The sequence below is a fragment of the Phyllobates terribilis genome, unplaced genomic scaffold (assembly GCF_046119375.1).
Source record: "Phyllobates terribilis strain yellow unplaced genomic scaffold, ASM4611937v1 Scaffold_2__4_contigs__length_985480577, whole genome shotgun sequence".
Taxonomy (NCBI): Eukaryota; Metazoa; Chordata; class Amphibia; order Anura; family Dendrobatidae; genus Phyllobates; species Phyllobates terribilis.
The window spans coordinates 211,987,865-212,104,486 of record NW_027362762.1 but is presented as its reverse complement, the minus strand read 5'-3'; the positions used below and the strand labels follow the sequence as shown (position 1 = coordinate 212,104,486).

The window sequence follows — 116,622 nt, the reverse complement described above, 5'->3', positions numbered from 1 at the left end:
GCTTTCTAACTACTGCAAGTTCCTTCGATAGCGGAGGAAATAAATAGTTCATTTGGCTGCTCCAGCCTCATGTCTATTTGCGCGTTGCATCTGGTTACCTGCTTTACAATTGCTGCCGCTATGGATCACAAAAAATAAAAACTCTCATATACAACTACCTGAGTGCTGTATAAAATAAAGACATATGGAGATAGATCATTGATTCTAAACATATTTTATTAAATACAATCTCTACCTCTACCTAAAGCCAGTGATCTAGAAGAAGGCAAAAAACCTGGACACGTTCAGCGAATGTGTGTTACAGGGAAAAAATTCCTTCTTGACCCCGAGAAAAGGCGATCAGTTCAAGAACCCTGGACCAAGGCCATACTACAACTAATTGAACTATAACTACTCTACTATAACTAACATATATATATATATATATATATATATATATATATATAAACAATGAAATTCTTTGTGGTGACTTCCGGATAGCAGATCTTTACTTTGTCCTGGTAGCACGCCCCCCTCGTCAGTTAGGACTATGAAGGTCATAGATTGACTACGTCCATCTTCCAGGTATAAATCCAGAACAAACACTACCCCCCTACAAGCACTACCCTCTAAGATACAGACATAGGACTTACTCTACAGAAAAACATAAAAAGAAGCAAAGAAATGCAATATGATGTCATGATGCACTGATTCCAGAATAAGATCTATATAATCAGCATCTAATGACATCATAAGACATCAGATATAATGTACAGACATATTAAATAATTAACACTAAACAATCGCATGGCAGTTGTTAGATTCTTCAGTCTTCCTCCCAGGATCCAGATACTCTCCCTGGAAAGAAAAAAATAATATAAGGAGAAGTGTCAAGCAAAGGCCTAGCAAAGTGCAGAAAAGTAGTCATAAATATGTTGTACTTTATGTCAAAAAGTTATCCACACCCTCTACTCTGCATTTTTCAGTTTTGATTTAGACATTGAAAAATGGTGTAATAAATTTGATTTAAAAAAAAATGGGGCAAATGCAATTATATAAGTCCCCTAATGTATATATAAAAACCTCTCTTCCACATGGGGAAATAGTTGTAGATTTTTTTGCCCAAAAAATCTGAAATCAAAGTGACAGAACCACCACCAACAATCAGTGCAGGCCACAGATATCACTTGAAGTGTCACTGACCTAAGTAGCTACTGTAGTGTCTCCATCCCAGGTGCCATCTTTGTGCTGACCTCAGTGATAGCCCCAGGGATGTCTCCATGTTTGCTGCATAGAACTCTCAGTGCCAAACATTCCGTTGTGTGACCTCACAAAGAACCTTCATCACCTAAGTCTAGAGAATCTACCAGCAAGGACTGAAGAAATCTAGCACCTTACAGCCACAATCTGTAGACTTGGGGGGTTCATGTTGGTGCTAAGTTCACTAGCTTAAAACCCTGTAAAGTTTCTCATTTACCTGTATCCTCAATCCTGGATCCTTCGCTCTCCTCGTCTTCATCTCCTGAAATGAGAATCTGTGTCCTGGATCCTGAATCCTTCGCTCTCCTCGTCTTCTCCTGATATGAGAAGCTGTGTCCACAATCCTGGATCCTTCGCTCTCCTTGTCCTCATCTCTTGAAATGAGCATTTTCCCCCTGAACACCCGTTTATATTGACCCACAGTCATTGTGACATCATTCTGTGACGTAACAATGGCCTCCTGTATTTGATGATGTCACATATGACCATGAGTGATATCTCCACAGACATTAATATTGATAGCAAATAGTAATAATATGGCAGATCACATTGGTTACCATCAAGGCTGGAGGAGCAGGGCGATTAAGGAAAAGTTCCCAAAAGTAAAATGCATTTACTTAAAAAGAGAAAACACAGTAGTTTGACAATAAATGGCTTCACCCAACCAATAACAATGAGTGGAGAAAAAGTTTTTTTGTTATCATTCATATGCTCTGAAACAAGGCCAAGAAAGGAAACATTCTGCCGGGGTATGTAAACTTTTGAGCACAACTGTATAATGTACAATTGTTTTTTTGTGTTATTTCTGTTTTTATATAAACATTTTTCCACATTCATTTGATGACGACTGTAAAGCGCTGGGGAAATCAATGGCGCTATATAAGTAAAATAAATAAAATTAAATAAACATACATTTTCTAAAAAAATGTCTTGCATGAAAATGATCTTGCTGCGGAATGCACGGTTCTTCTTCTTGAACCACGGAAGGAAGTGCTGTTTGAGAAACTCAACATACATTATGGAGTTCATCTTTACCCCTTCAGGGATCCTAAAAGGGCCGACAATCTCTCTCCCCATGGTTCCAGCCCAAAACATTACTTCACCTCCTCCTTGTTAGCGCCGTAGCCGTGTTTGCATGGGGTGTCCATCAACCAGCCATCCTCCACTCCATCCATCTGGACCATCGAGATCATTTCATGCATGATAATGCCCCGTCTCATGCTGCACACAACACATCTGCATCTCTGGCTGCTATGGGCATAAAAGGGGACAAACTTATGGTGTGGCCCCCATGCTCCCCTGACCTCAACCCCATTAAGAACCTATGGAGCATCATCAAAAGGAGTGTCTATGATGGCGGGAGGCAGTTTACATCTAAGCAACAGCTCTGGGAGGGTATTCTGTCCTCATGCAAAACAATTGGAAGCAGAAACCATCCAAAACCTGACAAATTCAATGGACGAGAGGGTTCAGAAGCTCCTTTCGAACAAGCGGTCCTATGTGCAAATGTAACATCACCTAGAATAAAGTTTTGAGTTGAAAACTGTTTGATTTCAGTTTGTAATAACCTGCTAATGCTTATAATTTAAAAAAATGACCATTTTTTTTTGTTCTTTATTAAAATGAAAAGGTTGAAAACTCTGCTGTGCATAATAATTTGGAACATGCATTTTGAGTGCAGTTTGAGTTTTTAATTTTTTTTAAAAATATACTGTTATCATAGGCAGTTTGTACAAAAACCTTTCAATTGTACTCTAATAGTTATTTGACTGGAAAATTACAATGACTGCAATTCATATAGGTAATTTGGGAAAATCTGAGAAAATATTATTTGCATAATAATTTGGAACACAGTGTAGACTGCTGTGTATAATACATCAGTACATTCTGTCTGTGGAGTCAGAGCCTGCTATAACCGATTAAGTACACAAAATTCTCTTCATTACATCACCAGAGCTTGTGACTCAGTATCTTTAGCTCCTGCCTGGTATGTTGAGGGTTGTGGGTTTGAGACCTGGGGTAGGCTCTCACAAAAAAAAATTAGTTTTGTAATTGCTTATTATTTTTATTAGTTTTATAGGAATAAAAAAATCTGACTTTTTTCACCTCAGCATACAGATACAAACAAATACACTGCTGTATCCAATGTACAAGCATTATCTGCTTCTGGGTTCCCTGCCTGCTATAGAGGTCAAGATTACATAGCGAGTTTGAGTCCTGGGAGAGCCAATGGCAGGAGAAGTGAATAAGTTAAATTTAATTTATGCACTGAGCTGATAGAGGTGGCCTCGCCCCAGAGGAGGAGCTATGGAGAGATGAAGACATCGGAGAGGTGAGTATAGAAGCCGGGACGAAAGCAATGACGTGACGGGACGCGGGACTCAGCGCTCAAAGCGGGACAATCCCGCTGAATCTGGTATGGTTGGGAGCTATGCCTTTATTGTGATTTTAGGCCTGGTGTGTCGGTTTCACCACCGGTCCCACTTCACTTCAGGGTTTATTGGGAAACAGAAAGAAAACTCCCCCCACTGACGGCATGTGACCAGTGCTGTGTATAATGAGGATGATGGTGAGGCTCATTCAGTAGCTAATTGGCCAGCCCCCTTCTCTGGCTGGCTTAGTTATTGAATTGAGCCTAACAACCAGTTCCCCTTTTATAAAGGTCCTTGGGTTTAAATTCAATAATCTGCAGGGAGTTTGCATGCTCTACCCGTGTTTGTGTAAATTTCCTCATCATATTCTGGTTTCCTCTTGCTCTCCAAAAGTATACGGTCAGGCAAATTGGCTTCCTACAAAATGACCCCTAGTGCGTATGTAAGCACCATTTCTAATATTCTAAAATGTATTGAAATGATTAATCACAATCTCTGTATATCCCTCAGTAATATGTTGATTAGAGAGACTTTCGCCATTTGCACCATTTTTATGGGGCACAAAAATGTAAACGATGGTACACAGCATATGTAATCTAAAATTCCCAACTTTTATCACCAGTCTAAAAGTATCAACAAAAGTAGGTGGGGTTTGGATGAAGTGGGTGTTGTCTTATTTATGATATACAGTGAAGGAAATAATTATTTGATCCTTTGCTGTTCTTGTAAGTTTGCCCAATGACAAAGACATGAACAGTCTGGATAAGGGTAGGTTAATTTTAACATTGAGAGATAGAATATCCCCAAAAAAAATCAAGAAAATCACATTGTATAAATTAGATAAATTTATTTGCATTTTGCAGTGAGAAATAAGTATCTGATCCCTCTGGCAAACAACACTTAATACTTGCTGACAAAATCCTTGTTGGCAAGCACAGCAGTCAGACGTTGTTTGTAGTTGATGATGAGGGTTGCGCACATGTCAGGAGGAATTTTGGTCCCCTACTCTTTGCAGATCATCTCTAAATCATTAAGATTTTGAGGCTGTCGCTTGGCAACTCGGAGCTTCAACTCCCTCCATAAGTTTTCTATGGGATTAAGGTCTGGAGACTGGCTAGGCCACTCCATGACCTTAATGTGCTTCCTTTTGAGCCACTCCTTTGTTGTCTTGGCTGTATGTTTTGGGTCATTGTCTTGCTGGAAGACCCAGCCACGACCCATTTTAACCTGGCGGAGGGAAGGAGGTTGTCACTCAGGATTTTACAGTACATGGCTCCATCCATTCTCCCATTGATGCGGTGAAGTAATACTGTGCCCTATGCAGAGAAACACCCCCAAAACATAATGTTTCCACCACCATGCTTGACAGTGGGGACGGTGCTCTTTGGGTCATAGGCAGCATTTATCTTCCTCCAAACACGGCGAGTTGAGTTAATGCCAAAGAGCTTAATTTTTGTCTCATCTGACCACAGATCCTTCCCCCAATAACTCACAGAATCATCCAGGTGTTCATTGGCAAACTTCAGACGGCCTGCACATGTGCCTTCTTGAGAAGGGGGACCTTGCGGGCACTGCAGGATTTTAAACCTTTAAGGCTTAATGTGTTACCAATGGTTTTCTTGGTGACTGTGGTCCCAGCTGCCTTGAGATCATTAACAAGTTCCCCCAGTGTAGTTTTATGCTGATCTCTCACCTTCCTCATGATCAAGGATACCCCATGAGGTGAGATTTTGCATGGTGCCCCAGATCGATGTTGATTGACAGTCATTTTATATTTCTTCCATTTTCTTACTATTGCACTAACAGTTGTCTCCTTCTCACCCAACGTCTTACTTATGGTTTTGTAGTCCATTCCAGCTTTGTGCAGGTCTATGATCTTGTCCCTGACATCCTTAGAAAGCTCTTTGGTCTTGCCCATGTGGTACAGGTTAGAGTCTGTCTGATTAATTGAGTCTGTGGACAGGAGTCTTTTATACAGGTGACTATGTAAGACAGCTGTCTTTAATGCAGGTAACGAGTTGATTAGGAGCGTCTAACTGGTCTGTAGGAGCCAGAACTCATAATGGTTTGTAGGGGATCAAATACTTATTTCTCACTGCAAAATGCAAAAATATGTATGTAATTTATACAATGTGATTGTCTTGATTTTTTTTGGATATTCTATCTCTCAATGTTAAAATTAACCTACCCTTAAAATTATAGACTGTTCATGTCTTTGTCAGTGGCAAACTTACAAAAACAGCAAGGGATCAACTAATTATTTCCTTCACTGTATTTATCAAATTTAAAACCAAAAAATGGCTCAAATACAGGCACAAATCTTTGCCTGCGTATCACCTGCTTATCACAGGAGAAGATCTCATTTTCTAACTTTAAGAAAGACATAAATGCACCAAAGTTATTAGGAGGGACATACCACTAGGAGTGTTATTAGGAGGGGCGTGCCACGAGGAGTGTTATTAGGAGGGACGTACCACTAGGAGTGGTATTAGGAGGGATGTACCACTAGTAGTGTTATTAGGAGGGACGTACTACTAGGAGTGTTATTAGGAGGGATGTACCACTAGGAGTTTTATTAGGAGGGGCAAGCCACTAGGAGTGTTATAAGAAGGGGCGTGCCACTAGGAGTGTTATTAGGAGGACGTATCACTAGAAGTGTTATTAGGAGGGACGTACCACTAGGAGTGTTATTAGAAAGGGTAAGCCACTAGGAGTGTTATTAGGAGGGTCGAGCCACTAGGAATGTTATTAGGAGGGACATGCCACTAGGAGTGTTATTAGGAGGGGCGTGCCACTAGTAGTGTTATTAGGAAAGACATGCCACTAAGAGTGTTATTAGGATGGACGTGCCATGAGGAGTGTTATTAGAAGGGACGTGCCGCTAGTAGTGTTATTGGGAGGGTCGTGCCACTAGGAGTGTTATTAGAAGGGACTAGTGATGAGAAAGTGTATTCGCCACTGCTCGATACTCGATCAGGTATCATGAGTGCTCGAGTGCCATTTTTAATTATAAATTGATGAATGAGGGATTGTTTATTCAAATAAAGTGTTTTTTTCTGTGTGTTTTTTTTTTATTTTTTATTACCAGGTAAGTTATAAGGGTGTCTTATAGACATCTTTCCATTACTAACCCCTAGACTTGATAACAGCTAACATTACACAGCTGACATCAACCCCAAAAAATATTACTCTGATTGCCATCGGGAAGAGTCGGGCAAAGTGCCAGAATTGGCTCATCTAATGTGATGCGCCAATTCCGGGGCGGCTGCAGGCTGGTATATCAGCCCCCATCTGTTTGCTTTACCTTAGCTGGTTATCAAAAATGGGGAGGACCCCATGTTATTTTTTTTTAAATTATTTATTTTGTTCCCTGCAGCAACCTGGGAGTTAGAGGTGCCTCCAGGCTTCTTCCCCATGTTGTTCCCACTCCATTTGAGCTCTGTATTCATAAATTTCAGCAATTTTCCTGCCCACCCAGCCCTCCTGTTAGGGTCTTCTGGAAAAATGCTCCAATTTCTCATTGACTTCCATTATACTCCTTATTCGAGTTGAGCCCATCTGAGCGTTCGAGTACCCAGCACTTGAGCATTTTTTTGCTCGATTATCACTAGAAGGTACATGACAGGATGATTTGTTATTAGGAGAGGCGTGCCACTAGTTGTGATATTAGGAGGGGCCAGTGGCCCCATTGTATGAAGAACTATGGGAAGTGAATTATATTGCATTGAGGACCATGGGGATTGCATTATATTGTATGGAGGACCATGTGGAGCGCATTATATTGTAAGGAGGACCATGAAGAGTGCATTATATTGTATGGAGGACCATGGCAAGTGAATTATTGTTACGATACTGGCGAAGTACTGCTGGAAACCAGTAGCCGAAGGAGCACAAGCAGGAACAGCAAGCAGTTACAGATGTACTTGGATATAACAAAGGAGTTGTAGGGAAAAATCCGTAGATAAATGAGAACAGTCTGGCAAAGAGTGTTGAGGATCTGATGCTGGAACTAAGCTAACAGTTAGACACAATACTCAAACAATGAGTGAGAAATCCATATGGCTTTAAGTATGCCCAAACAGGAAACAAGATGGATTCCAAGGTTCAGAATCTGCCATTTTAGTAAAAGGCAATTGTAGAACACAACAGCAGCCTCCAGTGGTAAGGAGTGAAATTGCAGCATAATTATTAAGGTGAACAATAGCAGCCACAAGTGGTCAAACTGTAGAAAGACAACAGTAATTCTGACATTACTCCCCCCCTTCAACTACAGCCTCCGGACGATGCTTGGCTTGGTTTATTTGGGTGTTTTTGATGAAACACTTTAATCAGTCGAGGAGCACTGATATTTTCTACAGGTTCCCAAGAGTAATCTTCAGGGCCATACTCTTGCCACTTTATTAAGTACTGCAACTTGTTTTTGAATATTCTGGAATCCATGACCTTTTCAACTGTGCAATGTTCTTGCCCATCCACTTCAATAGGATCAGGAGGAGGTAAAGGACGCCCTGGAAAAGGATTGCTAGGCAAGCCTCCAGATCATTACGTCGATCATAATGAGTTTGAGTAAGGGGGCTGGCCCAAGCCAAAGCTTTATGTGTCAGTAGCATAATGATACACAATACTTTTGATAAGCTCTGGAGAGGGACAAAAGCGCACACAAAATAGGGCAACACCGTCTGGCAAAGGATAGGTACAATAAATGGTAGCACTCACCTAAAGGTGTTGTATGTAGGCACAACACCTATATGCATGAAAAGCCACTGCTGCTGCCCTGTGGCTGGAGGAAAGGGTTCTTCCAGAGGTAATGGCAAAAAAATGGAAGCTGGCACATTTAGCCGGGCTGCGCTGCAGGAATGAAGAGCCTTGGAATTCCAAAACGGTTTTAATTGATACCAACGCATTTCTGTGCCAGACGGTCATTTGGTTTTTGCACCAAAGTACAATCTGCACTGGTTGATGAATCCACGAAATTTGTCACGCTCTCCACCAAACCTGAAAGGTGGGAGTGGAAGGGTGAGTTAGGGGGGCTGGAGCAATATCTTGATTTTGTAATTGAAGGATCTGTTCATACTGCAGTGCAATTTTATTGCATAGATCTTGCACAATATTCTGTAGATCCTTTCTGAGCTTCAAATTCCATGTGTTTTGTTTTTAGTGTTTTCATATCTGCAAACAGTTCATCTTATTTACACAAACCTCCAAATTTCCCTCGGTGGCATCCACGATGAAGGCTTGAGTATCCTGTTACGATACTGGCATAGTACTACTGGAGACCAGTAGCCGAAGGAGTACGAGCCGGAACGGCAAGCGGTAGAAGAAGTTAGTAGTTAGCAAAAGGAGTTGTAGGAAACAATCCTTAGGTGAGAACAGTCTGGGAAAGAATGTTCAGGAGCTGGAGACTGGAAACTAGGCTAACAGCTAGACACAATACTCGAGCAATGAGTGAGAGATCCATGCGGCTTTAAGTAGGCCCAAACAGGAAACAAGATGGATACCACAGGTTCAGAATCTGTCATCTTAGTAAAGGGCAATTGCAGAACACAACAGCAGCCTCCAATGGTAAGGAGTGGTAATTATTAAGGTGAAAAGCAGCCTCTAGTGGTAAAACTGTAGAAGGACAACTGGAATTCTGACACCCCCCATTGAAAATAAAACAATTAAAAAAATACACATATTTGGTATGGCTGCATTCAGAAACGTCCGATGTATGGAAATATAAAATAAATTAATCAGATCGATAAACCGCAAAATAAAATGCAAACGCCAGAATTATGTTTTTTGGCTGCCACAATATTGCAAAAAATGCAATAACAGGTGATCAAAACTTAGTATCTTCTCCAAAATGGTATCAATAAAAAAGTGAGCTTGGGGCGCAAAAAATAAGCCCTCACCCAGCCTCATATCCCGAAAAATGAAAACGTTACGGGTCTCGGAAAATGGCGACAAAATCAAAACAAAATGTTAATGCAAATTTAAGAATTTAAGATTTTTTTTTCACCACTTAAACTAAAAAAAATATATACATGTTTGGTATCTGCGTACTTCTACCGACCAGAGAATCATATTGGCAGGTCAGTGTTACCATATAGAGAATATGGTAAATAAAAAAAATAAAAAAATACATTTGGAATTGCACTTTTTTTTTTTGCAATTTCACTGCTCTTGGAATTTTTTTCACATTTTCCAGTACACTATATAGTAAAATCAATGGTGTCATTCAAAAGTACAACTTGTCCCGCAAAAAAACAAGCCCTCACACGGCTATATTGACTGAAAAATAAAAAGGCTATGGCTCTTGGAAAAAGGAGAGGAAAAAACAAAAACGGAAAATGGCCTGGGTTTGAATGGATAGACATAAGCTAAAATCCTATTTGCCACCACTTTGGGGTTGTCCACTACGTTTACATTGATGTATGATCGGCCGGGGTCCCACACGCGGCACCCCACCGATGAGCTGTTATCGGTGCCGGCGGCAATTGAATAGGAGGTGGATGTGCAGTACGCCGCGGCAGCCACTACCACTTGACGGCGGAGCCCCACAGGTGAGCACTTCCGGCCGCCGCCGGCACCGATAACAGCTGATTGGCGGGGGTGCCGCGTGTAGGACCCCGGCCGATCATACATTGATGCCCTATCCTAAGGATAGGGCATCACTGTAAAAGTAGTGGACAACTTCTTTAATTGCCACAGAACATCATAAAATCTCACATTTTTTAGATTCAGAAAAGTTTATGATGCCTAATTCTCTTCTTTTCGGCGAGATCTCACATCACTTGCAGCGTTACATGAATTTTTTCCATCTCTTGCTTGATATTGTAAATTCTTTTATTGCAGTTACACAGGGCAGATGGTAATCAGTACAGATAGGTAATACACTGATTTATGCCTATATATACTGCTATATCCAGAGTATCCAGAATTTGTGATTTTTCTTTTGAACTGCACTAAACATTTTTCAGGATATGTTCAGATATGATTTTAACTGCAGTCAGAGCCTCGCTGCATGTTGGTTTTATAAAACTCGGAGGTAGTAAAAATCCATAGGTGCCTTTATCACGTAGTTCGATAGTAAAAGAATACTTGATACCCAGATCATACGCCCAGTCATCAGATCCTCCTGGAGCCAGATCTGCAAAAGGTAACAGGAGATACAGTCGTCATTTCACTTCATTCAGAGATGTGAATAAATGAAGGATGAACTTAACAATCACGAGCTGCGTATTGTAGATATGACGCGCCCCCTGGGGCCGTGGGGTACTCGGTAGCTGGGCCGGTCGGTGCTGGGGACGTCACGGTTGCAGTGACCCGGTCCGTGACCCCGGGCGGTCAAATTAAAGGAAAAGGGAATAAAGTTTTTAGAGATAATGTTCGTGATGCCACCTGTGGAATGCGGCTATATGGGGCCGCCGCTGCGATGCAGATTCTCTGGAGCTGATGGTGACGCAGCAGAGTTGGTTCAGCTCTCCACAGGCAGAGCTAAGCTCCAGGGCAGTATATGTAGAATTGTGGAGGTGGATGTTGTTGGTGCGGTGTAATGCAGGTGATGGCGCAGATAATGACCAGTCCACAGCTTAATGGCGGTTTCCTCTTATCTTTACTTGCGGTTTGTTAAGCAGACCGGGGCACGGGTACTAGCTGGTAGTAGTGGTCCGGGTGGCCTTGAAGCAAGTTGGGGATCCACCTCGCCAGGTGAAGTTGTAGGCCTTCCCTCTGCGCTATTCTCTTTGGCCCTGCTGCTTGAAGCTACGCTGCGGCCCTCGTCCCTGAGTAAAACGTCTTTTTTCTCACCCATATGGCAGGCAGCTCGGGCTTTCCTCAAGTGTCGCTTCCACGTGGCAGTGCTGGGCCCTATGATGCTGCTGTGCCGCCGGGCATCTGGTGGGGCCAGGAGACCTGCAATCTCCTGCCCTCCGGATTCAGCTGCTGGGCCTTCAGTGCCCCACAACCACGGACTCCAGTGTCCGGTTCCTTTGCGCTTCCCTCTGGGGTGAGCTTTTCCACAGCTCCCTTCCCCAGGTCCTTACTCATCGTTCTCCTGTCTCCAACTCCTCTCAACTCACTTTTACTAACCTCGCCTCCAGATTCCAGTTTGAAGGGGAGGAGCTCCCCTTTCTGGTCTGGAGCCAGGAAAGTGTTGTATGCTGGTAAACCTGACTAGGAAACCCCTCCTTGCTTCCAGGCATGGCATCACCCCCTGTTAGGGAGGCAATGCCACTGTGTCAACCGGACTTCTGGGGTGCCACATTCCCCCCTAGTTAGCTTTAGTACTCCCGGACTGAGGACACCTTTAGAATTAAACAATTAACAACAATAGCGATTCATATTGCAAATAGTTTACAAAATCACAAAAAGGCAAAAATTGCAGAATAAGAAAAAACCAAACTAAACTTGGGAACAGTCATTGCGGCACTTAGTCTTTACGGCACAATCCGGGAATTGTCTTTTTCCGGGCTCTTGAAGGTTGGTTGGTGGGAACCGCCTCAACCCACTTCAGGGCTTCAGGGCACTCTGTTGGTGGGCCTGGTTTTCGGCCACGCCTGCATTTTATTTTAAAGGCCAACAATTAACTTTATTCAACATTGTCCTGACCACACCTAGTCCTGTGGTCCATTTGTCCATAAATTTAATAACTATATACACTCACGATTACTTAAAAGTTCTTACAGGAAGTCTCTGTAGGCTCTCATACTTAACAATTGCAACTATATAACATATACTATCATTTTACTATTTTTTAGTCCCTATAACGGGCAGGGAGCTGACCTATGGTACTATGGATTGATCTACGCAGTACATTTGTTGCCAATGACCTACTTGGGTATCTAGTGTCTACTGCTGGTGTGGTGGGCTCAGTGTGGACTACACTACGGTTAGTCTGAGGTAACACCGGTAGGCTTGGTAGTCTTCTACGACTTCTTTGACTCACCATGGGTATGACAGATTCACCGCTAGCAGGGGGTAGATTCTCCTGATCCGCTGCTGATGAAGCATCTGTTTCTGGGGCTGACTGGTCTCTCTGCTGTTCTAGAGTCTCTGCGGCTTCCAGTGAGGCTACTTGGGGAAAGGTCAGGACAGGTACCACGATTGCTTGGTTCACCTGCGTCCAAGACCGGGGAAATTCTCCAAGGATGGTTTGAACCTTCTCTTCCACCTTTTCTGTGTGCTGGGGGCTGTTTTGGTCTTCCTCTTGGTGTCTCAATTGATCAGGGCATATCTTCAGGTGGTCTCTTGAGACTGCCGCCAAAGTCTCTCTTCCATCTTTACTGATGAGGCATACCTTGGTGTTGTCGAAACTTGAAGGTAAGACGGTGTATGGCTCAATCTCCCACTGATCATCTAATTTGTGAACTCGTCTCTTCCTTTTGAGTACCTGTTCTCCAGGTGACAAGGGAACTGCAGGTGCATGCTGATTATAAGTTCTCTCCTGCCTCTGTCTCGCCTGGGACAAACGTCTCTCCACACATTCTTGCACCTTGCGGTATTGTTGCTGCTGCTCCGTATCCCAATCTGCATCTGGTGATGTCATCTCAGGTGTTAAAACACCCATGTCTAAGTCAATGGGTAGCTTGCCAGGTCTTGCCCTCATCAGGTAGGCGGGTGTACAGTGGCGGGATGTGGTTATATAGGTCCACCAAATCTGGTAACTTCTCTGGCCACAGTCTGCGTTCTTCAAGGGGCAACGTCTTCAACAGGTCTATTACCACCTGGTTCATTTTCTCGCACAACTCGTTGGTCTGGGGATGATACGGCGTCATCCTTATTTTCTTGCAGCCGTACAAGTTACAGAATTCCTGAAACACTTCTGCTTCAAAGGCTGGGCCTTGGTCGGTAAGCACTCGCTCAGTTCAACCATGCGGGCGACAAAAGTGTTGTTGAAACGCTTTGGTTGCTGTCTTAGCCGTCTGGTCCTTCACTGGCACTACTACCAGAAAACGAGAGTAGTGGTCTACTTTGGTGAGAGTGTAGACATAGCCTGACCGGCTTGGAGCTGGCTTCACATGGTCCAAGGCTATCAGTTCAAGTGGTTGTTTGGTGATTATGGGCTGCAGGGCAGCCCTCTGGCTATTAAGGTCTTTCCGTCTCAGGTTGCATGGACCACATTCTCGACACCATCTCTCGATTGCTTTCCTCATGCCAGCCCAGTTGAATCGCTCACGTAGCAGGACTTCTAACTTCTTCCACCCGAAGTGTCCTGCTCCATCATGGTACTCTTCTAAGACCATTGGCGCATCTCGCCTCGGGATTACCACCTGCCAGACCAGTTTGTGTGTCCGGGAGTTGATGCTTCTCTGACACAGCTTTCCCTCTTAGATGAACAGCTTGCCCTTCTCCTTCCACAACTGTTGCGTCTCCTGTGGAGCATCTGGACCAGGGTGCAAGTCAGCTTGTGTCAACAACTCCTTTACTAGGTGGACAGCTGGGTCGCTATTCTGCGTATCTGCCCATCCACAGTGGGGCAATGGGATAAACGTGGCCTCTCTGTTGGCGGAGAGCTTGTTCCTCACACAGTGGGAGCACTGGGCCACCCCGTGATGATGGAAAGCCGGTAGCTCTATCTCCTCCAGCTCTTCTGGGTCTTCTCCCCCATCTGGCAAGTTGGGCATCCTGGACAGCGCATCAGCATTAGCGTTTGTATGCCCCGCCCGATACTTGATGGTAAACTCGTAGTTGGACAGCCGGGCCATCGATTGCTGCTCCAGCGCACCTAGCTTAGCCGTTTCAAGGTGGGTCAGCGGATTATTGTCTGTGAAGATTGTAAACTTCGCTGAAGCCAGGTAGTGTTTGAAGCGCTCTGTTACAGCCCAGACTATGGCTAAAAACTCCAACTTGAAGGAACTATAGTTGTCGGGGTTCCTTTCCGTGGGACGGAGCTTCCTGCTGACGTAGGCAATCACTCTCTCTGCCCTGCTGTACCTGGGACAGCACCGCTCCCAATTCCACATTGCTGGCATCCGTATAGCGTACAAAGGGTTGGCCATAGTCGGGGTAGGCCAGGACTTCGTCTCCTGTAAGAGCCACTTTCAGTCGAGTGAAGGATTCTTCTTCTATTTTACTCCATTTGAACGGAGGATTTGGGTTCTTGCCGCACTTCTTTGATAGTGGAGGGTCTTGGCCAGTCCTTGGTCACGGTGACTTTTTCAGGCTCTGGTGCTACACCTTCGGCGCTTACCACATGACCTAGGTACTGCACCTTAGGCTTCAACAGGTGGCACTTGGACGGTTTTACCTTCAGGCCAAATCCAGATAGAGCTTCCAACACCTCGGCCCGGTGCTCCAGGTGGTCTTCGTATGTCTTTGAGTAGACTATTACGTTGTCTAGGTACAGCAGAACAGTTTCAAAGTTTTTGTGTCCCAGGCAACACTCCATTAACCTCTGGAAAGTTTCCCGGGGTGTTGCAGAGCCCGAATGGCATGCAGCTGAACTCGCAGAGGCCCATTGGTGTCATAAACGCGGTTTTCTCTCTGTCTGCCTCTGCCACAAGAACTTGCCAATACCCACTGATGAGATCCAAAGTGGAGAAATAGTTAGCGGATCTTAGTGCAGCTAATGATTCCTCAATTCTGGGTAATGGGTAGGCGTCTTTATGTGTAATGCGGGTAATCTGCCTATAATCAACACACATCCTCATTGTACCATCTTTCTTTCTAACGAGGACTAATGGAGCTGCCCAGGGGCTGCAACTATCTCTGATCACCCCAGCCTCCTTCATCCTCCTAACATTCCTTTGGCACATTGATAGTGAGCTGGGGGTACAGGCCGGTACCTCTCTTTAATGGGCGGATGATCTCCTGTGTGGATATGATGTTGGACCCCTTTTACCTGCCCAAAGTCGAGTGGGTGTTTGCTAAAGACTTGCTCATATTCTTGGACCACCCGGTACACTCCATGCTTTTGGTGCAAAAAGGTGGAGTCTGTGCCTACTTGTAGCTTCTGACACCAATCCTCCTTCTGCCCCTTGGAGCCATTATCCTCCGCCTGGTCAGATGGAGGCAAGTGTTTCACAGCCTTTATTGCGTTGTTACTGACAGTGACAGCTTAGCAAGGGTGGCATACCGGGGTAAATAGACCTCTTTCTCCCCACAATTCAGAATGCGTATCGGTACTCTCCCCTTGCGCACATCGACCACCCCCCTGGCTGTCAAGATGGTGGGCCTACTATCAGAGTACACGGGTTCTACCAGGGCCTGATAATCTTGACCCCTGAGACCTATTGCTGCCCGACACCATATTAACATTTCACTCCTAGGGGGCATTGTAATGGGGAATGAATCACTCACTCTGACACTGCCGACTTCTCCACCAGACAGCTCTACCTGTTGTCTCTGCATCAGGGCTTTGCTGACTAGAACTGGCAGTCTCTGCGACCTGTTGCAACAATACAGTAATTTCCCCAAGACAATTCTCTATCACATTGGTGCTTATAGTTATCATAGGATGAATTTCTCGGCAATCAATACTATAATAATCATCCCTTGTGATAGCAATTGTACTCGGCTAACCTTTATGGTCACCTCTTTATACCCCACCTGAGGCAAGGGCTAACCATTGCTGGCAAAGATGTTAATATGTTCATCTGGACTGCGGGTAATGTCTGAATCAGTCCAGTATCGTTTATAAATGATATATGGCATCGTTGTCACCTGGGAACCAGTGTGCAGCAATGCGTCCATCGGGATGCCATCAAGCACGACAGGTAGGACCGGTCATCCTTCCACGTACTTGTCTCGCCAGCTTTGTGGGCCTGGTCGTCTTACTCCTGGGGGTTGGCCCTCTGCCCCAGGGGTTTCTCGTTTAAATCGCAGAATCTTGCGAGGTGCCCCGCCTTTTGACAGCGGTGGCAGATGGGTTGTCCATCCTGGTCGTAGCTATCGCTGTTTCTCCCTCTGGTCGGTGGAATTCTTCTCTGTCGTCACCACGGGACGTCATCTGGACTGGAAGCCAGCTGGATCCTTTCCTTTGGAGACACTTGCATGGCCTGCACGGTTTTGGTTAGTGTAGCCACACTTTTGGTCAGCTCCTGGACCTGAAGGCGTAGGTCTGCAGAGGGGTCATTGTGGCGCCCCTGCGGGTTCAGTCGCCACAGAGGTACTGCATCCCACCAAGAGATGTGGTATACCACTCTCAGGTAAGGATGGAGTACTGCCCGGGACCCACCCACCTGCATCCAACACTACACCATTCCAAACCAGCAGGCGGGGCAAGATGCACTGGCCCTGGTTGGAAGTGGGGGGAACCAAGAGAGGGGGAACCATGTAGTGGGTGTGGGTGGAGGAAGCAGACAGGGGAGCACTTTGAGTAGGAGTACAAAAAGGGAACCATCTTGGAAGAGACAGTTCAGTCTGAGAGGAGAAAGAGTGGGAGCAGGAGCTCTGTAGGAGCTCTGCTCAGAAAGAGAGGAAAGAGGAGCGGGCCTAGACTGAGAGGCCCAGGAGGACAGGCTGGAAGAGGATGGGAGCAGAGGGAAGGCTCCAGGAACAGAGGGGATCCCAGGGGCACGGCGAGTGCGGAAGCCACCTGTGCGTCCTAATCAACAAGGACGTGGAGGGATCAGGCCGCAAAGGGGACCGGCCCCTAACTAGTGGAGAACAACCAGTCTCAGCTAGGAACCGGAGGCTACTGTACTTGCAGGAGACTGCACGTTGCCCGCCAAAATCCGAGGCTACCGGCTTGGGACACTGGTTGCGAAGCGCAGGGCAGGAGGGTGAGAGCCAGCGCAGGAAGACGACCGAGGAAGGCACACAGAATCGGGCCCCGTTAAGTATTCCTGAGGTACCTGGGAGATTGCTGAACCCCTCCCTTGGTGAACACAGGACGGCGTGGGAGGTTACCCTGGCACTGGTAACCTGGAGTCTGACAACTGTGAGTAAATCTGAAGACTGCATCCCCACTGTGTCCTAGAATTATTATCTGCGCCATCACCTGCATTAGACTGCACCAACCACAGCTACCTCTTAGTATCACTACATCCTGTCCTGGAGCTAAGCTCTGTCTGTGGAGAGCTAAACCAACTCTGCTGCGTCACCATCAGCTCCAGAGGATCTGCACCGCAGCGGCGGCTCCATATAGCCGCATACCACAGGTGGTGTCACGAACATTCTCTATAAAAACTACATTCCCCTTTTCACTTTTCCCCTTTAATTGACCACCCTGGGTCACGGACCGGGTCACTGCCACTGTGACTTCCCCCAGCATCGACTGGCCCGGCTACCGAGTACCCCACAGCCCAGGGGGCGAAAAGGATGCCATCTCCTGGTGGTATGTGATAGCTGGGCGCCGGAGGGATGCAGTGCCACTTGGGGTTGGTTCTCGCAGCACCCGGATGGCTCGGTCTTTAAATTGCGCAAAGTCCAGATCAGGGTTTTGCAGAGCCATTATGCGCAGCTGTGTCCGGTGAGCGTTAGACAGGAGTCCCTCGATAAACTGCTCAGTTAGCAATCTGTCCTCGCTTTGCACACTGTCGGGGTCTACCTGTTTAATGGCCCGCAGTGCCTCCTGCAGGTTTAGAGCATAGTCCCGTACACTGTCCTGCACCCTTTGTTTGCACACGTAGAACTTCATTTTAATCTCTGCTGCTGTGCGGGTGTCAAAGGTATCCTTCAACTGGGCCAGTAATTCTTTAACAGTGCTTTTGTCCCTGCCTGGCCAGGACTTCACCTCCCTCTCGGCTGCACCGATTAGCTGGCCTATAAGGATGCTGACTTTCTGCTCCTCAGACAGGGGGTACACTTGGAGCAAACTGCGGAGTCTCTCCTCAAAGTTGCTCAGGGTGTGCGACTCCCCTGAGTACTGGGGCAACCACGCCGCCCCTGGTATAAACGGCATGGATGACGGCATCACAGTGGCGGTGGCCGCGCCCGCGGCTGAATCCTCTCCCAGGTTGGGCATCTTCCTCCCCCCTAGTGAACCTCAGCCAGGTTCTGGGTTTCTCCTGGCGTACCAGTATGCTGCTCTGCAGGCGAGAGGGATTGCTTACCCGGCAGTTCCGGTTCGGGGCCTCTTGCTTCCCCTCGGCTGATGGCAAATGACGTGATTATGCAGCTCAGCAAAGTCTATGGCACACAGTACCTGGTTATACCGGGCTTCGTTTATCCTGTTCGTGACGCCAAGTTGATGCGCCCCCTGGGGCCGTGGGGTATTCGGTAGCCGGGCCGGTTGGTGCTGGGGACTTCACGATGGTAGTGACCCGGTCCGTGGCCCCGGGCGGTCAAATTAAAGGAAAAGTAAAAGGGAATAAAGTTTTTAGAGATAATGTTCGTGATGCCACCTGTGATATGCGGCTATATGGGGCCGGCGATGCAGTGAAGATCCTTTGGAGCTGATGGTGACGCAACAGAGTTGGTTCAGCTCTCCACAGGCAGAGCTAAGCTCCAGGGCAGTATATGTAGAATTGTGGAGGTGGATGTTGTTGGTGTGGTGTAATGCAGGTGATGGAGCAGATAATGACCAGTCCACAGCTTAATGGCTTTCTTGCGGTTTGTTAAGCAGACCGGGGCACAGGTACTAGCTGGTAGTAGAGGTCCGGGCGGCCTGGAAGCAAGTTGGGAATCCACCTCGCCAGGTGAAGTTGTAGGCCTTCCCTCTGCGCTATTCTCTTTGGCCCTGCTTCTTGAAGCTACGCTGCGGCCCTCGTCCCTGAGTAAAACGTCCTTTTTCTCACCCGCATGGCACGCAGCTCGGGCCTTCCTCAAGTGTCGCTCTCACGTGGCGGTGCTGGGCCCTATGTGCTGCTGTGCCGCCACGCGTCTGGTGGGGCCAGGAGACCTGCAATCTCCTGCCCTCTGGATTCAGCTGCTGGGCCTTAAGTGCCCCACAACCACAGACTCCGGTGTCCGGTTCCTTTGCGTTTCCCTCTGGGGTGAGCTTATCCACAGCTCCCTTCCCCAGGTCCTTCCTCGTCGTTCTCCTGTCTCCAACTCCTCTCATCTCACTCTAACTAACCCAGCCTCCAGATTCCAGTTTGAAGCGGAGGAGCTCCCCTTTCTGGTCTGGAGCCAGGAAAGTGTTGTATGCTGGTAAACGTGATTAGGGGACCCCTCCTTGCTTGCAGGCATTGCATCACCCCCTGTGAGGGAGGCAATGCCACTGTGGCAACCGGACTCCTGGGGTGCCACAGATACATATGTGCTACTTAATGCGGTGCCAAAGAGTGCCTCATATTCTCTGCCTTAGGCCACGTTCACACGTTCAGTATTTTGCCAGTATTTTACCTCAGTATTTGTAAACCAAATCCAGGAGTGGGTGATAAATACAGAAGTGGTGACGTGTTTCTATTATACGTTTCCTCTAATTGTTCCACGGCTGATTTTAGCTTTCAAATACTGAGGTAAAATACTGACCAAATACTGAATGTGTGAATGTGGCTTTACACACAACCAGGCAATATTGGAAGTACTGTCAGGCCACGTTCAGTATTTGGTGAGATTTTACCTCAGTATTTGTAAGCCAAAACCAGGAGAGGAACAGTCAGAGGAAAAGTATCATAGAAACACATCACCACTTGGTTTTGGCTTACAAATACTGAGGTAAAATACTGACCAAATACTGAACGTGTGCACGTGGTCTAAGAAATATGGTTGAACAGTATCTTCTCACCTCTGTCACATCATCATAGTGACGAAAATGCGGTGACAAACTGTTTACGTGGAAATGGAATCACTTACAAATAGTGTCGGCTCCTGCACCCAATGAATATTTGCTTTTGTTTTTTGACTTTATTGTTTCTGCAACTTTATTTGCGATCCGCAACTACAAATGAAAAATAAGCATCTTAGTCAAACTGAATGGAAATACATGTAGTTACCTCTGTTTACTGGCAAAACTAAACAGAAGCAAAACGCATAAGAGTATATGCACATGGTTAGTATTTGTAACAGATTCTTCTGCTGCAAAACCCAGAGTATTGGCAGGAAACATGCTGAGTAAAATGCACACATTTTTGTATGTGTTTTTTACGCTTTTTTACTTGCATTTTTTTTCCCCATTTGAATGGGTAAAAAAACGCTGCATACAACACCAAGGCTATGTGCCCACGATGCAGAAATGCTCCGGATTTTTCCTGAGCGTTTCTGCATCTCCCTGGCAGAAAAAATGCATGCGGATTGTACATGCGTTTTTTCTGTCAGGGAAAAGCGTTTGTCAAGCGTTTTTAGCATGCGATTTCGCATGCTTTTGTCAAGCGCTTTTCCAAGCGAATTTAGCATCACTTTGAAAAGTGCTTGAAAGTTGGTCACACAATATAAATCCATGCAACCGGCATGGATTTATATTGTGTGACCAACATAATGTTAAAAAATTAGAACGTAAAAAATAACCTTATACTCACCTTTCCGGCGGCCTCAGTCTGCTCCCGGCGTCGCTGCTGGCTCCGTGGCGGGTACCGGTAATGTAAAAGGACCTTCCATGACGTCAGCGGTCATGTGACAGGTCACGTGACCGCTGACGTCATGGAAGGTCCTTTTACATTATCGGTACCCGCCTCGGAGCCAGCAGCGACACCGGGAGCAGAGCGGGGGCCATCAGAAGGTGAGTATAAGGTTATTTTTTATTTGAATTATTTTTTTACTTACAGGTACTATGGTACCCGGGTCTGGAGGAGAGTCTCCACTTCTCCAGACCAGGGTACCATCCGCTCATTAATCGCATAAGATCCGCATGACTACTTGCAGTCATGCGGATCTTATGCGATCCAATGCAAGTCAATGGCGGCGATTTCGCAGTGAAATCGGACTAGAATTGATCTTGCTGCGTGTTTTACCGCAATGCGAATTCGTAGCGGAAATTTCCGCATGTTGTGCACTGCACATGCGGATTTGCATTGCAGTAAATGGCAGACCTATTACAAGCGATTTTAATGCGTTTTTGTGGCGTTTTCACAGCAAAAATACGCTGCAAAAACGCAATAAAATAGTTTTGTGTGCACATAGCCTAAAATAATTGACATGCTGCAGATTTGAAAAAAAGACTTTGAAGATTAAAATCTGCAAGGAAAAAATGTGCATGAAGTTTCAGAAATCTCATTCACTTTGCTTGCGCTGTAAAGCATGTTTTTTTCTGCAGAAAACAAACACGGCAGAGCGCAAGGTCCTAAAATCTGTGTAATAGGTTTATAATATGTTTATTCCTTTAAAATTATATCTTTGAAATGTACTTGTACTATAGATTAGTGTTTTATTTTCTTTATACTGTATACATATCATACTATGATTACATCTTAAACCTGAGATATGATGGTTCAGATTCTAGGTTGTAGACCAAGAAAACCAAAACTATTATTGCATGTGACATCAAGTGGCATGTGTCATTTTGTATATGAACATACGAAATGGGCATTTGATTCTTACCAGTTCATCGTGATCTTTTGATTTCTCTGTGGTATATGAATAAGGAAACAGCACCATCTGGGAGTACGAATGCATTGTTATGTAGCCTTTTATTGTATCTTTGTGCTGTCTGATAAAGTTAGCCACTGCAGCCACTTCAGGCTCAGATTCTGGGAACGGTCCACAGTATGTGTCCTGGCAAGGATTTTTGGAGGCACCCTTCCCTGGAACATAATGTGATAATATGCATTATTGGTGCATAGTTGTTATTAGAAGAGAATACAAGAATATTTATCTGATGATGTCTACCACCATATGAGTGGCAACCAAATTGGTTGAAATTTCAGAACCTATAGTTATCTACAATGCTCGTTACTGCTATTTGATATCCACTATGCTGCTGCTTTTGTCTGTGAGCTACATAGAGAAAAGTGAGCAGCAATCCCCCATGTGTCTGCATATAGGAGCTAATCACCATCCACTAGCTCTGAGACAACTAAAATTAGAGCTAGAGCCTGCAGAGGGGAAAAAGTGGTGAAAATGCCATTTTTCACAGAATGGCTACTCCTCATGTACACATGACTGCTTATCTGAAGAGTTGCCTTAAAGAGGTTGTCCACTACTTTAGCACTGATGACCTATCCTCGGGATAGGTCGTCAATGTCTGATCTGCCGGGGTCCAACACCTGGCACCCCCGCCAATCAGTTATTATCGGTGCTGGCGGCTGTGGCCTCCAGCCGGAAGTACTTACTTGCCGAGCTTGGCAGTCTACTTGTAGTGGCCGCCGCAATGTGCTACACATTCACCTCTTATTGATTTGAATAGGAGGTGGATGCGCAGTACCTCGCTGCAGCCACTACAAGTAGACAGCTAAGCTCGGCAAGTAAGTACTTTCAGGCGGAGCCCACCAGCACCGATAACAGTTGATCAGCGGGGCTGCCGGGCTTCGGACCCCAGCTGATCAGACATTGATGGCCTATCTTAAGGATAGGCCATCAATGTAAAAGTAGTGGACAACTTTAAGTTACAGGTAGATTTGAACTCTATGGCTATGCAAGGAATGGATTAGAAATAAGGAGGATTAATTAGCACAATATGTTAGACCTAAAAAAGATTAATTACCCCAGTATGCTAGAACTAAAAACAACAAAAATAACTGCATAACGGGGGAAAACATACCGCACCACCCAGCATCAAAGTTTCGGTTAAGGTCGGTCCCATAGCATTTGTTATTTAGATGCATAGATCGATTCTTCCTCCACATTCGATTCTAATCACATATTAGAAAATATGTTATGCTCTTACCCTTTTTGTATAATCCTATTTATTACACACCATTCAGTTACATTGTTAATAATGTTGCTACATATACAAGACGTTGATATCTGTTCTTGGACTTTCTCAGGACTTAAACAATGATTTCTAAACAATATTGCATTTCTTACATGATTATTCATGTTCACTTGATATTTTCTTAGGATACTGTTAAGGCAACAGAAAACTCATTCTAAGGCCCCTTTCATATGTCCAACTTTCAGTGTGTGCTGAACCTACTTTTACTTTTTATGCATGCTGCTATATGACATTTTGGAGATTAAATTTAAAAATGTCTACTCCAAAACCTTAAAGAGAACCTGTCAGCATGATTTTGTAATGTAAAGTAAATAAATGGCTGTAATGATGCTGTAATACTGATCATATTGATGCCTTTGGTGAAGAAATCCACTTTTTGTTCTTCATTAATCACCATATGAACTTTTCTGCTAATTAGATTTTGGTGTACAGGGGCGGGAGTGTGCACTGGGTCTTCTCCTCCCTGTCTGTGATTCCTCAGTCCCTCCCCCTGCCTCTGGTCTGTGAATGTCCTGCCTCCTCTGTTTGAGATTTCAGCAGTGACCTGTCATTTACAGACTGGAAGCAGGTGGAGGGTCTGGGGAATCACATACAGGGAGGAAAAGATCCACTGCAAACTACCCCTGTGCAGTAAAATCTAATTAGCAGAAAACTTCCAATGCTGATTACAGAAGAACAACAAAGTGGATTTCTTCACCAAAGGCATCAATTTAATCTGTGTTACAGCTATGTCTGTACTTTACATTCCAAAATCGTGCTGACAGATTCTCTCTAAAAGTGTTTCTTTAGAGTCATTCAGAGGTGTAGTTCATATTGTCCTTCTTATTACCGTTCTAAATAGCTCTGCAATGCACACGCCCGGGCTGAGCGGCGTGTGCGTGTATATGTAGTGATTCCACTTGACCGTGCCGGAGAGTGAATGCCTGGAGGGGCGTAACTAAGTATTCACCCGATCCGACCAGGGTCGCACGACGGCATACGACGCCAGTGCACCAAGGAGGAACCGAGCAGTGGGACCAGGTGCTACTCCAGGACAGACCCCGGACACGGCTGTTGACCCACACAGGGGAATACAGGAACAGACAGGTTAGGCTGGCACACAGACTGGTGGGTATAGGCAGGCACGACTGGTATACAGGCAGGCGGGTATGCAGGCAGGGGGGTACAGGCAAGCACGACTAGAGTGCAGACAGGGAGGCACTAGCAGGTAGGAACACAGGCGGGATAGGACCCAGTACACACTGGGACTCAGGAACAGAACCACAGATGTGGCGGACAAACACAGCAGAGTGAGGCCGCCCAGAGTGGTGAGCGAGAGCAGGGCAAGACGAGACCGCCTAGAGCGGTGAGCGAGAGAAGAGCAGGACGAGGCCGCCTGGAGCGGTGAGCGAGAGTGGAGCAGGACGAGGCCGCCTGGAGCGGTGAGCGAGAGTAGAGCAGGACGAGGCCACCTGGAGCGGTGAGCAAGAGTAGAGCAGGATGAGACCGCCTGGAGCGGTGAGCAAGAGTAGAGCAGGACGAGGCCGCCTGGAGCGGTGAGCAAGAGTAGAGCAGGACGAGGCCGCCTGGAGCGGTGAGCAAGAGTAGAGCAGGACGAGGCCGTCTGGAGCGGTGAGCAAGAGTAGAGCAGGACGAGACCGCCTGGAGCGGTGAGCAAGAGTAGAGCAGCACGAGGCCGCCTGGAGCAGTGAGCAAAGGGTCAGAGCAGAGCGAGACTGCCGGAGCAGCGAGCAAAGGGTCAGAGCAGAGCGAGACTGCCGGAGCAGCAAGCAAAGGGTCAGAGCAGAGCGAGACTGCCGGAGCAGAGAGCGAGGCAGGGCAGAGGGGACAGGGCTCTGTTCACATGGAATAAACAGGAAGGGAAAGGCAGAACCAGATACCCACAGGGTACTTGCAGTGAAGTAGCGAGTGGACCACAAACTCACAAACGGAAGTACAGTGACAATGAGCAGGAGTTAGGTACGAGTTCAGACTCAGCAGAAAAAGGAAAGGTACGGACATAGAGAAAAACAGGAAACAGGCTAGAAGAGTATTCAGACAAGAACAGACACAGTAGCAAGATACAGGAGCGGGTCTAGGTATGCAGCCCCTAGAAGGCGGAAGGAACAGGCAAGGAGCATGTTCAGACAGGCCTGAAAATACAGCCTCCAGGAAAGGCAGGCAAGCAAGCAAACACAGAAAGGGACCTGGCACAGTCAGAGTGAAAGAGCACACTGAATGAAACACAATGCTCAGGCAGGGTTTCCTGGGAGGAGCTGGGTTAAATACCAGGTGACAGACAGCAATAGGCTGAGGACGCACAAGGGGTGTGCCCGCAGCAGGTACAAGAAACAGGAAGTGATCGGGCGCCGCCCTTAAGCAGCAGAAACAGAGGCAAGCAAACAACAAGGAGGGAAGCCAGGCTAGCAGACTGAACTGGAGATCAAGTGCGCGCTCTTGCACAGTGGGAGATGGACCACTATGCAAGGACGCCGCCAGGTATGTTACAAGCTCACTTGCACTTTAGACCACTGACTAATGGTAAGACATTCTCCTTTATGATTTTCTGAAAGAGGGTAGAAAGCAACCTAAACAAGTATAATAATTTCCAGTCGTCACAAGGTTGTTGATAAGTATGGGACAATTATAGAGCAAAAACAACTGCTAACGAAAAAACATGCAAGCGTTTTGGGACATTTTTCAGTACAATGACAAATCAAAAGCGGAACTTGGATTTATTAGGTCAGATATGTAAATGAGACTGAAGAGCTATTGTATATCTGAAGCCTCAGTCACTCCAGCTCTATTCCCCACCCAGAACTGCTTCCTCCTGCTTGACTGACAGCTTCTATGCTGTGTGACTTCGGTCAAAGAACGCAGTTAAGCAGGAGGATGCGTCACTGGTGGGGAATAGAGCTGGAGTGACAGGGTCAGATCTACCATAGCCATTTGCATATCAATTCAAACACTGATTTCTCAGTAAGGGAGGAACAGACTGACCATGTAAATGTAATGCTGGACCTGTCTTTAAGAGCTACATGTGCATGAAAATAGTTGGGGTGTAAAATCCTGTTGGCAGATTCCCTTTAATGGCTTGCACCACATTTTTTTAGGCTTTTAGACACATTTATTTACATGCGATTAAAGGAGTGGGGGGGTGCGTCCTATTTAGAACTGGCAGAGAAAGAACAGTCATTTAGACTAGATCCTATGTCCCAGAATTTTCTCCACAATTCGGAATAACTTGACCAATGTAAGCGTACTATTAGATAGTGCAAACTTGAACTACATAGATTAAAGATGCCTCCAAACAGTATTAGCCACATTGATAAATTTAGCAGATATTTTAACTGTCTACTTTGCACTGTCAAAAATGTAGGCAGCTTTAGTAAATCAGCCCCATTATACCTTGGCTAAAACATTCCACAATACAACAATCATATCAAAAGTCAAATGTGGTGGTGGTAATGTAGAGATCTGGACACAGTACACAACTTTCAGAAACAGATAACTTGCCATAATTGACATCAAAACGCAGAAAAAGAATGTACAAGGGTGATTGGTATGCGATCTGAAAATCGGGTGGATTAGGTAATGCTACCTGGTGAATTTTCTAATATAATCATTAGCCATAATAATTGCTGTATAGAAGGATACTTACTGTGGTCCATGTATAGTGATAACCATCCACATTCATCACTGGTAAAATATAGAAGTTAATGTGTTTCAAAAGATTTGTCATGAACTTGTCTGTATCATAGAATCCCACAGCCTAGACAGTAAGTAACATAGTGCAGTGTTAGATATTTATCAAGTAGGTAAATTCGGAAAATATTCTGGAAAAAAAGATAGAATAATACATTTGGAAAAGATGTATCATAGAGGTGAAGACAATCAACAAAATGATGGATGAACTTGACACTCCCACAGAAATAACTAATCTATAATTAATAAAATGAAAACTATGATTTCTGATGATGCATTCCTTTTAAAAAGAATGTCCACTTTTTAAAGGGGTTGTCTAGATTTGGCATGAAAGTCTACAGTCACTCTATGTAACTGCAGACTTGTGAATTCTCACGGTGCACACTATCAGGATTCTCCAGTGGCGGTTTTGAGACCGGGCTGTCATGTAACCGCAAGTATGTGATATGCATACTTCTGGCCACATTCCAACTACGTGTTCATGGCCTCACTCAGTTCACTGCATTGAGCGAGGCCACAAACGTCTAGTTAGAATGTGGGCAGGAGTATGCATAGCGTATTCCTGCGTTTACATGACCGCCCACTCCGCGCATCGGAGAAGTCTGACCATGTGCGCTGTGCGTGCTGTGAGGATTCTCAAGTCTGCAGTTACATAGAATGACTGCAGATTTTCTTGCCAAGCCTGAACAACCCTATTAACAACATGCCATCTTAATTATGACACAATCTTCTGATTTTCTTAATACAGCTTTACAGCAATCAAAATTGTGTTTACTCAAATGTCTTATCCTATAGGGTGAGACCTGTCTGTCTCGGGAATAGGGCTTAGAGCAGAGACAGACTGCCGTATAACTCGTGCTATGATCGCATCACACTGAATGGACTGGCTGGCACCTCTCCTGACCTAAGTATGACAGCATGATGTATTTCTATGCAGCTGTCAAGCTTAGGTCAGGAGTGCAGACAGGCAGTACGAGGTTTACGATGCGATCCTCGCACGAGAAATACGGCAGTGTGTCTCTGCCCTTAAGAGAAGCCTCTGAGAATGGCCTTGGTCGCTGCAATGTTTTAGAGTAAGGGCTCATTCAGATGTCAGTTTTTCATGCACAAGTTCTATCTGTGTCGTTCCTATTGCAGTCTATGGGGCTGCTCACATGCCCAAGTATTTTTATAACCTGTCCGATGTTGATCCAAGTGTAGGGATTCACACTCAGCAGTAGGCAGTGTTCACACAGGCACTGGATTCTGATGTCAAAAAAATGTGACGTTTATTTCCACAGGTTGAACAGCACCAAAACAAAACCATAAACACAAAATCCCTAGCCTTGTCCAGGCGGTATCTAAACAAAATAGTCCCTGGCTACTCATACATAGTTGGGCTAGACCCAGCTTGGTCAACCAAAATGGTTATTGTCCATAGCAACCAGTGATACTTGCAGTTTGATGTACACAACCCGTGCAATCCCCTCTCAGAGAGATTCTGGCTTGTGTCTCCTTAGCTCCAACACAACTCACTCTGTTCAGCTTCCCCAGCTGACTGACCACATGGCCTGGTTCTAGTCATAGTTATCCAAGTGCATGTAATCAGTACTTCCAGTGCTAGGATTTAACTCTGTGCTAGCTACACAAGTCACGCACTAAACTTGGCAACTCAAGTATATGAGTCCATGAAAAAAATTAGACAGCACTCGGATGTCGTTTGTGTGCTGTCCGTTTTTCATGAATTGCTTGACAGAAGCTTAAGAAACAGCCATCGTTTTTTTTATTTTTTACGTGAGAAAAATTGATGAAACTCTGACCAAACTCTGATGGTATAAGCTGTTGTGGTAACCCCTTCCAAGAAGAGCTAATTTGGGTTGAAATGCAAGCTATTTCCAATTTTCTGCAATTATTGGTCCAAATTAAATAAATACCATAGCATCGTATACGATCGCCTTGGTGATAAGAAAATAACACACAGCCAGTGTCTGTTAGTGTACAATTCTTGTCTGCCCTCAGATCCCAAACAACAAATATTTTATTACACGCACAGAAGAAAGGGGATGGCTTAGTACATTACATAAGAAAGAAAGTATTTTAATTGGAAATAACAAAGTCGTAAATTATGGAAACTTCTAAATCCATTGAAACTGGTTCTTCCCAGCTTTCTATGCCTTCTGTAACAAAGAAATCTTAACACAAAGACACCTCTATATCAGAGACAATGCCCTGTGCTATTGCTTTGATGAATAACACTTATTAAGCTAATTAAAAAATATTATATTATCAAAGATATATAAATTGTCTAAATAATAATCAAAGCAAAGTATAAAATATTTACCATAATAAAGCTTACACCCAGACCAAATTATGATTAAAATTGGATCAAAAACACTGGTGACACTCGTAGAATTTTTTGCACGAGAAAAAATCACTGACATCAGAATGTGGTCTTAAGCTTACACAACTGCAGTAACGCAGCCAGCGGTTTAGTCTTGCTGCTCGTATTTCAGGTAGCTGTCACGGGTGTGTCAGAGGTGACAGACAGTCGCCCTGAAGTTGGTTGCAGGAGATCTCTACATTTGGCATTACAGACATCTTCTTACAGGATGGCTGTCTCTCGGACTCAGCGGCTACCTCTCTCTGGCTAATTAGCTCCCTGGACTGGGTGTATAAATACCTGGTGTGTCTGAGAGGGAGGTGCCGGCGATATTCATTACTACTTGTGACGCTTTAGCAAGAGCAGTACTTTGTCCTCTCTGGAGCTTGAGGCATTTGTTTGGAGTCATCTAAAGCTAAGCAATTCCCCCCTGTTTGTCTACCCTTGTTGTCTAATAGAGTTTAGTGGAGATCGACTAGTGCTCTTTTCCTTCCTTCCCTAGCCTTAGCCATATGCCAAGGAAAGTCAGGGCGAGGCACGCATGCGATGATTGGTGAAGAGCCAATATAGGGACGGTAGTTGAGACAGGGTGACACTAGATCAGACTAGGAGGTCTCCACTCCCCCCTTTCCATAGTGTCTGGGCTCCCTTTCCCTCTTCCCTCTGTGTTGCACTAAGTCTTTCCCACACCTTGCGTGACATTATCGCCGGCCGAGCACGTTTTGAAAAGTAAAAAAAAACAGACATTTTGGGTTTCTTTTTTTTGTGTTTTTGGGCATGGACCTTTTTTTTCTTTCTCCTTTGGTATGGGTTCAGTTGCAGAGTTTGCAGAGCGCCTGCACAGGCTGTCTCTGGAGGTGAATGATCTCTGCGGTGAGGTACAGCAGCAGCATCAGCGGCTACAGGTCGCCAATATGGGAGTCTCTGCAGGTAGGCCTGCTCACCTTGAACCCAAGGTTGCCCTCCCGGACAGGTTTTCTGGAGGTAGGGACAAGTTTTTTGTATTCAAGGAGGCCTGCAAATTGTATTTTAAACTTCGTTCCTATTCCTCCGGAAATGAGGAGCAACGGATTGGAATTGTGGTCTCTCTACTGCAGGGCGATCCTTAATCCTGGGCGTTTTCTTTACCCCAGGACTCGGTTTGTCTCCAGTCTGTGGAATGGTGTTTCGGGGCTCTGGCCCTTATCTATGATGACCCTGAATGAGTCGCCTTGGCTGAGTCTAGGCTACATTGCCTTCAGCTGGGGAATCAGTCAGTGGAGACGTACAGTTCGGAATTACGTAGATGGGCAACGGATTCCAAATGGAATGACTCAGCCTTTAGAAGTCAATTTTGTGAGGGGCTTACTGCAAGGTTAAAAGATGCCTTGGAAGTATATGAAACCCGTCAATCCTTGGAGGCTGCCATGTCTTTGGCCATACGTCTTGATAGACTCCTTCGGGATAGACGGGTGAGACTACCTTCTCCGGGGCCTTCTTGTCGGGGTTGTGTACCTCTGCCAGTGGAGCGGTCTGGGGGTGAACCAGTACTGGGGGAGGTAGAGGAACCCATGCAGTTGGGGGGTGTCTCTGCATCATACATCTCCCCGGAGATTTGCAAGAAAAAAGGCGTCTTTTTTTTGTGGGAAAAAGGGACATTTTGTTGGGACCTGTCCTTCAATTCCTAAACAAAAAGAGACTCAATTAACTTTTGGTAGTCAGGATTTGGATAAACAAGGGGTTCATTTGTGGCCAAACTGCAGTTCCCGCTTTGTCCTGACGGCAGAGGTGGTGCTAGAGAGCAAAACCGAGAAAATTTCTGTGTTTGTTAACAGTGGAGCCGGAGTCAGCATGGTGGATGCTGAGTTTGTGAAAACTCATGGTCTTGCTTGCATTACTTTAGATAAATCTATTTCCATTTTCGCCATCGACTCGGCGCCACTTGCACAGAAAGCATTACTCAGATTACTCTTTGTGAAGAAAAAAGATAGCGTTCTACGTCCCTGTTTAGATTTCCGGGAATTAAATCAAATTACCATCCGTGATCCATACCCTCTTCCTTTGATTCCTGATTTGTTCAACCAGGTTGTGGGAGCTAAAGTATTCTCCAAGTTGGATTTAAGGGGAGCCTACAACCTGGTTAGAATCAGAGAAGGGGACTAATGGAAGACAGCGTTCAATACTCCGAAAGGACATTTCGAGAGTCTGGTTATGCCTTTTGGTTTGACCAATGCACCTGCGGTATTCCAGCATTTCATAAATGACATTTTCCATCATTTGGTGGGGAGGTTTATGGTGGTCTATCTGGACGATATTTTGGTTTACTCACCTGATTTTGAGACTCATCGGGGGCATGTTAAACAGGAGCTCCAGATAATAAGGGATAGCAAACTTTATGCCAAACTAGAAAAATGTGTTTTCGCTGTTCAGGAGGTGCAGTTTTTGGGGTACTTGTTGTCATTTTCGGGTTTTCGGATGGATCCAGAGAAGATCCGTGCAGTCCTTGACTGGGAACGTCCCGAAAGCCTGAAGACTCTACAGCGTTTTTTGGGCTTTACTAATTTTTACAGGAAATTCATCCAAAATTACTCTGTTATAGTGAAACCCCTTACTGACATGACTAAGAAGGGGTCTGATTTTTCCAAATGGTCAGATGCATCCCTCCAGGCTTTTTCTTGCTTAAAGAATTATTTTGCCACTGCACCTATACTCAGTCAACCCAATGTTTCTCAACCCTTTATTGTGGAGGTTGATGCATCGGATGTTGGGGTTGGGGCTGTGTTGTATCAGGGTTCGTCCCCTGGTAAACGGCGTACATGCGCCTTCTTTTCTAAAAAATTTTCTTTGGCTAAGAGAAATGATGACATGTGTAATAGGGAACTTTTGGTGATCAAATTAGCATTCGAGGAATGGCGACATTGGTTGGAGGGGGCTGTCCATCCTATTACTGTTATTACTTACCATAAGAACCTGTCATATCTCCAGTCAGCTAAACGTCTCAACCCTAGGCAAGCTAGAAGGTCCCTGTTTTTTACTAGGTTCAATTTTGTTGTAATTTTTTGTCCAGGGGTCAAAAATGTCAAGGCTGCTGCTTTGTCCAGGAGCTTCCCTGGTGGTGGTGACCATGAGAACCCTGCCACAATATTACAAAAAGGGGTAGTCATTTCAGCACTCTATCCTGACCTGGAGGATGAGGTGTTAGAGGCTCAGGGGGACGCCCCTGCCTCCTGCCCTTCAGGAAAGTTATTTGTACCATCTAATCTGCGCCGCAAAGTAATTAAGGAACATCATAACTGTGCTTGCTGGGCATCCAGGTGGTAAGGCAACCACAGACCTCCTCTCTTGTCATTTTTGGTGGCCGGTGTGCATTGGGATGTAATTGAATACGTAGCTGCTTGTAGTATTTGTGTGCGTTCTAAGGTTTCGCATACCCATCCGTCTGGTACTCTTCTTCCGCTACCTATTCCTAGTAGGCCACGGACACACTTGTCCATGGATTTTATTACTGACCTACCGGTTTCTGCAGGCAAAACAGTGGTTTTGGTAGTAGTAGATAGGTTCAGTAAAATGGTTCATTTTGTCACATTGCCTGCGCTTCTAAATGCCAAGACACTTGCTCAGGTGTTTATAAATGAGATTGTGAAGCTTCATGGGGTTCCCTCCGATGTGGTGTCAGATCGGGGGACCCAGTTTGTTTCCAAGTTCTGGAAGGCATTCTGTTCTCGACTGAGGGTACAGCTGTCCTTTTCCTCTGCCTTCCACCCTCAGTCGAATGGACAGACCGAGCGTGTCAATCAGACTTTGGAGACCTACCTCAGGTGTTTCGTTTCTGAAAATCAGGAGGATTGGGCATCCTACCTACCGCTAGCAGAATTTGCCATTAATAATCATCATCAAGAATGCACTGGCAGGTCACCGTTCTTCGGTGCATACTGTTATCACCCACAGTTTGGTACCTTTAGTGGGGGAGGAGCTTCAGGAGTTCCTGAGGAGGAACGGTTTGCTTCGTCGCTCTCCTCGGTATGGCAGGGCGTGCTGAGTAATTTAAAGATCACGGGAGACAGGTATAAACGTATGGCTGACAGAAAATGCTTGCCAGGTCCGGACCTGAATGTGAATGACTTTGGGTGGTTGTCTACCGGCAATATAAGATTGAAAGTTCCTTCTTGAAAGCTGGGACCTAGGTTTATTGGTCCCTATAAAATAACCGCCGTTACCCAGCAGCGTTTCGTCTTGAACTTCCTCAGGCCCTTAAAGTCCACAACGTGTTCCATAGGTCCTTACTTAAAAAATATGTGGAACCTCTTGAGCCCTCGCCTCTAGCACCGCCCCCAGTAATGGTTGATGGTAATCTGGAGTTCCAGATTTCAAGGATTGTAGATCATTGTCTCCAACGTCATTCTCTACAATACTTGGTGCACTGGAAAGGCTATGGTCCAGAGGAGAGGATGTGGGTTTCAGCGTCAGAGGTGAACGCTCTCAGATTGGTTCGCTCATTTCACATCTCTTTTCCTGAGAAACCCGGTCCTGAGTGTCCAAAGGCCACTTGTAAGCGGGGGGGGGGTACTGTCACGGGTGTGTCAGAGGTGACAAACAGTCGCCCTGAAGTTGGTTGCAGGAGATCTCTACGTATGGCATTACAGACATCTTCTTAGAGGCTGGTTGTCTCTAGGACCCAGCAGCTACCTCCCTCTAGCTAATTTGCTCCATGACCTGAGTGTATAAATACCTGGTGTGTCTGAGAGGGAGGTGCCGGCGATATTGATTACTACTTGTGACGCTTTAGCAAGAGCAGTACTTTGTCCTCTCTGGAACTTGACGCCGTGTGCGCATTTGTTTCGAGTCGTCTAAAGCTAAGCAATTCCCCCCTGTTTGTCTACCCTTGTTGTCTAATAGAGTTTAGTGGAGATCGACTAGTGCTCATCTCCTTCCTTCCCTAGCCTTAGCCATACGCCAGTGAAAGTCAGGGTGAGGCACGAGTGCGGCGATTGGTGAAGAGCCAATGTAGGGATGGTAGTTGAGACAGGGTGACACTAGACCAGACTAGGAGGTCTCCACTTTCCCCTTTCCCTAGTGTCTGGGCTCCCTTTCCCTCTTTCCTTTGTGTTGCACTAAGTCTTTCCCACATCTTGCGTGACAGCAGCATGGGTGTCCTGTTAAGTTCCCTTTAATTTCTATACATATGCACACAGCAACATTTCCGAGGCTTATTTCACAGTGAATTGCAGTGCAAATTTGCAGTAAAATCCACATTTTTAACAAAAGTTTTGCTGCAGATTTACATTGTAGTGGGTGAAATACACATTTTAGTGGGTGAAATACACATTGCAATTTTACAGAAAGAATACTCCTGGAAAGTTGACTTTTAGCAATAAGCTGTTTCTGACCATATTATGTATAAGACATGTTAGCAGGTTATAACTGATACTCACATGTCCAACAAACCACAAGCAGAAGGCTGGAGAAACCCACTCCCTGGCGTGTATACCGCAGTCAATCCATATTGCATTTGTTGCTGTTTTCTGTTTCCCCGTCATCTAATAAACAATCAGTGGTGAAAAGATTATCTGTCTATCTATCTATCTATCTATCTATCTATCTATCTATCTATCTATCTATCTATCTATCTATCTATCTATCTATAAAGTGAACACATAGTTCTTATTTTTTATAGGGAACCTGTAATGTCTCCAAATACTATTAACCTACAAATATAGGGTTAGTCTGCAGGATAATATCATTACAATGCTGTTTGACTTCCTTACTAAAAGAGCGGCTACCGGAACAAAATGAATTTTATTCCTCATGGGAGCCACTGTGTAACGGGTCTGGGAGGCGGAACCTCTGAGCAACTATACAAGGGGGCGGTCCTTGTAAGGAAGCGGGTGGCTCCCAGGGAAGACGGGCAGGTAGTCACGGCAAGTGACAGGGACAGTCTCTGGGTAGAAGGGCAGGTAGTCACGGCAAGTAACAGGGACAGTCTCTGGGTAGAAGGGCAGGTAGTCACGGCAAGTGACAGGGACAGTCTCTGGGTAGAAGGGCAGGTAGTCACGGCAAGTAACAGGGACAGTCTCTGAGTAGACTAGCAGACAGGTAGCAGGTGGACGCTCCCAGGTGAGCGGGCAAGAGTCTCTGGACGGGCAGGTGGTCACGGCAAGTGACGGCAGAGCCTCCAGGTAGGCTAGCAGGCAGGTAGCAGGTGAGCGCTCCCAGGTGAGCGGGCAAGAGTCTCTGGACGGGCAGGTGGTCACGGCAAGTGACGGCAGAGCCTCCAGGTAGGCTAGCAGGCAGGTAGCAGGTGAGCGCTCCCAGGTGAGCGGGCAAGAGTCTCTGGACAGGCAGGTGGTCACGGCAAGTGACGGCAGAGCCTCCAGGTAGGCAAGCAGGCAGATAGCAGGTGAGTGCTCCCAGGTGAGCGGGTAAGAGTCTCTGGACAGGCAGGTGGTCACGGCAAGTGACGGCAGAGCCTCCAGGTAGGCTAGCAGGCAGGTAGCAGGTGAGCGCTCCCAGGTGAGCGGGCAGGCTGGTCCATAGACAGACTGACAGGTGTCGGAAGGCAGACCGTCGGACCGCAGGCTTGCAAGCAGGTAAGCGGATATCAGGCAGGTTTCAAGCAGGAATCTGGCAGGTGACTGGCAGGTAACTGGTAACGGGACCTGAGGGCTGAAGCAGAGTGAAGGCTTTGCAACAACATTGCTCGGGCACCTCCATTTTGGAGGAGGTGCCTTATATATGGTGAGGTCCTCCGGCCATTGGCCGGAGACTCCTTAGGACGGCGCGCGCGGCCCCTTTAAGAGAGGGGGAGCGCGCGCGCGCGCGCCCTAAGCACAGTGGCCGGGAAGCAGCGCGCGCTGCCAGCAGAGCGGGAGGAGGACGCCGGGCACGGAGCGGAGAGGTGAGGGGAACAGCATTCCTGCCTAGCAGGAGGCAGGGACGCCGATGCTACAGTACCCCCCCCTTTAGGCCCCCCCTTTTTTAGGCCAGACAGAAATTTATCAAGGATGAGAGGGGCATGGATGTTCTCCCGGGGCTCCCAAGTTCTCTCCTCAGGACCAAACCCCTTCCAATCTACTAGAAAAAAGGTCTTTCCTCTTACCCTTTTGGTGGCCAGAATGTTCTCTACCTCAAACTCGTTTTCAGCGGAAACCGGAGCAGGAGGTGTACCTGTAGACTTGGAAAAAGAGTTAAGTACCACGGGTTTGAGGAGAGATACATGGAAGGAGTTAGGGATCCGCAAGTTGGCCGGGAGTTTCAATTTATAGGCCACCGGGTTGATCTGTTTGATAACCTCCAGTGGGCCGATGAACCGAGGCCCTAACTTGTAGGAAGGAACCTTGAGCCGGACATACTTGGACGAGAGCCAGACTATATCTCCAGGACGGAATTGTGGAGGATCCAGGCTTTTTTTGTCAGCGTGTTTTTTCATCCGCTCGGACGACTGAAGGAGTGCGGATCGGGTACTCTCCCAAATGGAGGAGAATTCGCTAATGAGAGATTCCGCAGCCGGATTGTCCACTGAGGTGGAGACGGGAAATGGGATCCGAGGATGCTGACCGAAGACTACAAAAAACGGGGATTTGGAGGAAGATTCGCTCTCGTGATTATTGTAAGAGAATTCGGCCCATGGCAGGAGATCCACCCAGTCTGAATGGTGGGCATTAACGAAGTGCCGGAGGTAACTGGTCAGGATCTGATTGATCCGCTCCACTTGACCATTGGACTGTGGGTGGTATGCGGAGGAGAAGTCCAGGGTGACGTCTAGCAGCTTACATGTGGCTCTCCAGAAGCGTGAGGTGAACTGAACCCCATGATCCGACACGATGTGGAGGGGCAGGCCATGGAGACGGAAGATGTGGCGGATAAAGTCTTTAGCCAGCTCGGGTGCAGACGGGAGGCCTGGCAGGGGAATGAAATGAGCCATTTTGCAAAAGCGGTCAGCGACCACCCAAATGACCGTACAACCGGCAGAGACAGGGAGATCTGTTATGAAGTCCATAGCTATATGCTGCCAGGGGGCAGCAGGTACTGGAAGAGGAAGGAGGCGACCGGCTGGCAGGTGTCTCGGAACCTTGTTGCGGGCGCAGGACACACAGGCAGAAACAAAGTCTATTACGTCCTTGTGCAGGGTAGGCCACCAGTAGTGCCGGGTGATAAGCTGGAGGGTCTTTTTCTGACCGGCGTGGCCAGCTAGCTTACACGAGTGACCCCAGTGTAGGATCTTCTCCCGATCAGGTACCGTTACGAACGTCTTACCGGGAGGGAGACGATTTAGACTCACGGGGGCCACCTGCATTACTCTGGCGGGATCGATGATGTGTTTAGGTTCCTCCTCAAGATCAGACACCAGGAAGGATCGGGACAAGGCGTCAGCTTTGATGTTTTTGTCAGCCGGGCGAAAATGAAGAACAAAATCAAAGCGAGCAAAAAACAAGGACCACCGGGCTTGGCGCGGGTTAAGTCTCTGGGCACTCTGGAGGTAAGCCAAGTTCTTGTGGTCCGTGTAAATTATTACCGGGTGAAGAGCCCTCTCGAGCAGGTAACGCCACTCGTCCAATGCCAGCTTAATGGCCAATAACTCTCGGTCTCCTATAGAATAGTTGCGCTTGGAAGAGGAGAAGAGTTTGGAGAAGAAGCCGCAAGTTACCATTCTCCCGGAAGACGATTTTTGGGTAAGTACCGCTCTGGCTCCAGAGGAGGAGGCGTCAACTTCCAGGAAGAATTGCTTGTTGCCGTCCGGGCGATGCAGCACCGGGGTGGAAGAGAAAGCCTGTTTTAAGGAAAGAAAGGCTTCCTCTGCTTCGGGCGGCCATTCTCTGGGATTAGTGCCCTTACGGGTGAGCGCAGAGATTGGGGCAGTCCGGGAAGAGAAGTGCGGTATGAAGAGGCGGTAGTAGTTGGCGAAGCCCAGGAACCGCTGAATAGCCTTCAACCCCTCTGGTCGAGGCCACTTCTCGATGGCAGACAGTTTCTCAGGATCCATTCGTAGGCCGGTCTGAGAAATTATGTAGCCCAAAAACGGAAGCGAGGTCTGCTCAAAGAGGCACTTCTCATATTTAGCGTAGAGGTGGTTCTGCCTGAGCCTGAGCAGAACCTGACGAACATCCCTCCGGTGTGTGGGGAGATCCGGAGAGAAGACCAAGATGTCGTCCAGGTACACCACTACGCAGGAGTAGAGAAGGTCCCGGAAGATGTCGTTGACCAACTCTTGAAAGACGGCGGGAGCATTACAGAGACCGAAGGGCATTACCAGGTATTCATAGTGGCCGTGCCGGGTGTTGAATGCCGTCTTCCATTCATCCGCCTGACGGATACGGACCAGGTTATACGCCCCACGGAGGTCCAGCTTGGTGAAGATTCTAGCCCCCCTCAGACGGTCAAATAATTCCGGAATGAGCGGAAGGGGGTATTTATTCTTCACCGTGATCTGGTTAAGGCCTCTATAGTCTATACAGGGACGGAGTGAGCCGTCCTTCTTTTTGACGAAGAAGAAGCCTGCTCCCGCCGGGGAAGTAGATTTCCGGATGAATCCCCGGGCCAGATTCTCCTCAATATATTCTGACATGGATCGGGTCTCAGCAGCGGACAAAGGGTAAATGCGCCCACGGGGAGGAGTAGCGCCGGGCATCAGGTCGATTGGGCAGTCGTATGGTCTATGAGGGGGTAATGTCTCTGCCTCCTTTTTATTAAAGACGTCCGCATACGACCAATAAGGAGCCGGGAGACCAGGTAGATTGGCTGGAGTAGGAGAAGGACGGACAGGATGGACGGGAACTAAACAAGTCTTATGGCAGTCCTGTCACCAGCGAAGGACTTCTCCGGTCTGCCAATCAAGCACGGGTGCATGTCTCTGAAGCCAAGGTAGGCCTAGTAAGAGGGCGTGAGAGAGTCCAGGCAGAACATGAAAGAAGATGCTCTCAGAGTGCAGCATTCCCACCTGCAGGGTTATGGATTCGGTGATGAGTTGGATGGGATGTGGTAAGAGGCCCCCATCCACAGCAGCGACAGATAAGGGTACAGCTAGAGGTTTGGTGGGAATGCGGTATTTCTCTACCAGAGACTGAGAAATGAGATTTCCGGCAGCTCCAGAGTCAAGTTGGGCTAGTTCAAAATAACGGTTCTCCCCGCAGATGATAGAGACCGACAGGAACAGAGATGGAGAGGGTTTACTCTTGTCTAGGACGACCTCTCTGAGCGATCCTAGACACAGGCGTTTCTCGACCTCTCCGGACAGGAACGGATCCGGTGCTCCTTACTGCCACAGTAGAAGCAGCTCCCCTCGGCACGGCGTAACTCTTGACGGGTTTTGACCATCTTGGTCTGGTCGACCTGCATAGGCTCAGGTGAGTGCGCCTGGGTAGTAACGGGAGAAGTGACAGGTTTCTGGAAGGTAGGGGCTAGACGTGGAAACCTCCTCTCACGGGTGACCTCTTTGGCGCGCTTCTGGAACCGGATGTCAATCCGGGTGGCAAGTGTTATTAAGTCGTCGAGAGTGGTAGGAATGTCCCGACCGGCGAGTTCATCTTTAATACGGCCGGACAGACCCTCCCAAAAGACAGACACCAGGGCGTCGTTATCCCAGGCCAGCTCCGAAGCAAGGGTACGGAACCGTATGGCATATTGGCTCACGGTGAGATTTCCTTGATGGAGGCGTAGCAGAGATGATGCGGATGAGGTCTTCCGTCCGGGTTCGTCGAAGACTTTCCGGAAAGCCGTGAGAAAGGCTGGCAGGTCAGACACTAGGGGGTCTCCTCTCTCCCATAGAGGATTTAGCCAAGCCAGTGCCTCCCCCATGAGATGGGACATAATGAAGGCTATTTTGGCCCGGTCGGAGATAAACTGGTGGGACAGGAGTTCAAAGTGCAGGGTGCACTGGTTTATAAAGCCCCGGGCTTGAGCGGGATCGCCTCCGAAGCGAGGAGGTGCAGAAAGCCGGGGTCCGGGGCAGGATACCATGGTATTGGTGGGCAGCGGCGCTGCCGGGTTGCGAGTCATGACACTAGCGGTGGTTACTGGTGGAGCAGTCAGGGTTAGAGATGAGCGGTGTTCGACTAGAACTGTTCGCCAATCTCAAATTCGAGCTGTTTTGGGCGGTGTTCGAGTTGTTCGACGAACCCGAACGATTTGCAAAAAATTCGGCTGTTCGAGGTTATGTTCGATAACTGTTCGTGCACCAAAAGCGTGTCCTGCATGTCTGGCGCTATTTAGAGCACCAATCATGCAGGGATTGTCTGCCACTCACTGTAATGCCACAGCCATGGTGGTTGTGGCATTACTGTGATTGCCCAAATCGATGGGAACTGTGCTCACAGTGAAACACGAAAAGCCGGCAATTCAGCAGCGGCATACACCGGTACCTGACAATTTAGAACCGAAAGAATAGAGCTTCACACATAGATTAGATAGATATAAACATGTCAGTCACTTATATATGAAGTACAGTGACAGTGTTGATTACTGTACTTGTCATTTAGTGTAAAGGATTTATCAAAAAAAATAATAGTGTTTTCATGCACTGTCTCTTTAAAAAAGCCGGCCGGCAATTCAGCATCTGTACCCGACAATTTAGAATAGAAGGAATAGAGAATCACACATAGATTAGATAGATAGAAACATGTCAGTCACATATATATGAAGTACAGTGACAGTGTTGCTTACTGTACTTGTCATTTAGTGTAAAGGATTTATTAAAAAAAATAATAGTGTTTTCATGCACCGTCTCTTTAAGAAAGCCGGCCGGCAATTCAGCAGCGGTACCCGACAATTTATAACAGACAGAATAGAGCTTCACACATAGATTAGATAGATAGAAACATGTCAGTCACATATATATGAAGTACAGTGATAGTGTTGGTTACTGTACTTGTCATTTAGTATTAAAATAAAGGATTTATTATTAAAAAAATTGGCGTGGGGTTCCCCTTAATTTTAGGCTCTAGCGGAGGTTAAGCAGACAGCTGGGGCAGATGTTTGAAGCCTGGGAAGGGGGTAATACCCACGGAGCTTCCCAGGCTACTAATATCAGCCCCCAGCTGAATACATAGCCTTTACTAGCTATTAAAATGGGGGACCCCCCAAAAAAAATGACGTGGGGTCCCCCCTAATTTAATAGCTAGCAAAGGCTAGGCAGACAGCTGGGGGCTGATATTAATAGCCCAGGAAGGGAGCCATGAATATTGGCCCCCTCCCAGGCTAGAAACACCAGCCGTCAGCCGCCCCAGAAATGGCGCATTCATAGGATGCGCCAATTCTGGCACTTAGCCTCGCTCTTCCACGCTGCCCTGGTGCGGTGGCAGGGGGTAATAGGGCTGGGGTTGATGTCAGCTTATAATGCCAGCTGACATCAAGCCCAGGTTAGTAATGGAGAGGCGTCTATAAGACACCCCCATTACTAACCCCATAGTCAAAGTAAAAAAAAACACAAACACCCAGAATAAAGTCCTTTAATTGAAATAAAGACACAATTCTTTATTGTTCTAAATTAAACCATACTTACCATCACGCCCATTCCAGCTGAAGCCAACGATCTCCTGTAATAAAAATAAAATAATAAAGCAACCTCATCCTTACCTTTCCATGGTTCCCACGACAGCTTCAGCTCTGCTACATCGAGATGACAGGCTGGACCGCAGCAGAACGCTGCCATCCAGCCTGTCATCCCGCAGACACTGAGAAGAGCAGGCTTGCTTGCGCTCCACATTGTCTCTCTGTGACGGCATAAAGATGAGCCGAGGTCATGTCCAATGAACTCAGCTCACCTCATGCACGTCACTTACAGCGTGGGAGAATTCTCCTGCACTCAGCACTTCAGCGTGAGAATTTTCCCACGCTGTCAGTGACGTGCATGAGGTGAGCCGAGTTCATTGGACATGACCTCGGCTCATCTGGATGCCGTCACAGCGAGACACTGAGGAGCGCAAGCATGCCTGCTCTTCTCAGTGTCTGCGGCATGGCAAGCTGGATGGCAGCGTTCTGCTGCGGTCCAGCCTGTCATCTCGATGTAGCAGAGCTGAAGCTGTCGTGGGAACCATGGAAAGGTAAGGATGAGGTTGGTTTATTATTTTTCTTTTATTGCAGGAGATCGTTGGCTTCAGCTGGAATGGGCGTGATGGTAAGTATAGTTTAATTTAGAACAATAAAGAATTGTGTGTTTATTTCAATTAAAGGACTTTATTCTGGGTGTTGTGTTTTTTTTAAATACTTTACTAGAAATTCATGGCGGTCATGTCTAATACTGGCGTGACCCCATGAATTTTGGGCTTGGGGCCAGCTGATAATACCAAGTTGGCCCTAACCCCTTTATTACCCAGTGAGCCACCGCACCAGGGCCCTGGATGAGTTGGGTACAGCGCCAGAAGATGGCGCTTCTATGAACGCGCCATTTTCCGGGGTGGCTGCGGACTGCAATTTGCAGCGGGGGGGGGCCCAGAAAGCTTGGGCCTCCCTGCGCTGCAGATTCCAGCCCCCAGCTGCCTAGTTGTACCTGGCTGGACACAAAAATAGGGCGAAGCCCCACGTATTTTTTTTTAAATTATTTCATGAAATTCATGAAATAATTAAGAAAAAAAGGCCTTCCCTATATTGTTGTGTCCGGCCAGGTACAAATAGTCAGCTGGTGGTTGGGGGCAGCCCGTTCCTGCCTGTTGTACCTGGCTGGACACAAATATAGTGCGAAGCCCCACTTAAATTTTTTTTAATTATTTCAGGAAATTCATGAAATAATTTAAAAAAAATTGACGTGGGGCTTCGCCCTATATTTGTGTCCAGTCAGGTGCAGCAGGCAGGAACGGGCTGCCCCCAACCACCAGCTGCCTATTTGTACCTGGCCGGACACAACAATATAGGGAAGCCCTATTTTTCTTAATTATTTCATGAAATAATTTAAAGAAAATTGACGTGGGGCTTCGCCCTGTTTTTGTGTCCAGCCAGGTACAACTATGCAGCTGGGGGCTGGAATCCGCAGCGCAGGGAGGCCCAAGCTTTCTGGGCCACCCCCGCTGCAAATTGCAGTCCGCAGCCACCCCGGAAAATGGTGCGTTCTTAGAAGCGCCATCTTCTGGCGCTGTACCCAACTCATCCAGGGCCCTGATGCGGTGGCTCACTGGGTAATAAAGGGGTTAGGGCCAGCTTGGCATTATCAGCTGGCCCTAAGCCCAAAATTCATGGGGTCACGCCAATATTAGACATGACCACCATGAATTTCTAGTAAAGTATTTAAAAAAAACACAACACCCAGAAAAAAGTCCTTTAATTGAAATAAACACACAATTCTTTATTGTTCTAAATTAAACCATACTTACCGTCACGCCCATTCCAGCTGAAGCCAACGATCTCCTGAAATAAAAGAAAAATAATAAAGCAACATCATCCTTACCTTTCCATGGTTCCCATGACAGCTTCAGCTCTGCTACATCGAGATGACAGGCTGGACCGCAGCAGAACGCTGCCATCCAGCCTGTCATCCCGCAGACACTGAGAAGCGCAGGCTTGCTTGCGCTCCACAGTGTCTCTCTGTGAGGGCATCCAGATGAGCCGAGTTAATGTCCAATGAACTCGGCTCACCTCATGCACGTCACTGACAGCGTGGGAAAATTCTCTTGCACTCAGCGCTTCAGCATGGGAGAATTCTCACGCTGAAGCGCTGAGTGCAGGAGAATTCTCCCACGCTGTCAGTGACGTGCAGGAGGTGAGCTGAGTTCATTGGACATGAGCTCACCTTATGCACGTCACTGACAGCGTGGGAGAATTCTCCTGCACTCAGCGCTTCAGCGTGAGAATTTTCCCACGCTGTCAGTGACGTGCATGAGGTGAGCCGAGTTCATTGGACATGAACTCGTCTCATCTTTATGCCGTCACAGCCAGACACTGCAGAGCGCAAGCATGCCTGCGCTTCTCAGTGTCTGCGGGATGACAGGCTGGATGGCAGCGTTCTGCTGCGGTCCAGCCTGTCATCTCGATGTAGCAGAGCTGAAGCTGTCGTGGGAACCATGGAAAGGTAAGGATGATGTTGCTTTATTATTTTTCTTTTATTGCAGGAGATCGTTGGCTTCAGCTGGAATGGGCGTGATGGTAAGTATGGTTTAATTTAGAACAATAAAGGATTGTGTCTTTATTTCAATTAAAGGACTTTATTCTGGGTGTTTGTGTTTTCTTTTAACTTTGACTATGGGGTTAGTAATGGGGGTGTCTTATAGACGCCTCTCCATTACTAACCTGGGCTTGATGTCAGCTGGCATTATAAGCTGACATCAACCCCAGCCCTATTACCCCCTGCCACCGCTACAGGGCAGCGTGGAAGAGCGAGGCTAAGTGCCAGAATTGGCGCATCCTATGAATGCGCCATTTCTGGGGCAGCTGACGGCTGGTGTTTCTAGCCTGGGAGGGGGCCAATATTCATGGCTCCCTTCCTGGGCTATTAATATCAGCCCCCAGCTGTCTGCCTAGCCTTTGCTAGCTATTAAATTAGGGGGGACCCCACGTCATTTTTTTGGGGCGGTCCCCCATTTTAATAGCTAGTAAAGGCTATGTATTCAGCTGGGGGCTGATATTAGTAGCCTGGGAAGCTCAGTGGGTATTACCCCCTTCCCAGGCTTCAAACATCTGCCCCAGCTGTCTGCTTAACCTCCGCTAGAGACTAAAATTAAGGGGAACCCCACGCCAATTTTTTTTAATAATAAATCCTTTATTTTAATACTAAATGACAAGTACAGTAACCAACACTATCACTGTACTTCATATATATGTGACTGACATGTTTCTATCTATCTAATCTATGTGTGAAGCTCTATTCTGTCTGTTATAAATTGTCGGGTACAGATGCTGAATTGCCGGCCGGCTTTTTTAAAGAGACGGTGCATGAAAACACTATTATTTTTTTTAATAAATCCTTTACACTAAATGACAAGTACAGTAAGCAACATTGTCACTGTACTTCATATATATGTGACTGACATGTTTCTATCTATCTAATCTATGTGTGAAGCTCTATTCTGTCTGTTATAAATTGTCGGGTACAGATGCTGAATTGCCGGCCGGCTTTTTTAAAGAGACAGTGCATGAAAACACTATTATATTTTTTAATAAATCCTTTACACTAAATGACAAGTACAGTAAGCAACACTGTCACTGTACTTCATATATATGTGACTGACATGTTTCTATCTATCTAATCTATGTGTGAGGCTCTATTCCTTCTTGTCTAAATTGTCGGGTACCGGTGTATGCCGCTGCTGAATTGCCGGCCGGCTTTTTTAAAGAAAGCGTCTTCTGAGCAATTTGTCAGCTTTTGGACACCTTTGAAGGTGTTTTCTATGTGTTTCTATGTGTTTTTGTTTGCCTGCCATTGGTTTTAACGGTGTTCGACGGTGTTCTAAGGTGTTCGACGAACAGTTCCTCGAACATCCCGGTGTTCGACGAACCGAACCGAACCCGAACACTACGGGGGTGGCTCAACACTAGTCAGGGTGTCCAGGCGAGAATTGACATTCCGCAGGTGACTCAGGATGGACTCCTGTTGGGACCTCTGCCGGGACAGTTCATGACATAGGTCCGAGAGCGAGGGAGCTTGGGTGCCACCGGGTTCCATGGCCAGAGCAAACTGTAACGAGTCTGGGAGGCGGAACCTCTGAGCAACTATACAAGGGGGCGGTCCTTGTAAGGAAGCCGGTGGCTCCCAGGGAAGACGGGCAGGTAGTCACGGCAAGTGACAGGGACAGTCTCTGGGTAGATGGGCAGGTAGTCACGGCAAGTAACAGGGACAGTCTCTGGGTAGAAGGGCAGGTAGTCACGGCAAGTGACAGGGACAGTCTCTGGGTAGAAGGGCAGGTAGTCACGGCAAGTAACAGGGACAGTCTCTGGGTAGACTAGCTGACAGGTAGCAGGTGGACGCTCCCAGGTGAGCGGGCAAGAGTCTCTGGAAGGGCAGATGGTCACGGCAAGTGACGGCAGAGCCTCCAGGTAGGCTAGCAGGCAGGTAGCAGGTGAGCGCTCCCAGGTGAGCGGGCAAGAGTCTCTGGACGGGCAGGTGGTCACGGCAAGTAACGGCAGAGCCTCCAGGTAGGTTAGCAGGCAGGTAGCAGGTGAGCGCTCCCAGGTGAGCGGGCAAGAGTCTCTGGACAGGCAGGTGGTCACGGCAAGTGACGGCAGAGCCTCCAGGTAGGCAAGCAGGCAGGTAGCAGGTGAGCGCTCCCAGGTGAGCGGGTAAGAGTCTCTGGACAGGCAGGTGGTCATGGCAAGTGACGGCAGAGCCTCCAGGTAGGCTAGCAGGCAGGTAGCAGGTGAGCGCTCCCAGGTGAGCGGGCAGGCTGGTCCATAGACAGACTGACAGGTGTCGGAAGGCAGACCGTCGGACCGCAGGCTTGCAAGCAGGTAAGCGGATATCAGACAGGTTTCAAGCAGGAATCTGGCAGGTGACTGGCAGGTGACTGGCAGGTAACAAGCAGGAATCTGGCAGGTGACTGGCAGGTAACTGGTAACGGGACCTGAGGGCTGAAGCAGAGTGAAGGCTTTGCAACAACATTGCTCGGGCACCTCCATTTTGGAGGAGGTGCCTTATATATGGTGAGGTCCTCCGGCCATTGGCCGGGGACTCCTTAGGACGGCGCGCGCGGCCCCTTTAAGAGAGGGGGAGCGCGCGCGCGCCCTAAGCACAGTGGCCGGGAAGCAGCGCGCGCTGTCTTTCAGTCATAGAGGCATGCACAGATCCGCTACAGTCATCGCTCACAGTATTGTGAGCTGCGGTTGTAAGAACTCCCTGACACTTTGATTGACAGCTCGCTCTTCACAGATGGGCTGTAGCACAAGGTGTCAATCAAAGTGCCAGGATGTGTTTACAGCCGCCACTCACAGTGTACTGAGCGGTGACTGCCCAGGTACTATGATTAAAAGCCAGCTGCTCCTGGGAGGAAATCCGTTCATTTTCTCCTGTTAGCCGTGCATTCAGTAAGGCGATCTGACAGCTTTGTAACTTGATTAACTTGTAGATTAACCCTATAACTGTAGGTTTACAGCGTTTCGGGACATGACAGGTTCCTTTAAGGAGTAACATCACACTAGTTCCTTGTCCTGTCTTTCTAATCTGGTGACTTTGAAAACAGAGTGTCCTACACAGGTTATTAAAGCGAATCTGTCAGCAGGTTTTTGCTATGTTATCTGAGGACAGCATGAGGTAGGGGTTAAAACATAGATTTCAAAGATGTGTCACCTGTTAGGCTATGGGGTGTTGTTTACGTATTCTGAAGGTTTTATCACCTTGTGATTATCATTGTCTGGACTACATCAGCTACAGCAGCATGTGCATGCTAGTCTGACTCCACCCCTCCTGTGATAAGCAGCTCACTGTCTATAAACAATGTACACAGAGAGCCTGTGGGTGGGGTTAGCCTTCTCAGCTCTGCTGCATTGCTAAATCTAAAAATTTTGTGTGATTGTGTCAGAACTGCTGCACCCAGTAAAATGATACATTTCTGGATTGAGGGTCTCTTTGTCTACATCATGCTGCTCTCAGATGAGGTAGCAAAAACCTGCTGACAGATTCCCTTTAATAGTTTTTAATGGATCATTATTATTTCCTATCCTAATTTAAGTTTTTGTACGTGAAATTGTATTTCTTATGCTGATATAAAATTACCTCTTATGTCAAATATATATGAAGAAGATTTGTACTTGACACTACCTGCTTGATGATCAGTTACTGTAGATCACTGGTGGCACACTGTATAATCAAAAATTGGGAGCTTGCCTACCATGTTAAATGGGTATACATGGGTATTGATACATCTAGCCAAATATTAAAGGGAATTTGTCAGCAGGTTTTTGCTATCTCATCTGAGAGCAGCCTGATGTAGACAAAGAGAAGCTGAATCCAACCATGTATCACTTAGTTTACAGGGTACAGCAGTTCTGACACAATCAGAGCTTTTAAATTTAGCAGTGAAGCAGAGCTGAGAAAGCTAACCCCGCCCACACCAGACTCAGTATATACAATGCCCATAGACAGTGTGGTGCCTATAACAGGAGGCGGTGTGTCGGACCAGGGCTCACACAGACCAACTAGTCACAGCAATGATAAGCTACTAGTGCTAAAACAATCACTGTAAGCAAACAAAACCACAGAGCTTGATAAAATAGGCATTGCTGAAATCTGTATTTAACCCCTATCGCATGCAGTCTTCAGATTACATTGCAAAAACCTCCTGACAGATTCCCTATAAGTTACAGCTTTTATTTACTTACTCATTGGATCTCGATGAACTGGTTATTCCGTCAATTATCAAAAACTACACACTAAGTTACTAGTTTAGCCAAGACTTGACAAAGAAGATACCCCTCTGTCTACAGTAGTTGTCAAATTACAATATATGTGCAGTTTCTCGCTGCGCCAGAACCACAAACTAAACTACTTTTATTGTATAAAGCCCAACTGTAAGGTTTTTCACGTATTATAACTATACCTTCAGAACGTAAAGTGGACGATTTTCAAAAGACTTTCCTATGTTAATTTTTTCCAGCATATCAGGATGTGACACAACCATTTGTTCCATCCAATGGTATATCTAGTAGAAATACAGAAGGAAAATTAACTTGTTGAACAAATATAGCTGTAAGTATTCCATATTTCTAGTATCTTAATCAATATTTCAATGCCATATTCAAAAACTTTACAACTATAATAGTTGTCGACCATCATCTGGAATGCTGATGTTCCAAACATCATGGTACAGTTGAAACCAGAAGTTTACATACACTATATAAAAAAAAACATATGCATGTTTTCTCAATATCTGACAAGAAATCAGAATTAACCTTTCCCGTTTTTGGTCAATTAGGATTACCATAATTTTTAATATTTGCCAAATGCCAGAATAATGAGAGATAGAGAATGTTTTAAGGCATTTTTATTACTAACTGCAAAGTCAAAACTTTACATACATTTCATTAGTGTTTGGTACCATTGCCCTTAAACTGAATGACTTTGGTCAAACATTTGGGATATCCTTCCCAAAGCTTCTCACAATAGTTGGTCGGAATTTGGGCCCATTCCTCCTGACAAAACTGGTGTAACTGATCCAGGTTTGTAGGTCGCCTTGCTCGCACCTGCCTTTTCAGCTTTGCCCATAAATTTTCAATAGGATTGAGATCAGGGCTTTGTGATGGCCACTCCAAAACATTGACTTTGTTATCCTTAAGCCACTTTGTTACCATTTTGGCAGTATGCTTTGGGTCATTGTCCATTTGGAAGACCCATTTCCACCCAAGCTTTAACTTCCTGGCTTATGTCTTCAGATGTTGCTTCAGTATTGCCACATAATCTTCTTTTCTCATGATGCCATCTATTTTGTGAACCAGTCCCGCCTGCAGCTAAACAACCCCACAACATGATGCTGCCACCCCCGTGTTTCACAGTTGGGATGGTGTTCTTAGGCTTCCAAGCTTCTCTCTTTTTCCTCCAAACATAACGATGGTTATTATGCCCAAAAAGTTCAATTTTAGTTTCATCAGACCACAGGAGATGTCTCCAAAAATTAAGGTCTTTGTTCCTGTGTGCATTTGCAAACATTAATTTGGATTTTTTATGTTTCTTTTGGAATAATGGCTTCTTCATGGCAGAGTGGCCTTTCAGCCCATGTTGATACAGTGCTCGTTTCACTGTGGATATTGACACAATCTTACCAGCTTCCATCATCATCTTCACAAGGTCTTTTGCTTTTGTCCTTGGGTTGATATACACATGTCGGACAAAAGCACGTTCATCTCTGGGACACAGAACCCGTCTCCTTCCTGAATGGGTACGATGGCTATGATTCCCATCTTGTTTGTACTTGTGTATAATTGTTTGTACAGATGAACGAGGCACCTTCAGATATCTTGAAATTGTACCCACGGATGAGCCAGACTTGTGCAAGTCCACAATTCTCTTCCTGATGTCTTGGCTCATTTTTTTAGACTTTCCCATGATGCTACACAAAGAAGCAGTGTGTTTCAGGTGTGCATTAAAATACATCCACAGGTGTGTCTCTAATTAACTCAGATGTTGCCAAACACATGACATCATCATATGGGCAGTCCAGCATTGTTTAAATGCATAGTAATCTTAGTGTATGTAAACTTTTGAGTTTACCGTAAGTAATGAAAATGCCTTAAAACATTCTCTCTCTCTTATTATTCTGGCATTTGGCAAATATTAAAAATTATGGTAATCTTAATTGTCCTAAAATGGGAAAGGTTTATTCTGATTTCATGTCAGATATTGAGAAAAACATACATATGCGTCTTTTTATATATTGTATGTAAACCTCTAGTTTCAACTGTATATAGGCATGGGTACATGTTAGGTGTCGGTCAGGTGCTGGATTTGAAATGGGTCCAAGACCTTCTGTGGTCTCCCATTTCAGTCCAGCCAGGGATGATGCTGCTCAGCATCGCCATCAGCTTCACTGCCTAGCTGGTCTGCAAGCACTGTTTCTCTACCAGGTTTGTTGTGCCTAGCAATGTTAAGCCTGGGTTGCAGAGGGGGACAGGGATTGTAGAATCTAAGTCCAGGATTTGCTGTACTGAGCATGTCCGTGACCTGGCTTATCATGATTGGTGGGTTGGCACCCACCTGACCCGGTGACCTGGCACCGCCTGATTGGTCCACGGGTAACGTCACCAATGGCGCGTCGGTGGGCAGGGCTTAGTCGTTAAAAGGCCCACCCACAAACATGATGACGCGCTCTGATCATTTGAGCAAGTGATGCTGTTGTGTGGACAACTCTGTTCCACGTGCTCTCTAGCTGTTCACTCCGTGACCTGCCGATGCCAGAGTTCGCTCGTTTAATTAGCACAGGTCGCTTAGGCAGGTTAGCTCCATAGAGGCAGGTTAGCTCCATAGAGGCAGGTAGCTTCGTCTAGCAGTCTGGCTCAGCCAAAGGGGTCACCTATCACCCCGAGCAGGTTTCAGGCGTCCTGTTCACGGCTGACGCCTGTCAGCCACGTGAAGTTGAACCCTTCAGTCCGGTAGCACGCCGGCTGGAGGCACGTGTATCCATTGGCGTAGTCATACACGCATTCTAGCGCCACCACTGTAGTCCCTGTGCTGTAAGAGGACTACAGATAGTTTTTCTCTGCCTATCTCTCGTGCAGCTAACGGAGATAGTGCGAATTGCTATACCCGTTCCAGTGTGCAGAAACACAGAAGGGTTTTACATTTAAGTTGGTTGCTTTCCTTTCCACCCGGAAAGTGTTCGGCAGCAGTCCACTAGGCTGCATCGCGGACCCCGGGGTCGGTTGCGTTCCATTTTAATAAAGTTGTCTGCAACCGCCCTCCTAACAGTACGTTTCTTTTTACAGGATGTCTCTGTAATCACAGAGATGTCCAGTGATTTAGAATGGATTTAGAATTACTGTAAGTAAAAATCGTTACCAATTTCCGCACCACTCTTGTCCCACTGCTACTTGGAACCCACATGTTCATGCTCTTCCTGTAAGAACTTGTGACTAGAGTATCCAATCATTGTCTACAGTAATGGCCAACACATCACAGCTACAGCCAGCAAATGATTTAGGAAGTCACATCTTCATGCACTTGGAACAAGAAGTACAAAGACTGTTGGGGGACACAACGTCAGAACAGGAATAGCATGGAATTTGTAAGGTGATTATTCCATCCCTTTTTTGGCATGAAATTGGTCATTGTGGTGCTATGAATTCATTTGGCAAATGTCAATGAAGCCTTATAAACACTTTCAAAAGATAAAGTGTTGAAATGTGATGGAAGTAGATCTTTATTGACATGCACTATATGGGCAAAAGTATTGGGACACACCTCTTAATCATTGAATTCAGGTTTTTCAATCAGTCCCATTGCCACATGTGTATAAAATCCAGCCCCTCGCCAGGCAGTCTGTCTTTACTAACATTTGTGAAATGTTCTAAAAAGCTCACTGAATTTGAGCTTGGTCCAGTAATAAGATGCTACCGATGCAACAAGTTAGTTTGTGAACTTTCTTATCGTCTAAATATTCCACGATCATAGAGTAGTTACATTGAACCCTGGAAATATTTATAAGCCACAGCAACTCAACCACAAAATGGCAGACCATATAAAGCTACAGAGTGGGGAAGTCAAGTCTTGAGGCTCTCAGTGAATAAAAGCCAATACTCTGCTTACTAAGTAACTGCAGAGCTCCAAGCTTCCTCTGGCGTTAACATTTTTTTAAAATCTGTACAAAGGGACCTTTGCGGAATAGGTTTCTATGGCCATGCAGCTGCATGCAAACTTCACATCACTAAGCACAATGCCAAGTGCCAGATGGAGTGGTGTATAGCACATCTCCACAGGACTCTGGAGCAGTGGAAATATGTTCTGTGTACTGACAAATCACGTTTCTCTCTCCGGCAGTCTGATGAACAAGTCTAGGTTTGATGAATACCAAGTGAACATTAACCGGCCTGACTGCATTCTGCCAACTTTTAAGTTTGATGGAGGAGGGATAATGCTATGAGGTTGTTTTCATAGGTTAGCCGAAGCCCCTTGATTCCAGCGAAGAGAAATCTTAAGCATATGAAGGCAATTTGAACTATGGTATGTTTCCAATTTAGTGAGAACAATTTGGGGAAAGCCATTTCTATTCTGGAATGACAGTGCCGCAGAGGGCAAATCAAGGTCTATAAAGGCGTGGTTGGGTGAGTTTGGTGTGGAAGAATTTGACTGCCGCACAGAGCCCTGAACTAAACTCCATTGACCACCTTTGGGATTAACAAGAGTGGAGATTATGATGCAAGGTCTCTCGTCCAAAATCAATACTGTATCTGACCTCACAAATGTTCTTCTACATGAATGGTCAAAAATTCCCACAGACACAGTCCAAAATCTTGTAGAAAGCCTTTACAGTGAAGTGGGAGCTGTTTTAGCTCCAAAGGGGAGGGGGAAACAACTGTATATTAATGAATATGGATTTAAAATGGTATTTCCTAAAAAACTGTAAGTGTACTGTAAGTGTACTTGTATCCAAATAGTGTAGAGGATAATATCAGCTGAAGACTATAAAAATTATATGTGAGCAAAAAGATTCGGACTACCCTGGTCTGGCATCTATTTCAGTACACAGTGGTAGCCAGACCAGGGCAGGGCATCCTTTTTCAACCAGGATTCGTCTCCTCTTCTGATTACTAGGCTTCCATAGCATCATGATGTCAAGGTACAACACATTGTCATGGCTCGGTTTTGGGATTCGATACACTGACCTGTTGCTCCATGGTCGGTTCTCCTGTCTGCTGAGCTATTGCATTTTCTTCCCTGTCCAAATGCTGATGGTTCCAATTGGCCTTGTTCCCCCTTCTTGGTTTTCTCCTCTCCAGGGGTTTTCCATTTTTCCGTTTTGGCCAGCCCTATCAAATTCTAGATTGGGTTTTATATCTTCACCCTTCACTGCATTTCCTTGCTGGCTATACCTCTAGATGGACTTGGGTTTAGGAGTTCCAGCCTTTCAGCTAAAGGGTTTACCTTGCATGGCAAACACCAATTAAATTCCTACAGGAGTCTGTTTTGTTTTCCTTCCCAGTGTCTTGCTCCTGGATTCAATCTCTTAAGCTTGTGTTCTGCGGTCTGCTTCACTTTCCACCGAGCCACAGGAGGAGCACCTTTTCTCCGGGTGTTTGGGTTCTGCTATTCTGGCTGTAGTCTGTCTAGCTTAATACAAGTATTTTCATTTGTCTGTCTATTACATTTCGGGTGTGGCTTTATATTCTGTCCCCCAGCTGACATTTCCTGCTGTTGATAGATTCATTTGGATGTTCTGACATTCTGTTGATGTTTGGAGCCAGTCTGTGAAATTCCATCTAAGATTTTTTGCTTTGCTGTTTCTTTGCTATACTTTACACCTATCTTCTGTTTATCTTTAAGAAGTAGGCAGTATACTTGTTAACAGTACTTTCTTTAATCTTTGTTTGGTATTTCATTATTTACTTTACTCTCTTTTGGATCTTTCCTTTGTTCAGCACACTTTCCCTCTTGTAGGTAATTCACACTCTGCTCTGCCTTCCGATTCTTTAGGAGGAACATGAAGCAGCTTGACGGCCTTTTAGGTCATTTAGGTCCGAGTTGCCATCTTTTAGTCTGTGATTATGGCTATTTCTGCTCATGCAAGAACCACTAGGGACTGCGGGGTCAGGCTCTCTAGTCTGTACAGTAACCGGAAAGGTCAGTTGCAGTTTTTTAGTACATTACCTATTTTCCCGAGTGAGTTGGTACTCAAGCATAACACCCAGTTCCTCTTCCTTATACCTCTTTAGGTTTCTGGGAGGTTATACTTGTTCCATTTACTTTTGGCTTTCCTTAGCTTTCCCTCTCTACCCTACGTGTTTTCATTTACTTACCCTGGGTTTTTGTATCCTTCCTGCATCCTTCTCTTCTTGTTGACAGTGTGTTGCAACCTCCTCTCTGGCTCATCAGGAGGTACGAGAAACTCCTCGATGGCGTTTTAGGGAGCAAGGTCCAAGGTGGTGTTTTTGAATTGTGCGGCTAGGGTCTTTTTTGTCTGTACAGGGACCAGTTGGGTGTGGGTGCGGCAATTGATACTTGTAGCTTCGGGATCTCTGCCTCCTGCTCGGCAGGGACGCCGATCCCCTTACCGCCGTGGCCCTGTTCCGGCGTCCACCGCTTTCATGCTGTGCCTGCCTGGGGTGTGCACACCGCGTGCAGATCCCCGGGCACTGTGCTTAGGGCGTGCGATCTCCCTGCCTCTTAAAGGGGCCGCGCGCGCCGTCCTAAAATGTCCCCGACCAATGGCCGGAGGACATCTGCTATTTAAGGCACCTCCCCCAAAATGGAGGTGCCTGAGCAATGTTGTCAGTTTGTGTTTAACATGCTTGTCAGCCCTTATTTCCTAGCGCTTGCCCGCCAGCCTGTCTATCAGCCGTACCCGCCAGCATGTCTATCAGCCGTGCCCGCCAACCTGTTTATCAGCCGTGCCCGCCTACCAGCCGTACCCGCCTACCAGTCATGCCCATCTGCCTGCCCACCAACCCTGCCTATCTGCCGTGCCAGTCAGCACCTGTCACCAGTCCCTTTGGAGTCGTCTGCTCTCACATGAGGTCGGTCCCGGAGTAGCACCTGGTCCACCTGCCCGGTCCTTCCTTTGTTCACGGAGGCGACTAAGCCGCCATATAGCCAAGGTTGGTCCAGAGTAAGGTCCCTATTTATGCCCCTCTGGTCCCTCCTTGTACCACGGCACAGTGGTTCCACCATTCGGACCCGTAACAGTTTGCTCAGGCCATGGTATTTGGTGGCTCCCAGGCTCCTTTGGTCTCGGACCTATATCAAGAGGTCTCCTGTCAGACATCGCAACAGGATACAATCCTATCCTTCCTGCGGACTGTGCACTCCTGCCTGGATGCACTGTCTACCCCGGCTGTGTCCGCCTCTACCCAAGCGGCAACTGCTCCGACGGCATCTCAATCCAGTGGCGGTGTGGTACCCGGCTTCGGACCCGGACTGTCTGCACCTCCACGCTTTGGCGGTGATCCCACCCTATGTCGGGGATTCGTCAATCAGTGCACGCTGCACTTCGAGCTCCTGGCTCATCTGTTTGCTTCTGATCGGGCCAATGTGGCCTTCATTATGTGTCATCTCACAGAAGAGGCATTGGCGTGGCTCAATTCCCTGTGGGAAAGGGGGGACCCTCTGGTGTCTGATCTCCAGACTTTCCTTGCAGCCTTCCGGAGGGTTTTCGATGAGCCCAGCCGCACATCCTCAACTGCCTCCTCTCTCCTCCGTCTGCGCCAGGGGAACCTCACAGTGGGCCAGTACGCTGTACGTTTCCGCACCCTGTTGTCTGAACTCGCCTGGAATAAGGAGGCTCTGGTGGCTGCCTTTTTGGGAAGGTCTTTCTGGGCTGATCAAAGACGAACTGGCCGGTCGTGACATACCCACCTCTCTGGATGACCTAGTGTCTTTGGCCACGCAGATTGACATCAGGTTCCAGGAGCATTCCAAGGAGGTGGTCCATGAGAAAAGACCTCTACGCCTTGCACCCACCTTCGAAAGTCTCGTAACAAGCCTCTGCCCCGGCATCCACCCCTGAATCTATGCAGGTAGAACAGGTGACAATGGTCAAGACTCATCAGGAGGTCCGCCGCTCTGAGCAAAGATGCTACTATTGTGGCAGTTCGGAGCATGTAATCCGCTCCTGTCCTGAGAGACAGGGAAACTCCAGTGCCTATGACCGCAAGGAGAGGTCGTCCTGGGCAATAATTCTTCCTCTCCATCCCTGACTCTGTCTGTATCGGTTTTCTGTGGCAGCATCCGTTTTTTCGCGACTGCTTATCTGGATTCCGGTGCTGCTGGGAATCTCATCCAACAAGCCATTGTGGAGCAGTACCAGATCCCTATCCAACATCTTCCGGATCCATTAGCGGTTTCCTTGGTGGATCGGAGGTCCCTTTTAGAGTCCATCTTGTTCGTCACCGAGCCCGTAGTTCTCCAGATAGGGATGCTACACTCGGAGAAGATCTCCTTCTATGTGCTGTCCGGCCTCTCTCATTCCTTTCTTCTTGGACTTCCTTGGCTTCAGAGACACAAGCCGGTCTTGAATTGGAGTTCGGGGGAGGTGATCCGCTGGAGACAAAAGTGTCACAATACCTGCTTGGTTCCTGTCCATCTTGCTCGACCTCCGTCCACTCCAGCTAATCTACCCAGCTTGCCGGCACCCTACTGGTCATACGCTGACGTCTTTGACAAGAAGGAGGCTGAGACACTACCTCCTCATAGGCCATATGACTGTCCTATCAACCTCATTCCTGGTGCCTCACCACCCCAAGGTCGAATCTACCCCCTGTCGTTGGCCGAGACCCGGGCCATGTCTGAGTACATTGAAGAGAATCTTGATAGGGGGTTTATCCAGAAATCCACCTCTCCGGCTGGAGCAGGATTCTTCTTCAAGAAGAAGGATTGCTCTCTTCAACCTTGTATCAACTATAGGCGGTCTAAATCAAATTACTATCAAAAACAAGCATTCTCTGCCTCTCATCTCCGAGTTGTTTGATCGCCTCAAAGGCACAAAGATCTTCATTAAGCTCGATCTCCGTGGCGCATACAATCTGATCCAGATTCGCCAGGGTGATGAGTGGAAGAAGGCATTCAACACTCGGGATGGCCACTACGAGTACTGTGTGATGCCCTTCGGACTCTGCAACACACCAGCAGTCTTTCAAGAGCTGGTGAATGACATCTTCTGAGATCTTCTATACTCATGCGTAGTAGTGTATCTGGACGATATCCTGGTGTTCTCTTCTGATCTTCCCTCACATCGGAGAGATGTTCGTCAGGTATTGCAGAGGCTCAGGAAGAATAGTCTGTATGCCAAATTCGAGAAATGTGTTTTTGAACAGACATCTCTTCCCTTCCTGGGATACATAATTTCGGAGGCCGGACTTAAGATGGACCCCGAAAAAGTATCTGCAGTCCTAAAGTGGCCCCGACCTGAGGTGCTGAAGGCTATTCAATGGTTTCTGGGATTTGCTAATTATTACTGCCTGTTCATTCCTCATTTTTCCTCCCAGACTGCTCCCATTTCTGCCCTGACCCGCAAAGGGGTTAATCCCAAGGAATGGACTCCCGAGGCGGAAAGTGTCTTCGTGTCCTTGAAACAAGTCTTCTCTTCTGCTCTGGTGCTTTATCGTCTTGACTGTAATAAGCAGTTCTTCCTGGAGGTAGATGCTTCTTCCTCTGGGGCTGGAGCAGTTCTCACCCAGAAATCCTCGTCCGGGCGAATGGTGACCTGCGGCTTCTTTTCCAAGCTCTTCTCTCCCTCGGAGCGCAATTATTCCTTTGGAAATCAGGAACTGCTTGCCATCAAACTGGCACTTGCGGTTCTTACGAGATGGGGCCCTGCATTCGGTGGTCATCTACACGGACCACAAAAATCTCGCCTACTTGCAGTCCGCTCAACAACTTAATCCTCATCAGGCCAGATGGTCTCTGCTCTTTGCCCGCTTAAATTTCACTCTCCACTTTCGTCCAGCAGATAAAAATGTCAAGACAGATGCGCTCTCTTGATCTTTACTCCTCTTTGGTCAGACCTCATCTGGAATACTGTGTACAGTTTTGGGCACCACATTTTAAAAAAGACATAGACAAACTGGAGCAAGTTCAGAGAAGAGCGACCAGAATGGTGACTGGTCTGCAAACCATGTCCTATGAGGAACGGTTGCAGGATTTGGGAATGTTTAGCTTGCAAAAAAGAAGACTGAGAGGAGACTTAATAGCTGTCTACAAATATGTCAAGGGCTGTCACATTGTAGAAGGATCATCTTTATTCTCATTTGCACAAGGAAAGACTAGAAGCAATGGGATGAAACTAAATGGGAGGAGACACAGATTAGATATTAGAAAAAACTTTTTGACAGTTAGGGTGATTAATGAGTGGAACAGGCTGCTACGAGAGGTGGTGAGTTCCCCTTCAATGGACGTCTTCAAACAGAGGCTGGACAGACATCTGTCTGAGATGATCTAGTGAATCCTGCTTTGAGCAGGGGGTTGGACCAGATGACCCAGGAGGTCCCTTCCAACTCTACCATTCTATGATTCTATGATTCTATGATCATTTCTGTCTACCGACCAAGAGGAGGTGCCTCAACACATCATTTAGCCCTCCAGAATAATTACTGTTGCCCCGTTTGATCTATCTCATCTTCCTCTTAGTAAGACTTTTGTGGCGGCTCCAGATAGGAAGAGGGTCCTACTCTGGGGTCATTTTTCCAAACTGGCAGGCCATGCCGGTCAGAGGAAGACTCTTCTTCTAATTTCCCGACATTATTGGTGGCCGACCCTGCACAAGGACGTTGCGGATTTTGTCTCTGCTTGCTCTTCCTGTGCCCGAAACAAGACGCCTAGACAACTCCCGCCTGGTCAACTTCTTCCTCTACCTGTGTCTTCCACTCTGTGGCAACATATTGCGATGGGTTTCATTACGGACCTTCCTGTATCGGCCGGTTGTAATGTCATTTGGGTGGTCGCTGACCTCTTCTCCAAGATGGCTCACTTCATTCCCTTGAGAGGTCTTCCCTCTGCACCAGTGCTAGCTAAAAACTTCATCCTTCACATCTTCCGTCTCAACGGCCTACCTCTTCATATAATCTCGGATAGAGAAGTTCCGTTTACTTCACGCTTCTGGAGAGCCACGTGCAAGCTTCTGAATGTCGCATTGGATTTCTCATCGGCCTGTAATCCACTGTCCAATGGTCAGGTTGAGCGTATCAATCAGATCCTCTCTAGCTTCCTCCGGCACTTCGTCAATGCTCACCATAACGACTGGGTGGAACTTCTGCCTTGGGCCGAATTTTCCTACAATAACCATGTGAGAGAATCCTCAGCCAAATCTCTGCTCTTTGTGGTGTACGGACAGCACCCCAATCCTGACAATCCTGCTGCGGAGTCTCTTGTCAAGGACTTTTCTGTGATTTGGGAGGACACTAAGTCTGTGCTGCAGCAGTCCTCTGAGCAGATGAAGAGACAAGAGATATCTGGACCCGCCTCTATTCCATCCGGGGGACAAGGTCTGATTATCCTCGAAGTATGTTCATCTCAAGATACCTTCATACAAGTTGGGTCTGCGGTTCATCTGTCCTTTCGAGATTCTGAGTCAAATCAATCCAGTGGCGTACAAGTTGAAACTCCCTGCCTCGTTACGGATCCCTAATTCCTTTCATGTGTCTCTCCTCAAGCCTGTCATCCTTAATTCCTTCTCTGACAATCCAGGTACCACTCCAGCTCCAGTCTCCACTGAGGATGTTTTTGAGGTAGAGAACATTCTGGATACTGTTACGGGGCCGGGTGGTGGAACCTCTGTGCCGAGGTGCAAGGAGGGACCCAGAGGGGCGTGACTAAGTATCCACCCGAACCGACCCTGGTCGTACAGCAGCTAACGACACCGTGACCAGGGAGGATCCGGGCTGAGTGACCAGGGCTGGGGACGACCTTGTAAGAGAGCAGGTGGCTCCCACGGGTCAGATGGCTGGGACTGACCTGTATGGCGGATGGACACGGCAAGCAGGCGGAAGTCTCTGGTATCTGGCAGGTGGACACAGTTCGAGAAAGCAGGGCAGGTAGCAGTCTATAGGTTTTACCAGGAAGATGGTCACAACAAGTGACGGCAGGATCTCCAGGCAGGCTGGCAGGAAACAGGCAGGTGCTCCCAGGTGAGCGGGCAGACAGACGAGGTGGGTAACTGGCAGGTAACTGGTGGGCGCTCCCAGGTGAGCGGGCAGACAGATGAGGCAGGTATCAGGCAGGTAACTGGTGGACGCTCCCAGGTGAGCGGTCTGACAGACGAGGCAGGTAACAGTCAGGTAACTGGTGGACGCTCCCAGGTGAGCGGTCAGACAGACGCGGCAGGTAACAGGCTGGTAACTGGTGGACGCTCCCATGTGAGCGGTCTGACAGACGAGGCAGGTAACAGGCAGGTAACTGGTGGACGCTCCCAGGTGAGCGGTCAAACAGACAAGGCAGGTAACAGTCAGGTAACTGGTGGACGCTCCCAGGTGAGCAGTCAAACAGACAAGGCAAGTAACAGGCTGGCAGGCAGGACGAGAAGTCAGGCTAGCAGCGGAACCTGAGGGCTGAAGCACAGGTGAGACACAGTGCAAACAACTTTGCTCGGGCACCTCCATTTTGGAGGAGGAGCCTTATATATGGGAAGTCCTCCGGCAATTGGCCGGGGACCCCTTAGGACGACGCGCGCGGCCCCTTTAAGAGAGGGGGAGCGCGCGTGCGCCCTAAGCACAGTGCCCGGGAAGGAGCGCGCGCCGGCAGCAGCGAGGGAAGGAGCGCAGGAGGACGCCGCGCGCTGAACAGGAAGGTGAGAGGGATGGCGTCTCTGCCTAGCAGGAGGCAGAGACGCCGATGCTACAGCTACCAAGCGGGTAAGAGGAAAGACTTTCTTTCTTGTGAATTGGAAGGGGTTTGGTGCTGAGGAGAGGTCATGGGAACCCAGGGAAAACATTCATGCTCCTCTTCTTCTGGAAAAATTTCTTGCGGGCTTGAAGAATAGGGGGCGTAAAGGTGGGGCACTGTAGCATCGTCGTCTCTGCCTCCTGCCCGGCAGAGACATCAATCCCCTTACCGCCGCAGCCCTGGTCCGGCGTCCACCGCTCCTCCTCCCTGCTCCCATGCTGTGCCTGCCCGGGGTGCGCACACCGCACGCAGATCCCCGGGCACTGTCCTAAAATGTCCCCGGCCAAAATGGAGGTGCCTGAGCAATGTTGTCAGTTTGTGTTTAACACGCTTGTCAGCCTTTAGGTCCCAGTGCTTGCCCGCCAGCCTGTCTATCAGCCGTGCCTGACAGCCTGTTTATCAGTCGTGACCGCTAGCCTGTCTATCAGCCGTGCCCATCTGCCCGCCTACCAGCCGTGCCCGCCTGTGTGCCCACCAACCGTGCCTGTCTGCCGTGCCAGTCAGCGCCTGTCACCAGTCCCGTGGGAGTCGTCTGCTCTCACACGAGGTCGGTCCCGGAGTAGCACCTGGTCCACCTGCCCGGTCCTTCCTTTGTTCATGGAGTCGACTAAGCCGCCATATATCCAGAGTCGTTCCAGGGCGAGGTCCCTAGTTACGCCCCTCCTGTCCCTCCTTGTACCACGGCACAGTGGTTCCACAATCTGGTCCTGTAACAATACCTCTCTGGTCCTGTGTGCTATTGCCACAGGTAATAACTGGTCTCTCATATTGATTATGTTCTTTTTGTCATTTTATCTTGTATATCGCTTACCTTCTTCCTTTTCATTATCCTTGGAAGATTGTTATATATTAAGGGAACCTGAACATATTAAGGAACTTTTGGTTTAATTAACTCTATTTAAAGCTGTGTGCACCATATATATGTTCTCTGGGTACAATTTGATACCATTATACAAAACTATATTTATAGGCAATTTGATGCATTGAGCGTATGTATGATATATTTTGTTTACAAACTGAATATTAATTGCATTTTTTAAGTGTTTATTTTTCCAAGTATATGCAAGGGGAACCACTAGTGCTATATCTTCACCTTTCCCATGTATCCATATATGTGTTTGTAATATATATTTCAATATTTGAGACCTATTTTCCATAGTCATCTGGTATATTTAACAAGTATGCTATCATATGAATAGCTAACTTTGTAGGGTAGCCACTGTGCTTGATTTAGTAATATATTAGATAAAATTAAATAAATTAAATTGTGTTATTTAGAATATTTACATTAAATAATACTAAAAATAAGAATAAGACTTACATCGTCTAGGGAATGATACTGTTCATAGTAAGAGACCGAGCTTCGTTGACCAGTAGTGTCATTGTATGTTTGCTGATCAATTAGGTTCTGGGCATTCTCTACCAAAACTCTAAGTGAAATATAAGGATATCCAGTTAGTAGGAATAGCAGAATAAATGTCAAATGTGAGCCATAAAAGTCATGCTTTACTCACGTATATGTGATGGAAGATTCCTTCAGCGTAGCCTTAACCTCATCTACTAAAGAAGCATTTACATAGAAGTGAACTTCCTTATTCTTCTGTATATGCTCAGGTGAGTCTGGCTTCCAGAGGACAATCTAAAATGTGTAAAAATGACAATTTTAATCACATGGCTTTAATATTAAACAGATGATGACTAAGTTATGTTTCCAGTATTAAAATTCTGTCTATCAGGGCTAAAATAGTCTATAATAAAATGGTTGTCATCTCATAACATTAATAGTTTTACCTATGGACCTCGGATCATTGACTCGAGAACTATACATTATTCTCCTGTACACACGTACTGATCGGTTCATGCCCAGCTCACATAGGCGGATTATAATGAGGGCTACCGCCCGGGGCCTCGCGCCTCCAGGGAACCCGGGGCTCTGGGGTGTCTATGGCCAGATTGCCCTCATTATATGTGCGGCGCCGCGGCACATACCAGCAGACAGTGGAAGGGGGGGCCCCGGACCGCTCCCTCAGCAGCGGCGCACGGCCGCTACTTCTTCTTCGGCCGGACCAGCACTGCAGCAGTTAACTTCCCTGTGCTGGCCCGGCCGCGTCACTGCTAGGAGACACGGCCCTGTGCGCGGCTGTGTCTCCTAGCTGTGACGTCACGCAGTGTGCGCTCGGCCTGCATTGCTGCATCGGAGAGGAGCAGGAGGACTTGAGCCGAGCCGGGGAATGGTGAGTGTGTGTGAGTGTGTGAGAGTGTGTGAGAGTGTGTGTGTGTAGGCAGATATCATTGTGTGATGTCTGTTTATATGTATTTTTGTGTTTCAAATGTGATTATGCGTGTATGTATGTATATGTCTGTATATGTTTGTGTGTGTACGTGACTGGCCTCCCGCTGTGTATAGATGGCGCCGTGCGACCTCCCGCTGTGTTAGATGGCGCCGTGCGGCCTCCCGCTATGTATAGATGGCGCCGTGCGGCCTCCTGCTGTGTATAGATGGTGCCGTGCGGCCCCATGTGTGTATAGATGGCGCCGTGTGGCCTCCTGCTGTGTATAGATGGCTACGTGCGGCCTCCTGCTGTGTATATATAGCTACGTGCGGCCTCCCGCTGTATATAGATGGCTACGTGCGGCCTCCCGTTGTGTATAGATGGCTACGTGCGGCCTCCCGATGTGTATAGATGGCTACGTGCAGCCTCCCGCTTTGTATAGATGGCTACGTGCGGCCTCCCGCTGTGTATAGATGGCTACGTGCGGCCTCCCGCTGTGTATAGATGGCTACGTGCGGCCTCCCGCTGTGTATAGATAGCTACGTGTGGCCTCCCGCTGTGTATAGATGGCTATGTGCGGCCTCCCGCTGTGTATAGATGGCACCGTGCGGCCTCCTGCTGTGTATAGATGGCTACGTGCAGCCTCCCGCTGTGTATAGATGGCTACGTGCGGCCTCCCGCTGTGTATAGATGGCACCGTGCGGCCTCCCGCTGTGTATAGATGGCACCGTGCGGCCCCCTGCTGTGTATAGATGGCACCATGCGGCCTCCTGCTGTGTATAGATGGCTACGTGCGGCCCCCTGCTATGTATAGATGGCACCATGCGGCCCCCTGCTGTGTATAGATGGCACCGTGCGGCCTCCTTCTGTGTATAGATGGCTACGTGCGGCCTCCTGCTGTGTATAGATGGCTACGTGCAGCCTCCCGCTTTGTATAGATGGCTACGTGCGGCCTCCTGCTGTGTATAGATGGCAACGTGTGGCCTCCCGCTGCGTATAGATGGCTATGTGCGGCCTCCTGCTGTGTATAGATGGCTATGTGCGGCCTCCCGCTGTGTATACATGGCTACGTGCAGCCTCCTGATCTGTATAGATGGCACAGTGCGGCCTCCCGCTGTGTATAGATGGCACCGTGCGGCCTCCTGCTGTGTATAGATGGCTACGTGTGGCCTCCCGCTGTGTATAGATGGCTACGTGCGGCCGCCTGCTGTGTATAGATGGCTACGTGTGCTCCATATTGAGTCATACAATTAATGTAAGGCTATGTGCCCACAATGCAGAAATGCTCCGGATTTTTTTTGAGCGTTTCTACATCTCCCTGGCAGAAAAAACGCATGCGGATTGTACATGCGAATTGTACATGCGTTTTTCCTGCCAGGGACAAGCGAATGTGAAGCGTTCTTCACATGCATTTCCGCATGTGGGTTGTCAAGCGCTTTCCAAGCGATTTTGGCATCACTTTGAAAGTGTTTGACAACTTGGTCACACTATATAAATCCATGCAACCAGCATGGATTTATATAGTGTGACCATAAAAGAATGGTAAAAAATAAAAAATATATACTTACCTCCTGATGGCCTGCCGACGTCAGCGGTCGCGTGACCTGTCACATGACTAAATGACGTCACGGCAGGTCCTTTACAGACCATCGCGAGCTGCTGGCAAGCCAGGACGCATTGGATAAAGACACCGGGGGCCATCAGAAGGTAAGTATAATATTTATTTTTTATTTTATTCTTTTTTTACAGGTTCTATGGTACCCGGGTCCGGAGGAGAGTCTCCTCTTCTCCAAACCCGGGTACCATCCGCACATTGAAACGCATGGATTCTGCATGTACAGATGCAGTGATGCGGATTCCATGCATTCCAATGCAAGTCAATGGCGGCGAAAGCGCCGCGCTTCCGCAAACTAATTGGTAATGCTGCAGATTTTTCCGCAATGATAATCCGCAGCGGAAATTTCCGCAGCATGTGCACAGCACATGCGGATTATCATTGGGGAACATGGCAGACCTTCTACCAAGAGTTTTTTAAGTGTTTCTGCAGCGGAATTGCCGCTGCGGAAACGCTTAAAAAACGCATAGTGGGCACACAGCCTAAAAAAATTATTATAATTAATATTGTGCCAAATTAATTTCACGTGAACTATCACATGATCTATCACAGGGGATCATGTGACATTTGATACATCAGGTGTGTGTGGGGGTGGGGGGGGCGGCCAGCGCCTTCTAAACAGCCCGGGGCCCTTGCTACTCTTAATCCACCCCTGCCAGCTTATACTATATGGGAGAAAGCCTCACAATGGTGACCTAAGGCTATATTCGCATTTTTGTCCATTTTTACATTCGGGTAAAACAGACCATTTTTTTTCTCTCGTGTTGCTTTGCATCTGTGTTGCATCTGGGTTTTTTTTTTCCTCCAATTTGAAAAACCAAAGGAGGTAAATTGTTAGGACTTTTCTTTATTCATTGACTATTAGCAATGAAAACAGATGAAAGATGGATGGAACACTAAAGTAATAAGGATGTCTCGCGTTTTTCATCCGTGTTTAACAGATTCCCATAGACTTAAGTGGCCAAGTCTGATCCATAAAACAGATGAAAATCGGACATACTAATTTATTAAAAACGTGTTAAAACACTGGGGCATATTAATCAACATAAATGTTGCAGAATTCAGGATTTGCGCCCAAAATACTGTTTTTCATGACTTTCATTATATGACTGTATGCGTTTTAAACAATATTTAGAACTTGTCTAAAAATGGGCGAGATTCCACTGAAAAGGGTGCGGCGTGTTAGAAAAGGGGTATTGTCTAAAATGTGTCACCAGGCGCCAAACTTGTGGTACAACTTTCTGGCACAACATATGGAAACTAATAGGTGACATAAACTTAGACTAGACATTCTTAAAATTAGACATAGTTATCAAAAAGCATGAACCACTATAATAAATTTGGCAAATTTTAAGACTATCCAGTTTACAGTCACACTGTTTAAGTCATTAGACAGTTTTGACAACTGTCCCCCATTGTTTTACTTTGGTGCTTTGTGCTTTATTTAGTTATTGTTATACCCATGGTAAAGTTTTTGCTTTAACATCACAGGGATTGTTCAGGCTATCCTGTTTGTTTGCTTTTAGCAGGTCTCTGTTTTCTTAGCAGAATATTCGCTTATAATCCTTGAAGAGTATTTTTAACTCATATAATTTCTATTATGTCTATTTATTTTTTCCTTTTAAATCCCTTTCAGATAATGGGACAGAAAACAGCTCTAAAAAGCTAAACCTTCATTAAAACTCATTGCAATATGATACCCCTAACATGTCTCACTAATTAACACAGTTTCATCAGGGGATTGGAACCTCCTAAAATACAGTGTCGGCACCAAAAACAGCTGATCGGCAGGGGTACCTGGTGTTGCTCCCCCACCGATCAGACATTGATGACCTATACTACTGTTAAAGTAGTGGACAACTTCTTTAATACAGTTTTTTTAGCCAAAGCTAGAAGTGGATAAAAAATAGAAGAGACTGAAACTTTTCAACTATGTTGTATCTACCCCTGTGTTTGGCTCTCGTTTGTTGAGTGAAATGATCTATTGGTTTGCCCAAAAGATCATTGCTCTCGACAGCGCATAGTCGTATGTAAACAAGAATTGTGCCACCAAGAACAATGGCAGCCTATGTACACTGAATTATCTATTCTTACAGATCTTTCAGAGCACATTTGAAGCATGGTTTGCCTGTGGAAATAGGCTATTAGTTGACTTCTGGCTGGCAAATATGTTACCTGTCGTCTGTCGTTTAACGTTGTTCCTCACGCAATGTATAATAACCCTCACACCTAGTGATAGGTGAACCCGGAGATGTTCAGGTCCAGTGGATTCGGCTGAACATTTAAAAAAAAAGTTTGGTTTGGGTGCCTGATAAGTGCTCAAACCCGAACCCGGAACCCATTCAAATCAATGGGGGGCCTGAACATCCGGTGTTTCCCACACTTATAGCTGCAAGAGCAGACGAGGCTGTTGAGAGTATTCATCAGCCAGCGCTTGTGCCATAAATAAATAAAAAAAATGTCCCCAGTATTTTTGTTAACTAGCTGCAGCACACAGCTGGCAGCTTTATATTTGGTTGGTTATCAAAAATAGAGAGGTCCCACGCTGTTTTTTTTAAATTATTTAAATAAATAATTTCAAAAAGCGGCGTGGGGTCCCTCCTAATTTTTGACAAGCAGCCAAGCTAAAGCAGACAGCTGGGGCTGGTATTCTCAGACTGGGAAGGGGTCATGGATATTGGCCCTCCCCAACCTAAAAACAGCAGCCTGTAGCCACCCCAGAAAATGCGCAACTATTAGATGCACCAATTCTGGTGCTTTGCCTGGCTCTTCTCACTTGCCCTGGTGTGGTGGCAAGTGGGGTAACATTTGTGTGGTTGATGTCAGCTTTGTAATGTGAACTGACATCAAGACCACAGGTTGGAAATGGAGAGGCAACTATAAGATGCCCCCATTGCTAACCCCAAAGTCAAATGTAATAAAAACATGCATAGAGTAAAGTTCTTTAATTCGAATAAAAGAGAAACAGCTGCTATGAACTCAAGTGACCTTACTGTACTTATTAATAAATAAAAAAATAAATGAAATAAAATGCTTGGGAGTCCCCTTAATTTGTATAACCAGATGATGGAAAGCTGACGGCTGGGGGCTGATGTTAATATTCTGGAAACGGGCCAATGTCCATAAAGGTTCCCAGGCTATTAATATCAACTCACAGCTGTTTGCTTAGCCTTTACTGGTTATTATAGGGAAGACCCCCCAAAAAAATGACATGGGGTCCCCCCTATATTCAATAACCAGCAAAGGCTAAACAGACAGCTGTGGGCTGATATTAATAGCCTAGAAAAGGGCCATGGATATTGGCCCCCTCCCAGACTAAGAACATCAGCTCTCAGCTGCACCAGAAATGGTGCATCCATAAGATGTGCCAATTCTGGTGCTTAGCCTCGGCTCTTCCCACTTGCCCTGGTGTGGTGGAAAATGGGGTAATATTTGTGGGGTTGATGTCAGCTTTGTAATGATGCACCTTTTCTGGGACGGCTACAGGTTGCTATTTTTAGACTGGGGAGTGCCAATATCCATGGCCCCTTCCCAGTCTGAGAATACGAGCTCCCAGCTGTCTGCTTTAGCTTGCCTGGTTGTCAAAAATTAGGTGGGACCCCACACCATTTTTTTTAGTTATTTATTTAAATAATTTAAGAAAAACGGAGTGGGACCCCTCTATCTTTGATAACCAGCCAATATAAAGCTGACAGTTTGGGGCTGCAGCCCCCAGCTGTCAGCTTTACTTGCACTAGTTAGGAAAAATATTTTTTTTGTATTATTTATTTATAGCATAGGCGTCGGCTGATGAATACTCTCATCAGCCTTGTCTGCTCTCACTGCTATCAGCCAGCGAGACCTGGTGTTGGATGATGAGAGTAGTACTCTCATCAGCCGACACCTGTGACCAGCGGTAACCTTTTTACTGCTGGTCAGAGCAGCTGGCTCACACGCTGTCATCTGTGCAACAGCGTGGGAGCCGCAGAGCTCTGACCGATCAGAGCCAGTGTTGCTTGCAGATGGCAGCATGGGAAACACCGGATGTTCGGGCTGCCGAACCCGAACAGTAACATGGACTTCCTGGTGAAGTCAGTGTTTGGGGTCCGTGCATGGAAACTAGGTGTTCTGTACGGACCTAGAACTTTACCATTCAGGTTCGGCCATCCCTACTCACTCCGTAATCTATGCAGAGTGCAGCCATCAGGGAGTCTAATGTATTCGTATTATGCAGCTCCTCACCCACCTGCTGACAATTTACAGCTTTATTATATAATGTGTCTGTGTACTATTCCTTAAAATAATGCACAGAACATGTACAAGAAAATCGAATTTAAGAATTGGCCCTTAGTCTGCATAGGGAGAAAACTGCCAACTAATGGCGTGGAGTGAGCAGTATAAATGGGCTCACAGGTTCCCTTTTATAAGTAGCTTATATCAATCTGAGGCTTAGGCTCAGCTTGTTAGCCTCCAAGGCTGAATGGCTATTGATATATTTTTAATCATTTGGGCAAGAAAAATATGTTATTACCATCTCATCGAATGAAGTGGTGATATTTTGAAGAACCAAAGCCTGGCGGTCACTACGTGGTAGAACATATATCACCTGGTCCTGGCTGAAAAAAAAATTATACACACATATATATAAACATAAATGCACTAGGTACTGTATTAATATTAACAATTCCTTTCTAATAAGACTCTAGATTTGCAACTGTTTCTTCTAGTTGTGCTAAAATAATAATGCTTAATCTTTACATGAAATTTTGCCAAAAACAGTAGTTGCACAAAAATGTTGCAATATTTTGAACAGTTTTATGCCATATTTCTGTCAAAAGCTGATGAATTAGCCCTTTTGTTTGTTTGTTTGAGGACCAGAATTTTCATCTTAAGGCCATGTTCACACATTAGTATTTGGTCAGTATTTCACATCAGTATTTGTAAGCCAAAATCAGGAGTGAGTGATAAATACAGAAGTGGTGACGTGTTTCTATTATACTTTTCCTCTGATTGTTCCTCACCTGGTTTTGGCTACAAATACTGATGGAAAATACTGATCAAATACTGAACGTGTGAAGGTGGCCTTAAGGGTTAATATCATCTCAGACATTTATGGAAACTAGACCTCACTGTAAAAGATCATAAGATGACATATAATTTAATTCCAAAAGTGCAGAAATTATAGAAACACCATATTTAGAAAGCAGCTATGGATATATCAACTGGTCAACATCTTTAAAGACCATGTACGCCTTTGCACATAATTTTTTTATTGTTTATTTCCCAATTGCAATGTTAAGAAACTTTCTAAATAGTCTTCATTAAAAATTGTCTACCATTTTGCTGCTGCAGAATGTATTTAATTCCCCTATGTTGCTGAGTGATTGGCAAAAAAATAAAATTGTCAGAGCTCCTCCTAGTTTTGAGCTCTCTGTCTGCTCTCCCCATCCTGCCATGTTTAACACTGAGAGAAGGGAGGCGGGAGCAGATAGAGCTGTCAGAATTAGGAACAAAAGCACTAAAAGATTAGTATCTTTTTCTGCACAAGGCATGCTGTGCATTAGGGGGTAAATCTAATGATTTATGTAAAGCAGAGAAAACAGGCTATAGACAAGGAGGAAAACACATAACGAGGAAATAAGTAAAGTATTGAAGCAAATGAAGACAGCGGCAGCCGGGATACAATCAGAGCTCCCATCCAGCATGTATTACAGAGAAAGACACTCCCATGAGAAAAATATGAAACTTGAGTTAGGATTTTAGTAACTAAAGAAAACCATTAACATAAGTAAATATCATTGTTTTCCAGTTCAAAGATGTCCATAGTGTTAAACTTTAGTTCAGACTAGTTCTGGTGACTGAAATCCATGTACCCTATGGAGAAAAAACTACAAACATAACATAACTTTTGTGGTAGTCAAAACAGTCGAAATTATTTTCCCATAGGAAATCGTCTGAGTTGCATTTTGAATGTGATTCATGCAGCTCTGAGGCATCCGTAGCCCTAGGCTAACAAACACTATTTAATCATTTATTTATTCCTCATTAAACAGTAATAAAACAATATTTACGATTCCACGGGTGATGGTGTTGTTGAACTCTCTGGAAATCTGAAATAAAAAATTTATGTTACAGTTGTTCCCCTCAAATGGAAACAAAAATCACAACTTTTTAATTAAAGAAATTCTTTATTTAAAAAAATAGAATAAATTTTAACATTCTATTTGTTCCATTTTTAAGAACAGACAAATGGAATTAATGTAAAAAAAATAGATCCATTATGTGCCTGTTTTTAAAATGTAAGAGAAAGTGCATCTCTCAAAGCTTTTTATTCCTTTGTAAGAATTGACACATACAAAAATACAGACAGACTCCATAGCAATCAAATCTAAAAGCCAATCAGATAAATGGAATGTCAAACTGCTAATGTGAACATAGTCTTACAATGTACACACATACAGTGCTTCGAAAAAGTATTCATACCCCTGTGAACATTTTTTATGTGTTACAGCCAAAAACTTAAATTTATTTTACTGGGATTTTATGTGATATACCAACACAAAGTAGCAATTATTTGTGAACTGTAAAGAAAATAACATGGGGTTTCCTAAATATTTTACAACTATAAATCTGAAAATTATGATGTGCATTGTATTTAGGCCCCCACATCAATACTTTGTAGGACCACATTTCACTGCAATTACTGCTCAAAGTCTTTAGGGGTACGGTATGTCTACCAGTTGTTCACATCTAGAGGCTGAAATTGCCCATTCTCCTTTGCAAATTTGCTCTAGGTCATTGAGACTGGATGGAGAGCGTCTGTGAAGAGCAATTTTCTCTTCTTGCCACAGATTCTCAATGGGATTTAGGTCTGGACTTTGACTGAGATATTAAGGGCAGAGACAGACTGCCGTATAACTCGTGCAATGATCGCATTGCACTGCATGGACTGGCCCAGCCACTTCCCCTGACCTGAGCATGACAGCGTGATGTATTTCTATGCAGCTGTCAAGCTCAGGTCAGGAGAGCAGACAGCCAGTACGAGGTTTACGATGTGATCGTCGCATGAGTTATATGGCAGTCTGTCTCTGCCCTAAAACATATGAATATGCTTTAATTGAAACCATTCCATTAAGAAAGAAAAGGGCATCCAGATCACCTGCCTCAATGAGTGCACAAAATCCAATCCACCGTTAACGAAAAAAGTCCAACATAGAAATCCAGTACATCTAAAACGTATCCATCTTTATTACAATGTTTTAAAATGTTGCAAAATGTGCGCAAAAATTTGAGACGCACATAAAATCACTCCAAGGTGCAGACTGGAATACATTTGCGCAAAAATTTTGTAACTTATTAAAAGTTCGCAAATTATGAGTCAGCTGAAAACATTTAGAAACCCAAATCCCGAACACAATGGCGGATGTAAGAAAAAAACAGATGAACACATAAAAAAGGCACAAATGATAAAAAGGCACAGATGCAGTAATGTATCGGGCCTTCAATGTTTGCATACACACTGATCAACATTTAAATTGCAGCACCAAGAAGAAAAAGTAATAGAATTATGGAAATCACAGGCTCGGTAGATAGGTTAATGATGTGAAAATGTTAAAAAAATGGAAACAAAATGTTCAAAACATCTTGATTTATTCAGCATTGAGTAGTGCCATGGGTAGAAATCCACGCACTTCCATGCTTTGGCTGTCAATGAGGTTATTAATGATTTTCTGAGAAATGTTCTGCCACGTTGAATGCACTTGGGCACACAAATCATCAAGATCCGCTGCTGGCAGCTCCCTTTGCAGTTGTCAACAAATGATGTCCCAAATGTGCGCAATAGGAGACAAGTTCGGAGACGCTTGGGGCCATGGTAGCATGTTTATGCCACATAGGCTGCTCACAGAAGCATGGTCAACATGCAGCCTGCCTTTGGCCAGCCCAAATGTAACAAAGCTTGTAAATAAATGTTCCAACAAACATATCAAGCCTGTGTTCATTATACAGCATCATGCTCCATATATTGCATAACAATGGAAATGTTGCATGATACTTCATGTGATGCACCTTTGTCGTTATACATTTTACACTGTTGCAAACTCTTTCCTCAGTGTATGCAGATCTGACCTGCCACCCTATTGTCAAGTATAATTTTGAATAATTAATGTTGTATACACTTTTTGGACAAAACAAAACACATAAACACATTTGCATAAGGCACATTTTGGGCAAAATAAAAATATTCGCCATGAGATAAACGCAAGCACAGCATTACAGTACTCAACATAATAACATGTGGTGCACACACATGCACCATTTTCTACCCCATAAATGTACTGTTTATGGCAGGCTTGAAACTAGCAGCCCTGTGCGTTTTCTTCATTCCCAAGCCGATATGCAGCGACTTGTACTTGTGCGATATGAGATCACAATGTGGAGTTACTACATCACAACTAATGATATTAAATGTAGCAAACAAAAGTTGCTGCAGCAGTCACTCAACAATCAATAAAAATCCAAATCTGCTGTTTTTCTGTTCGATTACATTCACTATCATTAGCGATTTTCGATCTAGCTCCAGCCTAAAGGAAGCTGAACAAAATGAGTATCATTGCTAAATCCTCATGCCCAGAGCAACATTTGTCATGCAAATACTGCACTGATTCAGTGTATAATCTTATTCAGCATAACCTGTTTCTTAAACGGAGTATGATGTCTCACAGGGCAACAACTTGGCAGTACAGAGAGCTCACAATGACACTGCACTGCAAACCTGAAGTGCACTCCAAATACCATCATGTGCAGGGGTGGGCTGAGGCTGGGGCAGGGGGGCATAAGCTCCTTCCACGGGCCAATCTCCTGGCTGCTGCCAAGGGTAACCCGGTCATCTCCTGATTTATTATTTACATCTACTGATGTATAGTGGGGCTAAGGTGACATCATACTGTGTACAGGGGAGCTATGGGGACATCATACTGTATATAGAGAGCTATGAGTATGAGTACTCAGTGATCAAGTGCAGTTCATGCCTGAAACGCGTCTGAGCTTTATCTGTTCTACCACCATGAATTTTAATTTTATGTTTTGAAATAAAGCTTTGAAGATTTTATTAAGTTGGCGACACTTGAAATTTTTCTTCGATGTGGTATTTGTGTTCCCTTTATTTTTTTGAGCAGCGTATAAAGTTGTTTTTTGTTTGTTTTTTTTAGGGGGGACCAATTAGGACTTTTGTTATAGGGCCCTGCTGGCTGCCCCATGTATATATATAAATATGTGTTTGTATGATATGTTTCTAAGTACATGCGTCTATGTTTGTATAAAATTTATATTTGATTTTTACATAATTACTAAATATATAAAGGGTTTTTCACATTTGCGTTAGAAAATTCAATGCATTTTTTCTGTTTTAGGAACAGACTTGTGAAATTATTGTACAAAATGGATCTCCTGCGTAACGAAATAGAGAGTTCCCTTTGATTGGGGCTGTCTGGGTTCCGTTACATGTCTGTTTGTAGAATGGAGAAAACGTTTTGCTCCATTCTAAACATGAACTCATAACGAATCCTACACAGACCCCATATCAGTGTGACCCTTCTACTTACCCTTTGCTTCCTTATGCAGCAGGACCGATTTTCACAATATTTACAGTTGTCTGTTTGTAAGAGGGTGACCTGAATGGTCATACGCCTCTCCCCCTGTGTGAATATAATGTTGTAACCTGTGTTTATGAAACAGTGCTTTATATTGCTTAATGCCTGATGTGTCAGGTATGGGGTTTATTATAAAACAGGTATAGATGGAGCATTAGATTAAGAATGGGAAAGTGCAGCTGTGGCCACTATAGGATAAGGAAGTATTTAGTTACAGGTTAAGAAACAGTTAAGGGGTTCAGGAGCTGCTCCAGTGTGAGAGGAGCAGGATGGTGAACTAGTGGGACACTTCCTGATTACAGTCAGTCAGAGTGAGAGTGAGAGTGAAAGCAGTAGTTGGAGGTCCAGAGGCCACCAGAAGCACGGGCTGTCCAGCAGCAGGGGAACGTCAGCCAAAAACTCTTAAGTGGACATTCCTGGAACGTTTGGAGCCTACGGTCCACAGGAGGCACAGAGAAGCGTGTCTCAAAATCTTCCCAAAAGGGGATGTTGGATGGGGAATCGCATAGGAAAGATGGTACGGGACTTCTAAAGCTGCAGAGCGTCTCAGAACCTAGAAGAACTGGAAGGAATAGCTCAGGTCAAGCGAACCATGAACATCAATACGTGCTGTGCAATGGACTATGAGCATGGAAAAGTTTGTGTCCAATACAGCGTGTTCCATTATGCTGAATTCAGACACTTAAGTAAAGTTATTTTTTATAAAACGGAGTGGAATACCCTAATGTGTGTGTGGCGGTTCCTGAAGTTGAAGAACAGAAGAAAGCAGAGATCTGCGACCAAAACGTGAGTGTTAAGCACCACACGCACAGCACAGAAGAAATTGGACATTATTCTTTTGTAGGCAGCCAGGGTGTAGGAACACAGCAGTCCCTCGTCACAACAACCATCCTGAGCCCCTCACATGTTCCTAAAACAGAAATGTCAGCTGCAATTCTCTAATAGAAATGTTAAAGTAGAGTAAAGGTGCAATTACACTGCCCAATTATTGGGGAAGGAGTGTCCCTAGGAACGAACGCTTGTTTCCTGATAATCGGGTAGCATAAACAGGCTGTCAATCACCCAAGAAAATAACTCATTTGTTGTGTACAATGATCTTTAAACTTGCTTAAAAATCATCGTTCTCGGCAGCACAGAATATGGTGTATACAAATCATGCGCTGCCGAGAACAAAGACAGTCAATGTACACAAAGCAATCTGTCAGTGACCATTCTGTCCATAATGGAAATGCAGTCAGCCTATGTGATCAGACTATTAAACAACTGCCGATGAGTAAACATGTAGCTGATCAGTGGTCGTTGAACGCCACAAGTTGTACAATGTAAGCCTGTCTTACTTAATTGCCATAAAATTCATGATCATGCAAATGAGGTATCTGAGGTCTCGCACTGCTGAATCATATATAGTAATGGTCACACATAGTCACCTACTGTGTACTTATGTTTGACTTTCTTCATACCGGGAACACATTTATTTATAAAACTATAATAAAGAACAGCATATACTGTACCACACTTCTAAAATACATACACATGGCTTAACCCCTTTACAACCCAAGGTGGTTTGCACGTTAATGACCAGGCCAATTTTTACAATTCTGACCACTGTCACTTTATGAGGTAATTACTCTGGAACCCTTCAACGGATCCCCCTGATTCTGAGATTGTTTTTTCGTGACATATCATACTTCATGATTGTGGTAACATTTCTTTGATATCACTTGCGTTTATTTGTGAAAAAAAAACGGAAATTTGGTGAAAATTTTGAAAATTTTGCAATTTTAAAAATTTTAATTTTTATGCCCTTAAATCAGAGAGATATGTCACACAAAATAGTTAATAAATAACATTTTCCACATGTCTACTTTACATCAGCACAATTTTGGAACCAAAATTTTTTTTTATTGGGGAGCTATAACGGTTAAAAGTTGACCAGCGATTTCTCATTTTTCCAACAAAATTTACAAAACCATTTTTTTAGGGACCACATCATATTTAAAGTCACTTTGAGGGGTCTTTATGACAGAAAATACCCAAAAGTGACACCATTCTAAAAACTGCACCCCTCAAGGTGCTCAAAACCACATTCAAGAACTTTATTAACCCTTCAGGTGCTTCACAGGAATTTTTGGGAAAAAAAGAAAGATTAACATTTAACTTTTTTCACAAAAATGTTACTTTAGACCCAATTTTTTTTATTTTCGCAGGGCTAACAGGAAAAAAATGGACCCCAAAATTTGTTGTGCAATTTCTCCTGAGTAAGCAGATACCCCATATGTGGGGGAAAACCACTGTTTGGGCGCAAGGCAGGGATTAGAAGGGAAGGAGCGCCATTTGACTTTTTGAATGTAAAATTTGCTTGAATAATTAGCAGACGCCATGTTGCATTTGGGGAGCCCCTGATGTGCCTAAACAGTGGAAAACCCCCACAAGTGACACCATTTTGGAAACTAGACCCCTCAGGGAACCTATCTAGATGTGTGGTGAGCACCTTGAACCCCCAGGTGCTTCACAGAAGTTTATAACATTGAGTCGTAAAAATAAAATTTTCACATTTTTCCCACAAAAATGTTTTTCAGCCCCCACTTTTGCATTTTCATAAGGGTAACAGGAGAAATTGCACCATGCAGTTTGTTGTGCAATTTCTCCTGAGTAATCAGATACCCCATATGTGGGGGAAAACCACTGTTTGGGCGCACGGCAGGGTTCAGAAGGGAAGGAGCGCCATTTGATTTTTTGAATGTAAAATTTGCTTGAGTAATTAGCGGACACCATGTTGCATTTGGGGAGCCCCTGATGTGCCTAAACAGTGGAAACCCCCCACAAGTGACCCCATTTTGGAAACTAGACCCCTCAGGGAACTTATCTAGATGTGTGGTGAGCACCTTGAACCCCAAGGTGCTTCACAGAAGTTTATAACATTGAGCCGTAAAAATAAAATTTTCACATTTTTCCCACAAAAATGTTTTTCAGCCCCCACTTTTGCATTTTCATAAGGGTAACAGGAGAAATTGCACGATGCAGTTTGTTGTGCAATTTCACCTAAGTAAGAAGATACCCCATATGTGGGGGAAAACCACTGTTTGGGCGAACGGCAGGGTTCGGAATGGAAGGAGCGCCATTTGACTTTTTGATTGTAAAATTTGCTTGAATAATTAGCAGATGTGCCCCTGATGTGCCTAAACAGTGGAAACCCCCCACAAGTGACCCCATTTTGGAAACTAGACCCCTCAGGGAACTTATCTAGATGTGTGGTGAGCACCTTGAACCCCCAAGTCCTTTACAGAAGTTTATAACATGGAGCCGTGAAAATAAAAAAATAAAACTTTTTCCACAAAAATGATGTTTTAGCCCCAATTTTTTTATTTTCACAAGGGTAAGAGGAGAAAATGAACCCCAAAAACTTTTGTGCAATTTCTCCTGAGTACGCCAATACCCCATATGTGGGGAAAATACAGTGTTTGGGTGCACGGCAGCGTTCAGAAGGGAAGGAGCACTGTGTGACATTTTGAACGCAAAAACGGCTGGAATCGAGAGCGGACGCCATGTCGCGTTTGGAGAGCCCCTGATGTGCCTAAATAGTTGAAACCCCCCACAAGTGACCCCATTTTGGAAACTACACCCCTCAAGGATTTTATCAAGGGGTATAGTGAACATTTTGAACACAGAGGTACGACACAGAATTTGATGACATTAGGTCATCATATTGAATAAGTTGCAAGCGCAAGTGCTCGCTACTTGAGTTTGCATCGGGTACTCAGGTATGCACCACGTATCACGGGTGCTCAAGTGAAATGCTCGAGTCCCCGCCCGCATGTTTCACGGTTATTAGACACCCCAAAAAAAACATGCGGGGATCGCTCGTGCATGGCAGACAATCCCCGCGAGGTTTTTTTGGCCGCAAAGCATATGGGGCGGAGAATTGAGCACCCGCGATACTCAATGCATACCCGAGCACCCGATGCAAACTCAAGTAGCGAGCACTTGCGTTTAACACTAGTTGCCATATCGTCATCTTTTTTTTACTTTTGAAAAAAAAACAACCCTAACCCCAACCCTAACATTAGCACAACCCTAACCCCAACCCCAGCCCTAGCGTTTATTTTTTACGCCGTTCCTAGTGCAGTATAAGTGATTAGACGACCTTATTCTTCGGGTCGGTGCGACTACAGAGATACCAGAATGATATCGGGTTTTTATGTCTGTCACACACTAAAAGACACATATTTTGTAAAATCTAGTTTTTGCATCGCCATATTTTGAGAGCTATCATTTTTCCATATTTTGGCCGACAGAGTCATGTGATGGCTTGTTTTTTGCGGGATGAGTTGACGTTTTTATTGGTGCCATTTTCAGGCACGTGACATTTTTTGATCGCTTTCTATTCCAGCTTTTAAGAGGCAGAATAAACAAAAACCAACAATTGAGGAATTGTTTTTTTAAAAAAATTTTTTATTCTACTCCGCGTGTGGTAAAATTGATAAGGTAGCTTTATTCTTCGGGTCAGTATGTTTACAGTGGTACCACATTTATATCGTTTTTCTATGTTTTAGCGCTTTTACACAATAAAAGCTATCTTATAGAAAAAAATAATTTTTTGCATCACTTTATTCTGAGAGCTATAACTTTTTGATTTTTCAGATGATGGAGCTGTATGGCAGCTTGTTTTTTGCGGGACAAGATGAAGTTTTCAGCGGTACCATTTTTATTTATATTGGTCTTTTTGATCGCGTGTTATTCCATTTTTTTGTTTGGCGGTATGATGATAAAGCATTGTTTTTTGCTTTTTTTTTTTTTACCGTGTTCACTGAAGGGGTTAACTAGTGGGACAGTTTTATAGGTCAGGTCGTTACGGATGCGGCGATACCAAATATGTGTACTTTTATTGTTTTTTGTTTTTATAATAATATTTATTGATGGGTACAGTATATTTTTATTTTTGGTGGATTATTTTTTTATTTATTTTTTTATATTTTTACAATTTTTTTTTTTTTTTTTCACTTTCTGAGAGTTTTTTTTACTTTTTTACTTTGTCCCACTATGGGACTTAGACTTTTTTTTATTCTTATCGCCTGCATAGCATAGGGATGGAGCACCATCCCTGTGCCATGCAGGCAGTCAGCGCTGCACAGTGAGAATATTGTTTGGTCATGCACTGCACATGACCAAAAAATCTTCCTGCTGTCTGGTGACCCGGATGTTGTCATGACGACATCGGGTCGTCATGGCAACACCCGGGAAGCCGTGGCAGACAGCGCTGGAGGCCGGAAGAGGAGGTGAATATTGCGATCACCTCCCCTTAGCCACCGCAATGCTGTGATCGACTTCGACAGTGTTTTACAATTAAGCATATAATTATACATTTTATTTCCTCTGCCCAAGTACATTACCTTACATTTATCCCCATTAAAGCTCATTTGCCATTTATCAGCCCAAGCTTCTAGTTTACATAGATCCTCCTGTAATATAAAATTGTCCTCCTCTGTATTGATTACCCTGCAGAGTTTAGTGTCATCTGCAAATATTGAAATATTACTCTGTATGCCCCCTACAAGGTCATTAATAAATATGTTAAAAAGAAGGGGGCCCAATACTGACCCCTGTGGTACCCCACTGTTAACTGAGACCCAGTCTGAGTGTTTTCCATTAATAACCACCCTTTGTTTCCTATCACTGAGCCAATTCCTAACCCACATACATATATTTTCCCCAATCCCCATTGTTCTCATTTTATGTATCAACCTTTTGTGTGGAACCGTATCAAAAGCTTTTGAAAAGTCCATATACACAACATCCACTGCATTTCCTTGGTCCAGTCCAGAACTTGCCTCCTCATAAAAACTGATCAGATTAGTTTGACAGGAACGGTCCCTCGTAAACCCATGTTGATATTGGGTCATGAGGTTATTCTTCTTCAGATACTCTATTATAGCATCTCTTAGGAAACCCTTCAGGATTTTACCCAGAGTAGAGGTTAAGCTTACTGGCCTATAATTTCCAAGTTCAGTTTTTGTCCCCTTTTTGAATATTGGCACCACATTTGCTATACGCCAGTCGTGTGGACAGTTTTGTCAGGAGGAATGGGCCCAAATTCTGACCAACTATTGTAAGAAGCTTGTGGAAGGATATTCCAAACGTTTGACCCAAGTCATTCAGTTTAAGGGCAATGGTACCAAATACTAATGAAATGTATGTAAACTTTTGACTTTTCAGTAAGTAATAAAAATGCCTTAAAGGGAACCTGTCACGTCCTAGGTCCTGTACACTGCCCCCATAGCGTTGTTAGTGATGCAATATGCATCTCTAGCAAGCTTTTCTCATTAAAATATTAAAATCGGTGGTAGTATAATGATTTTACAACATTATATACTCTTTGTCCTACCTGCTGTATTCAGTCATGGGCAGCACCGCATTCACTTACTGTTGGCGCCGCCCATAGTTACATAGTTAGTAAAGCCGAATAAAGACTTGCGTCCATTAAGTTCGACCTGTTAGTTCTGTAATTGCTAAAGTTGATCCAGAGGAGGGCAAAAACCCCAAATGATTTAGCCAATCTTCACCTGAGGAAAAATTCCCTCCCGACTCTGAAACCAGCAGTCAGAATAAATCCCTGTATCAACCTACTATTTTATTCTATTTTTAAGTATATGCAGAAATCTGCCTGGTATCTAGAAAAGCATCCAGTCCCCGCTTGAACTGGTTTAGTGAATCCGACATTACCGTCTCCTCACTCAGTGAATTCCATATTCTCACTGCTCTTACCGTAAAGAACCCCTTCCTATGCTGGTGCTGAAACCTTTTCTCTTCCAGTCTTAGTGAATGCCCTCTTGTTACCGTAATATCCCTCCTTTTGAACAAATCCCGGGCAAGGTCTCTATACTGTCCCCTAACATATTTGTACACATTTATTATGTCCCCCCTCAACCTTCTCTTTTCCAGGCTGAATAGTCCTAGTTTTGCCAACCTCTCTGGGTATTGCAGTCCCTCCATTCCCCTTATTAATTTTGTTGCCCTCCTTTGTACCTTTTCAAGCTCATTTATATCCTTTCTATATATTGGGGCCCATAACTGAGCACAGTATTCCAAGTGTGGTCTGACCAGTGCTTTGTACAGTGGAAGAACAATGTTCTCATCCTTTGCAGCTATACCTCTTCTGATACATCCCATTACCCTGTTTGCCCTTACAGCAGCGGCCTGACTTTGGGCACTCCAATTTAGTTTGCTATCAATCAAGATGCATAAGTCCTTCTCCATCTCTGAATTCCCCAATGATTTCCCATTCAGTGAGTACTGGTGACTTCCATTTTTCCTTCCCATATGTATGACCTTACATTTCTCCTCGTTAAACCTCATTTGCCATTTAATGCTCCACCTACCCAGCTTATCCAAATCCCTCTGTAGGTCTGCACTGTCCTCTTTTGTATTAATTGTTTTACATAACTTTGTGTCATCTGCAAATATTGATATTTTACTATTTATCCCGTTGACTGTCGTTAATAAAGATATTAAATAACATTGGGCCTAGTACAGACCCCTGTGGTACCCCACTAGTGACGCTTACCCATTCTGAGTATATTCCATTTATAACCACCCTCTGCCTTCTATCCTTTAGCCAGTTAGCTACCCACTTGCAGACATTTTCCCCCAGCCCCATCATTCTCATTTTGTATACCAACCTATTATGTGGCACGCTATCGAACGCTTTTGAGAAGTCGAGATACACGACATCCACTGGTTCCCCCTGATCTACTCGAGAGCTAACCTCCTCGTAGAAGTCAATCAGGTTTGTTTGGCAGGAGCGATTCCTCATGAATCCATGTTGGTTCGGGGTTAATAGATTATTAGCGTCAAGATGCTCCATGATTGCCTCATTAATAAAGCCTTCAAAAATTTTGCCCACAACGGACGTCAGACTCACCGGCCGATAGTTTCCGGTGTTACTTTTTGCTCCCTTTTTGAATATTGGCACTACATTCGCCTGTCGCCAATCAAGTGGTACAGACCCAGTCTCAACAGAGTCCTTAAATATAAGATATAACGGTCTGTCTATCACATTACTTAGTTCCCTTAGTACCCGTGGGTGTATGCCATCAGGTCCTGGTGATTTGTTTATTTTAATGTTACTGAGGCGTTTCTGTATCCCAGCTTGGGTTAGATTTGTCATACTTAGTGGAGGATTAAGCTTGTCACTTCTCATTTCGCCTGTTAGTTCTTTTTCCTTTGTGAAAGTTGACGAAAAAAATTTATTTAATAGATTAGCTTTATCCTCATCTTTCTCTATGATTTTGCCTTCATCACTTTTTATCGGTCCAATATTATTAGATTTAATCCTTTTACTATTTATATACGTAAAGAACAGTTTGGGATTTGATCTACTTTCCCTAGCAATACGTCTCTCTGTTTCCTCCTTTGCTATTTTTATTTGTTTTTTTGCAGGTTCTCGTTTTTTCCTTGTAACACATTAGTGCCTCCTTGCTGTTTTCCTGTTTTAATCTCTTGAATGCCTCTTTTTTGCTATTTAACGCCCCTTTTACGTTCTTATTCAACCATATTGGTTTCCTCTTATTTCTGGCCCTTTTATTCCCATACGGTATATACCTCTCACACTGAGTATTCAGAATTCTTTTGAAGGTTTCCCATTTACTATTCGTATTTCCTTGATTAAGAACTTTGTCCCAGTCTATAAGATGAAGGTTTTCTTTCAGCTGATCAAACTTCGCCCTCCTAAAGTTTAATGTTTTAGTTGTTCCCTTATTGATAACCCTACTGAAGGGCATTTTGAAATTGATAATATTATGATCGCTATTACCTAGGTGCCCCCCTATCTGTACCTCAGTTATTCTATCAGGCCTATTAGTCAATATTAAGTCCAACACGGCCTTCCCTCTCGTTGGTTCCTGCACTAGTTGGGAGAGATAATTATCCTTGATATTTGTCAAGAACCTTTTTCCTTTCTGAGATCTACAGGTTTCTGTTTCCCAGTCAATATCCGTGTAGTTGAAATCCCCCATTACAATCACTTCATTATGTTTTGCTACTTTGTCTATTTGTCCTAATAGCAGATTCTCATTCTCCTCTGTTATATTTGGTGGCTTATAGCAGACCCCCAGTAATATTTTATTATTATTATTTTTAGTTCCCTCTATCTCTACCCACATGGACTCGACCCCCTCTTCTCCCTCTCCTATATCTTCCCTTAGTCTGGGTTTTAGACATGACTTTACATATAAGCAGACTCCTCCGCCTTTCCCCTGTTTCCGGTCCCTTCTAAATAAACTATAATCTAATAAATTTACCGCTCAGTCGTAGCTATCGTCTAGCCAAGTCTCTGTTATACCTACGATGTCATACCTCTCCTCCGATATAAGCGCCTGCAGCTCATCCGCCTTATTGGTCAGGCTTCTTGCGTTGGTCAGCATGCAAGATAAAACTTTGGGGTTATTTAGCATCCTATTCTTCTCTAACGATCTAACTGTACTATCCCCACCCCCCTCTCCACCCTCATTATATTCACTTCTCCCCTTCCCCCTTGCTTGCCTCACATCCCACCTATTTCCTTGGTTTCCCCCCCCCGTCTCTAGTTTAAAAACTCCTCCAACCTATTAGCCATCTTCTTCCCCAGCACCGCTGCACCCTCCCCATTGAGGTGCAGCCCGTCCCTACGGTAGAGCCTGTAGCTGACAGCGAAGTCGGCCCAGTTCTCCATGAACCCAAACCCTTCTGCCTTGCACCAACTCTTTAGCCACTTATTCACCTCCCTAACCTCCCGTTGGCGCTCCTGTGTGGCTCGCGGGATTGGTAGTATTTCTGAGAAAACTACCTTGGAGGTCCTTGCCCTAAGCTTCCTACCTAGATCCCTGAAATCATTTTTAAGGACCCTCCATCTACCACTCACTTTGTCATTGGTGCCAATGTGGACCATGACCGCTGGGTCTTCGCCAGCCCCACCCAGTAACCTGTCAACCCGATCCGCGATGTGCCGGACTCGAGCGCCAGGGAGGCAGCACACCGTTCGGCGATCCCGGTCTTTGTGACAGATTGCCCTGTCTGTCCCCCTAATAATAGAGTCACCCACTACCAGGACCTGTCTAGCCTGCCCTACACTTCCCCCCTCCCCCTCATTACTGGAGCATACACTCCCCCGGCGGTCAGAGGATCTGTCGTGCTCCAATAATGCCGGTTCTGAACCAGCCTTCCTATACTTCTTCCCTCTATCCCTTCTAACTGTTACCCAGCTCCCTGCCTGTTCAGCCTGCGCTTCCCCACTAAGCTCCACCCCAAGTGTTGACCCATTGAGTGTCTGCTCGGTGAGCAGCAAACTCCGTTCAATGTTGTCGATGCTCCTCAGTACCTCTATCTGAGCACTTAGATCCAGGATTTGGGCTTCCAAGTGCACGATATGCTCACATCTCTCGCAGCAGTATGGATCCCTGAGCGGTAGCTCAGGGAATGCATACATTGCGCAAGATGTACACTGCACGGCTCCGGCCAACATGGACGTCATTCTAAATATGGGGATACAGTCAGTATATATGTACAAGTACAAAACACAATTATTTATATATAGGTGTATGGACGGGGATCAATTAGGGATGTGCAAGTGTATCGATTAGATATCGGCGCGGGATCAGTTAAGTATGGACGGGGGATCAATTAAGTATCAATTAAGTATGGACGGGGGATCAGCTGAGTGGGTCAGGTGGATTAATTAAGTATGGACGGTGTGTCAATTAACTATGGACTGGGATCAATAAGTATGGACTGGGGAAATAATTAATTGTGGACTAGGGAATCAATCAATTAATTATGGACAGGGGGTTTAATTAAATAGGATGGGGGGTAAAGCAAATAAATAGGTATGGACGGTGGGTCAATTAACTAAGGACTGGGGATCAATAAGTATCAATAATATCAATAAATATGGACTGGGGAAATAATTAGTTGTGGTCTGGGGAATCAATCAATTAATTATGGACAGGGGTTAATTAAATATGGTGGGGGTAAGGCAAATAGATAGGGACTGGGGATGAGTAAAAGTGGACAAGGGTAATCTATTAAATAGGACAAGGGGGATCAATCAATTATGGGCTGGGGGGGTCAATCATTTAAATGTGGTCAGGGGGATCACTTTAATATGGACGGGGGGTGGTCGGGGATCAATTAAATGAGGACGGGGGGGTCAATTTAATGTGGTCAGAGGGATCAGTTAAATATGGATGGGGGTGTTCAGGGGAATCAATTTAAATATGGACGGGGGTGATCAATTAAATATGGACGGGGGGTAATCAATTAAATATGGACTAGGGAATACAATACAATTACAATACAGATACAAATACAATACAGTACAGTACACACTTGGGTTCAGTAGGGCCGCTTATCGCGGCCTCCTGCCCCTCACTCACCTCCTCTAGGGACGCTGCACGCTATCACAGCGCGCTTGTCCCTCCGGTCGCCTCTTACCGGTCCTCCTGATCACCTCCTGGTCACCACCACCTGGCACCCTCCGCTGGCCGGCACTGCACGCTGCCACAGCGCTCTCTTGCGCTCGTCCCTCCGGTCGCCTCCTACTGGTCCTCCCGGTCCGCTCGGTCACCTCCGCCTGGCTCTCCTCCCTTCCCAGGAGCTCTCTCCACACACAGCACAACTCTTGCAGCACACGGCAGGCTCCGCCTCCACCACTTCCTGTCAGGCCTCCTCCCACTTCCTGTCAGTCAGTTGCCCATGTATTTGAATACTGCTCCCGGCAAGGTTGCATCTAGATTGGAGTTGATTTTTTGAGGCCCTCACACCAGCAACTACGATCTTGTCTCCTCAGCAGTGAAGTGTCTAAATCGGAGGTGATTTTTTGTGATCCTCATTTTAGCCACTCCGATCTAGACACTTCACTGCTGAGGAGACTAGATCGTTTTTTGCTGGAGTGAGGGCAATGTGCATCACTAACAAAGTAATGGGGGCAGTGTACATAGCAACAGGGACGTGACAGGTTCCCTTTAAAACATTCTCTCTCTCATTATTCTGGCATTTGGCAAATATTAAGAATTATGGTAATCCTAATTGACCTAAAACGCGAAAGCTTTACTCTGATTTCATGTCAGATATTGAGAAAAACCTGCAGATGTGTCTTTTTATATAGTGTATGTAAACTTCTGGTTTCAACTGTATATATACACATCTGAACTAACAGTCCTTCTAAGGACTAATCCAGCTGCATATATTACTGGTGATAGCAGGGTTAGGCAGGCAGAGTTTGTGGACACTGTATACAGCAGAATAGGGTCCATTGTACGTTCTGTCTGCTGCTGTTACAGATATCCATAGCCCTTGATATCAGGGCTGCCAGTTGTGTGTTGTTCAACCTATTCACACTTGGTCACTGACCAATACCACATCTATAAGGCCACTGCCCAAAACCGTGGTCATTAGACGTGATCAGATATTACTGCAGTAATAATCGTCATATTTTTTTGAGCGTGCCAAATATTACACTCCATTTAAAATGGGCAAGGCGCGTGGCAAGGGACGGGGGGTGAACATGATGCTGACGGTGCACGCAGAGGCCGAGGTCATGGGCAAGATGAAACTGTGCCTGCTGAGGGAGCACAACAAACACCCACATCATGTCGAACTACCTTCCTGTCCCAATTTCTAGGGGGCTGTGTGAAAAGGTTGTTGGTTGGATAGCAGATAATGCTTCTAGTCAGTTTTCCACCACCACCACCACCCTGTTTTCCACACGGTCCAGTCTCAGTAGCCGGGAATCAGGACCACATATTCCTCACCCTGATCCTCCTTCCTACCACCATGCCGAGTGCCCGGAGGCAAGTGATCCCACTTGGACACGCCGAAGAGTTGTTAACTTTTCCATTTATAGATTCAGGCCTAAATATTTGAGCAGCCACGGTCACACGAAGGCGATGGTAGGAAATTGCAATTATTGTCGCAAGAGATGGATGATGATGATGAGACACAATTGCCACCAGGTCAGGAGGAGGCCCATGGTGCACACGTGGAAGATAAGGTGGTAGACGATGAAGTCACTGACCCAACCTGGCAAGGTGACATGCACAGCAAGGAGAGCAGCACAGAGGGGGACGGAGGTGTAGCACCACAACAGGCAGGAACAAGCAGTGGGGTGGCCACAGACACAAGGCAGGCAACTGTTCCTGGAACACCAACACGCGGGAAGTTGCCAGGTCAACTCTTAGGTCTTCCAGAGTCTGGCTCTTTTTTAAAAACTGTCCAGATAACCCCAAAAAGGCAATTTGCAACATTTGCCATGCCAGCATCAGCAGGGGCAGCAAAACTACCAGCCTGACCACCAACAGCATGTTCAGGCACATGACAGCAAAGCACCCGACTAGTTGGGTCGAATGCTAGGGTCCAGAAACAGTGTCTGCGGGTGACACCACTGCCTGCTCCGCTGTTGTGTGTGCACGCTAATCCCCTATCCATGGCGCAGATGAAGATGCTTCCCGCCCCCATCTGTCATTGCACACTCGCAACCACCACCATCAGAAACCACATTCACGTCCTTCTCCCAGCACAACATTCAGTTGTCCCTACCCCAGTCCTTTGAACGCAAGTGCAAATATGCAGCCAACCACCCACAGTCCACAGAGCTAAGCTGCCACATTTCTAGACTGCTTGCAGTTGAAATGTTGCCTTTTAGGCTCGTGGAGAAGGAATCTTTCTGCAATCTGATTGCGGCGGCCATCCCTCGGTACTCGGTCTGCAGCAGCCACTATTTCTCCCGGCGTGCCGTCCCCGCCTTACACAAGCATGTGTCCCAGAACATTACCCGTTCCCTCAACAACGCAGTTACTGGGAAGATCCACCTAACCACGGACACGTGAACAATTGCTTGTGGACAGGGACGGTACATCTCGCTAACGGCACACTGGGTTAATATAGTGGAAGCCGGGACTCTGGGATGGAACATGTCCTCCCAACGCCGAGGATTGTGGGCCCTGGATCAGTCAGGGTTGCCCCTACATTCTACAGCTCCTGCGCCTCTTTCTCCTCTTCAGCCTCCATCTCCGAAATGACCACATCAGTCGGATGCTGGAAGCACTGCAGCACTGCCTCGGCCAAGCGGCAACATGCTGTGCTGAAGCTAATATGATTATGGGACAAACCTCACACCACTGCGAGTTATTGACAGCTGTAACAGAGCAGGCAGATCTGTGGCTGGCACCGCTGAACCTACAGCCAGGTATGGTCGTGTGTGACAATGGCCGAAACCTGGTAGCGGCTCTGAACCTTGGCAACCTCGCATACGTACCATGCCTGGCCCATGTGCTCAACCTAGTGGTTCAGTGGTTTCTCAAAACCTACCCGGATCTGCCTGAGCTGCTTGTCAAAGTACGCCGTGTGTCTGCCTATTTTAGAAAGTCACCTACAGCTTTCACCGCCCTCGCCGTGCTTCAGCAGCGTTTGCAGCGTCCAGCTCACTGACTGGTTTGCAATGTCACCACACGTTGGAAATCAACCTTGCATATGTTGGGAAGGATTTGTGAGCAGCAGAGGGCAGTTGTTGAGTACCAGCTTCAACACGCCATTGGTATTCAGGTCAGCCTCCACACATAAGAACTGATAAGTGGGCATGGATGTCAGACATCTGTACCATTCTCCAAATCTTTGAGGACTCCACCAAGATGGTGAGTGGCGATGACGCCATAATTATCATCACCATCCCGCTTCTATGTCTACTGAAACGCTCGCAGCTCACAATTAAAGAGAAGGTATTGCAGGTGGAGGACGATGAGATGGAGCAAGGAACTATGCAGGGTGATGCCACACAGCCCAGCCTCATCTCAAAGCGGATTGGGTGATAATGAGGAGGAGGAGGAACAGGAGCTGTTTTCCTGCGCTACAGACGGTACTACCCACACAACAGTCATACCCTTTGTTCAGCGTGGATGGCCTGAGAAGAGGGAGAACGAGGAGGAGGAGGATAAGGAGGAGAGCATGGACAGTGGTCCTCTTGGTCAGGACAGGGAAGTCTTGGCGGTTGGCAGTCTGGCACACATGGCTGACTTTATGTTCCACTGCCTACGCATTTTGGGCAACAGTAATTACTGGTTGGTCACACTTCTAGACCCACTCTACAAGGAAAACTTTCTGTTTCTCCTTCCCACGGCAGAAAGGTCTAATAAAATGGTGCAGAACCAGAAGGCCCTTGTTGAGGCATTATTAAAAAAATTCCCATCTGAAAACGCTGGCGGCAGAGGTCACAGTTTGTTGGACAACCAAGGAGTACAGGCGAGAGAGGCACAAATACGATGCAGCAGAGGCAGGGGAACACTGTCAAAGGTGTGGGACAGTTTTCTCAGACCCTCCCAGTGACCAGGTCGTGATGCGCTATGACAAGGAGGGAAAAGTTTTGGAAGATGCTGAAGGAATACCTTGCTGACCGTACCAATGTCCTCCGTGATTCCTCTGTGCCTTATAACTATTGAGTATCCAAGCTGGACACGTGGCATGAACTGGCTCTCTACGCCTTGGAGGTCCTGGCCTGCCCTGCCGCTAGCGTTTTGTCAGAGCGAGTTTTTAGTGCTACCGGGGGTATAACAACTGATAGGCGCATCCGCATGTCAACTGAAAATACTGACAGGCTGACTCTTATAAAAATGAACAAGGGCTGGATTGGGCCAGACTTCTCAACACCACCAAATGATAGCAGCGTAACATAAACTCAAATCCAGTGTTTTTTCTTGGGAGGTGTATTCCCATGCACCTTTTCACACCCACACATGGGTATACGCTTCCTGATTTTGGCTAGTTGCTCTTGTCCTCCTCCTTCTCCTCCGGATGATAGCAGCGGAACATAAAGTCAAATCCAGTGGTTTTTTTTTGGGGCGGGGGGTCTATTCCCATTCACCTCTTCACACCCAGGAATGGGTATACGCGCCCTGATTTCGTCTATTTTCTGTTTTTCTCCTCCTTTTCCTTCTCCTCATCCTCCACCACCATATCACCAGGGTGACCGTGATGCAACACCCACATAATTTTTTTAAGGGTGTTTATGATGCCCGTAGGAATTTTTTTCAGAGGCCTACTTCTAATATTCTGTATGTTGCACAATATGTTCATGTATACCCCCCAGGGGTAAATGTTTTTTAGCCCATGAATTTAGTGCATGGGCATTGCCAGTATAGGAGACGCACTCCTTAACAATGGTAACAATTTTTTAAAAGAGGACCTCCTCTATGTCTCTTAAAAGGAGTATTGGGGTGCATCCAATTTTTTTCCAGCCCTTGCAGTCACTGCATGGTCATTACCACTATAGGAGACCCACTCCTTAATAATGGGTGCAATTTTTTTTAATGAGGACCTCCTCTACGTCTCTTCAAAGGGGTATTGGAGAGTGTCCAATTTTTTGGCAGCCCTTGCAGTCACTGCATGGGCATTTCCACTATAAGAGACCTACTCCTTAATAATGGGAATTTTTTTTTTAATGAGGACCTCTTATACATCTCTTCAAAGGGGTATTGGCAGCCCTTGCAGTCACTGCATACACAGTAACACATCTTAATAATGGGAACAACAAAGCATGGCCGGCTGATGGCCCTCTAACAATAGTGAGGGACGACTGCTGGTCCTCTAACAATAGTAAGGGCCGCATGATGGCCTCGTAGAAATAGGCTTTGTGACTTTCACAGTCCCACCTTCATAAATTAAACAGGATGTGTCTGATCATGTCTCACACACCACATGGCCAGATAAAGTAGTAAAGTACATTTACCGGTGAATTAATTTTTCACCGTTGAAAGCAATGGAAAAGTGCAAAAATGCATCAAAAATGCTACTTGTGAACATAGCCCAAGGTGTGGAGGAGCAATTTTGTTTTTGGTTATTTATTTTGCCTTATATGCAAGTCATTACCCTGAAAAGAATGTTCCTTAACATATTTCCCAGGAAGATTCATTTTGACTTCATTTTTGTATGTTTTATTGTGAGTCTGTAAAAGTGGCTTAATACTCTGACAACATTGTTGACAGCAGTGACCTGGGAGTCAGAGATGCTTCCAGGGGTCTTGCCCATGCTGTTCCCATATCATTTTAGCACTGTTTCCATCGATTTGGCCCCCTCCAGACCTCCGGGACTACTTACATTGGGCTCATTGCTCGGGTCGAGCATTACGATTTGCTCGACCCGAGCAACAAGCACCCGAGCATTTTAGTGCTCGCTCTTCACTAGTCCTTATATGGGCATTTGTGACATGAAAACTAGGGTAAGGGGAGAATGTTTAAATTGGTTCGTGAGCTACAATGGCCCGGCAACCATTTAATTTTTTTGTGTACATAGAGTTTTCGGCCCAGATTCATCAAGATTGGCATGAACATCGCAGTGGCATGCTGGAGTCAGATGCTCCTGATTCATTAAGAGGCACACCCCACTTAATGAATCAGTAGTGTCTCTAAGTAGCGTGCATTTCTATGTGCCTCACCCAAAATCTTACTCCAGTCATAGACATAATTCATTATGTACACCACAGCTTATCTTGAATTAGATGAGCCGTGGCATTATGACCTGTTCCATTTTGGTGGATTTGGGCAAAACTGAATGTATAAATGCCAAAAGTCTGAAAATGTGGTGACTTTTGAAAGCGATTTTCCTCAGAATTGTGACGTAATCAGTTTTATGAATCTATAAAAAGCTGAACAACTTTTCAAATACATATATAATGTTTTATTAGAAAAACTGACCCATATATTGTACTGATTCTGAATTATAGCATGGTTGGTAGTCCAGAGCAGCATTAAAGGCATTGTCCATTTTAAAACCTAATTTTTCCATTGAGTTACATACCTATAAAATAACAAATATGCTGTTATTGACTCTCCCCGGATCCCGCTCTGTCTCTCCGTTGCTGCGCTGATCTTTGTTGACAGGCTGCAACAGTGATGTCACAACTACAGCCTATGTGATCAATGCAGTCAATTACTAGGCTCATCTGTTTGAGCCATCTGCAATGATGTGCACTCTAGACTTGATGTCACCACTGCAGCCTGTCAATGAAGACTATAGCAGCGACGGAGAGGCAGTGCTGGACTTAGGGAGGGTGGGTAGCAGCTGTGATTATTATTTATAGGTCAATAACCCTTTGAAAATAATATTTTAAAATAGGCAGCCCCTTTAAGTCAATTGTGCTTGCTTTACACTTGTAATCTCCAAACATGCCACCCTGGCATGTTGTCCGCACAGAGAATGCTCTTCTAATTTGTATGCTGGAAAGTGTAGTATGCACACCAGGCACTATATTCTGTGATATTATTCATACCAATACGCTATGTTATCTGACAGATTCTAATTTTATTTCTTTATCCTCAGAGGTCAAGATGTAGACAATGTGAACTTACCGTATATACCGGAGTATAAGCCGACTTTTTCAGCCCATTTTTTAGGCTGAAAAAGCCCCCCCTCGGCTTATACTCGGGTATATACTTTATTATTATTATATATTATTATTATTGTATATACATTCAGGAGGTGGATAGGGGTGGGGGGTTGCAGAGGCGGAGGAGCAGGGCACACGCAGTAGCCCCTGCTGCAGCTACCACGTGTGCCCGCTGCTAAAGTAAAATTAATATTCACCCTTCTCCACGCCCATGGGAGTGGAGATGAGTGAATATTCATTTCTTTAATAGCGTGCACACAGTGTCAGCAGCACCGCAGCTTTAGTAGTGGGCACAGAGGATCGCTGAGCAGCAGCGGGAGCTGCGGCGCTGCTGACACTGTGCGCACGCTGTTAATGAAAAGGGATATTCACTCCTCTCCACTACCATAGTCCCGGCGTGGAGAGGAGTAAATATCCCAGCAGCTCACCTCGGCGTCTGAGAGCACACGGCAGTGACGTCATGCGCTGCTCAGATGCGGAGGTGAGCTGCTGGCAGAACAGGAGCAGCGCTGGAGTAGAGGGAAGGAAGGTGAATAGAAGTGTTTATTTTTTTAAATGTGTGCAATGATGGGGAGCCATGCATACCAGGATTGGAATGAGGGGTGCCATGCATACCAGGATTGGAGGATGAGGGGGCCATGCATACCAGGATTGGAATGAGGGGTGCCATGCATACCAGGATTGGGATGAGGAGTGCCATGCATACCAGGATTGGGATGAGGGGTACGATGCATACCAGGATTGGGGATGATGGGGCCATGCATACCAGGATTGGGGATGAAGGGTGCCATGCATAACAGGATTGGGATGAGGAGTGCCATGCATACCAGGATTGGGATGAGGGGTGCCATTCATACCAGGATTGGGATGAGGTGGGCCATGCATATCAGGATTGGGGATGATGGGGCGATGCATACCAGGATTGGAATGAGGGGTGCCATGCATACTAGGATTGGGGATGAGGGGGCCATGCATGCCAGGATTGGGGATGAGGGGGCCATGCATACCAGGATTGGGATGAGGGGTGCCATGCATACCAGGATTGGGATGAGAGGTACCATGCATACCAGAATTGGGGGATGAGGGGGCCATGCATACCAGGATTGGAATGAGGGGTGCCATGCATACCAGGTTTGGGATGAGGAGTGCCATGCATACAAGGATTGGGATGAGGGGTAACATGCATACCAGAATTGGGGATGATGGGGCCATGCATACCAGGTTGAGGGATGAGGTGGCCATGCATACCAGGATTGGAGATGAGGTGGCCATGCATACCAGGATTGGAGATGAGGTGGCCATGCATACCAGGATTGGGGATGAAGGGAGCCATGCATACCAGGATTGGGGATGAGGGGTGCCATGCATACCAGGATTGGGATGAGGGGTGCCATGCATACCAGGATTGGGATGAGGGGTGCCATGCATACCAGGATAGGGATGAGGGGTGCCATGCATACCAGGATTGGGATGAGGTGTGCCATGCATACCAGGATTGGGATGGGGGGTGCCATGCATACCAGGATTGGAATGAAGGGTGCCATGCATACCAGGATTGGGGATGATGGGGCCATGCATACAAGGATTGGGGATGAGGGGGCCATGCATACCAGGATTGGTGATGAGTGGGCAATAATTACCAGGATGGGGAAATTTACCAGTATCTCCTGCATTTCCCACCCTAGGCTTACACTCGAGTCAATAAGTTTTCCCAGTTTTTTTGTGGTAAAATTAGGTGCCTCGGCTTATATTCGGGTCGGCTTATACTCGAGTATATACTGTAAATATATATCTATATTTGTATAGATTTAGATTTCTTCGACAGTGGCTCAAGTTATAAAGAAACTTATACTATGCAGTGGTGTCTTTTTTGGTTCTCCAAATAATATATATTAATAATATATAATATATTATAATAATAATATATGTATTATAATATATGTGCATATATATTTATATATATATATATATATATATATATATACAAATATATATATATATGTATATATTCTTCATAATAATAATAATATTAATAATAATATTATTGGATTGTCTGGCATTGTGTAACACTGTGTAATAAGAATATTATTATATATTACCTGAAAGTGGCCACATGGTTCTTCGCAAGGAAAAAGCCCAACAGAAATAATAATAATAAATAGGTCTTCATTTCCAGCAAGATGTGAATACGTTTACAGTCTGAAGCCCTATTGCTGGTAGATCACAATCACCCTCCAGTTCAGGACTGTAGGGTGTTTACACTTCAGTTAAACTTTAAAGCTCAGTGTCCACATTGCTACACTAGTCATTTATTTTAGAAGACCTGCCTTTTCATGTTATTGCTTCAGCATAGCAAAACTGATGAAGCTTGTAAGTAGAGACCACCACTGATTTTCAGAATAAATCACTCTTTACCCCTTCGCGTTGATTTACCATTTTTTGTGGTTTCGTTTTTTCCTCACCTTCTTCCAAGAGCCATATTTTTTTATTTTTCCATCAATGTAGCTATATTGGAACCATCTTGTAATTGTTTTCGTGTTTTATTTTTACAGCGTTCACTCTGCAGTAAAAATGACATAGCAGCAGAGCCAGCCGGGCTGTAACTGAAAATAAATCCCAACATAAAGGCCAACATCAATATTACCACCATACGGTGACATATAGTGGTAGTTACCATTCCTGGTGACCATATAAGAGATTACAGTACAGTTACAGTGGGTACGGAAAGTATTCAGACCCCTTTAAATTTTTCACTCTTTGTTTCATTGCAGCCATTTGGTAAATTCTAAAAAGTTCATTTTTTTTCTCATTAAAGTACACTCTGCACCCCATCTTGACTGAAAAAAAAACAGAAATTCAGAAACTTTTGCAAATTTATTAAAAAAGAAAAACTGAAATATCACATGGTCATAAGTATTTAGACCCTTTTCTCAGACTTTCATATTTAAGTCACATGCTGTCCATTTCCTTGTGCTCCTACTTGAGATGGTTCTACTCCTTCATTGGAGTCCAGCTGTGTTTAATTAAACTGATAGGACTTGATTTGGAAAGGCACACACCTGTCTATATAAGACCTCACAGCGCATGTCAGACCAAATGAGATTCATGAGCTCAAAGGAACTGCAAAAGGAGATCAGAGACAGAATTGTGGCAAGGCACAGATCTGGCCAAGGTTACAAAAGAATTTCTGCATTACTCAAGGTTCCTAAGAGCACAGTGGCCTCCATAATCCTTAAATGGAAGAAGTTTGGGACCACCAGAAGTCTTCCTAGACCTGGCCGTCCAGCCAAACTGAGCAATCGTGGGAGAAGAGCCTTGGTGAGAGAGGTAAAGAAGAACCCCAAGTTCACTGTGGCTGAGCTCCAGAGATGCAGCAGGGAGATAGGAGAAAGTTCCACAAAGTCAACTATCACTGCAGCCCTCCACCAGTCGGTCCTTTATGGCAGAGTGGCCCAACGGAAGCCTCTCCCCAGTGCAAGACATATGAAAGCCCGCATAGAGTTTGCTCAAAAACACATGAAGGACTCCCAGACTATGAGAAATAAGATTCTCTGGTCTGATGAGACGAAGATAGAACTTTTTGGTGACAATTCTAAGCGATATGTGTGGAGAAAACCAGGCACTGCTCATCACCTGCCCAATACAATCCCAACAGTGAAACATGGTGGTGGCAACATCATGCTATGGGGGTGTTTTTCAGCTGCAGGGACAGGACGACTGGTTGCAATTGAAGGAAACATGAATGCGGCCAATTACAGAGATATCCTGGATGAAAACCTCTTCCAGAGTGCTCTGGACCTCAGACTTGGCTGAAATTTCACCTTCCTAAAATACAATGACCCTAAGCACACAGCTAAAATAACAAAGGAATGACTTCAGAACAAATCTGTGACCATTCTTGACTGGCCCAGCCAGAGCCCTGACCTAAACCCAATTGAGCATCTCTGGAGAGACCTGAAAATGGCTGTCCACCAATGTTCACCATCCAACCTGACGGAACTGGAGAGGATCTGCAAGGAAGAATGGCAGAGGATCCCCAAATCCAGGTGTGAAAAATTTGTTGCATCACTCCCAAGAAGACTCATGGCTGTACTAGCTCAAAAGGGTGCTTCAACTCAATGCTGAGCAAAGGGTTTGAATACTTATGACCATGTGATATTTCAGTTTTTCTGTTTTAATAAATTTTCCAAAATTTTTACATTTTTGGTTTTTTTTTCAGTCAAGATGGGATGCAGAGTGTACATTAATGAGAAAAAAATGAACTTTTTAGAATTTACCAAATCGCTGCAATGAAACATAGAGTGAAAAATTGAAAGGCTTCTGAATACTTTCCGTACCCACTGTATATATAGTGACTTACATCTGACGTTCTTTTCTGTTGTTCACTGTTCCCGTCTTTTCCATCTGACCTAGACCGACATAACTTCTTCCAGCCACGAATCGTCTGTAGAGATTACAAAAATGACACATTTGACTTCTCACATTTCCAGCCCCATTCCCATAAATTCCCATCCTGCACAAACTCCTTATCCTAATGATACCCCAATGCTGAGCTGCTGCTGCCATATGTGTTCTATTACTGCACCTGCTGTTTGGCACAATTAGGCCGGGGTTACAGGACCGTCAATTCTGTCGTACGAGAGAATCAGGCTGAATTATGCAAATGGTATTAACTAATCATAGGCTAAATAATTGCAAGTCAAATTTATGTACGAGGTAGCCAAGATGATTGTCTAAAAATGATGGTAGTCTCATGTTCGAAGCAGTAGTGGATGGTGAGATATGGAGCCTGAAAGTCAAAAGCTCAAAACATTGTTACTCTTTTGCTCGTCAGTGTACAAAATGATGTCCCCACAGCACCTCTATACACAGTGTAATGCGCCCACAGCTCACCTATACACAGTATTGTGGCCCCTCAGTTCCCTTATATACAGTATAATGGGCCCACAGCTCCCCTATACATAGTATGATGTCCCCACTGTTCCCCCAAAACACAGTATAGTGATCCCCACAGTAGTCACTTTATGAGGGCCCCTCACAGTAGTCCCCATATGGTATGATGACCCCCACACTAGGCACCAAACTGCATAATGGCCTCCACATTAGCTTGCATGCTGTATAACGGCCCCCACTCTTTATGAGGGCACCCCACTGTAGTCCCTACAATGTATGAGGGGCCCACACACTGTATGAGGGTCCCCCATAGTAACCTCCACTTTATGAGGTCCACTTGCAGTAGTCCCTACACTGTATGAAGGTCCCCCATACTGTATGATGTCCCTACACAAAATAAAAAAACATTATGTACTCACCTAATATAAGATCCTGACAAGTCCACGGGTAAAGTGAGGGCGGACCAACGCTTTGATGACAGCACGCACAAGATAGAGAGCGGTAATGCATGGAGATCATGTCTCTCTGCTCTACCACAGACCTTAACTATATCAGAGTGCTGCACACGCTGATACAGTTAAGAGTGGTGATAGCTCAGGGTGGGCCCCTCTTAGCAAGGGGCTTAAAGGGGTTGTCCGGTCAAAAGTGATGTCTACAGTCACTCTGTGTGACTGCAGACTTATGAATCCCCCCAGGGCAGGCACTATGCACTGCGGGGATTCGCCGATATGAGACCCGGTAACAGAGGGTATGTATGCGTTTTACATAACCCCGGCCAGTGGGCGTGACCTTGCTCCCCATACACGTGTATTGAGCGAGGCCACGCCTTCTAGTCGGATGCACACAAGTGTATGGAGCGAGGCGGCACTGAATGTAATGTATACATAGCCTCCGGTCCCAGGTCTCATACCGGCAAATCTCCGCAGCACACACTGCCTGCTCTGGGGGGATTCATAAGTCAGCAGTCACCCAGAGTCATTTTTGACAGCACAACCCCTTTAAGGTGACCACGCACTTTGCTCCCCTGGTAGCCACACTACTGCCTGGCAGCATGATTCTACTGCTTAGTACAATTACGGTGGTACCCAACTTGTATATCTTTCTATATTTCAATGGTAAAAGAATATTCTGAAATTTGTAAATTTGCCTGAGACACGTACAGTCATGGTCAAAAGTGTTGGCACCCTTGAAATTGTTCCAGAAAATAAAGTATTTCTCCAAGAACATTATTGCAATTACACATTTTTTGTTATACACATGTTTATTTCCTTTATGTATATTGGAACAACACAAAAAAAACAGAGGAATAAAAGGCAAATTGGACATAATTTCACACAAAACCCCAAAAATGGGCCGAGCAAAATTGTTGGTGGCACCCTCTACTTAATATTTGGTTGCACGCCCTTTGGAATAAATAACTGCAATCAATAATTTCCTATAACTGTCAACAATCTTCTTACACCTCTCAACTGGAATTTTGGACCACACTTCTTTTACAAACGGCTCCAGGTCTCTCATATTTGAAGGTGCCATCTCCAACAGTAATTTTAAGATCTCTCCACATGTGTTCAATGTGAAATTATAAAGAGTAAACTTCAGGGGATTTTTTGGTGTCCTTCTCTTTACTTTTTATCTTATTTTGTTCTAATTTATTTTGAGACAAATTATCATTGCGGCGTATGATGTATGTTAAAACTGGAGCAATTCCTTTTGCTGTCCGTTTTGAAAAAGTGACTAGAAAAAGCAAACCATAGAAATCTCGTGCCACATTTGCTAAAACTCTAAATTTACCATGGAAGCCCGAGCTAAAAGTGGATTTACGTGTTCCGCAAAAATTCATGAGTTTTAAGCACTAGGTTTCTGGCCTAAACTGAATGGAGAATTCCCCTGTATACATACCTATGTTTATAATGCATATGTCAACGTTACAGCTGTGGCACATTGTGATGCAATGTTGAAACCAAGAGAATTTCCAATAAATTCGTTGTCCTTGTGATGTGATAAAGGGTAAATTAAAATTAGTTTATGTTTTTCATGTGTGAGTCAGTTTGAATCATAGTTTTTGGCAGGGCAGAACTTAGAAAGGTCACACTAAACAAATGTTTGCCAAAAAAATGATCTTTGCACTCTTAAACTTTTAAGCTACTATGTGGGTATATTTTCACATACAGAAAACTTTTGCTTTGTTTTCATAGTAAGCAGTAGAAATTAATGAATCTTTTTAAACTTGAATTCTACAGCTTCACTGAATTTTTCAAAATTATTAGATTTTCGGCAAGTTTTTTGCTAAGAAAAGATGTGTATAACAGTCTAAGGTCTCCCAAGACTCCTTTCAATCTCTTTACCACAAACACAGCCTTAGTAATGTCAAAGTGAACTTAATATAGATGGCTGTTGGGAAATGGATGGTAATCGTTCTTCACTGCTGTGCTGTCACACATTATCTGTATAGTTTATTCAGTGTTTTATGGCTTTCTCTCTCTTTCTCTATGGCTAAGCGGCTAGATGTGACGTCCTTTCACTATCCAGATTCACCACAAATTGGTTGCTGCTTTTGTAAAAGGTATGATAATCCCTCCTGATTAGCTGTGATATAGTATGTGATATTATAGCACTATTAGGAAGCTCACCAGCCTGCCATCCAAGGACAAGTGAGCCTTCTCTGGCTGATGCAATCTTCTACAATGTGTAAAATGGCACTGGGTATTTTTGGGTGATTTACGTGAATTGAAATCTAAACTGTTCCAATTGCCTGGCTTCAGTGAATTCCCAAAAAATTAACATGAATTTGATTCGCTCATCTCTAATAAGCAGCACTCAGACAGTAGATATCATCTGCTGATAGTAATGATTCCACAGTAAAGAATTTCCAACAACTGACAAATTTAATTTCAAACAATATATACCACGTTATGGTTGGAATAAACAGTTTCATTCACATTTAGGCTTACTTAACACTATAGGCCAGATTCATCAAGACTGGCCTTTTTCTATACCAACTTTGATGTGATTTGCATATTTCCAGCCACATTCAGACTAGACTGTGTCCAGCCTCGCTAACACTGGAAAATTCTGACAGCGTGCAGTCAGGGTGACTTTCCCTCTCTGTGCCCCTTCCCCATTCCGAGAGAGGGAAAGTTCTGTACACTGACTGCATGAATATAACCTACAGATCTTGCTGAGCAACAGTTGAAAGAAGCTTCTAAAGGAGCTTAGGCACTGACGCTGTACTGCAGCATAGTGTCTGGGAGACAAGGAAGCAAAAATAAAGTAAAGAACTATATTATGAAAACTTTGCAAAGATCCACTCTGATTTAGAGTAAAAGTTAATTTTGGGAAAACCTTATAAAAATAGGTTTTCTGATAACCAGTGGGGTGGACTGATGGCTTCAGCACTGAAACCAGTTTTTTTGTTTTCTGACTTCCTAAACAGGAAACACGTTTTTACAATAACAAAAAAAAAACCTGGATATCGGGAAAATGTATTTATAAATTGTAAGATAAAATACTCTCATACAATTTTACAAAAGCCACCGGTATCTGAAAGTGATATCATGGCAAACATACTGTGTAAGTGCTGTTCACTTGTGCCACAATCCTTTCTGGAATAGTTTGCATGTTGCACTATTCTATCTCCTGACTGTACCCTGATGGACACATCATTAGTCTGCGTCCACACGTTGCATTGCGTTATTTTTTTTTATGCAATCGTGATAAAATCTCAATGTTTTTGGAAAATCAAGCCTAACTGATGAATTTTTGCTGTGAATGCAGCAAAAAAAAAAAGCAACGCAGCCGGAATATGTGAAGGCAGACTAGGTAAGTGGGAAAAAAAGACAAAACCACAGACCATAAGCGATCAAAAGGATTCGTAATGGAAGTTGTTGAAAAAAAGTTATTCTTAGGGCAGGTGCAGATGACCATTTTTCTCTCAACCGAGAAAAACGATCCGATTATGCTAATCAGAGGGTTACCAGTTTTTCTCCGAGGTGGAGAGAAACAAAAATAGTTTCTCCACTTTCTCTATTCAGTCAGTCCGTGAAAATAGGACAGCACTCGGATGTCATCTGAGTGCGGTTTGTTGTTTTCCACGGACCCATAGAAACTCGGACCAAAATCGGATATGTCACCGTTTTTTTCCGAACATGTGCACAGCCCCGTAGCATAAAATGGGTACGAGTGGTATCCGTCAAAACCACAGATACTATTCGTCCGATGTAAACTTATGTATGATCAAAAGTATGATCCACCTCATGTTTTATCAATCTGCTGACATTATTCTAACGTCTGAGTTACGGAAACAGAGTAGATCTCTATGGTCCACTGGTTCTGTAACTCCCATTCATTTCTATGGGAATAACAAAAACAAAGTAGCTCAACCATGCTCATTGCCACATGGACACAGATCTTCCCATTTCAGACATGAATGGCTGAGTTGGGAATTAAAATAATCAAATGTACATATAATTGGGACAAACGGAAATATGCGTGCTCACAGGAAGAAAACATGTGAATCATCTAGATTTTAAATTTTTTAGCAGCAGGCTACATTTCATGAAATACTGTAAAATAACTAGCATTGATTTTCCAGCAGATGGAGTAAATGCACTTACAGGGAACCCAATCTTATACATTACGCTATTTAGGTTACAGAGTAATGAACAAATATATGAAAGTGATTACATTTTACAATATAATTTCCTACTTTGAATAAATAAATGACATGGCAATTATGCTAAGTCAATATAAGTCCATCTCTAAACATGTTTCTCTTCTAATATGAGTAGTAAGGATGGGGAACAGTTTGAATTCCTCTTGGGTTTACGTAACATAGTTACTGATGGATCCAGGACTACTAATATGTCTTTTACATCACTCTTAATTACAGTGGTCATTGGTCAATAATGGAAAATATTATTTAGGAGAAAAAAAAACAAAATTAATGTGTTTGTGTGTTTGGTGTAGTTTCTAAAAGTGAATGGCAATGATGTCTCCACATAATAATACGAAGAGATGTTAACGATATATGACACTTCAGTATAGTATTGTATATGAAATGTAGCAAAGCCATACAAACTTTGGTACATGAGTCAACTTTAAGAGGTTGTCCACATCCGAATCCATCAGTCAGCCCACTATGATGATGTGACAGGGAGTTTGTAACTCTTTTCTCTCAGCTCCTCTGAACTAATTTATGACCACAGACCACATCAAAGTTGAATATTCCAGTAAACAAAGTGCTTATAAAAGATATATGGTATATATATATCCACTATGTGTTGTGACAAAGTCATTGGTAGTGTGTCGGAAGGGAGATATATGTCACTGAGACTCTTAGCCTCAGTGATGTGAAAACATGCAAATTTCTCCTGCACATTAGGTGCAGAGAGAGTAAACAGGACCAGGTTTACAAGGGAATGTTTTTAGTGGATAACGAATTGCAGGACGGGACGTTGTCCACCCTATCTCCAATCCAGGGAGTGTCTGGGCTTTAAATAGCCAGCCCTGACACTCAGGTGTGTTCAGTACCTGGGGAAACCTGCTCCAGTGTGGAGCTAGCACGTGCTGTGCTGAACCAGTGTGTGCCTAATCCAGAGTGGCCAGACCTTGGCCGAGATACGGACTCTGCTACAAGTTTTGTATTTTATTTTTGTCTCTTTAGCTGAATGGGCTGTGTTTTTTCTTTATGGACTACCGGGTAGTTTACGCCTGCAGAATAAACTAACCGAAAAGTTAAAGAGACAGTATCCTGTGTTTACCTCCGCATACAGCCGAGCTTGTCGCTTTACCACAGTGTGTATATTGTGCTGTGAAATGCGACAGATTTACAAAATTCAATCTGAAAGTGGCTAAAATGTTGTCCTACTCTAAGAAATGTCATAAATAGTCTTCCTCCTCCGTTTATGAATATTTTTGATACACCAACATATTGTCAGCGCCCACACTGCCTGCTCACACAGAATGATGGGGGTGGAAGCGTCTGTTGATGCTCCCTCCTCCATCATCGTTACTCACACTGACAGTCGGAGGTGGGGCTGTATTGCATGGAGGATCATGGGGGGTGCATTATACTATATGGAAGATTATGTGGGGCCATTATAATATTTGGAGGGCTATGTGGGGGGTGCACTATACTGTATGCAAGCAATTATACAGTGCGAAGGTTTGTGTGAGGTCCATTATACTGTTTGGAGGGCTAGTGCGGGCCATTATACTGTGTGGGGCCATTATACTGTATGTAGGCCCATTATACTGCATGGAGGGCTGTGTGGGGATTACAGTTGGGGGATTATACTGTGTTGGGTCACCATACTATGCTCTTCTGTGACCCTGACAATTCATTTTTCTTTTTTAAGGGGGGGGGGGCAATTAGAACTTCTGTTATGGGGCCCCATGATTTTTATGTACGCCCCTTCATATTGGTGTACTCATAGCTCCAAATTGTCCCACCACGTCAGGGCCAGAGTGTAGACTGTACATAGCAGTGTATTTCTTTGTCAGTATATTCATGTATTCTACGGGTTAAGAAAAAGTCAGATTTTTGGGTTCCTATAAAACTACTAAAAAAATGAGAAACAATTCCAAAAATTTAATTTTTTTTCTTGTGAGTCTCTCCAGAAGTTGAACTCAAAACCTATACCATTGCAGACTGGAACTAAAGCAATGAGCCACAGGCACTGCTGACAGCCACAGGAAGATTATATTTGTACATGGAGAAACATTGTATACAACAGTGTATTTCTATGTCCCAATATTCTAGAGGGAGAATAAAAGAAAGATTTTTTTTCTTCCTATAAAATTACTAAAAAATAGTGAAAAACAATTATAATAATGTTGTTTTTACTGTGCCTTTTTTTTTACAAAATAATAAATATCACAAATCAACAAATAACATGGACATATTTGGTGTCCCTGTAATTGGAACGACCAGATTATTTACAGGGATCGGTATATGGCGCAAAAAATTGTATTATATTAAAACAATTAAAAAATGTAATAAAAATGTAACCCTGAGGCCGTGTTCACACGTAGCATAAACACTGCGTTTTTTTCTGCAGGTGTCCACACCACACTACGCAATAACAATCTTCTCTGATTATTGCATGTTTACTATGTTTCATTTATGCGTTTTCACATGGGGAAATGGGTAAAAATGGCACCAAAATTTGTCACACAATTTCTGCTGAACGTGGCAATACCCTATACGTGGCTGTACAGTACTGCTTTGCCACACGGCAAGACTCGAATCAGAAGGAGCGCTATTTTACTCTTGGAGAAAACATTTTCATAGAATACTTTGTGGACTCCATATACAGAACCTCTAAGTGCCAGAAGAGCAGAATCCCCCCTCAAATGACATTATTTTGGAAATTACACACCTCTGGGAATTTATCTACAGGTGCAGTGATGATTTTGACTCCATGGGTGTTTGCCGGAAAAAAGCAGCAGTGAATATTGCTAAATGAAAATTGCAAATCTGCCAGTATAGTGCCCGTACATTGTAGTGCCCATACATTATAGTACCTATACATTGTGCCCAGCTCGTGCTTCTGAAGACATGGACCCCATAAATTAAGCAGGCTCTCATCGTTACAGAAATGCCAAATGTGGATGCTAACTGCAATTTAGGCACACTGTGAGGTTCAGAATGGAGGGGGGAATTTGGATTTGGGAGCACATAATTTGCTGGATTTCCTTTGGGGGGACGAGGAGCCATAGCGCTTTTCAAGAGCCTTTGTACTACCAGTAACATGGAAACCTCCTTTATTTCCACTGACAGATGACGGACCTGAGTGGCAGCTCTTTCTGTGGATTGAGTTGAAGCTTTTGTGGGGAACATTTTACATAATATTTGTAACTAGTGTAATGCAGCGGCTTGCTGCATTGCTAGAATGTCCAGGGGGTGTGCTCTAGCTGACCATTTACCTCCCCTTCAGGTGACTGATCACCCGTGACTGTGACATCATCACAGGTCCTGTGTGCACAAAAGGATATATAAACCCTGGTAGTTTTGAAACAGGGAGAGAAACAGTGGCCTGGTGAGGCCTAGAGAGAGAGGCCTGGTGAAGCCTGGAAGGCAGAGGCTGGATCCCCGGTGTTTGAGATACCAGTAGCCTTAGAGGGTGAGAGGCCTGGTCCCTGAGTGGGACTCCACTAGCCTGGAAGGCAGAGGCTGGATCCCCTGTGTTTGAGATACCAGTAGCCTTGGAAGGTACGTGGCCCGGAGGCCCCATCTGGGAAGCCTTAAAGCCACAGCTGTGGCAGAACTGAGCTGACTGAAGCAGCTACGACCCAGCAAAGGTAAAAACGCTGCTTGATGTGGACATTGGTATTGTTACCTTGCTGAAGGCTGTATCTGGAGCCAAGTGGGCATATCTGTCACTAGAAAGGCTGTGGGATATTATGTGTAACATGTCGGCGAGCCACTGAGATGGACTATGTTATGAGCGGTTTATGAGATGTAATAAACTGCTGGACTGAGAATTACCGAAAAACGTTGCTTGTGTGCTTTAATTGACCCGGTGAAGCGAGTGCCCCCCAGCGTGATGAATAGCGCTACCTTACACTAGATTTATCAAGCGCTCTACGCTGAGCACTTATATCGGGGTTTCCATCTAAATCTCCAAATTATGTGATTCAAATGAAACCCCAGAGGGAACCATTCACTATAATGAGGCAGCTGAGTTACTCTGGACTCCATCTGGGCTCTGTTCAGCGGTGCCCTTCTTTTCAGAAGTGCACAAAACTGTGTTCGACCGCGCTTTTGTGCACGCCTAAAAAGACGGACACCACTGGATCATAGGCCAGACAGCATCCACAATGATTTCATCTGCCTCATTATAGGGAATCTTCCTCAGGGGATTCTGCATGAATCACGTATTTGAGAGATTTACACGGAAACTCTGGTGTAAGTGCTCAGCGTAGAGTACAGGATAATTGTGAGCCCAGCCTTACTGCGATCTTTGGGAGGCAGAATGAACAAATCAACAGCAGGTGAGGAATTGGTTTTATTTATTTTTTGCGTTGTTGTTGTTCCTCGTGCGGTATAAGTGATTAGACAACTGTATTCAGTGCGATTACAGCAATACCAGATTTATATTGTTCTTTTATGTTTGGCAGCTGTCACACACTAAAAGACGGTTTACAAAGTTTTTGCATCGCCATATTTTGAGAGCTATAATTTTTCTAAATTTCTGCTGACAGATTCATGAGAGAATTGTTTTTAGCAAGACGAGTTAACGTTTTTATTGGTACCATTTTCGGTCACATAACGATCGCTTTCTTTTCTAATTTTTGGGAGGCAGAATGAACAAAAACCAGCAATTCAAGAATTGTTTTTGAAGTTTTTTTTATGTCGTTCAACGTATGGTAAAAGTGATAAGGCAGCTGTATTCTTCGGGTCAATATGATTACGGCGATACCACATTTCTATAATTTTTTTTATGTTTTGCCACTTTTACACAATAAAAACAATTTTATAGAAAAAATAATTATTTTTGCATTGATTTATTCTGAGAGCTATAATTTTTTTTATTTTTTGCATTGATGGAACTGTTTGGCAGCTTTTTTTTTGCGGGACAAGATGATGTTTTCACTTTTCAGTGATACCATTTTTATTTATGTTCGACTTTTTTATTGCATTTTATTCCCCTTTTTATTCAGGTGTATGATGAAAAAGCATATTTTTTTGCCACATTTTTTTCCCTACGGTGTTCACTGAAGTGGTTAACTAGTGGGACAGTTTTATAGGTCAGCTTCTTCCGGATGCGGTGATACCAAATATGTGCACTTTTTTTGTTTATTTTGTTACTACATATTTTGTTACTTTGTCCCAGGATGGGACATCACCTTTCCCTGCCCTGATCGCTGATCTAATACTCTGCTTTTGCTTGTCTGTGAAAAAGGGGACAGCATGGGAGGGGGGTTGTCTGTGACAAAGGGGGCTGCATGGGAGGGGAGTTGTCTGTGAAAAAGGGGGCTGCATGGGAGGGGGATGTCTCTCAAAAAAGGGGCCACATTGGGGGGATGTCTCTAAAAAATGGGGCCGCATTGGGGGGATGTTTCTGAAAAAGGGGGCCGCATAGGGTGGGGTCGCTATGGAGAAGGGGCAGCGTGGGGTGGGATCGCTATGGAGAAGGGGCAGCGTGGGGTGGGATTGCTATGGAGAAGGGGCAGCATGGGGTGGGATCACTGTGGAGAAGGGGCAGTGTGGGATCGCTATGGAGAAAGGGCAGCGTGGGGTGGGATCACTATGGAGAAGGGACAGCGTGGGGTGGGATCGCTATGGAGAAGGGGCAGCATGGGGTGGGCTCAGTATGTAGGAGTAGCATTGGGGGTTCAATATAGGGAAATGGGCTCAGTGTGGAGAAGGCTAACGTGAGGGAGACAGTTCAAAGAGGGGGCAGCATGGGGTGGAGACAGTGTGGAAACTGAAGTTCATAAGTGAGGAGGGTGTGATTGGTAGAATTCATAAGGGGTACAGCGTGCTGGTCATAGTATTTAAGGGACGACGTCATGGTGGTTATAGTATAGAAGGGGGATGGAGTGGTGGTCATAGTATATAAGGGGCTATATAAGGGAGATAGCATGGTGGTCATAGTATATAAGGGGGGACGGCATGGTGGTCATAGTATATAAGGGGGGATGGCGTGATGGTCATAGTATATAAGGGGGATGGCATGGTGGTCATTGTATATAAGGGGGGACGGTGTGGTGGTCATAGTATATAAGGGGGGACGGCATCGTGGTAATAGAATACAAATGGGGATGGCATGGTGGTCACAGTATATAGGGGGACAGTATGGTGGTCATAGTATATAAGGGGGACGGCGTAGCGGTCATAGTATATAAAGAGGGACGGCGTGGTGCTCATAGTATAGAAGGAGGGATGGAGTGGTGGTCATAGTATAGAAGGGGGAACAGCGTAGTGGTCATAGTATAGAAGGGGGGGATGGCGTGGTTGTCATAGTATAGAAGGAGGGACAACATGGTGGTCATAGTATAGAAGAGGGGACAACGTGGTGGTCATAGTATAGAATGGGGTTGGCGTGATGGTCATAGTGTAGAAGGGGGGATGGTGTGGTGGTCATAGTATCTAAGGGACGACGGCATGGTGGTTATAGTATAGAAGGGGGATGGAGTGGTGGTCATAGTATATAAGGGGCTATATAAGGGGGATAGCATGGTCGTCATAGTATATAAGGGGGGACGGCATGGTGGTCGTAGTATATAAAGGGGGATGGCATGATGGTCATAGTATATAAGGGGGATGGCATGGTGGTCATTGTATATAAGGGGGGACGGCGTGGTGGTCATAGTATATAAGGAGGGAGGGTGTGGTGGTCATAGTGTAGAATGGGGGACGGCGTAGTAGTCATAGTGTAGAAGGGGGGACAGCATGGTGGTAATAGTATATAAGGGGGGACAGCGTGGTGGCAATAGTATATAAGGGGGGAGACGGCGTGGTGGTCATAGTATATAAGGGGATGGCATTGTGGTCATAGAATATAAGGGGGGACGGCATGGTGGTAATAGAATATAAGTGGGGACGGCATGGTGGTCACAGTATATAGGGGGACAGTATGGTGGTCATAGTATACAAGGGGGACGGCGTAGCGGTCATAGTATATAAAAAGGGACGGCGTGGTGCTCATAGTATAGAAGGAGGGACGGAGTGGTGATTATAGTATAGAAGGGGGAACAGCGTAGTGGTCATAGTATAGAAGGGGGATGGCGTGGTGGTCATAGTATAGAAGGAGGGACCACATGGTGGTCATAGTATTTAAGAGGGGACGGCGTGGTGGTCATAGTATAGAATGGGGTTGGCGTGCTGGTCATAGTGTAGAAGGGGGGATGGTGTGGTGGTCATAGTGTAGAAGGGGGACGGCGTAGTGGTCATAGTGTAGAAGCGGGGACGGCGTGGTGGTCATAGTATTTAAGGGACGATGGCGTGGTGGTCATAGTATATAAGGGGGACAGCGTGGTGATCATAGTATATAAGGGGGCGGCGTGATGATCATAGTATATAAAGGGGACGGCGTGGTGGTCATAGTACATAAGTGAGGAGGATGTGATTGGTAGAATTCATAAGGGGTACAGCGTGCAGCGTGGTGGTCATAGTATTTAAGGGACGACGGCATGGTGGTCATAGTATATAAGAGGGACGGCGTAGTGGTCTTAGTATATAAGGGGGGACGGCGTGGTGGTCATAGTATTTAAGGGACGACGGCATGGTGGTTATAGTATACAAGGGGGATGGAGTGGTGGTCATAGTATATAAGGGGCTATATAAGGGGGATAGCATGGTGGTCATAGTATATAAGGGGGGGCGGCATGGTGGTCATAGTATATAAGGGGGATGGCGTGATGGTCATAGTATATAAGTGGGATGGCATGGTGGTCATTGTATATAAGGGGGGATGGTGTGGTGGTCATAGTATATAAGGAGGGACGGCATGGTGGTCATAGTATATAAGGGGGATGGCGTGATGGTCATAGTATATAAGGGGGACGGCATGGTGGTCATTGTATACAAGTGGGGACGGCGTGGTGGGCATAGTATATAAGGAGGGACGGTGTGGTGGTCATAGTGTAGAATGGGGGACGGCGTAATGGTCATAGTGTAGAAGGGGGGACAGCGTGGTGGTAATAGTATATAAGGGAGGACAGCATGGTGGCAATAGTATATAAGGGTGGAGACGGCGTGGTGGTCATAGTATATAAGGGGATGGCATTGTGGTCATAGAATATAAGGGGGGACGGCATGGTGGTAATAGAATATAAGTGGGAACGGCATGGTGGTCACAGTATATAGGGGGACAGAATGGTGGTCATAGTATATAAGGGGGACGGCATAGCGGTCATAGTATATAAAGAGGGACGGCGTGGTGCTCATAGTATAGAAGGAGGGACGGAGTGGTGGTCATAGTATAGAAGGGGGAACAGCGTAGTGGTCATAATATAGAAGGGGGGATGGCGTGGTGGTCATAGTATAGAAGGAGGGACCACATGGTAGTCATAGTATAGAAGAGGGGACAGCGTGGTGGTCATAGTATAGAATGGGGTAGGCGTGGTGGTCATAGTGTAGAAGGGGGGATGGTGTGGTGGTCATAGTATCTAAGGGACGACGGCATGGTGGTTATAGTATAGAAGGGGGCTGGAGTGGTGATCATAGTATATAAGGGGCTATATAAGGGGGAGAGCATTGTGGTCATAGTTTATAAGGGGGATGGCATGATAGTCATAGTATATAAGGGGGATGGCATGGTGGTCATTGTATATAAGGGGGGACAGCGTGGTGGTCATAGTATATAAGGGGGGAAGGTGTGGTGGTCATAGTGTAGAATGGGGGACGGCGTAGTGGTCATAGTGTAGAAGGGGGGACAGCGTGGTGGTAATAGTATATAAGGGGGGACAGCGTGGTGGCAATAGTATATAAGGGGGGAGACGGCGTGGTGGTCATAGTATATAAGGGGATGGCATTGTGGTCATAGAATATAAGGGGGACGGCATGGTGGTAATAGAATATAAGTGGGGACGGCATGTTGGTCACAGTATATAGGGGGACAGTATGGTGGTCATAGTATATAAGGGGGACGGCGTAGCGGTCATAGTATAGAAGGGGGTTGGCGTGGTGGTCATAGTATAGAAGGAGGGACCACATGGTGGTCATAGTATAGAAGGAGGGACCACATGGTGGTCATAGTATAGAAGAGGGGACGGCGTGGTGGTCATAGTATAGAAGAGGGGACGGCGTGGTGGTCATAGTATAGAATGGGGTTGGCGTGGTGGTCATAGTGTAGAAGGGGGGATGGTGTGGTGGTCATAGTGTAGAAGGGGGACGGCGTAGTGGTCATAGTGTAGAAGGGGGGATGGCGTGGTGGTCATAGTGTAGAAGGGGGGACGACGTGGTGGTCATAGTATTTAAGGGACGATGGCGTGGTGGTCATAGTATATAAGGGGGACTGCGTGGTGATCATAGTATATAACGGGGGCGGCGTGATGATCATAGTGTAGCACCCCCGAGGGCTCGGCTGCTACAGGGGTATTGCACCTCAAACCAGAGGTGTGATATTCCACTCCCGGGTAAGGATGGAGTGTGGACCAGGACTCGTTAGGCTGCATGCACCACACACCCCATTTCCGAGGGACAGCTCAACGGTGCTCCCACTAGACAGAAGTGCAGGCACGACAGCATCGGTCCCTGTCTGGAGTGGGGAGGGAAAAGTACACCCAGTGGTGTAGGAGCAGATAGGGGTGGGTCTCTGGGCATAGGTAGGAGCCCATTGGTTGCTAGTCACCTGGGCTCACACATAGAGGGAGGTATTTAAGGTGGGCACCATCTTAGGACAGTGTTCAGTCCAGTTCAGTTCAGTCAGGAGTTCAGCCAGAGAGGGCTGACAGGGAACTGTGGCTCAGTCTGGGCCCAGCTCCAGAGGCAGGCCTGGAGTGGAGGCCAGAAACAGCAGAAAGAGAGAGGAGAAGGAACGGAAAGGAAAGTAAGAAAGGAACTGGAACAGAGGAGAAAGGAAGCAAGGAACATTAAGAAAGGCCCAGAGACACGAGAGAAGAAGGAACCCCATAGGCCCAGGAGATTGCGGGTGACGGGTTGGCAGAACAGGGTACCGGAACCCAAATTGGTGGAGGCAACAGATTCCTCAGCCAAAGACCGGAGGTTGTGACCACATCTTGGTGCGACCCTTCACTACATCCACCAGGAAAGCATACCATATAGGGTCAGGGAAACCGGAGATAGGTTTCGCCAATAGAAGGCCGGAGGAAGCTGGACAAAGGTGGGTCACTGGTGGGGACGGCCAGAGAAAGGTAGAGAAGGAAGCCCTGTGCCACGCTCTGGAATTGCCTGGGAGTTGACAGAGTCCCTCACCTGGTGGACGCAGCACGGCTTGGGCCGTCATCGCCTGCAGGATTGACCGAATAACAACTGTGAGTAAAGCATTGGAAACTGCAATTACAAGTCTCTGTGTTTCATCGCCGCACCAGCACCATTAGGACTGGGACGCTCACACCATCACTCCCACCATCTTCCACATTAGCTGCCCTGAGGCAATACTTCTCCCGTGGGGAGTTATTCCATACTCGGCTGCGCAAACTACATCAGCCTCAGCGGTCTGCAGCGCAGCGGCGGTCCCCACTGACCGCAATCCATGGGTGGCGTAGTCGGACACTTGTTACAACATTAAGACTGCCACTGAATTGACCACCCTGGGCACGGACCGGGTCGCCGCCACACGGAGACTACAACCCCCAGCATCTTATAGAAGGCCCGGCTCCGGGTATCCCCTGCACAGCACAGGCCCAGGGGGCGCGTCAACTTTTGGCGTAGTCGGCAGGATCTTTACCAACCCGCCACAAGCGGGTATTGCGTGCCTGAAGAAGATTGTGCATGTACCTTGAAAAGAAGTGTCCCGCCATTTCCAGAAGTTTCCCGCCATCCGGAGCTGATTGCTGCCATCAGACGCCATCTTGGACCGTTTCCCGCCATCTTCATCCGTTTTTCCCGCCCTAGAAGAGCGGACGCCATTATGTGCGCACCAAAAGACAGCAGGAAGCCACCTCCCATCGTGGGCCAGGTCCCAGAATGGCGCCAAAGAAGGAGCCCGCCCCCACCAGCCATGAATGCAGCAGTGGAGATGTCCATCAGCGTGGGGGGGCTGCCCCTAAGGGTGATTGTCAGCAGATGCCCCCAAGACCACCCCCCATGGGGGCAGATAGGAAAGAAAACTGTGGGGCCGGGCGCGGCCTGGATCAGTCTGGACCTGCTGCACACGGAGATGGAGGGAGCAGCGAACCCCACCAGCACCCTGGCCCGCAGCCTGCTGCAAGCTGAGCCACCCTGCAGCCTGACAGAGTTGCTAGCCCAGCTGCCCAGGGACCCGGACTGTGCGCGCGCAGCGCTGGAAGATTTGAACGGATGGATGGTCCGGGCGCAGCGGGATGTGTTTGCCGGGTGGAGAGAGGAGATGGCCCGGCAGCACAGAAACAGCCAGCGGAGGGCCCCGGAAGGACCGAGCAGCGCGCCTGCCGCTGAGCGCGGTGAAGAAGGACCGGCGGTGGCAGACGATGCCGCGGAGGAGGCCGTCAAGACCAAGGCAGGTAACGGGGACGACACTACCCCAAGCCCTGAGGCCGCAAGCCTGCCCCCACCCTCCGTTGCGGGACCCGAAGCCCCGGGGACCGTACCTGAGACCACGCCTCCACCGCCACCAGCTAGGCCTCAGGCAGCAAACACCATCGTCACGCCCCGCCCCGCGCTGTGCCCTCTGAACCCGGGCGCCGCTGCCTCACCAGCGCCCCCTGCCTTGGCGGTGTCATCCCCGAGCACGACCAGCAGACGACCACCGGCCTGGTCGCAAGGCCGAGTGCCCCCGGGCGCTGCTCCACACCCGGGGCCCCCTGCCATACCACCCCTGGGCACAGACCTGTATGATCAATTGGCAGGTCCGGAGGAGGAGCGGGCACGGCGTCGGAAGAGGGAGCAGCTGCAGGCCCGAAGCGCGGAGGAGAAGACGCGCACCCGACGGAACCCCCATGCAGCACGCGGTCCTAAAACACCTGGGACCGTGGTGAAGTTCCACCTGAAGAAAGGGTGGGGGTTCATTCGGGACTCTGCCACAGCCACAGACATCCATGTTGACAGGAGGGATTTGGAGGGTCACCTGCCAGAGGGCCATCCGGAACGGGATCTGTTTCCAGGTGACTTGGTGTCCTACACCCGACACCGAGGCCTAAAGGGATGGTATGCCCTTCATGTCCAGAGGATAAGAGGAGGAGCGGGACCACTTGGACCCCGAGTGCCAAGAGGGCCCGGACGGGCCTGAAGACTACCCAGAAGAGCAAGGAGGACACCGTTACCAGTAAACGGTAAAATGGAACTGTTCCCGTTTTTGAAAGTGTGGTCCCCGTTGGGACAAATAGTGAACTGTTGACTGTTTAAAAATTGCCCCTTCCTAAGTTACCAGGCTGAGGACTGTGAGCAGCCATTCCCCTATCCCCACTGGCCGAAGACTGACAGCGGCCACCCTTGTAAATAGTTGCGCTTCTTAAAGCGCCCCCTACTGGTTTTATACAAAAACTGCAACGTCTACCTCAAGATTAACTGGACTGTTGCACCTTTACCTGGTCGCAAGTTGCACAGCGGCCAGAACTAAAGAATCTGTTTGAAAATGTTTCACTTGAAAAAGTTTTATTTGTGAAGAAGTTTAAAATGCTGCTAAAATAGTAATGCAAAAATTTTATATAGTATTTTATAAAAGAGTTCCAGTGGCCTTAGCAAGATGTTGTATGAAAATGTAATCAGTAACGTTAAAAGGAAAAAGAGTGCCTCCCATAAAGGGATGGGTTAATAGTTGATGTCTTATATACGAATGCATTCTAAAATTTTTGTATGTTTAAATTGTTTTGCTCTTTTCCAGCCCGAGGACGTGCTGTGATTTACCAGGGGGGAATGTAGCACCCCGAGGGCTCGGCTGCTACAGGGGTATTGCACCTCAAACCAGAGGTGTGATATTCCACTCCTGGGTAAGGATGGAGTGTGGACCAGGACTCGTTAGGCTGCATGCACCACACACACCCCATTTCCGAGGGACAGCTCAACGGTGCTCCCACTAGACAGAAGTGCAGGCATGACAGCATCTGTCCCTGTCTGGAGTGGGGAGGGGAAAGTACACCCAGTGGTGTAGGAGCAGATAGGGGTGGGTCTCTGGGCATAGGTAGGAGCCCATTGGTTGATAGTCACCTGGGCTCACACATAGAGGGAGGTATTTAAGGTGGGCACCATCTTAGGACAGTGTTCAGTCCAGTTCAGTTCAGTCAGGAGTTCAGCCAGAGAGGGCTGACAGGGAGCTGTGGCTCAGTCTGGGCCCAGCTCCAGAGGCAGGCCTGGAGTGGAGGCCAGAAACAGCAGAAAGAGAGAGGAGAAGGAACGGAAAGGAAAGTAAGGAAGGAACTGGAACAGAGGAGAAAGGAAGCAAGGAACATTAAGAAAGGCCCAGAGACACGAGAGAAGAAGGAACCCCATAGGCCCAGGAGATTGCGGGTGACGGGTTGGCAGAACAGGGTACCAGAACCCAAATTGGTGGAGGCAATAGATTCCTCAGCCAAAGACCGGAGGTTGTGACCACATCTTGGTGTGACCCCTCACTACATCCACCAGGAAAGCATACCATATAGGGTCAGGAAACCGGAGATAGGTTTCGCCAATAGAAGGCCCGAGGAAGCTGGACAAAGGTGGGTCACTGGTGGGGACGGCCAGAGAAAGGTAGAGAAGGGAGCCCTGTGCCACGCTCTGGAATTGCCTGGGAGTTGACCGAGTCCCTCACCTGGTGGACGCAGCACGGCTTGGGCCGTCATCGCCTGCAGGATTGACCGAATAACAACTGTGATTAAAGCATTGGAAACTGCAATTACAAGTCTCTGTTTCATCGCCGCACCAGCACCATTAGGACTGGGACGCTCACACCATCACTACCACCATCTTCCACACTAGCTGCCCTGAGGCAATACTTCTCCCGTGGGGAGTTATTCCATACTCGGCTGCGCAAACTACATCAGC

General features: G+C 45.7%; 1 protein-coding gene across 1 annotated transcript; it reads right to left on the bottom strand.

Moving 5' to 3' along the window:
• Positions 1 to 10,425: 10,425 nt before the first annotated feature.
• CPB2 (carboxypeptidase B2) lies at positions 10,426 to 95,440 on the bottom strand. Its single transcript, XM_073663841.1, has 12 exons — positions 95,258 to 95,440; positions 71,177 to 71,215; positions 69,637 to 69,721; positions 62,753 to 62,877; positions 62,560 to 62,668; positions 48,760 to 48,861; positions 34,744 to 34,848; positions 26,930 to 27,040; positions 23,116 to 23,206; positions 21,957 to 22,159; positions 20,277 to 20,361; positions 10,426 to 10,743 (listed from the first exon to the last, which is right to left on the bottom strand). Exons 1-12 carry the CDS (start codon positions 95,326 to 95,328, stop codon positions 10,559 to 10,561), a joined length of 1,311 nt encoding a protein of 436 aa, XP_073519942.1. The 5' UTR covers positions 95,329 to 95,440; the 3' UTR covers positions 10,426 to 10,558.
• Between the last annotated feature and the right edge of the window lie 21,182 nt (positions 95,441 to 116,622).

Bases quoted from the DNA above. Each gene is read 5' to 3' on its own strand.
- CPB2 (XM_073663841.1), bottom strand. From the start codon at position 95,328: ATGAAGACCTATTTATTATTATTATTTCTGTTGGGCTTTTTCCTTGCG. The intron at 34,849-48,759 runs GTATAGTTATAA...ATTGTTTATTAG, and splicing joins GTCCACTTTACGTTCTGAAG to ATGACGGGGAAACAGAAAAC. The intron at 20,362-21,956 runs GTAAGAATCAAA...TTTCATTTGTAG, and splicing joins CAAAAGATCACGATGAACTG to TTGCGGATCGCAAATAAAGT.